The sequence below is a fragment of the Trifolium pratense genome, linkage group LG3, assembly GCF_020283565.1.
Source record: "Trifolium pratense cultivar HEN17-A07 linkage group LG3, ARS_RC_1.1, whole genome shotgun sequence".
Classification (NCBI taxonomy): domain Eukaryota; kingdom Viridiplantae; phylum Streptophyta; class Magnoliopsida; order Fabales; family Fabaceae; genus Trifolium; species Trifolium pratense.
In genome coordinates this window covers 6,364,360-6,504,516 of record NC_060061.1, presented here as the reverse complement: position 1 = coordinate 6,504,516, position 140,157 = coordinate 6,364,360, and the positions used below count along the sequence as shown (strand labels likewise).

General features: G+C 32.7%; 20 protein-coding genes, 1 long non-coding RNA gene and 1 other non-coding gene across 29 annotated transcripts in view; 5 read left to right on the top strand and 17 right to left on the bottom strand.

The window, feature by feature from the left end:
* Window positions 1-1,587, bottom strand: part of LOC123915976 (probable DEAD-box ATP-dependent RNA helicase 48) — a 4,093-nt gene extending 2,506 nt beyond the window's left edge. The window contains exons 1-3 of the mRNA XM_045967282.1: window positions 684-1,587; window positions 325-431; window positions 8-63 (exon numbers count right to left, since the gene is read on the bottom strand). Coding sequence (XP_045823238.1) covers window positions 8-63; window positions 325-431; window positions 684-1,531 — 1,011 coding nt within the window. The 5' untranslated portion in view covers window positions 1,532-1,587. The remainder of the gene's footprint in view (window positions 1-7; window positions 64-324; window positions 432-683) is intronic.
* A 3,530-nt stretch (window positions 1,588-5,117) lies between these two features.
* LOC123915977 (tetraspanin-10) lies at window positions 5,118-8,719 on the bottom strand. 3 transcript variants are annotated; one of them, XM_045967283.1, is made up of 11 exons: window positions 8,472-8,710; window positions 7,447-7,559; window positions 7,285-7,339; window positions 6,994-7,049; window positions 6,432-6,479; window positions 6,315-6,363; window positions 6,144-6,227; window positions 5,983-6,050; window positions 5,709-5,834; window positions 5,488-5,563; window positions 5,118-5,390 (listed from the first exon to the last, which is right to left on the bottom strand). In XM_045967283.1, exons 1-11 carry the CDS (start codon window positions 8,523-8,525, stop codon window positions 5,325-5,327), a joined length of 795 nt encoding a protein of 264 aa, XP_045823239.1. In that variant the 5' UTR covers window positions 8,526-8,710; the 3' UTR covers window positions 5,118-5,324. The 3 variants fall into 3 exon arrangements, with proteins under 3 accessions (XP_045823239.1, XP_045823240.1, XP_045823241.1); XM_045967284.1 differs by lacking the exons at window positions 6,994-7,049; window positions 7,285-7,339 and having other exon boundaries at window positions 8,472-8,712; XM_045967285.1 differs by lacking the exons at window positions 5,118-5,390; window positions 5,488-5,563 and having other exon boundaries at window positions 5,804-5,893; window positions 8,472-8,719.
* Window positions 8,720-12,480: 3,761 nt separating this feature from the next.
* On the bottom strand, window positions 12,481-23,571 carry LOC123915975. Of its 2 annotated transcripts, none has more exons than XM_045967280.1 (14): window positions 22,657-23,571; window positions 21,069-22,430; window positions 20,851-20,987; window positions 20,647-20,767; window positions 20,444-20,542; window positions 19,999-20,277; window positions 19,774-19,881; window positions 19,614-19,685; window positions 19,318-19,407; window positions 18,737-18,808; window positions 18,535-18,624; window positions 13,572-13,679; window positions 13,181-13,249; window positions 12,481-12,947 (listed from the first exon to the last, which is right to left on the bottom strand). In XM_045967280.1, the coding sequence occupies exons 1-14, from the start codon at window positions 22,924-22,926 to the stop codon at window positions 12,873-12,875; spliced, it is 2,952 nt and encodes a 983-aa protein (XP_045823236.1). In that variant the 5' UTR covers window positions 22,927-23,571; the 3' UTR covers window positions 12,481-12,872. The 2 variants fall into 2 exon arrangements, with proteins under 2 accessions (XP_045823236.1, XP_045823237.1); XM_045967281.1 differs by having other exon boundaries at window positions 21,093-22,430; window positions 22,657-23,056.
* Window positions 23,572-24,131: 560 nt separating this feature from the next.
* Window positions 24,132-25,922, bottom strand: LOC123915974 (LIM domain-containing protein WLIM2b-like). Its single transcript, XM_045967279.1, has 5 exons — window positions 25,788-25,922; window positions 25,231-25,333; window positions 25,098-25,123; window positions 24,911-25,000; window positions 24,132-24,811 (listed from the first exon to the last, which is right to left on the bottom strand). Exons 1-5 carry the CDS (start codon window positions 25,920-25,922, stop codon window positions 24,503-24,505), a joined length of 663 nt encoding a protein of 220 aa, XP_045823235.1. The 3' UTR covers window positions 24,132-24,502.
* Window positions 25,923-27,274: 1,352 nt separating this feature from the next.
* Window positions 27,275-30,868, bottom strand: LOC123915973 (protein RGF1 INDUCIBLE TRANSCRIPTION FACTOR 1-like). 2 transcript variants are annotated; one of them, XM_045967277.1, is made up of 5 exons: window positions 30,677-30,868; window positions 29,445-29,597; window positions 28,368-28,637; window positions 27,744-27,890; window positions 27,275-27,624 (listed from the first exon to the last, which is right to left on the bottom strand). In XM_045967277.1, the coding sequence occupies exons 2-5, from the start codon at window positions 29,475-29,477 to the stop codon at window positions 27,427-27,429; spliced, it is 648 nt and encodes a 215-aa protein (XP_045823233.1). In that variant the 5' UTR covers window positions 29,478-29,597; window positions 30,677-30,868; the 3' UTR covers window positions 27,275-27,426. The 2 variants fall into 2 exon arrangements, with proteins under 2 accessions (XP_045823233.1, XP_045823234.1); XM_045967278.1 differs by lacking the exon at window positions 30,677-30,868 and having other exon boundaries at window positions 29,445-30,654.
* Window positions 30,869-31,441: 573 nt separating this feature from the next.
* Window positions 31,442-33,489, bottom strand: LOC123915972 (remorin 1.4-like). The gene is made up of 5 exons (XM_045967275.1): window positions 33,174-33,489; window positions 32,598-32,642; window positions 32,433-32,520; window positions 31,932-32,013; window positions 31,442-31,835 (listed from the first exon to the last, which is right to left on the bottom strand). The coding sequence occupies exons 1-5, from the start codon at window positions 33,349-33,351 to the stop codon at window positions 31,617-31,619; spliced, it is 612 nt and encodes a 203-aa protein (XP_045823231.1). The 5' UTR covers window positions 33,352-33,489; the 3' UTR covers window positions 31,442-31,616.
* A 15,902-nt stretch (window positions 33,490-49,391) lies between these two features.
* On the top strand, window positions 49,392-54,569 carry LOC123915971 (myosin-2-like). Of its 2 annotated transcripts, none has more exons than XM_045967273.1 (9): window positions 49,392-49,821; window positions 49,922-50,122; window positions 50,229-50,351; window positions 50,435-50,472; window positions 50,593-50,701; window positions 50,892-53,075; window positions 53,157-53,285; window positions 53,588-53,715; window positions 53,933-54,569. In XM_045967273.1, exons 1-9 carry the CDS (start codon window positions 49,753-49,755, stop codon window positions 54,174-54,176), a joined length of 3,225 nt encoding a protein of 1,074 aa, XP_045823229.1. In that variant the 5' UTR covers window positions 49,392-49,752; the 3' UTR covers window positions 54,177-54,569. The 2 variants fall into 2 exon arrangements, with proteins under 2 accessions (XP_045823229.1, XP_045823230.1); XM_045967274.1 differs by having other exon boundaries at window positions 49,400-49,821; window positions 53,588-53,819; window positions 53,854-53,968.
* A 6,823-nt stretch (window positions 54,570-61,392) lies between these two features.
* Window positions 61,393-62,320, bottom strand: LOC123915970 (protein LURP-one-related 4-like). The gene is made up of 2 exons (XM_045967272.1): window positions 61,596-62,320; window positions 61,393-61,557 (listed from the first exon to the last, which is right to left on the bottom strand). Exon 1 carries the CDS (start codon window positions 62,244-62,246, stop codon window positions 61,626-61,628), a length of 621 nt encoding a protein of 206 aa, XP_045823228.1. The 5' UTR covers window positions 62,247-62,320; the 3' UTR covers window positions 61,393-61,557; window positions 61,596-61,625.
* Window positions 62,321-65,129: 2,809 nt separating this feature from the next.
* On the bottom strand, window positions 65,130-66,078 carry LOC123915969 (protein LURP-one-related 4-like). Its single transcript, XM_045967271.1, has 2 exons — window positions 65,232-66,078; window positions 65,130-65,167 (listed from the first exon to the last, which is right to left on the bottom strand). Exon 1 carries the CDS (start codon window positions 66,053-66,055, stop codon window positions 65,462-65,464), a length of 594 nt encoding a protein of 197 aa, XP_045823227.1. The 5' UTR covers window positions 66,056-66,078; the 3' UTR covers window positions 65,130-65,167; window positions 65,232-65,461.
* Window positions 66,079-71,687: 5,609 nt separating this feature from the next.
* On the bottom strand, window positions 71,688-72,538 carry LOC123915968 (protein LURP-one-related 4-like). Its single transcript, XM_045967270.1, has one exon. The coding sequence runs from the start codon at window positions 72,488-72,490 to the stop codon at window positions 71,900-71,902; it is 591 nt and encodes a 196-aa protein (XP_045823226.1). The 5' UTR covers window positions 72,491-72,538; the 3' UTR covers window positions 71,688-71,899.
* A 17,483-nt stretch (window positions 72,539-90,021) lies between these two features.
* LOC123915967 (probable LRR receptor-like serine/threonine-protein kinase At1g63430) lies at window positions 90,022-94,684 on the top strand. The gene is made up of 13 exons (XM_045967269.1): window positions 90,022-90,785; window positions 91,131-91,269; window positions 91,436-91,507; window positions 91,601-91,744; window positions 91,833-91,982; window positions 92,124-92,237; window positions 92,319-92,383; window positions 92,558-92,806; window positions 92,898-93,103; window positions 93,198-93,333; window positions 93,423-93,580; window positions 93,696-93,911; window positions 94,136-94,684. Exons 1-13 carry the CDS (start codon window positions 90,698-90,700, stop codon window positions 94,373-94,375), a joined length of 1,977 nt encoding a protein of 658 aa, XP_045823225.1. The 5' UTR covers window positions 90,022-90,697; the 3' UTR covers window positions 94,376-94,684.
* A 910-nt stretch (window positions 94,685-95,594) lies between these two features.
* LOC123915966 (RNA-binding NOB1-like protein) lies at window positions 95,595-99,377 on the bottom strand. Its single transcript, XM_045967267.1, has 6 exons — window positions 99,264-99,377; window positions 98,828-99,150; window positions 96,943-98,083; window positions 96,625-96,793; window positions 96,108-96,224; window positions 95,595-95,979 (listed from the first exon to the last, which is right to left on the bottom strand). Exons 2-6 carry the CDS (start codon window positions 99,141-99,143, stop codon window positions 95,830-95,832), a joined length of 1,893 nt encoding a protein of 630 aa, XP_045823223.1. The 5' UTR covers window positions 99,144-99,150; window positions 99,264-99,377; the 3' UTR covers window positions 95,595-95,829.
* An 8,300-nt stretch (window positions 99,378-107,677) lies between these two features.
* Window positions 107,678-108,782, bottom strand: LOC123915965 (actin-depolymerizing factor 7-like). The gene is made up of 3 exons (XM_045967266.1): window positions 108,594-108,782; window positions 108,075-108,334; window positions 107,678-107,828 (listed from the first exon to the last, which is right to left on the bottom strand). Exons 1-3 carry the CDS (start codon window positions 108,594-108,596, stop codon window positions 107,678-107,680), a joined length of 414 nt encoding a protein of 137 aa, XP_045823222.1. The 5' UTR covers window positions 108,597-108,782.
* A 523-nt stretch (window positions 108,783-109,305) lies between these two features.
* TRNAA-UGC lies at window positions 109,306-109,378 on the bottom strand. The gene has a single exon. It is a non-coding gene; the product is annotated as a tRNA-Ala (tRNA).
* A 2,377-nt stretch (window positions 109,379-111,755) lies between these two features.
* Window positions 111,756-114,429, bottom strand: LOC123915963 (serine racemase). Of its 2 annotated transcripts, XM_045967265.1 has the most exons (7): window positions 114,351-114,429; window positions 113,741-113,916; window positions 113,505-113,591; window positions 113,169-113,399; window positions 112,512-112,585; window positions 112,223-112,409; window positions 111,756-112,131 (listed from the first exon to the last, which is right to left on the bottom strand). In XM_045967265.1, the coding sequence occupies exons 2-7, from the start codon at window positions 113,914-113,916 to the stop codon at window positions 111,885-111,887; spliced, it is 1,002 nt and encodes a 333-aa protein (XP_045823221.1). In that variant the 5' UTR covers window positions 114,351-114,429; the 3' UTR covers window positions 111,756-111,884. The 2 variants fall into 2 exon arrangements, with proteins under 2 accessions (XP_045823221.1, XP_045823220.1); XM_045967264.1 differs by having other exon boundaries at window positions 112,223-112,585.
* A 997-nt stretch (window positions 114,430-115,426) lies between these two features.
* LOC123915962 (probable CCR4-associated factor 1 homolog 11) lies at window positions 115,427-116,452 on the bottom strand. The gene has a single exon (XM_045967263.1). The coding sequence runs from the start codon at window positions 116,313-116,315 to the stop codon at window positions 115,494-115,496; it is 822 nt and encodes a 273-aa protein (XP_045823219.1). The 5' UTR covers window positions 116,316-116,452; the 3' UTR covers window positions 115,427-115,493.
* Window positions 116,453-117,371: 919 nt separating this feature from the next.
* Window positions 117,372-118,633, top strand: LOC123915961. Its single transcript, XR_006812030.1, has 4 exons — window positions 117,372-117,542; window positions 117,621-117,723; window positions 117,872-117,928; window positions 118,200-118,633. It is a non-coding gene; the product is annotated as an uncharacterized LOC123915961 (long non-coding RNA).
* Window positions 118,634-118,748: 115 nt separating this feature from the next.
* LOC123915960 (glutathione S-transferase T1-like) lies at window positions 118,749-120,819 on the bottom strand. Its single transcript, XM_045967262.1, has 7 exons — window positions 120,620-120,819; window positions 120,453-120,526; window positions 120,305-120,365; window positions 120,103-120,156; window positions 119,803-119,882; window positions 119,270-119,475; window positions 118,749-119,158 (listed from the first exon to the last, which is right to left on the bottom strand). The coding sequence occupies exons 1-7, from the start codon at window positions 120,688-120,690 to the stop codon at window positions 118,946-118,948; spliced, it is 759 nt and encodes a 252-aa protein (XP_045823218.1). The 5' UTR covers window positions 120,691-120,819; the 3' UTR covers window positions 118,749-118,945.
* A 496-nt stretch (window positions 120,820-121,315) lies between these two features.
* On the bottom strand, window positions 121,316-124,318 carry LOC123915959 (glutathione S-transferase T1-like). The gene is made up of 7 exons (XM_045967261.1): window positions 124,007-124,318; window positions 123,816-123,889; window positions 123,676-123,736; window positions 123,410-123,463; window positions 122,991-123,070; window positions 122,284-122,489; window positions 121,316-121,955 (listed from the first exon to the last, which is right to left on the bottom strand). Exons 1-7 carry the CDS (start codon window positions 124,105-124,107, stop codon window positions 121,743-121,745), a joined length of 789 nt encoding a protein of 262 aa, XP_045823217.1. The 5' UTR covers window positions 124,108-124,318; the 3' UTR covers window positions 121,316-121,742.
* A 2,288-nt stretch (window positions 124,319-126,606) lies between these two features.
* Window positions 126,607-129,421, top strand: LOC123915957 (probable phospholipid hydroperoxide glutathione peroxidase). Of its 2 annotated transcripts, XM_045967259.1 has the most exons (7): window positions 126,607-126,764; window positions 127,009-127,064; window positions 127,149-127,225; window positions 127,329-127,390; window positions 128,270-128,388; window positions 128,903-129,070; window positions 129,169-129,421. In XM_045967259.1, the coding sequence occupies exons 2-7, from the start codon at window positions 127,017-127,019 to the stop codon at window positions 129,196-129,198; spliced, it is 504 nt and encodes a 167-aa protein (XP_045823215.1). In that variant the 5' UTR covers window positions 126,607-126,764; window positions 127,009-127,016; the 3' UTR covers window positions 129,199-129,421. The 2 variants fall into 2 exon arrangements, with proteins under 2 accessions (XP_045823215.1, XP_045823214.1); XM_045967258.1 differs by having other exon boundaries at window positions 126,703-127,064.
* A 133-nt stretch (window positions 129,422-129,554) lies between these two features.
* Window positions 129,555-132,029, top strand: LOC123915958 (probable glutathione peroxidase 8). The gene is made up of 6 exons (XM_045967260.1): window positions 129,555-130,445; window positions 130,628-130,704; window positions 130,789-130,850; window positions 130,959-131,077; window positions 131,548-131,715; window positions 131,806-132,029. The coding sequence occupies exons 1-6, from the start codon at window positions 130,392-130,394 to the stop codon at window positions 131,836-131,838; spliced, it is 513 nt and encodes a 170-aa protein (XP_045823216.1). The 5' UTR covers window positions 129,555-130,391; the 3' UTR covers window positions 131,839-132,029.
* An 836-nt stretch (window positions 132,030-132,865) lies between these two features.
* On the bottom strand, window positions 132,866-136,674 carry LOC123915956 (AT-hook motif nuclear-localized protein 5-like). Its single transcript, XM_045967256.1, has 5 exons — window positions 135,287-136,674; window positions 134,509-134,576; window positions 134,000-134,131; window positions 133,615-133,773; window positions 132,866-133,433 (listed from the first exon to the last, which is right to left on the bottom strand). The coding sequence occupies exons 1-5, from the start codon at window positions 135,756-135,758 to the stop codon at window positions 133,197-133,199; spliced, it is 1,068 nt and encodes a 355-aa protein (XP_045823212.1). The 5' UTR covers window positions 135,759-136,674; the 3' UTR covers window positions 132,866-133,196.
* Window positions 136,675-140,157: the final 3,483 nt, after the last annotated feature.

The following is a 140,157-nucleotide window of genomic DNA, read 5'->3' as shown; positions in this document are numbered from 1 at the left end:
GGTGTACCAAAAAAGCTGCTGTTTTTCCAGTGCCAGTTTTAGCCTTGACCATAACATCCACATCTGCAATGTAACCGGAGTACAAGGATCGTCAAAATGAAAGCTAATAGCCATATCAAAAAAATATGAGAAATGTAATGACAAGCAAAGTAGCGAAATAAAAGAGTCAAAGTGGATGGATAAAACAACCAGATTGAGAAAATGAATCGTAATGCCACAACTTTTACAGCAAAGCGTATTTGGTAAGATTGTCGAGTGTTAATAATAACAATGTGATGATAAATATAAATTGGAATGCAAGATTGAAAGATATAGGAAACATACCCTCAAGACAAACAGGGAGGCTAGTCTCTTGAACCCGGGTCATATGAATGTAACCAGATGAAGAAAGTGCTTTGATTGTCAACGGTGATATAGCACACTCGTCAAATCTAGCAAAAACAAAACATCCAAATCACGGTTAACCAAACATCAATACTTATGATCTGCTTGGATCGACTTAATTGAATTGATCTACTATGAAACTGTCTGAGAGAACTTATGGAAACAACTTATGCTTTATACTACACTGTTTTCAGCTTATTTCCATAACCTCTCCAAGATAGTTTTTCTGCTTAACAAGATAACTTATGAAAACAACTTGCGAATACAAAATCATTTCTATCGAAGCAAATGAATAATACCTTGTCTTACTAAGAATGTTTTCCTGTTCCTCAACCTGATTTTCCCTATTCTGACTCAACTTTTTCTTACGAATCTCATACTTAATCAACTGAACCTGCTCCGAAAAATCAGTTCCATCATCAAATTTCTTAGGCATCACTCTCCTCTCCCTCTTCACATCATATTTACCCAAAGAAGCAATACTACCCACATTAGAATTATAACCCTGATTCTGAGATTCAACTTCATCCTCACTCTCATCGTCACTAGAAGAATCATTCTTTCTCCAAATTCTTTTCTTTTCCGTTCCAACACGCTTCCTATCACTCAAATCACGCTTCCTATCACTCAAATCACTAACATCAGGAACAGAACGGAAACCCCTAATTTGTGAAAAATTATTCAAATTCCGATTTGAAGGTTGGTGTGCGAGTTTGCGCAAATCAATTTGTGACGAAGGTCGGGCTTCAATTTGGGCCTGGGGTTGGTCCTGGGCTTCGATTGGGGTTAATGGGCCGTCGGAGTCGTTCCAGAGATCTTGAGCGCCGTCTTTCATGAAACGATCGGCGAGGGCTTTGAGATGTTGATGAGGGGAAATAGGGTTATGAGTAGAAGATGAAGATGAAGAAGAAGGTGAGAGAGTTGAACGTATTAGAGATCGAATGCGTCCTTGATAGACTTGTTTCTCTTGTTCGAGAAGTTTTTTCTGTTTATCTTTGGCGCGTTTTTCGTGCATTCGTTTCCATTTCCATTTGCTAACGCCGTCGGGGAAAGTACGAGGACCGCCACCCATGTTACGGATGAGGTTTAGGTTCCATGGTGATGATGATGATGCTTTGCGACCTTCTCTTATCAGCAATCCCCACATTTTTCTGCTTCTGTTCTGTTCTGTTGGATGCAACAAGAAGAAGGGTTTTAGGGTTTAGTATGTTTTAAGAGGGTTTTAAGCTTTGTATTTTTAACACATGGACTCTTTTTTAGTTTATTTTTTTATTAAATGTAATTTTGCATCCCAAGTTTGTCAATTGTTAATTTTTTTTTTTTTAATCAAACAAACTTAAGGAATTTCATTAATAAGTAAACATTCAATACATAAGCGAATAATCTCAAATCTACGAAAATTAGCCCAGGAAATGGTCGCGCCGAGCAAGAGTATGCACAACCATATTCGCCTGTCTCCTAACAAATTTCACTTCAAAGTGTATGCACGATAACATAATTTTGGCAAAGAACCGGTTAAACTTTAATCTCTTAGATGTTATGTTTTGGAACTCTTGTTCTTTTTGTATCTGTTTTTGGTTTCGGCAGTTGCTACCTACTCAAAAACCTCTGACCCTAAAATTGACCCTTTTGATAACCTATCTAGTCAGTTTTACTGTAATCTCCTGAGGTTATCTGAGCTTAGGAACAAGTTCTTTATCCTTTCTTCTGATGTTGATGCAAGAAACTCTTTTTAATAACAATTTATACAAACTAATAATGCATGAAATGCAACTAGACCATGATCCGGATATCGCCTCATTTGACACTTGGAGTTTAACGCCCCAAGTAGCGTATTCGCCCCATCAAATTCTCAAGACATATCCCAGCAGAGCAGCAAGATATATTTCTCAGCAGTTTGAAGTCAGAAAAACACATAAACTAAACTCACTCCAGCAAGGTAGTTCAAAGTGGAACTTCTACTAATTCAGTAAGAAAATAGAAGAATGAGGAATCAGTTCTGTTTTTCAGCTTTCCAGTTTTTAACTGTCTTTGTATTTTTAGTGATATGTGTACTCCTTGTGCATAATATCAATCTTTAATAAAATTTTGCTGATTAAAATAAAAATTTAAAAGGGGCAAAACACCTAAAAGTAGATATGTTATATTAATTTTTTCTCCTTTGTCAAGACTTGAATCCTAAACTTCTTACTCCTTAACTCTTGGCTAAACCAGTTGAGCTACTCATCTCATCCCTCCAATAAAATTTAGTATATAAACATCCCTTCACCTTAAAAATTTCCAATAAAAAAAAATTAACATATAAGAGAAAATTATGTTAACAGATTTAATATATTATCGGATTCTTTTGACATAACTTTCTTTTTCTGTTTTGAATCAAAAAGAAATATTACTCGACAATAATGTAAAAAATTAACCATATTTTCTTAAAATATATTTATCCATTTTTAAGATATTTATACACTTATACAAATATTTTGCTGTTTCTTAAATATTGTAGGATTGTAAAATGGCAAATCCATTTTGTCCCACTTTATCATGAACTTGTCTATAATGGAATACCACAAATCAACTAGACGTGTATAGTTGAAAATTGCACCTACGTTATTTTATGATAGGTCGGTGGGTTTATCCATCAATTTCTGTTAAGAAATATTAATTCAAAACAAAAAAAAATATAAAAATAATAATTAAACACAAGGCCAAGAAAATATGCAACCAGATGAATATTACTGTTTTCATTTATGTTTTATCATTTAATATTTTACAAGTATGTTAACTACATTACAGTGACCTTAAATACAGTTATACACAAAAATTAACAATTAGACTCAAAAAATTTGAAGACACAACGGACTTCGATTTCTATTTCCCAAATTTTTCTTGAAGGGTCGGAAAAGAATTTATCCAGCTTTATAGAGCTGCTATTGGTCTCGGCGAGGCCGGTTTATGTTGTACATATGATATGACTCATGTAATAATGAAGCAATGCTTCACTATTCTTCATCTCCATCGGTATTTTTAGTAGATACTCGTCTTTTTAACACTCGATCGTTCATAAGGTTGTTAAAATTTTATTTTAAATTTTAAACTATGTGGATTCTACGTTTTTAGGTATAAATTTCGTATTAAATTGGAGTTAAAATCATTTTGAGTAAAAACGGATCTCAAACCGAGTTTACACAATTTAATTTCCTATAAAAGCACTAAAATAACTTAAACTCTCATGTTTTCACCTAACAATTCGAAAACTTAATTTTTTTTCTATAATCAATTTAAAAATTCAATTTTATGATATTAGTAATAAATATAACATCAAATCTAGAAAGATACTTATTTTTTTTCATAAATGTATATATTAATAATTACAGGAGTAACAATTATTTACTCTTTATTATTTTTTTATAAGCAAAACTTCATGGTTGAATAATTGATTATCTAGTTTTTGTTGGTAGATAGATGAAATGACGTCCGTCCTAACAATTTCGACATTTCTATCAGTTGAGCCAAAATTTGTGAAGATTTAAATATAATAAGTTTTTTTTTTAACCAAACAAACTTAATTCATATCATTAACTAATAAATGTTCAATACATAAGGGAATAATCTCAAATCTATGAAAACTAGCCCAAACATTGGCCGCCCTAGCAAGAGTATGAGCAACCCTAGCCCAAATATAATAAGTTATTATACATAAATATTGTAAAAAAAAAAAACATAATATAAAAGGGATTTCGTAAAATAAAACAAAACGATAGGGGTTTAAATATACAATCACTTTGTATTTTTCTTTTTTGATAAGACGATTATTTTGTATTTCAATCATATATAATATTCAATCTCACATGACATGAATGATTCAAAAAAATCATATTTAATACGTGGAAAAAAAAAGAGAAATATTATTTCTTTACAAGATATATTGATGGACATATAGTTGTTGTTTTATTTGTCATTGAAATGCATGACTATAATCATATTTAAATAATGACAATGAGATAAAATCGATTAAGTGTGAATTATTTAATATTTAAAATATATTTTTAATTAATATTCATAACAATTAAATTTTTTAATTAAAAATAAAATTATTAATTTTAGATTACGTTCAAAACTAAGTAAGTTAAAATATTGCTTAAAAAAAAAGTAAGTTAAAATATATATTATATATGTTTGTTTTAATATGATGTAAACTCTACAAGTTTACGAATTGAATCTAGTTTCGATTTCGCTTAGCCAAAACGAGTTGACATAAAAACTAGATTCTGAAAACTTTGCTCGGTTTATCAAGTTAGCAAGTTGGCGTATTTTCCATTTTTGTTTTATGATTTTGGTCAAACCGCAACAAACCACCATGACACTAGTTTATGTTTCTGTACCGTTGTACGCCCACTAATGTCACTTGTTGCCACTCATAGAGTTTCTGCACACTGATTTAATGAGGCGCTTGTGATGTTAGGTTAGGGTGGTAGGATGACGCTGACGTGGGTTATAGGGACCTGGTGACATTCACAGGTGTTGATGGTGTACAATGCAGTGCGTGGTGGCCAATTGCGTCCCTCAGTGAGAATGAAAGGAGAGCGCCATGGCCCATGGCCCATGGCAGGACATCTGGTTTGTGTTCTTTATTGGCAAGCATATCTGGCCCGTGGTTTTGAATGGATGCGGTGGAGGAGAAGGTTTACAGCGGATTGAGTGCTGAGTTGTGGTGTTGTGTTTTGTTTAGAGTCTGGTGCTTCTAAATTTTCTTTAATCATGAAATCAATAGTAACATTTAAGATATCTAACCATTCAAATAAGATCTGGTCCTCGTGAAGATTGACGAATATACAAGTCATCACACCGAGGGATCCTAAAACTAACATGAATTCCGCAAGTTCATCTCTAGCTGCAGACACTGCCACACTGGTCTCATCTCATGGATGCATACAGGTTCCTCTTCAACCCTTAGATTGGTTCCTGGCAGCATTTCGTCTCGCACAGCACCCCACAAAGTATATAATAGACTGGAGTTGCAAAGATAAATGTCAGCGGAATTCATACAAAGTTGACGAAAGTATTGAAGAAATGACTAAGATCATAAAACTATTTATCATGTCTTACCAAAACAGCAAACAAAACAACGTTGAATATTGCAACAACTCTCCACTCGGTTTTCATGTATTGTGCCACACCAGCCCTAGAACCAACATTGAGAAAAATACAACGGTAGTGAGACAATGCACTCGTCTAAAAAACATCAATTCTAAAAATATGTATAATTATACACTCAAAAACATAGTAACAGAGAGGATCCAAAACCGACAACTAGGCATGATGCTTACTTGCAAGAATCACAATCATAGCATTTGACGGCTCGAGAATTTTTGTACCGCTTGCAGTCATTGTTAGGGCTAACTGGATGAAAGGTCAAGTCATAGTAGGAAGCATTTACAGCAGGGTATCCACATCTATGTTAAATAAAATCCCAAGATATAAGAATTTCAGAGACATGTACCGAATTTCTTATCTGAAAAATACATTATATATTCTAAATCAAAATAAACTCGAGTGGTTATTATAGATAAGGAAATTCTTCGTAAAGAAAGGAGAACGTACTCAGAAGGCGGTCGGCAGCAGCCAGCCTCAATTGGAGTCAATTTAGCTAATTTATAATGTTTTAGAGTCTGCATAACATGAAAATTGAAAAAGGGGTAAATACCAGTTTTTAGAATCTGCCTCAATATTCTCAATTCTTTGGAATAGTATAGGCCACGCACCTTATATTTCTTGGACAGGTTATTGCAGTCTTCAGTTTTGACTAGACAAACCCTCAATCGCTTCCAGTTTCGAGAATTGTTTAACTAAAACAAGAAGAAAAAAAAGTTAAGGAAATGAATGTTGAAGTATCGTTGCGCACCATCGTTTCTCTATGCTGACAAGAGTCTTACCTCTTTGAGAAACCAAGAGCTATAATCTTGAAGTTGATACTCCTTGTACCTAAGCAGACATTGTTTACATGAATGACTATAATAATATTAACATGAATGAAATAATTGACTCCTTACCTCAAGCCAGTCACACTATGACCTGATCCATTATTAGTTACAATGAATCTGAAACAATGGCAGAAGATTACATAAGAATCGAAACAAGTATCGAAAATCAAAGTAAAATGAAAAAAATGATCAAACCAGTAGCAATTAATTTGATAAACATGTATTCACGACTTTTTCTTACTTTGTTAATGTATGTATATTAAAATAAATCGAATAAACTCTCAACTCAGTCCTTTAAAGATTAAGGTATCACCATATTAGTGTTTTGAAATCTTTTATCACTAAATTAGTCCCTTTAAAGATCAAAGCATCCACAGATTAGTTCTCCAAAGAATTTTTCACCAAATTAGTCTCCCAAAAAGATACATAAACAAATTTATCAATACTAATTAGTTCTCTCCGTACATTTTTCTGTTGGAATTTAGTTAAATAACTTACTAAGCTGGTCTGGCATTTCGAATGTGACTGTTATTAAGACTCGAATCATGAATTCATGGCAGAGGCAATAAGCAATTACAAGAAAAGATAACTTAGAAAGCGGCAACAACTGTCAACAAATTTCAACACTTACACCAATACTGTGAAGACCAGGATCCCCACCAAGATAAAGAACAGCATAATCAGATACTATAAGTGCAACGTCAAGGAGGATTCCCTTAATCCAAAATCAGTTCTGTTATTTGAACATCAAAATAGAGACATCGTATATGACACTTTGTGTTTACCTCTATCTCTTTCTTACAAAAATCTTCTACAACGTTACATACATTTCAAAACTACACAAAAAATCAAAGGACACCAAATTTGACATCAAAACTTTGATGTAAAAATATTATTTCTCTATAAAATTTGACAAGGATACAACCCATAGCAATATGGAGCTTCTTTTCATGGCACCCAAAAAACCAACTATGGATCTGTATGTGCAAAACAAAAATGTGATATAAGATAATATAGTAAAAGAACATATTCAAAAGAAAAAGAAGGCACCAAAATCATAAAGAATGTAAAAAAAAAAACTGACATTAAGAAAATAACAGCTCCAATGCTTAGCATAGGTATAGTGAGAGATTTCCTGCAGGCATCATGACGAGTGCTCATCCACACCCCAAATATTATCACAACCATTGCCAAAACCTGCACAATGACAATATCATTATTAACATGTAGCAACGACAACCCACTTGGGTTGTTCTAGTGGTATTGGCTTGGGACCTGGGAGTGTGCTCCTCCTCAAGGTCTCAGGTTAGATTCTGTCTGGTACCAATTTGGGTGGGCTAATTTAGCTTTTAAAAAAAAAAAAAAAACATGTAGCACCGACACTTCAAATTGAAGAAGACATGCATGGTGTCCAACACTAGCACATATCCGACTATTGTTTTTCTAAATTATTACCGGTGTTTCTGTGTCGGTGTTAGTGCTAAGCACAACATCAACCCCCCCCCCCCCCCCCCCCCCCCCCCCCCCCCCCCAAAAAAAAATAAAAATAAAAATAAAGTAAAGTTAGTTAGCTACTAAAAATCATATCTTTGAACACATCCAAGTCTAAACTGAAGTGGGTATGGCGTTCATAAGGCCTAGCTCAGCTGCTGGCAAATGCCGATATTGTTAGGCTAGACAGCTTCACCCTGATTCGAACACGAGGCCTCTGAAGTTATGTGTGAATTTCTAGTAGTAATTGTCACTTCATCAACGAAACAAAAAAAAAAAAAAGCAAGAAGAAACATAATTGTTAGGTTAGACTCCTTCACCCGGATTCGAGCCCGAGACCTCGTAGTTGTGTGTGAGTTTCTAGTGGTAATTGTCACATCATCTAACAAACAACAAAAATAAATGCAAGAACATAAAGTACCAACACAAAGTGAAAGTACCAAGTTACCAACAGAAAATGGAAGAAACCCAAATAATCTTTTGTACTAAAGTTTCGTAATTTTGAGGAATTTCAAGTGGTACTTAGAGAAGATTGACAATGAAAGAGCTAGCATAGCATTGCATGTTAAAGAGAAATGCAACAGAAAATAGAGTGTAGAAAAGGAAGAAGAAGATTACCATGGTGAGAAAGTTGATACATCTAGTAACAAAGGTGCTGGTACCCATCCCCATTTTTCCAAAGAGGGAAAGGGAAAATTGTGAGCTAGAATGTGTTTATTTATTCTAAAACAAGAAATGAAAATAAAAGAGAGAGAGAGAGAGAGAGAGAGAGAGAGAGAGAGAGAGAGAGAGAGAAGAAGAAGAAGAAAGGAGTTTGTCTGTGATGTACAAACTGTGTAAGCAATGAAACAAAATCCAACATCCTAAGACACGACATCCTATGCTATGTTATGCACGCCAACAGTAACCGAACAAAATGCTGTCTTTTATTTATTTATTTATGGATAATAATAATAATAATAATAATAATAATAATAATAAAAGGAAAATACTAAATAGTGACGGGTCAATAATTAAAAGAAATAAATTAATATAATTTTTTTTGACGAAAAATAATAATATAATTTTGAAAGTAACATACAAGTATTCAGTGTATTGAAATTTTGAATTTCTTTTTTTTTACTTTTTATATTTAAAACTTTTAATTTTGTTTCCAATTTTATTTGCTTAACAATTGACTTGGAACACTTTTTAGGATGACCAATAATAATAAAATAGTAACAGTACTGGTAATTCAAACTTGTGACTTGTGAGTCTAACCTTGGGTCACACACTCCACTTACAACGTTCACTTGTCTTTTGCCTGTTCAAAATATATTATCTATGAGAAATAAACAAAAGCAAGAAAGCAAGAAAACAAACTATAGCATAACATTAGCTAGAATAGAGGAAGAAGATAAGGAAGATGGGCATTGGTCCAAAATGTGAATGAATATCATGATCTATATACTAAGATTCGCATGTTCGAATACCGCATTCATAAGCTCTAGCCTTAAATGGGATCCCCAGAAGTGGACGATGAAATTATTCCTTGTTAAAGATATAGTTAGTTAGTAATTAAGAGGATTAGTTAGTAGTTTGTTGATGCCTATATATAGGCTTTGATGTAATCTTTTACTTTACTTTTCTCATTTGTAATATTTTTCCTTCATCAATATTATACATTTTTGAGCTATTTTCTCTCCTTCTCCCATGGATGCCATGTTTCTTAACATGGTATCAGAGCAAATTTGGTATCCACCTTAAAGAAATTTTCCGCTGCATTTTCTCGAGAAAATTCAATTTTCTCATATCTCTTTATTTTCTTTCTCCCAATTTCTTTCACAGATTCAATTTCCCCTATCCGTTTATTTCACCGATTCATCATCTTCTTCAATTTCGTTTTCGATTGCATTCTTGATATTGCTTCGCTCATATCTGTGTGATGTTTGCAGATTGATTCATTCTTGTTCATTATTTTGTGCTAGCTTTCCCCAATTTCTAGGGTTCGGATTGGAATTCTTTGGCTATGCCTGTTTCAATTTCTTGTTCGAGGCAGTTACAAATTATAGGTTTTACAATTCGATTTCAATTCCTTGATTTGACTTCGAATCACCGTTTCTGTTTCATTCTTTGACTCTGTTTTTCCTTCACTTGATCGGAATAATCTTCTTCAAGTTCCGATCTCGATTTTGTTTCGAACTCACATTCATCTACTGTTGATTCTTGATAGTGACAAAGTCACAAATTTTTGTTGCTATATATGTTACTTCTGAAATTTGAACGGGTTTGGAGGATCGTCGTTTTGGCTCTGTGAGTTGGTGCAGAGACTTGTTGATTCATTGCTCTATCGTATCTGCTGTGTTATCTCTGAAGATGGATTTCCATGGTTATGTTTTTGGTTCTTCCTTTTCTTTGGATTTGAAGCTTAATTGCAACGAATTTGAGTTGATTTCTGCAATTGAAGAAACTTTTGAAGATTCCATATATGTACAATTCTTGAGGTTTGTCTTTCAAGCTCATCAGATTTTGTCGAAGGTTAGACTGTTTGATTTGAAAGATTTATGGTGCATTTTCGGATCTTGAGTTTTTGAAGAAACTCTATTTTACCCCTAAGCCATGATTTGTTGGATGGTTTCATAGTGTGATTCTCTAACTCTGTTGCTTCTTATTGATATTGGAAAATGGAACATTAATTTGGAGCTGATTTCGTTAGTCAGTATATGCTCTGGAAGACTCTGTAGCTTTGTTAAATAGGGAAGTGATTACATTCATGGAGGCGAGTGAAAACTTTTGTTTGTAATTGATAGTAGTTGGTTTTTGCTTTTCTTCCTTCGGATTGTATTTCCATGATGGTGCTGTTTGTGGCTTCTAGTGCTATTGTCCTTGCTAGAATTAATTGGTAATTCACATTATTGGTAATTGATGGGCTGCAAGTTGCACAATGTTTGTGTGTATTCCTGCACCATATTAGTGGTTCGATACTTCTCTATGCAAGACTGGTTTATAGGTTCAAGGCTTATGTAAAAGTTTATGAGTGCACTTTGTGTTGAGAGTGTCTCCATTGTGAATATATTGCTTCTTGGTCTCAGTTTGCATCACTTCAGACTAGATGGTCTTTGATTTTTTTGTGAAACATTTAAAGCTCTCAAATAATTTGTTGTTGCCACACTACAGAGGAGTTGTTACCAATTGGAAGTAATATGAAGCTCCATGTTTCTCTTTTTTCTGGGAACAGTGCCAATTGGACTGTTGATTATGGATGTTTAATGCTAGTTTTTTTTTCTCTTATCGTGAAGATTGAAGACTGGTTTGAGTTCTTTGATCTACTCTTTGTTTCCTTGGTAGTGATTCGCCTTATTGGCTTTGCTGGATTTCTGCTGTACCTTGAGCAAGTTATCTTTGCTTGCTTTGTCGAGTGGTTAGTTGGTTTTTGATGTGCTATCTCATCTTGAGCACAACATTGGTATTGATGTTTTACTCTCTAGCCATCAACCATGCTACTTGATCTTTCTCCTTGATTTGTTGGTCCTTAGATGAGCTAATTACCTTTAGCACAACTTGAGTATTGATGCTTCACTTTATAGACATCGGACCTCTTTTGACGTTCTCTTTTTTGCTTCTGTCATAAGTGTTTGGTACTTTTGATGGTTAAGCTTTATGCCTTAATTGGCTTTGTTGATTTGCTTCTGCCTATTATGGTGGTTAAGCGTTGATTTGTTGCTTCCTCCGAGTCGTTTAGCCTTGAGTTGTGGCTTCTACTTGATGGTTAAGCATTTGCCCTTAGTTGGCATTGATGGGTTGTGTTTCTTCCTTGTGATGGTTAAGCACAACTAGTTGTATTTGAGATTTTGAGTTGCCCTTTTAGCCGATGTATTCCGGCGAATTTCATTGTATTTTCCTTTATTTTGATGTACTTTTTGTATTAGTTATCTCAAGCTAGAAGTGTTGTGAACACGTTCTAGCTTGCGGGAGGGTGTTAAAGATATAGTTAGTTAGTAATTAGGAGGATTAGTTAGTAGTTTGTTGATGCCTATATATAGGCTTTGATGTAATCTTTTACTTCACTTTTCTCATTTGTAATATTTTTCCTTCATCAATATTATACATTTTTGAGCTATTTTCTCTCCTTCTCCCATGGATGCCATGTTTCTTAACATTCCTCTTAGTTTAGTTGATCCTTAAACCAGATGCCAAGATTTTTTTTTAAAAAAATGAAGTTATTAATAATCCTTATGAAAAAACTTCAAACGACAAATAATTTGAAATAGAGTATTAATTATTATTTTTTAGATTGAATGTGTTGGGATGAATGAACACAACATTGAAAAGAGTTGTAAAATCGTAATAACTTCCTATACTTATCATTAAATCTTTATTTGAAAGAGTTGCGAGGATTTAAAAAAATAAAAAATTTGTAAAAAGAATTGTCAAAAGGTTATTTATACATTCTTATTAGTTTCAAAGCAACTAATGTTGTGAATTTAAATTAACATACAGTTGCTAAATAAAATTTTACATTTTTATTTGTTTATTTTGAAATAAACTAATAAGTAAATACAAATTTCAAACTTTCTAGAATCAATCAATTTAGTCTCTAAACTATCTCTCTCACCAACTTTGTTTTTAATGGGAGGTGAACACAGCGTTCAAGCAACTCATTTTCATCTTGAGTTTCAACTTAGCCAAGCCTAGGCTCTGCACAATTCCAGTCTTAATTTGATATATATGCAAATTACCAAAGAGATATACTACATGCAGTAGTTGTCCAAGAATTACATCTATGTGTGTAATATACATATACCCGACCACGAAGATTAAATAATTTCTCAAATGGTCGCCGTGCACAAAAATGAACAGTAATATACGCTATCATTTTACTCCGGGAGCACGGATTGAAGCTTTAATTTTCTTTGGGAAAGAAAACTTTGATCCTCACCACGAACCTTGAAATGCTCCTATGTATGCAGCCAGCACTCGCCAAAAGAATGTATAATCACCAAAAATAGGCAATGGCATCATTAGAAACACAGGTCACAACTATTCTACTCTATTTGCACATGTCATAATAGCTGTTTTCATCCTTTCTTTATCTAAAGAAGTTTGAACCATAACCTGCTCAACATAATAGGTGATTTCCATCAATATAAGTCAAATTGTGCTTGAAGCGCGATTTTGGTTATAAACACTTGGAGTGTAGAAATGAGGGGGAAAATTATTTTCCTATTGACTCTCGAGACATATTTTGCAAACAACGATCCAAAAGTGCATTGTTTTAAACAAACATAAGTAACTATAAACAACAATGGAGTAAGACTATAATAGACTCTATAAGACTATAACATTACCTCTTGTACTTTGTTTCCTGATCGGGCAAGCAACTTGTACTGATTCTCAAAGATGGATGCCATATAAACCTGGACAAAATTTGGTTTGCATACAGATAAATCAAGAACCTGAGTTTGCTAACAAATATTAAACTGTTTCTGGAAACATCTAATAAGCAAAAACAAAGCCAGCAAGATCAATATTAGAAGAAAAAAACAAACATTGAATAGCTATCATAGTCGCATACGTTATTTATGAACATTTGAGGTTTAGAAGAACTTAGAGCTGATCTATGTAATAGCCAAAAACATATTTTGAAAATTAAAGTGATCTATATGGGTAATGCCAGCTCGATGTCGGATCTGGATGGAATAAAAAATTTCAAGTACATAATAAAATGCAAAGCCATACCTGAAATGTGGGAGCTAAACCAGGGCTCCTGAAAAAAGGGCCTTTTGAAACAGACTGGATGCCCTCGATTTTTTGCAATTCTTTTATAAGAGATTCGACTTCAGACCACTATCCAAAAATGAGCATAAAATTACGATTTATTGTTCCAAACCAAGAATCAACCAGATAATAAAATAAATGCTGCATGCTTATCAAAGATTAATTGTAGGGCAAGAAGAAATATTTCTCTACTATATTGTGAACAGCAACTTAAAGAAATGAAAATATTATGTATGAATTGTAGGCATAACTAAAAGGCCAAAAGTGGGAACTTGAACAGTGGAACAGAATGCAGTAAACAGCCAATATTACTGTTGTAAATAAATAGTAAATATTCTATTATTAGGAGTAATCTTCTATTAGTAATTTGTATTTGGCCCATGAGCCCATTAGGTTAGAATAGCCTATATAAACACATTAGTGATTGTAAATTATTCATAACTTGAAATATAATAATATATTCAGTTTTCACATGGCATCAGAGCTCTCGTTCTTTGAGGGCCTTGCTTCCGCATAAACCCTAGCCGCCTTCATTGCGGTCATAAACCCTAACTGCCTTCATTGCAGGATTGGGATTTGTTACTACTGCCTTTATTGCAGTTTCAGCAAACAGTTGCGAAATCACTGTTCACGTGATACTGTTCATCCACGACACTGTTCACACGCGTACTGTTCATCCACGACACTGTTCACGCGCGTACTGTTCATAGCAGTACTGTGCGTCACTGTTCATTCAAAAAAAAAACTTGGGTTTTTTTTCTATTTTGTTCTCCTTATTAAGACAATCACATGACATCGGTCAATATGTCAAAAAAAGGATTTGTTCCACTCAACCAAGATGAAATAAAGAGGTTGAAATCTTTTCCTAGTGAATTGGAGACACCAACAACGGTTACAACTTCTCTGACATATTCAGGTATGTTTCCGTTTCCACTTTCTCTTGGTAAGTCTCAATTTTCTGTTGGATTTAATGCTTCGGATAAACCCTATAACCAATATTGGATACTGGATTCTGGAGCCACTGACCACATGACACCCTTACCCACACAATTTTCCACTTATTCACCTTGTCTCAATAACAAGAAAATATCCACAGCAGATGGTACCCTTTTAACTGTAGCAGGTCAAGGAGATATCCAAATAAGTCCATCTATAATCCTACGAAATGTCCTTCACATTCCCAAATTGTCTACTAGCCTAATTTCCATACAAAAACTCACCAAAAACCTATCATGTAATGCTATTTTTTATGACAATGCTTGTGTTTTTCAAGATAAGCATTCGGGGAGGACAATTGGAAATGCGAGAGAATGGAATGGTCTTTATTACTTGGATAACCAAAATCTCCCCCCAAATCCACTCAACAACAACAACTCACTTTTTTCGGAATCAATTAAGACCAACAGGGATAAGGTCTTTCTATACCACCGTCGTCTTGGTCATCCTTCATTTAGAGTCATGAAACAAATATTTCCTTCCTTTTTTAAAAATTTAGATGTTGAGAGTCTTTGTTGTGAGGTGTGTGAACTTGCTAAACACAAACGTGCCTCTTTCCCGATCAGTAACAAAGTGAGTACTTCTCCATTTTATTTAATTCATACTGATGTGTGGGGTCCTTCTAATGTTCCAAATATATCGGGTGCTCGATGGTTTGTAACCTTCATCGATGATTGCACTCGGGTTACATGGGTCTACTTACTAAGACAAAAGTCCGAGGTTACCTCTGTGTTTCTACATTTCTTCTCATTGGTAAAAAACCAGTTTGGAGTGAGTATTAAGAGGGTCAGGTCTGATAATGCCAAAGATTACTTCAATCAAGGACTTAATTCCTTTTGTCAAAAAGAGGGTATTATTCATGAGTCCTCTTGTGTCAAAACACCCCAACAAAATGGGATTGCTGAGAGAAAAAACAGGCATTTGTTAGATCAAACACGTGCTATATTATTCCAAAATAAGGTTCCCAAGAAGTATTGGGGAGAGGCGGTTTTAACCGCATCGTATCTCATAAATCGTTTACCTTCTAGTGTCCTTGCCTCTAAAACTCCTATGGAGGTTCTATCCTCATTTTATCCTGATGTGTCCACCTCTTGTAATCTCATTCCTAGAATATTTGGGTGTAAGTCGTTCGTCCATATCCATAGTGATGGTAGAGGGAAACTTGATCCTAGAGCCTTAAAGTGTGTCTTTATAGGGTATTCTTCCACCCAAAAGGGTTACAAATGTTATCATCCACCGTCTAATAAATTCTTTGTCTCTCGAGATGTCACCTTTCATGAACAAGAAAGTTACTTCGCTCAAACTCATCTTCACGGGGAGAACACAAGTAAGGAAGATGAGTCTCTTATACTTCCTGACCTTAATCTCGGACCACAAGTTGAGGCTGAAACTAGAAGTGACAATGTTGAGACTGAAATTGATCCTAAAAATGTTGAAACTAGAGGTGACAATGTTGAGACTGAAATTGATTCCGAAAAAGATGGAAATGTTGGTGTTGATGTAAGATATGGGAAGAATTTAGTATACACAAGAAAAAAGAATATCATTCCTGAATCTACTCATATCCATGAATCCAATCCAACATTACATGAAGAAACTTTCCTTGACCCTTCAAAATCTAGTGATTCAATTTCCGAATTTTCTCCTGTTCAGGTACCAGAATCTAGTTCAACCTTACAAGAACCCAACCCGATAAAACATAAAAAACCAAAATCAAGAGAAGTAACACCAATACACTCTAAAGACTCGCATCTCCCAATTGCCCATAGGAAAGAAACTAGAACCTGCACCAACAAGCCACTTTACCCTCTATCCAATTACTTATGCTTTGAACAATTATCAACTACCCATAAAGCCTTCCTCACAAGTCTAAACACTACCACAATACCTACTTCCTTGTCTGAGGCATTGTCTGACAGGAAATGGAAACAAGCCATGGATTTGGAAATGGAGGCACTTGATAAGAACAATACTTGGGAATTGGTCTCTCTACCAAATGGAAAGAAACCTGTAGGGTGCAAATGGGTATACACTATAAAATACAAGGCTGATGGATCTATTGAGAGGTACAAGGCAAGATTGGTAGCCAAAGGGTTCACTCAGACTTATGGAATAGATTACTCTGAGACATTTGCTCCAGTTGCAAAAATGAATACTGTTAGGGTGATATTATCTTTAGCAGCTAATTACAATTGGAACTTGCAGCAATTTGATGTAAAAAATGCTTTCCTTCATGGAGAACTTGAAGAAGAGATCTACATGGATGTACCCCCTGGATATCGTGAAGATATTGCTGCCAACACCGTGTGTAAGTTAAAAAAGGCTTTATATGGACTAAAGCAATCACCACGAGCTTGGTTTGGAAGATTCACTAAAGTTATGGTTGGTTTGGGCTTCAAACAAAGTCAAGGAGACCATACTTTATTTGTTAAACACTCTAAGTCAGGGGGAGTCACAGTGTTATTGGTGTATGTGGACGACATTATCGTAACAGGCGATGATGAAGAGGAGCAGCAAATGTTAAGTCAACACTTAGCCAAGGAATTTGAGATTAAGACCTTGGGAAAATTGAAGTATTTTTTGGGAATAGAAGTGGCTCACTCTAAGAAAGGAATTTTCATATCCCAACAAAAATACATTACCGACCTTTTGCAAGAGACTGGCAAGACAGCATGCAAGCCTGCATGTACACCAATTGATCCAAATATAAAGTTGGGGAATGCAGAAGAAGATGTTGCGGTTAATAAGGAAATGTATCAAAGATTGGTCGGCAAACTAATATATTTATCACATACTAGACCCGATGTTGCTTTTGCTGTAAGCTTGGTCAGCCAATTTATGCACCAACCAAAGGAGATTCATCTACAAGCTGCACTCCGAATTGTTCAATATTTGAAAGGAACTCCAGGTAGAGGAATTTTGTTCGAACGAAATGGAAGTGTGGGACTTGAAGCATATACTGATGCTGACTATGCAGGGTCAATTGTGGATAGGAGATCAACTACAGGATATTGCACTTTTCTAGGTGGAAATCTTGTGACTTGGAAGAGTAAAAAACAAAGCGTGGTATCCAGATCTAGTGCTGAAGCAGAGTTCAGGGCAATGGCACAAGGTATATGTGAATTACTATGGCTGAAAAGCATCTTGGAAGACTTGAGGATAAAGAGTGATGAACCAATGAAACTCTATTGTGATAATAAATCTGCTATTAGCATAGCTCATAATCCAGTGCAACATGATAGGACCAAACATATTGAAGTTGACCGACACTTCATCAAAGAAAAATTAGATAGTGGTCTAATTTGCACTCCATATGTCTCTTCCCAAGGCAACCTTGCAGATCTTCTAACTAAGGGGCTGAACGGCAATAACTTTGAAAGAATTGTTTCCAAGTTGGGAATGATAAATATTCATTCACCAGCTTGAGGGGGAGTGTTGTAAATAAATAGTAAATATTCTATTATTAGGAGTAATCTTCTATTAGTAATTTGTATTTGGCCCATGAGCCCATTAGGTTAGAATAGCCTATATAAACACATTAGTGATTGTAAATTATTCATAACTTGAAATATAATAATATATTCAGTTTTCACAATTACATATTCCTCTATCTAACGGTTTGGGTATCATTCACCAATCTTCTTTAATTTGCAGGGGCCGGCTCCATCCTTCCAAATACGATAAGCATATATTGACCCGGACACAAACAAATGGCATAACTTAAATACCAATAAGGACATTTATGTGCTACATTTCAATTTACAATATCAATCCTAAAAATTAAATTCTCGTAAGCTTTTTGTTGCTCGCTAGACTACTGACAAAATAAAATCCAACAACGCGATATTTTAGTTAATACAATAGGTTTACTTTCATTTATTTTTTTAGAAAGTATTTAATGTCCCTTCTATTTTAATGTTAAGATTACCTCTTCATCAGTTTGAGCTGCTTCCAATCTTCCATCAAAGGTTTCACGACCCCCAACTACAGACTCTAATGATTCCATCAATGGATCAGGCTGTAATAGGAAGGCAATGGTTTGTTGAATCAGGAGTCAAACGTTGCGTAGTTTACATAGATTTTTCAGAATAAGGAAGCACTTTAAAGAAAATAACTACATAGATAATTACCTTCACCTCCTTTAAAGATAAAAATATGCGCCCACGAGCAGGGTTTATTTGGTGAACTTTTGCCTCTACAATCTGTACCAAAAAGTAGACATCAAGATAAATACAAAAGAAGTAATATATAGAGGCTTCAGATTTCATGGGTTCTCAATTGATTCCATCTAGTCATCTACATTGAAAACGCCAAGCAAATGATAGATTACAAAATAATTATTCTGTCCTTTAATAAGGTCCAGTTTGTTTGTTCTTTTTTCTACAAGAAAATAGTTTTTGAAATGTGTTCAAAAAAGTTATAACTAGGTAAATTGCTGGAAGATATGAAAATATCTTATAATATTTCAATATTATCTTAAAGTATCTTAGTGTGTATCACATGTCGGTTCAATTCAAAATTGAACCCAATCGATACAAATTTCTAGAGTGTATTTATTTTGGACATGAATCCCATTGAATCCCAATTCATTATGTTAAATCCTGACAAAAATAAATATAAAAGATCTTAAAATGATTGTATAATAGAATTCACATTTATGGAAGTTTAAACAAGCAGACTTTAATCTGTCACCTGTCAAGAAGTAAAATACCTGATCAATCTTAAAATAATTAGATGGGTCGAACTTGGCATCCCATGATATTTGTGACAGATGGATCAGTGCAGAAACTCCTTCTTCAACCTACATTAATAACAGGTCAATGTTTAGAATTTTCTGCCACCTCTCTGAACTCGACTCCATGAAAGAATATCAAAGCACTTAGCTAAATACTGAGGCTGTGGCACAAACATAGGCTCAACAAGGCACTTCTACTGGCTTAAATGATATAAAGCTAAACGTGTTTGTAATAGTGAACTGCACAATACTGAAATCAAATGTTTATATACCTCAACAAAAATTCCAAAATAAGTTATCGTCTGGATGCGGCATTTTACTATATCACCAACTTGAAGTCTAGCCTGCCATAAGAGTAACAAAATAAATCTAAAGAGCAGTTTGTTGCATTCAATCTAAAACAAATGTTCCAGATGTTACTAAAGCATTTACCATGAGATTTCTCTTCTTCTCTGTTACTTCTTGCTTCTCTTTTTGTCTTAGTGAAAATACGAGCTTTTTTAATTTTCTGTCGCCCAATGACACATATGCTTTGATTTGCTGCAAAACAAAGTATTGGCATCTTAATATTAAGAACGATAATATTGAAGTTTCACTTTTTGCAGTAAAACTAGATAAATATATTTGGGTAGTGTACTTATGTTCTGAATACCAAACCTGTCCAATAAATGATGATAAGAACTTGTTTTTCTCTTGGTCATAAATCCTTAACAGATCTTCGAATTTCATATCTGGTGAAATTTTATCTTCCAAGTTACCATCATTCTCCTTAAGTGAAGGAGAATCGGCATCATAATTTGTCGTAGTGACCAAACTCTGCTTGTACATTGATGGATCCAGGCCCTTCTGCCTTAGCCATGACTCAAAAGCTATGAACTTCCACCTGGGAAGTAGATTACGGTATGGCAGAAATCCTACCAAGGTGCCAAAAGAAACCTATAAAATGGTTTAATACAGTTCAGAAGATAAATGAGACAGACTAGTTTTTATTTTATTATTGCTTCACGAAACTTCACTTAATATACAAATGAGACAGACTAAGAAAATGTATTTTATTTATAAATGAAAGCCCCCCCTTATTGAATTATAATTAAGTACTTACAACAAAACCCTTTGTGCTGCAGCTTACTAGTTCCACATCACCTCTCTCTCCAGTTGTAAACAAATCTTCTACCTTGGTCCAATCAGCATCTTCGGCTTCCTACAAAATCAAAAAGCGCAAAGAAAAACATGGAATTTAGGGAATCAGATGCATAACTAATGTCTCATATAGATAAATAACTAGGTTTATCCATAAAATCTGACCTGGATATCTGATACATCAACAAGATTGCCCGATTCATCACTGTTTCCGCGACTTCCAGGATCAACGGAAGCGGTCTCTTCTCCAACAGATTTTGAGGTTTGTTTCACATATTGATCTAATCTATAACAAAACTACATCTAAGTAATGAAACATATTTGTAACCATAAACTGAAATATACAACTGTGAAACTATTTCCATATACCTTTTTGGCTTTCCTTGTATTGCAGCTTGCACAGCCAACTCCGTCTTAGAACCAACCAAATTTAACTTAGACGGTTGATTTAAATCAATTGGCTCCTGATGGACCTCTGGTTGTCTCTGCTCACGTTGCTCCGAGCCCTAATTAATCAGGCATGAAATCATTTAAAAACTATCCTTACACTATTGAATTCCATAATCACAACAAAGATTAGCACCTACATCATTTAGGACTACGATGCTCACATCTCCAAATTGCTCTTCTTCTTTTTTGCCGCTTGGTCTGTGTGGCTGTTCCAACAAGGTCACTTTAGGGACTTCATCACTTGGCTTTTCAAACTGCTCTTCTTCTTTTTTGCCACTTGGTCTGTGTGGCTGTTCCAACAAGGTCACTTTAGCGACTTCATCAGTTGGCTCTTCAAACGGCTCTTCTTTTTTGCCAACTTCATCACTTGGCTCTGCAAACTTCTCAAGTTCTTTATTGGAACTTGGTCTTTGTGGCTGTTCCAACAAGGTCACTTTAGCGACTTCATCACTTGCCTCTTCAAACTGCTCTTCTTTTTTGCCGACTTCATCACTTGGCTCGGCGAACTTCTCTAGTTCTTTATTGGAACTTGGTCTGTGTGGCTGTTCCAACAAGGTCACTTTAGCGACTTCATCACTTGCCTCTTCAAACTGCTCTTCTTTTTTGCCAACTTCATCACTTGGCTCTGCAAACTTCTCAAGTTCTTTATTGGAACTTGGTCTGTGTGGCTGTTCCAACAAGGTCACTTTAGTGACTTCATCACTTGCCTCTGCAAACTGCTCTTCTTTTTTGCCAACTTCATCACTTGGCTCTGCAAACTTCTCAAGTTCTTTATTGGAACTTGGTCTCTGTGGCTGTTCCAACAAGGTCACTTTAGCAACTTCATCACTTGGCTCTGCAAACTTCTCTAGTTCTTTATTGGAACTTGGTCTGTGTGGCTGTTCCAACAAGGTCAATTTACTAACTTCATCACTTGGCTTTGCAAACTTAGCACTTGGCTTTGCAAACTTCTCTAGTTCTCTATTGGAACTTGGTCTATGTGGTTGTTCCAACAAGGTCAAGTTAACGACTTCATAACTCGGCTCTTCTTTCCGCGTCTTCAACTCGCTACCAACATTCTTGTCAATTGACGATCCCGGCTTCCTCAACAACGTCATGTCACTAAACTTGTCCTTCACTTGTCCACTCTGCGTTTTAAGAGATAAATTCGGTTTTATTCTCAACCTCGAAGACATGTCCTCGACTTCATCCTCGTCCTCGTTATACAACGACGGCTTTCTCAAAATAACATTAGGAACATTACTTTTTCTAACATTTCCTCCTTTACTTTGAATTTGGTTAGGTTTCTTAATCTCCATTGCAACATTGTTATCATCATCATCATAATTAGGTTTGAATGGCCATCCTTGTCCTTGGGTAGGTGAATTCTTCTTTGCCCGGGGTCTTTCAACTTCAAATGGAAGTTCCTCAATTTCCACAACTTTACCCTTTTTTTTATTATAAAATGATTTCTCAATATCAAGATAAGATGCATGAGGGTTAGCTTTTCTTCCCATTATCTGAAACAATAAGTACAATGATATGATAAATAGCATCAATTATAAAGTGACAAACACCACTGAAACTCACACACAACTGTCAGGTCTCGGGTTGGAACCCCGTTAAAGGTATCCAACCTAACAATATCGACATTGTCAGTTGAGCTACGACTTACGGATGAAACATAGTTAATAGAAAGAAAAAAAATGCAAAATTGAAATATAATAATATGAATGAATAGTATACCTTGGCAAGGGTGAGTTTAGGGTCTTCACCAAGATAACGGCCTAACTTGAGCTCCTCATGGTCTTCATCGTCGAATTGAGGGGTATTTTTGTCTTGTTCGTTATGTGAGGTTGATGATGAGGCAAAAACTACCTTGTTGTTTTTCCTCTTATTCAGATAAACCGTTCTTGTTGCTGTTGTTCTTCTGTTTGATGATGAAAACCATGGAAGGTGGTGAGGTGTGGTGGTGGTGAAGAATAAGGTTTTGGTTGTGATTGGAAGGGAACCCATTTTGGTATTGAAAAGATGATTGGTAACATGAATTAAAGAAACTTCATCAACAAATGGTTTCACTTCAATCTTCTTCTACTCGCAAGCTAGAAGCCTAGAACACAGACAGGGTTATCCCACAGTATGTAGTGACGTGGTTTATTGGCCTTTTATTTTTTATTTAAACAAAATAGTTCTGTTATATCAAAAAAGTTGTAGTCAAATAGTTAGTGGTTCGCAACAAGACACGGACACCGAACACGACACGGATACTGACACGTTGACACCGATAAAAATTTAAAAAAATGACATAATTTAGTGTAATCATAAGTATCGGTGTTGGTGTCGGACACAGACACCGACACGTGTCCGTGACACGCTTAAATCTGAGAAGTGTTGATTAGCCTTGTTTACCTTCCTTGAAAGCCCAAGACTCAAGGATTACAAATCTACACTTGCATGTGAACTTTGAGTTGATGTTGGTTTGGATTTGCTAGATGATGATGATACTGATGTGAGAGATGAGAGCATAAAGATGAAATGGGGAGGTCAGAGAGAAAGAGAGATTGAGAATAGAGAGATGAAAGTGTTATGATGATGAGACAACAGAGTAAATTTGAGAAAGTACCAGAGAAAGAAAGAAACTTAGAACTCTCCAATTGGTGCAGGTCCAATAAAATTGATGCAGACTCAATAATTATAACCATATAATATCACACGTGACATGCTAAGATTTTATTTTTAATAATTAATCCATAATAGATCATCATATTTCATGAGACAGCTATTTTTACATATACACAAACTTAAATAAAAAAATATTTAGGCATACATAATCCTAGAAAAATAAAAGAATATAAAGTGTATTTTTTCAATCAATAAATTAAATGTATTTTTTATGTGTGTGCACTTAAAGGTTTTTCATTTAGGTTAGGTATTGTCCCACGGTTCTACTAATAGACTCTACCATGAAGCATTAGTTAAAGAAATAAAAATGATAAGTTTTATATTAAATTATTTTTTATTTTAAAATTATTACCTACACAAATTTTAGGATAACTTTACTGCATTTAATCTACTATTATTTTATTTGATCAAATTTTAATTAGTTTGTAATGAAAATGACAGCAAATAATAAATACAATATATATCCTTGAAGCAAATAAGGTTTGGGAACACATGAAAAAGAAAGTACATATGAAAATGAATTGGGCATACATCATAGTTGTGCATGTTGAAATTGACGCTGAATTTGACATAATCACAGTGAGCTACTACATTTTAGAGTTTTAACAAAATTGTAATGTCACTGTGATTTTGTCAAATACACCGTCAATCCAAACATATAATCGACCTTCTAAAAGACATCTACTACATAACATTTCCCCGATGAACATAACATTGTTTATCATCATCTAATGTCTGTTCACAAACAAATGAATGAATGAAACACATGATAGCACTTTTGCAGGAATCCTCTCAAATGACAAAAGGCCACCAAAACCACCCAATCAAAATTTGGGGTATGTTTGAGGCCAATCAACACCAGATCAAAAGATATCATACAAAGATGCAACCTTGTTGAATTATGAGCTTATTACGCCTCTTGCGTCTCAGCAGCAGGATCTTGTTCTTCTTTTGTCTCTGTGTCTGCTGCCTCTGGTGCTGGTTCTGCTGCTGATTCAAGAGCAGCTCTCTCCTCCGCAGCCTTTTTTTCTTCATTTTTCTTCATTGAAGCTTGTTTGGAGAGATAGCTATAGCTACCTTTAGCCTTAAACAACTGAGAAAAGTGAGGCTTGCAGTATATATATCCATCAAGTGCAGCATAGGATGAAGGACTCAGAAAACATCCTCCATGTGTGCACCTAAAGCATGATTTGTGGTAAAATTCACCTTCCACTGTCAACTGTCATAAACAAAATTCCGCAAAGTATATATATGATCATCAGCAAAAATGTCCCAAGTTATATCATAGTATGTGAAATTAATTAACCAAGTTATATACCTTTTCCAATGGATACACGGTTTTCTTGCATGCGGAACATTTTTCTTGAGTCCCCGAGAAGAAAGCAGAAAGCTTGCTTGGGGCCCTAGGCTGTAAACAGATGAAAATAAATGATAGTGTAAAATGAGAAGAACAATATTCAAACAAAGGAAATGAGTGTTGAATCAGTAGTGAATTGAATACAAACCAGCTCGCTGGGCTTTCCCGATCCCGCTATTTGAAAATCATGAAACAATTAAGATTAAGTGATTAGTTTGTCTCAAAAATAGTACGTGACGGCCTATCACTAAAAAATGGTAAAAAAAAGGGGATCTTATTACCTGACAGGGATCTCTTCATGGCGAAATTGCCAGATTCCTTGGCAAGCTGCTCAGCATGAGTCTTACAGTACAAAACTCCTTCCTGTGATGAATAGGTGCTCATCTGCAAATGTTAATTACTATTAGATTTTGGATTAGTCTGACTCATCTTTACAAAACTGGTCGTTAAGGTGAGACATGTCATTCTTCGTAAACTAGACCTGAAAAAGGCTCCAAGATTGTTATGTTTACCGTCATACAATCATACCATTACAAATAAGTTTTTTTTCTTCTCATAGGTTCTCTCCATTGAAGATAATACTATTCAAAGACGTGTTTGACACTAAATATGAATATTTCTCTCATGCGGAATACCAATCTTGGTTCGCCATGTTGTGAGAATCTAGTCTCTTCTGTTAGACCGAACCTATGTTGGTACAGATAAGTACTCCCTCCGTCTCTTTTTATAAGCACCACTTTACACTCACTAAAGGAGTGCTTATAAAGACGGACAGAGCGAGTATTATATCCGCTTGTTCTTTTTTTTACGAGTTTTATATGAACAATATAGTATATACCGCAAGAAGGCCATTGCATTGGCTACATCTGAAGCAGTTCTTGTGATAAACACTACCATCAGCAGAAATTGAATCAACGAAGTGAACAGTTTTATCACAAGTCTTGCATTTCTGTTGGGTTCCGCTGAAAGACATGATTAATTAGTTTGGTTAATTTAATTTCCCCTCTCGTACTAGCTAATTATTGTTTTTTGTTTGAATAATTGAAAGCTAGCACACAAATCTGTGAGGGGTTCAGCTAAAACACCAAAGAGATTATATAAGTTATATATGGTTTGTTCTATCTTAGAACTTTACAATGAAAATAACCAAGACATTGTGACCCTTTGTAGTTGTTGTTGTGTGCGAAATTAGAGGTTTAGAAAATTAAAATGGATGTGAAATGAGTGGAGAAGGTGCATGTTACTATAATTTTGTAAGGTTAATTTTCTTTTGGATTTTGCATGGACACAGATATCTCATTGTCTAATTATAGGCTTCCTATTATGAAGGAAATGTATGACAGGTGTGACACAACACTGATTCTTTGACCAAGTGATTATCTACAATCACATTCATGGTTAATTTAGTTTCATTAATTGAATGATGCTATTCACAGTTCTAATCTATTTGTGAGTATGCTCTGCATATCTATTTTTGGGAAATTAAATTAGTCTATTTGTTTCAACATATCCATATACCACAACAAAACATGGGAGAAACATATATGGTTATCACAGGAATGAATTCTCTCTATTGAAATTTTTCTCAATTGTTACATCTTGACTATCATGTATATGAGAGATAAATTTATAAAGAAAAGATGAGATTGGATTTGAAGGTTGAGATGTTACAATTGAGAAAAATGGAGAGAATTCTAATGGAGATAATCCATTTTCGATCTCCACGAGATCACTTGATTTCCTCATCATAATAACTTGATTTCTCCACAATTGTGAAATTTGAAGAGACATGTCCACTAAATCACTTGCATAAACAACTTATTTGAAACTTATAGTATAAACGCTTATCATGATAAGATGTTTCTATGGCAAAAGATAAAATAAAGTTAAATCGTTTTTGTATATGTTATAAGCTGTTTTTATAAGCTATTTTAGAGAACTTATGAAATTAAGTTGAAAAAAATTTATGAAAAATGTCATAAGCTGTTTTCATAATTTCTCTCAAACAGTCTCACGAAACTTATATCAATAGATAAACTTAACCAAGTTAATCCATGCAGACACTGGATACAAGGGCAGACTAACCATGAGCCATCATATGTCTCATTCTCAATATACTGTTTATTTTTTGTTTCAATGATGAACCCTGCCAAAAAAAAATAGTACTATCAATAAATATAAGTCAATAAAGCGTTGGATAAACCAATGTACCAAAAAAAAAAAGCGTTGGATAAACCAAAATATTCCCAAGCATAAGTCAACAAAGTTGATTGTGATATAAAATACCATGATATAGTGCCACATGACATGATAATAAGAAGTATCTGTCACAAAAGACCAAAAATCCAAAATGGTTCTAACTTTATTACAAATGAGTAGTAAATTCACAGTTTTAATTATTTGAACTTTATAAAGTACTTTATTTCAATTCTCCAACTGAATCAAACTATAAGAGTATAGGTGTTCCACATGAGCCTTCAGAATAATGGAGCTCTCTGCGGAATTCCCTTCCTTTTCCTTTTTCGGAAAGAGAATTCAGAGACGCCCTCTAGTGTTCCCTGAGGACGACGAGGAGGGGGAGGAGGAGGACTCTGGATGGAAGGTACCGAGGAAGATTCAACTGGTGTTGTGCTAACTGGATTCTCAAGCTTGGACTTTTTTGAAACAGATTCGACCTGATGACAGTTCAGATGAAAAATATTAAACATACTAATTATTTATACATATGTCAGGGGTGGGATAAAATTATAGGACAATAAATGGTTGTGATTTTCAAATCATATATAGTCATCACCTTGCAAGTAATCGAGCAGTAGCGATATAAATCTGGTACATTCAGCCTTCTGTTGCAAACTTGGCATGATTCTGCTGCATCTAACCCTAACTCATTGAGTTTGACAGGATTCAGAGAAATAACTGCTTGCCCGTGCCTTTTATAGATCTACAATAAAAGTGGAATCAATTCCAGATACATAGTAAACAAATTGGTTCATAAAAAGGTGAAGTGAAGTTTAAATGTGTTGTGTAAAAATGTTAATTACAAATTTAAAGGCAATCCATAAATCTATAAGTCTATAAGTTTAAATGAAATTGAAAAATATGTGTTGATTATCCGGCACTGCACTATAAGTCTATATCTAACTATTTCATAAATTTTAATGAACCAATTTAATGATTCAAGTTGTTTGCAATGATTTATGCTAGTAAAGTCATGCTATGAAAAAGAATCTAACAAATTTGTTATAACATACTTTGATTGAGTGGAGAAGTAACATACTTTGTTTGCAATGTGAATTTGAACAACTACCATTACCCAAAAAACACCAAAATCTCACAAATTTGTTGTAAATTGCATAAATATTAACTGTGTTGTGTAAAAATGTTAATCACAAATTTAAAGTCAAGCCATAAATCATACCTGAATCAGCGAACAGTCAAAGTGTTTCTTAATAGCACGCAGGGGGACAACTTCCTTGCAAAGATGTCTATGTACCTTCAGAATCTCGTGGTATCGATGAAGACCAAAAGATACACAATGTTGACAGATTAGCATATTGCAGTTTATACAATACTTCTTTAACTCGTTCTTGCGCAACGGGTGAGTAGAACATGATTCAAAGAAATTTTCCTTCAGAAAAGCATCAAACCACATTGGCTTTTTAACATTACTTTGGGTCACCAGCTGATCCTACAAATTAGACCATGCAGTCAGTAAAGTTTATATTGAAAATTGCAGAAAATTGAAAATAAGTGTTCATCTTTCTCAAGTCTCAGTTAATTAATATCTTTTTAATATTTTTTTTTTAATTTTCTCAAGTCTATATGCAATAAATGTTAGCATACTACTGTTTAATTAATTAGGGTGCCTCCATAACTCCTTTTGCCTTTAACCATACAGCAAAAACCAGTTCTTAATTATGAGCCAACACAAATATAATTTATACACAAACAAACTAAAGTTGATACTTTCATTCCCTGTTTCTACTTTTTTCTTCAATTAATATCAACTCATATGATCTTGAATTATATTAAATGCCAAAATCCCAAGTGATTTTCTGCTATTTTGAAAATAAATTATGTCATTTCGTAGCTTTGTTTGATCATACTTTAAAATGAATTTATTGGAATGAGACATTATTGCTATCAGAACTAATGTGATCAAAAGCTTTTAGATTTTCCACAATAAATATGCTCGAAACAAAGCAAATATTCCAAGTAATAAAAACATGTAAATATAAGTGAGATCAACAATGCGAAGAAACATGGAAGATAAAGATGCGTAATTGCAAAATTCTTTCGATTTATGCCTGAGAGAGTATTCCATATTCAAATGACACACAATATATATTGTAACCAAAATTAAAGAGCTTATCAATATCAATTATCAAAAAGAACGGCGTACCTTATCGCCAAAACTTACAATATTTTATAATGAAAAAAGAATAACTAAGAGACCAAGGCGAGTTAGTTGAATATTGTATTAGAAGAAGCATACCATGTACATTGTTGTAGAAGCATCAATCGTCATTATCCTCGTGCAGAGTTCAGATTCGATCGGCCAAACAGTGGAGGAAAAGGTGAGAAAGAGTAACCCTAGGCGGCCGTTTTGATATGGGACTCACTTTCTGGTCACGAATGTGTTCATATACTTGGTGCAGAAAAGGAAAATTAGTTTAGTAAGAGTAGTGTTGTTGAATAGAACAGTGTTATACCAATATAACGTAGCAGAATTTGGACAAATCGATATTGTTCCACGATACGCTATTTAGTACAAAATGTTGTCAAATAGGCTACAGTGGCTCTATAGCACTATTGCATAGCGGAATTTTAACAGTATGTTATTTTCCGCTATTCGCAAGTTGACAACATTTGGTAAATAAGTTCATATACTTGGTACAAAATGGAAAATAAATTTAGTAGAGACCAAATGGATGAAATTGAAGAGTCTCTTCTTAACTTCCATTTCATATTCACAAGTTGTTGGTCTCAATGTCAAAAAAGCAAATGCCATTAGGCATAGTTTTGCTTCGTCCTTAAGATCATACATTCTCCGACTACTATTATAGACCAGATACATCAGTTATTCAATAAACCTAAGATGTGAATGTTTACTTATAGTAGGGACCGGAGGGAGTAGTTACTATTCTTCCATAGAAAGAGCCCTTGCACAAGTGTAAATATTTATTAAGACCAATAGTTCAAAGAAAAAGTTGAGACATCTAAATGTAATCTTACAAGTTTATGTTGATTTTCTCAACAAATGGCCACATACACACACTTTGAAGTTTAAACTTCAATTTTTAGCATTAAAGGTTGGAATAGGTTTCTCTATCTCTAACCAGCCATGATAATACCAAAATTTTACAGACAAAGTTCTCATTTTCCGAAAGACCCTAATTTTCAATAAACTCAAGCATATAACACTGAATTCTTCCTTAAACTTGCAATAGTATCCATGGAAGTTTGCATTGATCAATATTAATTCAAATCTCTATAGGACCAACTTCTGATTGTGTTGTGTAATTCTTTCAAATTATTATTGGTGTTGACGTGTCGGTGTTTGTGTTGTGTGCATGTTGTGTGTTTGTGGCTTCATAGATTCAAATAGCAATATTAATAATGCTCATGTATTAGTTATTATTGTCAATTTTACTAACCAAATTACCAAATTGCATTAGGCTAAAATGAATTGAAAGAAATATAGAAACTTTATGAGTGAAATTTTACCTTGAAAACACTCATCTGTTTTCTCATCCATGAGAAAAAGGAGAGTGAGAATTGTTGAGAAACGTGATTGTACGGAAGAATGAGGGATGCGAAGTGTAATTGGGAGGAAGAATATAGAAAGAGAGGGAAGAAGATAAATTTGAACAAACAAGAAAAGACATACTGTAGTATATGAACGAGGGTTTGTTTTGGGAATGAGTCAGAGTTTGGTGGGATATCCATGAAGTAGAACCTTTTGCCTTTATTTATTTATTTTTGTCGAGTAGTCTCGCTAAAAATTTTACTCTTAAAGTGAATAAGTGGAAGTGAAATGTCCCGATTAATTCGAACTTTGATCTCTGCATATATAATGTGATGTCTCAATCAACTAAGCTAAAGTTCACGGCGACGTCCTTCTATCGTTATTATTTCGTGGGTTTAGTTCTCTATTTTGAAATTTGATAAGGGTGGCAAAACAGATCTAACTCGTATGTCAGGTCGGCTTGTTTAACCCGTCGTTTTTTGCAAGTTGGACCGAAGTTTTAGGTTGGTGCCTTAAGTTGACTCGTACCACCTAACACGCTTAAAAATGGGGCAGATAGATTGGCATGTGGCCCGTGGACATTTTAGATAAATTTGTTATCAAACACATCTCATTTTTATCAAACAAACTTATAAGCTAATGGTCCAATAAGTTATAAACTAGTTTATCGGACCTACCAAACATATTTATTTTGAAATATTTTTTCGCCAACTTCAACTTAATCTTCTTCTAATAGTAATACATAGACATAATTTGATTTATTTTGAAATGCAAATCTCATTGTTCAGCTTTTATTACCAACAACTAAATTAGAAAACAAACAATACAAGAAGCAAAATTTAAAATTAAATGTCTAACAAAAAATACTAACAATTGATTAAGTAAGCTAGTGAGAGTATTTTTGTTGTGCATGTGTTTTTAACGGAAAGCCCTTACACCGAAACCAAAACATCCAAGAAGTCTTCTTGGCTCATAACCACGAGTACGAAATTTTGCAGCTGTCTCTTCTACCTTCACAATTTCTTCCCCTTTTTGAGCTTCAATCATTGCTTTTTTCTCTTCTGCTGATAGATGAATTTCAGCTTTTTTGTTTTGCATTACTTCAATATATTCACTCTTCTTTTTGTCCAATTTTACCTGTTACATTTTTTTTTCTTCATATTTAACATTTTGTTCATGTTAATTAAAAAAACCAATCAAATTTATGCTAAAATAGAATGCATGTGATGTGACCTCAATTCCTTTGAATTTTGCCTCAATTGATGATTTCTTGTTATCCTCCCACAAATCAACGGCAGATTGCATCTTATATGCTCTGTTTAACATTTCATATGAATCAATATATCATTTAGTTAGTCAAAATAATCAAATATAACAAAGTTTCTCTTTAGTAACACAAATAAGTTAGTTTAAAATTTATTATAGTAGCTTATAAATTTGTTTGATAAAATAAAATGTGTTTGATATAATTTTTTTTCCTCACAAATTTATAATTTTTTTGAGAAGTTATTTCAAATAGTGTTTGAACTTATAGTTTATAGTTTTTTACAATTTTTTTTTTCATTTTTATCCTTTGATTCAATTTTTTTGGTACATAGAATAGACGAACTAACAAAGCCGTTATAAGCTCATGCACATAAGTGAGGGGCTTAACAATTTCGCTATTTTTTTATCAGTTGAGCTGGAACTTGTGAAAAATAAAATAAAAAAACTCAGTTTTAATTTTAATCTTACCTGTTCTCTACTTTTGTCTTCTCATTTTCTTCCCATGCTTTAATTAAAGCCAATCTTTTCTGTGATTCAACCCTTGCTAGCACAGCATCTGATTTAAAATTTGACTTAATCATCATATCTCTCAAAACATTCAATAGTGATTAAATACAAAAAAAAAAAAATAACCTCTGTCAACTGAGTCCTTTGTATCCGTTCCAGCAGCAGGAGGAACTGCAAACTCAATAAGGAACATGCATAACTAAAGAAACTTGGATAATAAGGAAAAGAATTAAACACATGAAATGATGGATATAAAAAATAATTAGACAAATTCCAAGTATATCAAGTAAAATATCAAAAGCAAAAACAAATGCTTTAAACAATAATTACACCAAAATTAAGTCACATCTTACAAAATCACTATCACTCTGATTTATATATCTTTATCAACTTCAAAATATTTTTTTTTCTTTCCTATATGAGAAAGTTGAATTCGATACCCAACTTTATCGAATTACTTAAGGCTTCATTCTCATAAAAATGTAAATATTTAGTTGAAATTAAGATCTTTTTAGTTTACTTTAACTATGGTTTTAGGGTCAGACAAAAAAAGGTGATAGATGGTCAGTTTTAAGAAGAAAATTATGCAAAAGTATGAATAACGACATGAACATGACGAATAGATAATTGTAAAATTCAGTCATTGTCGCTTCAATTTGTCATTGATGAAAGTAATTATGATGGGATAAATGCGATACATACTTTGATTGAGTGGAGAAGTAGCATGATCACGCACAATGCGCTCTTGTTTAACAATACTGCTTGAAGTACCTTCATTCTCCGGTTTCTTTTCTTCGACGAAATAGGAAAGCTCTAGAGGTTGATCAGGTGGTGCATTTGGGGTGTCAATAGATTGTTCATTCTTCAATGTCTCTTCCATAATGTATATGTCTATAGTTAAGGTTATGGAAGCTGAATCTCTATTAAACTTGGAATAATATTTCTGTGTCACACTTAAATAGAGATTAAATTATTGTTGTTGTAGTTGCTTGCAAACAAGCCAAGGTGTTTTGGTGAACTCACCGCCGATGGGCTCAAAGGTTTATGTAAGAGACATTGTGAAGATTCAAGTGGGGTCCATGAATATATAGTTATGAGCATATTCAATTCCTTGTCTTTTAATTATTTTGAATATTTTTACCATATTTTCTATACTTTTTTTTATTTTTATTTGGGGTTCATTCACAATTTACACATCTTGTGTGCCAACAAAGGTATTTCCAAATAAGATATCCGCAATATTTTTATAGAAGATTTTTTTGGACAAGTCATCATGGAAGAATTTTGAAATCAAAACAAGGCTTATGAAGTTTACAAGGCTTATGAAGTTTAGAGGTAGTAGAACTAGTAAAAGATATATGTGTGTAATTTTCTTTTTATTTTATTATAGTAGAACTAGTGGATAAACCAAATTAGAGGTATATATAAATCAAAACAAGGCTTATGAAGTTTACAGAATGGAACACAATTGGACCCTTGTTAGTAAAAGATATATATGTGTAATTTTCTTTTTATTTTATTTTTTTTGTACATAAAGGAGACAATTTTCTTTTTAAAATATGATATTTTAGTACAAAGAAATGGAGAATTAGAGTTCGAATCTCAGGGACGGATTTAGTGTGGAGGCAGTGGGGTCAGCCGATCCCACTTGCCTATTATATTTTTAGTTAATACTAGTATTATTTATGCAATGTGACCCCATATATTTGGTATTATCATTTTTATATAGTCAATTTATTGCACTATAACAAATATAAAATTAATAAGACTAATTTATAATACTAATGAGTATCTTAAGAGTATCGACTAATAAACCAAAATAAGTAATTTTGTATAAGAAAATGTTAAAATTACATAAATAACAATTATATTTTGGGCTTAAATGCAGTTTTGCCCCCCCTGTTTTGATTAAATCGGAATTTTACCCCCTCTGTTTTAAAACGCGGACTTTTACCCCCCCTGTTTTATAATTTGATGGATTTTGCCCCCCCTAAAATTCTGCTTTCGAGCCACAACTTTAAAGCTTCGCACACAACTCAATTTTGATCAATAATTTACCAAAAGGATACCGAAATGACCGTAATCGAGTTATCTTTCCACATAATCAAACCCCACTGAATTCGGAGTTACAAAGAGAGATTAATTACCGTTTTAGTGAAGGTATGTCCCCCAAAATTCTGCAAAAAATTTGCTTTCGAGTCACAACTTCAAAGCTTCGCATACAACTCAATTTGGATCCATAATTCACCAAACGACTACCGAAATGACCGTAATCGAGTTATCTTTCCACATAATCAAACCCCACTAAATTTGGAGTTACAAAGAGAGATTAATTACCGTTTTAGTGAAGGTATGTCCCCCAAAATTCTGCAAAAAATCTGCTTTCGAGTCACAACTTCAAAGCTTCGCATACAACTCAATTTGGATCCATAATTCACCAAACGACTACCGAAATGACCGTAATCGAGTTATCTTTCCACATAATCAAACCCCACTAAATTTGGAGTTACAAAGAGAGATTAATTACCGTTTTAGTGAAGGTATGTCCCCCAAAATTCTGCAAAAAATCTGCTTTCGAGTCACAACTTCAAAGCTTCGCATACAACTCAATTTGGATCCATAATTCACCAAACGACTACCGAAATGACCGTAATCGAGTTAGATTTCCACAGAATCAAACCCCACTAAATTTGGAGTTACAGAGAGAGATTAATTAGCGTTTTAGTGAAGGTCTGTCCAATTACTAATTCTGCAGAAATCTACTTGTGATCTTCAAATTCAACATCGTCTACCGAACACATCGTAACTTCACATTCGACGAAATTGAAATGCCAACAAGGGTAATTTCGTTAGATTTCCATACATGTAAATAGTATTAAAAAATGAGCTACAGGGTGAGAGGAATGACGAAAATACCAGTAGTAGTTTCATACGATAATTAATTTGAACATACCTTCACTAGAACAGTAATTAATCTCTCTCTGTAACTCCAAATTTAGTGGAGTTTGATTCTGTGGAAAACTAACTCGATTGCGGTCGTTTCGGTACCAATTTGGTGAATTATTGATCCAAATTGAGTTCTGTGCGAAGCTTTGAACTTGAGGCTCAGAAGCAGATTTTGTGCAAAATTTTGGTGGGGGGGTAAAATCCAACAAATTATAAAATAGGGGGGGTAAAATTCCGCATTTTAAAATAGGGGGGGTAAAATTCCGCATTTTTCAAAATAGGGGGGGTAAAACTGCATTTAAGCCTATATTTTTTTACGTTATAATTTTAACCCCACTTACTAAAATTCCTGGATCCGTCCGTGTCGAATCTCAACCTTCTTTGATAGTAATATCTGTAATAATTTGCTCGCCTCATTTATTATCCTGTACAACAACAACAAAAAAAAAATCATTTTATTATAATATTATGCCTAAAATAAGAGTCGTTTTATTATAGTTATTATATTATAATAATCTATAATCTATTTTCTATTATTGGAATTGGAATAATGGGGGAGTGATAAGGCGTTAACTCTGGCTCTCCAAGAAGAGCCGTTGGATTATGAATGAATACGATTAATAATGCATTAACCGATTGAATTGGATCATAAAATACTCTTTTAGCTTTTCATCAAAGGAATGGATGTATTTTATTTGTATGAATATATATATATATAATTTATCAATAAAACAAAATTCGTTTAATTTCTGTCATTTTCTGGAGACAATCCAATTATAGTTTATGAAATAGTAGGGATTATAATTTGATGGTTGTAATTTACCCTCTAGATAGTTGAGTTAAGTTGGTGAGCTTTAATTGAGTCGAGTTCAATTTTAATTTAAATTTTTATACTTTTTGAATTATGTGATTTGAGCTAATGAGTCGAGCCGAATTGTTCGTAAGCTATAATCGCTGAAAAAAAACTTATATTAAACTTGACTTGAATTTCAAGGTGAACTAATTATTATCAAGTTGAGCCGAGCTTAAACTCATTTCCAGCCCCAATTACGTTAGTAATTAAATTTATCTTGACAACCATACTGCATACATATGATAACCATATTAATCTTTCATCCTATTAAAAGAGCCAATATACGTTTTTATTCTCAATGACTTCTTTTTATGTCACATGATCAATTTTCATCAATGAGTAACGTTTTTATTCGTTTAGTTCTCTAGGTATGGATTAGAATAAGAAGTTATGGTTCTACAAAAAAAAAAAAAAAGAATAAGAAGTTATGAACATTTCGATTAAACAAAAAATAAGAACATTTCAATATACGAAGATCAGATAAACATCCAACACAACACACCTGTACGAGAAAACAACACATAACAAGTTAGTTCTTTTTATACAAATTGACAAATTAAGTTCTTGTGTGCATTTCCCGTGATCTTTGAGATAAATTTAAGTTGTTCTGTCTTCGGATATAATTCATCATATTCGGAAAAGATCCATTGAATCATGGAGAACGAACGCTTATGAGGCGATAAATCTTTACTTACAGTGACTTTATGTCACGCCTCAGCTCTCAGATTTGATGTCACGATCTATGATGTTCAGTTTGTGTTGTTTCCTTCGCGATCAAAAGGATGTAGTCTTTGCAAGAGAATTTGGAGACTCTTGGAGCTTGATGGATGTTAACACTAGACATGTGTTTCGTGAAATAAGTGTTCTTACACATAAAGGTTGTGATATGGGTTCCAATGTGATTTTTTACAGTCTTATCCAACTCAGATTAATCATTTGGTTTTAGACGGATACACCTGATGTTTCAAGTGCAGTTAGTTTGTAATCTTCTTTTTGGGCTTATGCCCTCGATTCAATAAAAAATCGTCAATTTTGTTTCGGTAAACAATCATCACCGCAAAACTTACGGCTGAAAATTATCAAATTTTAATGAGGATTGCTATATGGCGCGAGTGACAACCGTTTGACAATAACAACCGACAAGTGATAGTGATTTGGAAAAAGCACCACCACAAGAAAAATGTGAATGAGATTATCATAAACAAACATGTATGTAAGATAAAATTGGTCATCATAAATGAAATCAAAATTGAAAGATAACTCAAATTACAACAACAACTAATTCGTGCGATTGTGACGAAATTTTTTATCAGCTTTTTCCAATTTTAATTCTTCACTTATATTTAAATTTTTTCATTATATACTTACAAATTTTAACAAGAAACCCTTCCCTTTTATGCTCTTAAATGTAGGCCTAAATAAATTGTTCTAAAGACAAAAATGACCAACAAAAGTTATACTTAAGGATTAATATTTAATATATAATAACAACAGCTCACATATTTAGGAACTAAAAACGCATTTTAGCAACTAAAATAGTTGTTTGTAAACTCAAACTCCACTAAGGCAAATTGATTTTGTTGATGCACCGAACATTAGGGCCGAAACGGTATTCTAGACTGAACCAATTTCATTCATTCCACATGTGACATGGCTCGATAACACACATCACCGTTGCGTTGCCAGTTTGTTTGTGAAACTTATAAACATGGGACTTAAGCCCATGGTATCTCTTGTCTCCCCTGTTAATTAATTATTATTAATAATAATAAATAAAATAACTAACAATAATTGATTAGGATGTTGGTCCTTTAAGCATGTGATCAGGTTTTGATTTCTGACTTGTATGGAGAAAATTTGGTTGGAATAGGAGAATCCACGTGCCCCACAAGTTCCCTGATGAAGATTAGTTATCAATAACGGTGATAGAAACTTCGTACTAATATCATGATAAAAAAATACCGTGTGTTGTATTATATGCGTGTTTATCTTTCACTTATTTTATTCTCGTCTTTTATAACTTACACGTTTGAAAAATATACATAGACACACAAATGTGACATCAAAATTTTGATCTTGAACAATCATTTCCCTATAAATAGACCTATTTATCCAACACGTCCATCTCAACCTTATTTATTTTTTTGTTTCACTCAACTCAACTACAACTTGTTCATTTTCACACATTATCACAATAATGGATGTCTTCATTCCGGAAGAGTATGTTACTAGGCGAAGGATTGAGAAGAAGAGGGCAACATCAACATCTATGAGAAGCTCCAAATCACATTCACAAAGGAATGATAGCTATAATAGGATTGAAGCCAAAGATAACAAAGCAACTTCTTCATCATCTCATCAATCCTTGGCCAACAGAAAAGGCTTTGGCATCCTCGGAGACGTTGATATTTTCGCTTACTTCTCGACTTAATTGATTAATAAACTAATAGGAGCGCCTTCATTGCATGTATATTGTTAGATTGAGTATGCATTTCGATTTAGTTTAACTCAGTTGTGAAATATACTTGAAGAATTTGTACTAACAAAAACGTTTATAGTTGCTATGTTTATGGTATTGTGTATCATATTATTATCATATACAAGAATGCAATGCGCCAATGCGTAATTATATAATAAGAATATTTCAAAACAATTGTTATTGATCCAATGGTGATTGACGATGGACTTGGTAGGGAGACCACGACTCGATCCCTGTAACTGTGATAGAGGGGCTGGAACCACTTGATGTCATAACTGACTACCGAATCAGATTAGACGGTTCATTGATCGGATATTGGTGGTCGAAACAAAAACAAATTAAATAAAAAATAGGAATATTTCACAAACCAAGTTTATTTTCCAAAAAATTTAAAACCTTTTGATCATCGATTAGAGCATTGAACTTTCAAATATATTTGCAATTTCTTGTGTGTTCTATATGATTTATGTGCAATGATTTGCTTCATGAGATAATAATAAGCGAAAAGTTACTTCAGCAATATTTTATTAAAAAAAAGTAGGCCAAATTTTATTTTTTTTTTGACGAAAAAAGTAGGCCAAATATAGCAAGGCCTTTTAACGTTTCTTGCGCATAAAAATAAGTAACTTGCTATCTACACCCATCCAAATCTCATTTCCTTGCACTCCCCTTTCTCCCTTGATTAGTGTTAGAAAGATAGGATTTTATTGCTTGAATGATGTTGAGGTTACTTTAAGGTGAAAATTTTGAATGAAGTTACTAGCACTAGTACCTTTTGGAATTTTATTTTGAAAAGCATTATCATCATTTTCAAAATTAAATATTCTTTAATGTAAAAATCATTTAAAAATAAAATAAAAGAGTGTTAAAAAAATTAGTTTATACAGTAAAACTTAATTACATTAAAGAAACTAATATTGAGAGCACAATATAGTAATATTTTGAAAATTACTTCTTCAAAACACCTGAAACCTTACAAAGAAACTATTCCAAATAGAGAAGTGTTAGAAACACTTTCTTTTTTTGTACCAAAAAAAAAAAAGAAACGCTTTCTTTTTAACAATCTTTCTAACACTCTTTTTTAATTGAATGAAGTTCATGAAACTTTGTATGTGATCTATTTCCAAAGTTGGGATTCCTTATTAACTTTAATCAATTAAAGAATGAGTACTAGAGAAGATGATAAAAAGAGAGAGAGCATTCCTACTAGCAATCCTCATTCCGAATACAATATGCATTAATAAGAAGACATACAATGTGGGGGTGGGAGTTAAATTGAGGGTGTAGGTAGTCAATATCTGTAGTTCAACATTATTGAGCGCATTAACTGTATTGGGCTTGCAAAGATTGGTCCTTACTCCTTATGCAGTCTGATAAATTCAGCCATTAATTTTTATTTTTTTTTTACATTTCAACCGCATGTCTTGTATCGCTACAATGGGAAAATGGATTCCCTGCAGCCAAATAGTGATTGTAGGGTGATCTCAAGTCTCAACTATCTGATTTATAATATAGTTTTTATTTATTTTCTGAGTTATTAATCTTCACCATCTTATCTCAATTGTAAGTCCATGTCACTCTGAATGCATGAGTGCATAATTTTCTGACCACAAGGTATTCAAATCCCTACAATGATTATTTGATATAATCCCGAATGCATGAAATAACATCTCATGAAAATCTATTTGTATATCCACGTGAATGTTACACTTAGGTTTAGTATAATCTAGAAGGACACATCCAAACATGTACTCCCTCCAGTGTTAATAATAAGAAAAAAAAATAACTTTTTAAATACAATAAAAGTTTGATGTATCTAAAAAGTGAAATTGGAGGGAGTATTTACTTAAAAGGTAAAATGTAGAATTGCTACATGTTTATCGATCGGTCCATTTTCCATCTAATAATTGTCACTCCCACATATTTATCAAAATAATATTAATAGTCCCCTTCCTAAAGTCCACTCACACATGTTTCCATTCAGCATTTGGGACTATTTGGATTTCAAGTGATTTCTTTTCCCTACCATAGCCATCTCACTAACTAGCTAGTGACTACTAGTGCCTGTTCAATCCAGACACAAATTATATCGTTTCTAAAAGTATAATTCTAAGGTATGTTCATGAAATTATGTTTATAAGAACATGTATATTCATATTAATTTGTGTGATCCTTCTAATTAATTCGAATAATAGTCAACATGTTACTCACAAAATTTAGATACATTTTCTTAGGGATTTTTCACCTAAAATATTTATAAGTACTATTTATGAATTTCTCAAATCTATAATTTTCTAAAAATTTATTATAACCAAAAAAATTAATTTTAAGTTAAAAATAGCTCAAAAGTATCTAAAAAATAACACATATAATTTTTGTTATTTAGCTATTGCTGCATAATTCCGGACCAACCACCTTTCATCTTCATCAAAATTTTATATAGTTTTTTAACAAAATCTTCATCAATTGTTACTTGATAAATAATTAAAGAAAAAGATAAAGATCAAAGTGAACAAAGGTGTAGGGTTTCTTTGATCACGTGAGACATCTAAACCCTTTATCTTTTCCCTTTTATTTTCAGGCCAACATCTAGTCTTTTAGAAAAACACATCAATTGGCATCAATTTTTTCTTCTTACTTTCTTTCTTTCTTTCTTTCTTTAATTTTTCAGCGCCAGAATAAGGTGCATGATTGTGCTTACAATTCCAACAAAAGGAAACAAATGGGCCAACACAAATCATGTGGAATAGAAGAGTGTTATAGAGCTCTTAGGGACCCATTTAAACAATGTGCTTTTATTGCAATTTGGGGCTTCTTGTGAGTGTCACTGTGTTATAGCCTACATGTTAGATAATGGATGATATGGGGTCAATATCGACCACATTCACGTGATGATCCACCTTCTTCACTATCTAATGCTATTGCCTTTCAATTTCATGTCTCTCATCATCTTATGTATGTGTACATGTGTGCGCATGCACACAAATGAACACAACCTCATCATGCATGTCACATACTCGATATTTTGATCATATATCTAAGTTAAATTTGATTGTAACTAAAATGTAGGCTTAATTAATGAGTAAAGGATCATTTTCATATCACCTATTGTGGTCACGTTCTCACTTCCTATAATGGAGTGAAATTAAAAACATAATTCACGTGAGGAAAAATAATAGTAATATATAATATATTAAGTAAATAGAAAGAATATCAAAACTAGCCAGCTATATACTTCTTGGACCACATGATTTATAGATAATGACTACGGATTTGTTTTGTTTCTTATATATATAGTGCCACTGCCAGGTATATATTACTAATATTTTCCTTTTTCCTCTTCACTGATTGGTGTTTCTTTTACCAAACAAGTAGTATTCTAATAATTGAGTATATATTGAGTATATTATAAGCAAGAGGAGTTGACATAAACATTCACTACTAAGCTGCTAGGTTTAGTTTAGTAGCGAGATATTAGCACACATTTATAAGCTATTAACGGGATAAGGCGAGACAGATAGATATTGAATTAGCGAGTAGTATGCGGTATTAAGTTCAAATTTTATTAACTTTAAAATAAATATTCACTACTATACATACCGACAACATTCATGGGCGGATTTTCAGCCCGACTAGTCTGGGCTCTAGTAAAAAAAGTGATATTTTATGAATTAGTTTAGGCAAAGTTGAAATTTTTAGAGTTTAATTTATGATAAAATTGAGATTTTTTTTTTGTTTTAAACTGAGATTTTTTAGTGTAAAACTAATTTTTTTTTTAAATTGAGACTTTTTCCGGGGTTTATAAATTTTCTGGCTCCGCCGTTGCTAACAATGACATGTTTGTTCGTCTGATTTTATTGTTCTCTTATCTTCTCGGTCTTCTTTTACTCTTTAAGTGAGTAAAGACATGCAAAATAACGTTTAAATGAAGAGTACTAAAATTAAAAGAAAAATAAGTTGCACAAAAATTTGATATCCTATTTAATATTTATATAATATATAGAAGATATATAGAATATTAGACATGTTTTGCTTAGTACTTTATTAACTTGGGCATAAATAGAGACACAAATACTCAATAATTATTATAGTCGTATACCTCCTATCAAAGAAACCAATAATGTAAGCTCATAATTTTTTGTTTATATAATTAATTAATATTATAGCACGACGTCCAGATTAAGTAGTTGAATATAAGTTAAACAAATTAATGTTCCCCTCAATTTGATAGAGTCGATTAATTATATGTATGGAAGTTTGTTTTGGAAGCAAAGGATCTAAAACATAGTCAATGATTCCCGTATGACCGGATCTTGGCATATGATAAAAGTTGAAGTTTGATCACATGTAAGAATTTTTGTGCACATTCTTCATCCCACCAAATAATTTGCTTTACTACTCACACTGCTAGCAATGGTCTCTGTTTGATCATTCCATCTGTAAAATTAGTGCACGCAGTAGAGTATATACCTTCCCTAGCTAGCTAGCATATGCATTAGCATGTGACCATGAGTTGTAAAGGATAAGAAAGTACTTATAAGTCTTCAAAGATGAACATTAATTATAATCCATATGGGCTGTTGTAGGAATTGATTTTGTTGGAAGTTTTTCACTAGCTAGATTCTTCAAGTTTTTCACGACCGTTTTTTTGTTGACGGTCATTTTATTCGCCTGAAATTTTTAGGATTTTTAGTTTATCTTCTAGGATTAACTAGAAGTGAATATATGGTTTATTGTTCTTCTGTGGACTCACTGAGTTAGGTCTATGTTCTCTAATTTTTGTAAGTTTTTTTTAATATAATAAGAAGATATAGACAAATGAGGCTAATGTATAGATGCTCTTTGCCTTAATAAAAACATTTTATGAGGTATATGGTTAATTTGTTTGGAGAGTTTTGGTCGAAAAGAATGATATACAACCCAACAAAAAGAACATTAGAATGAGAGAAATACTGTATTACTTTTGGATTTGGTAGCTAGAATGAAATTGATGATTATAAATTTATAATGCGGGTAGAATGCACTTTAATTTATATAGTGATTATAGTATCTTAATTATTTATTTATTTATTTTTGAATGGCAAAATATAATATAAATAAACAAATGAAGAAAACGACAATCAAGTCCGGTACAACAAAAGAACAAAAGAAAAATAAGAAGAGTATAAGAAACTAATTATTAATATTAAACTAATACTAATAAATCTCATATTATTGATGAGAGAAAAAATTGTTAGCAATAGAAATCAAACTTTGAACCTCATTATTAATACTTCTTTGATGTCTCAACTCATCTCATTAGGTTACACTTGCACATTTGGGGATAGAGGAAATTGAACAAAGTAGAGTATAAGTGGCAAATTAGTTTTGACTCTTATCAAAATTGGTTAGCATGTTAGTTAGATCCTACGTAGTAATGGAGTTAGGTGGAAACTAGGAAAACTTATTTTAATTAGGCCCTTCCATTTCATTGTTGATTGAGTATTAAGATGATATCATCATTGACTAATAATAAACCTAAAAAGCTTCCTTTTGTAATTTGATAGAGCTACATAGCTTTGATCCCTTATTTTAAAATTAACCAATTTTCACAAAAATCGAACTTAAATTCTTTCGAACGATTCGTTCTAGAAAAAATTTATTAACCACTTGAACATAATATATTAATTAATTAACTGTTATTTTATACACCAAAAAATTATTTGCGGCCTATTAATTTTTTTTTTCACCACAAATATCTGATCTGCTGTACTGCTTAATCTGGTTTGGGGTCGGTTCTGGTATCAAGTGTTTTCAATCCCATCTCGATCATATAGTTGCGAGGGATCGAATCGTAGTCATTCCTACTAAGTCCAACACCAATCACCACTGAAGCAACTAATATTATGTTTTTATCTTATAGGTAGTAGTTCAGAAATTTTATTATCCTATATAGTTTTGTTTTTTTTTTAATAGGATTTGACATCTAATCTATATAACTGGTTTAGAGAAGGATTTGTTTGTCTTTAATCGGATAGATGACAATAGATACACAAGCACCATCATAACCGGTGCTGCCATAATTGGCAAATGTTCTATCAAACATTCAGCATGAACGTGTTTGTGTGGATACAAAAGTTATGCTAACATACGCACTTTGTTTAATTTGCCATAAGAGGCAAACACTAGAGATCCGAAAATATTGTGATTTGATGGTTCCTATCTACAGTATGTGATTAATAAAAAAATATACATGAATCATGATCCAGGTAAATTTGTATAGCATTGTGATAGCAATAGGTTATGGACCCTGATTTAATTAATATGTATGGACTATGGTTAGGTTTGGTAGTTGTGGTATGTATATATTGATCTGAAACTAAAAAGGTACTATGATTTTGTCCCTCAATTACACAACACACACCATGTCTTACCAATTAAAATACATAAGTAATTAAAATACAGTTACTAGTTCTACCTAATATTCATAAAAAAAATTATTTTATTTTATTCTTGTAACATAGTAATTAATTATCATCTAAAAGTGACATGAAACTGTCAAATTTATTAAGAATGTTTGCATGATGATATCTTGTGTTTGCATACAAGTTGGAGACGAATGGACTAATTAAGTGACTGATCACTAGTAATGACTTGGTTGAACTCACCTCACTCTCTGCATAGTACCAACTTTAAAGCCAAGTATATTCAAATTAAAACCCAAGAAAACTATTCTTATGTAACCAGCTACCACTCTCATTCATTCACATATCTACATCTTATAACCAAAGAAAACTATTTTTTATAAATATTTTTTTTGGTTTACAATGTTGCTAATGACAATCGAACCTAAGACCTTATGTATACTACCCAAATCCCTCACCACTAGATCAAACATAGTGGCTTTCTTTTTTATACACTTTATAATATTTTAAAAAATTAATGAAAAAAATGGAAATAATATAAGCCATAAGGAGAGCATCTTAACTCTTCTGAATTACTACTAATTTGCCTATGCAGTTATGCCTATTCCATTTTTTCAACATAAAGGATATTTACCGGAAAGCTCAATTGTTTGTTGTTATTATTGGTGGGGACAATAAGTCCTTTTTTTTGGTACAAGTCAGAAGTTTAATTTTGCACGAAATTAAATAAATAAGAAAGGCGGAAAATACACAAAACTACATAGGGTCCTCTTAGTTTAAGAATTCATTATTTATGATCATACCCAAAAAAGGAATCCTATAACGTACGAGAAGACAAAATATTATTATTTGAAAGACTAAGTCAAAATATCATTATAAATTGACATAATTATAAGGCAAATTCTATCGTACATTGGTTAATTTCTAATGTATGTGTATGTAGGATTTTTTGGTGAATTATTATGACTAGTACAGTACTATAGTACTAAACCAGGTCGCCACTAAACCAACGTAGTGTTGGAAGAGTCGTCTCGTGGAGGTAGGAGAGGAGCAACCAACATATTAAGATCAATAATAACCTAACATATTGATTTTATTTATTTTTTGTGTTAATCAGCTGGTTTTTAGAGGAAGGGGCCCAATAATCTGGACTTCGATCGCAAAGTAAGTAAAATCTGACTAAAAAATTATTACACTCAAAAGTTGAATTGAACTCTGATTCTCCCAAAACGATCTGTCATTTGGTGAAGTTAATTAACCACTTAAAAACAACGTTTTAGTCATATTAATTCTATTTTTATATATTTGTTTAAATGTGGTATAAAATTTGTCATATTTATGCTTAATATAAGGGTAGGGTATGTAGGCCTAAACATATATAACACAGCACAAACTCTATTTTAAGTCTAAAAAACACATTTTCTAAATCTTTTTAGGCAAGAAAAAACAAAACAAAATTAATTAGTCTCGTGAGCTTAACTCAGTTGACATGATATTACATTATATATGCAGGGGGCCGATGTTCGAATCCCGATCATCCCACTTATTCATCTTAAGGGTGAAATTTCTAGTCACTAGACTACTTAACAAAACAAATAAATTAATTATAACCTTAGGTCAACAAGCCTTTTTGTTTGTAACCCTAACCCATAAACCGTTGCGATCCGATTAATCATCAAACACCCAGATACCAGTAAATTGGATAACCAATCTCATTAGTCTTATCAACTGATAAACCTGAAACGGACGACAGCTCGACGTTATTAGCACTCGTTTGAATTTGGTTTGGACATATGTATAGTTTTAATGATGATAGGGCTCTTTTAGCAATTGGTACTTTATTTTATTTTTTTTATTATTTAAAAAGTCTTATATAAATATAATTTGAGACATATAAGATAATAAGAAAGAAGAGAACAAATAGTACACAGTGTCGGTGACCAAATAAAATACAATGACTCTAAGAGGAGTTTTAGCAACACACTCTTTAACAAACACACTCTAACACACTCTTTTCTATTGGTTAAAATTTATATGGGTCCCATAAAAGTTATATGGTTCCACATTTTTTTATGGGACTCATGTGAATTTCAACCAATAAAAGAGAGTGTGTTGGAGTGTGTTTGTTAAAGAGTGTGTTGCTAGCATTATTCATGACTCCAAATACCCTGTGGCATAAATTATAAATATTCTTTTTAATGATATTATAAATAGGTGAACTCCTAGATACACATCTTATTTATTTTTTCGCTAATATACACATCTTATTTTTATATATACCGATATATCATTGAAGTAGATAATTCTAATAAATTTATAAATAATATTTATTAATTTTTAAACTTATTAAAATTATCCAGCTCAATATTTGTACTACTAGTACCCGTGAAGCCCGATACTTTAAAAATGGCGAAAAATCGTGTCTGACACATATTTGATATCAACACGCGTCTGATACGTTTCGATACGCGTATTAGAGAAGTATCGGAAAATTAATATTTTTTATTTTAAAAATGCCCGATACATGTCAAATACGGCTAAATTATATTCTGATACAACTAAATTCTAATCCAATACTCCGATACGATATCATATCATATTAATATCGTGTCACGTATCTGGTAAATAGTAATCCCAAGATGGCTATGCATACTGCACGCATGAAGTTTGTTCACACGTCTCTGTTTGGATTGAGCAAAAGTGGCAGCCTAGTTTATACAAACTCACTCAGATTTGAATTCTCTAATTCAAGACTCTGTTCCAACGACTCCCTTCATTTATTTTTTGTCTGTATCCAAAATTCCTTTTCAGGTTTTCAATTCATCATTCTATCTTACTACTATAAAAACTTAATTTTATTTTTTTGGTCAATCATAAATACTTTCATTTCAATTATAATAAAATAAATAAAATATTAATATATGACCCAAATAATAGAGGTATGAGTCTTTAATTATTTGGCTCCTTCCTCCTACATATGCGTATAAAAAGACATATATTAGGTGATATCAAACCTAGTAAAATTTTAAACTGATATCTTAATTATTTTTAAAAGATTAGTGCTAGCTTTTTTTTTCTCGACAATTTGTTGATTAGTGCTTGCTAGAAATTTGTTGTTTTGCCACCGCATGTTAAATCTATTTTATAAATTTGTTCGGTTGGTGTTTGTTTTTTAATTAAGAAATAAAGAATACAGACATGAGACAAGTGACTATGACTATATAATAAGGACATATTGTATCTCCGCAATGAAATACTACTATGTATATAATTCAACACATTTTTTTCTTTATAATTTAATTCATACACTTGATATTTATAAAGGAATTGAATCGATGTATACTGTTCTGTTCATATAATTTTTTTTCTTCTTCATATTAGTTACACTAGCAAAACTTTAATCAGTACTCTCTCATGTCTCAATTGTAAACAAAAATTCCACTTATCATATATATTAGATTCGAACCTCGGCTCTTGCATATTATATGTGGTATCCTTATTAATTGATGTAAGCTTACTTGAACAACTGATATATCTTATTTATAATCTATAATATTATAATTTTTTTGATCAAATTTTATTTATCTTAAAGTCAAATCCTAAATTATCAGGTATTCTTCTATTGAAAATTAGTGGATTAATATTTCAAAATATATATATAATATATCAATTATTCAATAAATTTTAATTTTTTTTTTACTTAAGACTGAAGAAAATATATGTGAAAAATTTCCATGATTGCTTGCAAAACGAAAGGGAGGAAGTATCTACAAGACTACAACTATAAATAGTGTAGAAAAATTTACACTATTAATCAACATTGAATGCACAACAATAACTCTCATAAAAACAATATAAATAATTTCCAATATATTGTCAGTATATTAATAGCATTAAATAATGAAGACAAATTAAATATACTTTAACATATGGGTCATGCTAACTAGTGCCCCCGGGGCACTAGTTAAGGATACAAAAAAAGCAATTTTTGCATTGGAAATTACACTTTTTATACTTTACAAACATTGACTACACAAGTTTCAATGTAATTTTACTATAATTAGTATCCTTAACTAGTGCCCCGGGGGCACTAGTTAGCATTTTCCTTAACATATTTATACTTCAAAAAAAGAGTACGAAATAATAGTGTGATAATCTAAGAATTAAATCATCTCTTACCATAAAAAAAAAAGAATTAATCCATTATTATAGAGAGAAGGTTCTAATCTAATTAAATATTTGAATATAATAATAATTGTAGCAGGTAGTAGTAGCAGTAGTAAGTAATTTTAAAAAAACTGTAGCAAAGAAGCAAAAGACAGACAACAGAACACAAAAGCCGTGCTATGAAGAACAAGAAGAAGATTGAGATCTGTTCCTTCCTTACACTCTCTCTCTCTCTTTTTCATTTCCTTAAATAAATAAATAAATTTTTTATTTATTTTTCATTTCACTTCATTCTTCCACACTCTACGGAATACCATTCATTCAACACTCGATCGCCGGAACTGTTATTTTTCCGGTCACCGGAATCCACCGTTAAATCCTATGTTTCAGGATCAGTAACTAACTCTGTCGGTGCTGTGTCACTAATCCAAAATGTTCAGATGGAGGAGTGACAAAAATAAAGTCAAAGCTATTTTCAAACTCCACTTTCATCTCACTCAGGTATACTATACTATAGTACTTTCACATTCCTTCATTAATTCAATTTCAATTTCTAATTTGATTTTCTTGACGGTGTTTAATGTAATTAATTTAATTTCAGGTGGTACAATCTGGTGTGGATTCTTTGGTGTTGTCTATAATTCCTGGTGATAATGGAAAACCAACTACAAGATTAGAGAAAGCTATAGTAACTGATGGAATTTGTAAATGGGAGAATCCTGTTTATGAAACTGTTAAATTTGCTTATGACACTAAAAATGCCAAATTTACTGAAAAAATTTATTATTTTGTTGTTTCAACGGTATGATTGTTACTTAATGTTATGTTTTTTTAAGAATGTTGTTGACTTTTTGGTTTTGTTATGTGAATGTGGTGTTGGATTTTGATATGGGTTTTGTTGTGTGTAGGGGTTATCAAAAGCAAGTATTTTTGGGGAAGTTTCTATAGATTTTGCTGATTATGCAGAAGCTACAAAGATTTCTTCTGTTTCTCTTCCCATCAAGAATTCAAATTCTGATGCTGTCTTGCATGTCAGTGTTTGATCTCATCCATTTTCTGATTTTTTTTGTGCGACATTGATTTCGATAGTTCTGATTTGTTTCTTAATGGACAGGTATCAATCCAGAGATTACAAGAAAATAATGATAAAAGGTATAAGGGGATTTGATTTTTCTGATTATTTTTCTTCTTTCATTTTCTGGATATAGATTTTGGCATTTTCATATTCAGTTGTTTTTTATGACAGATTTTCTTGTTAAATAACATTTGCAGAGAGGAAGAGGAATATGAAGATACTAAACTAAAACCCAATGATAGGAGCTTAAGGACCTATTTAAGCAATGGAGATCTTAATGGATGCACTAAAAGTGATTCTTCAGAAGTAAGGTTTCACTCACTGGGCCAAAGAATTATTCATAATTGTAAATTTACCTTTACTCAACATGTATAATAAATAGTCATGTATATCCTGCCTCAAAGCAAAAGTTGTCTGTTTTCGTATACGTCTTCCATTCTTGGTTCTTAGAGTTAAAATTATGTTTCAAATTACTAAATTTCATCTTTCTTTCTAGATTTCACAGGATGCGTCTGCCAATGCAAACACAGATAGATCTGGATTGACTGTTGATTGTAGGACATCTAGTGGATCTGACATTACATTGTCAAGTTCCGACGGAAGCTTTGGACTTGATACTCCCCGAGAACTTGGACTAAGAAATACTACCATCCAGGTAACCACAAATGGTGTCCCTTCAGAGCCTCAAAAACCTGCTGTGAATGCCTTGCCATCAATGTATGATGTACATCAGAGATCATCACATTTCCGGGACCGCTCAGCTAGTTCAGAACATGGTCTGAGTACGGACGGTTCATCACATGGCTCTCATGATGCACTTCCGAGGGAAAGATCCCATCAGGCATCAGATTTAGAGAATGAAAAGTTGAAGGCTGAAGTTGCTGCTTTGGCTAGGCAGGTGGATGTGTCAGACATGGAACTTCAGACTCTTCGGAAGCAAATCGTAAAGGAAAGCAAAAGTAGGCAGGAGCTCGCAAAGGAAGTTATCAGCTTGAAAGAGGAAAGAGATACACTCAAAATAGAATGCGAAAATCTCAAGTCTTTACGCAAACGAGTGGATGAAGCCAAAATGAGTAGCAGGTCACAATTGGGAAGCGGAGATCTTCATACTCTTGTTGAAGAAATCAGACAAGAATTGAATTATGAGAAGGACCTGAATGCAAATCTCAGACTACAGTTAAAGAAGACACAGGAATCAAATGCTGAACTAGTTCTCGCTGTTCAGGATCTCGATGCAATGTTGGAGCAGAAAAATAGGGAAATACACAGTCGTTCCAATACTTACGAACATACTAAAAACTCCCATGATTTAGGGAGAAACCCCTCTAATTGTGAAACAGACGATGATGAACAAAAAGAATTGGATGAGCTTGTTAAGGATCAAAGCGGTGCCAAGGAGACACACTTACTTGAGCAAAAAATCATGGATCTCCATAGTGAAATAGAGATGTACAGGAGAGACAAAGACGAGTTAGAGATGCAGATGGAGCAGCTTGCACTGGACTATGAAATTTTGAAACAGGAAAACCATGACATTGCATATAAGCTGGAACAAAGTGAACTGCAAGAACAGTTGAAACTGCAGTATGAATGCTCTCCTCCTCCTGGCATAGAAGACTTTGAAACACATATCCAGAATCTGGAAAGTCGACTCAAGAAACAGTCAGAAGAATTCTCAAATTCTCTGGAAACCATCAAGTCTCTTGAGAACCAAATCAGCAGATTAGAGGAGGAACTGGAGAAACAATCCCAAGGATTTGAAGCTGACTTAGATGCAGTGACACGTGACAAAGTTGAGCAAGAGCAAAGAGCCATTCGAGCAGAGGAAGCTTTGCGAAACACCAGACATAAAAATGCTAGTACTGCAGAGAGGATTCAAGAAGAATTTAGAAGGCTTTCAATGCAAATGGCCACGACATTTGAGGCAAATGAAACGGCTACCATGAGAGCACTGACAGAAGCAAATGAACTTCGTGTTCATAAAAGACTACTGGAGGAAAAGCTGTGTAAAGTCAAAGAAGAGCTTCAGTCAGTCAAAGCTGATTATGAGGTAAAACTGAATGAACTTTCCAACAAAATAGATACCATGACAGTTCAGATGCAACAGATGTTGTTAGAAATTGACGACAAGTCCATGCAACTCGAAAACCAGAAAACGCACGAGGAACAAGCTGGCAATGATTTCTCCGAAGAGATCCAGTTGCTAAAATCTGAGAATGAAAAGCTTACAGTGGAGATCTCATGCTTATCTGAACAAGTAAAACAAAAAGAAATTTTAAGTTCTGACATGGAACTCATGAAGAAATCACTTGAGGAATATGAGATCCTGTTAAATACTCAAAAGGAAGAAAGAAACGAGCTTGTGAGTACAATTGCTTTGTTGAAGAAGGAAGCAGAACAGTCACTGGATGAGCTAAATATGATGATGCATCTCAAGGATGAAGAAGAGAAAGTCAGTAGACTCTTGCATTCAGAGTTAGAAGCACTTAAAGTTCAATATAGTGACCTGAAACGTTCTCTTATTGATGATGAGACTGAGAAAGAAAACCTAAAACAAGAAATTTTCCATCTTAGAAGTGAACTGACGAAGAAGGATGATGCATTAACCACACAAATTGCTTCAATTCCTCAGCATTCCAAAGAAATGACAAATCTGAGTGAGAAAATAAAAATGCTCGAGGTAAGTTTACAAATCCCGGCGATTGAGCAGATAGGTCCTTTGACAAAAATGCTTGATAACATAATGATTTGTTTATGACAGGACCTGATAAAGTCAAAGGAGATTGCCTTGGAAACATCAGCTTCTTCACTTTTGGAGAAGGAAAGGGAACTTCAATCCAAAGTTGAGGAACTGGAGGACAAAGTGGAGGAACTCAATCGGAGAACCAAGGTACACTAATTAGTACATCACGACACTTATGTCTTAAACAATATGCCGCTGTGACAAATTTTTTTGGCATATCCATCAAGGTGCATTGATGAATGATGAAAATAATAGGATTCAACTATTTTTTCCCATCATTTGTGATTTATCTTAGGCAACGTTTCATAGTATTTTTGGTTCGACGAAGTTTAAACTATTGTGCATGTGTTGCTTGGTATCTTGATTATGATTTTATCATTGAATTGTTGGTTTATGAATTATGACATAACTGAATCGTATATCTCCAATAAATTCTGCGCTTCAAACAGGTTGTTGCGGATACAAGTTTTACTTCTACAAATGACAGATCTGAAGAAGTAAGAAGTACAATTGAGCATCTCAATGATACTTCATGTATCTCTGAAGAAAACGGGGTTGTAGCATCATCATCCAAGAGGTTTGATTGCTTTCTACTTTCATCGAATTCCCTTCTCTCTTCTGTATGGCATTAAGAACAGATAGTTTACTTTTAGACTTTTAGTACCAATTGTGACACTTTAAGTCTGTCCTCGTTACTGTTGTCAAAAAAAAAAAAGTCTGTCCTCGTTACTCATAAATTTGCGAGTTTAAGTTATTTAATTGTTTCATTATTGATCATTTTCTTGCCATGGCAGTCATGCACATTTGTCAGTGAAAGAAGCAGAAAAACACACAATGGATACTAATGCCGATGGCAGCCTCAGCGACGTTTTAACCGAACTGTCATCGTTGAAAGAAAGAGACACATCAATGGAAACCGAATTGAAAGAGTTGCAAGAAAGATACTCAGAAATGAGTCTCAAATTTGCGGAAGTAGAAGGCGAAAGACAGAAGCTTGTCATGACAGTAAGAAGCCTCAAGAATTCTAGGAAGGGTTAAAAATTTCTTCCTGCTATCTTGAAGCCTGCATTGTATAGTTGCAGCACTTAAACCCTTTCAAATGAATAATTAATGTGTGCCAAGATATATACATCTTATTCCTTTTTTCTTTTCCTTTTCCCCCTCCTAAGCCCATCATAAGGGTACCATTTTCTAGAGTTATCATAGCAGTTTGACAGAGTTTGTTATGGTTTAAGTATCGTTTAGTTACCTATAGTGCTCTCTTTCACTACAATGTTAATCTGGTGATAATTTTTTTTTTTTTTTTTTTTTTTTTTTTTTTGCGGCTTTATAAGAGTATTCTTTTATTGTATCATTTAATTGTTATAATACAAATGAGAACATTACTTTATCAAATTCAATATGTATACATATTTTATATATTCATGTTCACATTTGAATGTTGTTGTGTTCTAGCAAAAAGAAAACAAACAATAAAATGAAAGAGTTAATATAATAATATAAGGACACATAATTTTGATCATATAATTTTATGGCCGATATTGACCAAAAAGAAATATTTTTAAACATAAAAATGGAATATAGGGTCCTCCATCCATATACAACATTGAAGAAAAGATGAATAGGACGCCAATAATATTGGAAATGAAGCTTTTGTGGTCTGAAAAGGATATTATACTCTTTGTCTGGTGGTTAGGGTGTTAAATCCAAATACTTGTGTTTTTATCTGACCGATTCTTCAGAATACTTTTGTTGTACACTTGCAATGAGAAGCCATTGCATATAGATCAAAATTAGGGTGGCAATCAAGCCAGCTGTAATATGATATTTCTCTTGTCCTTCATCTCCAATAGGTGATATCAGAGTGATAATGGTCCTACCTGGTCATATAGAGTCTTGGAATTTTGAATTTGACCTAATTTATCTTTGCGAAACGGGCTTATAAGGTAAATATTGTCCTCACTTATACGTAAGACTCATACATAAGTATAAAACATAGTTGTGCAGAGGACAAACAAGAATTACAAAGCCTGCACTGAGTCACTGACAGTGAAGGCCCCTAAAGCTAGGCTCAACAACATCACAGCAAAACATCCCAAACACCCTCAAAAAGACCTATTAACTAAGATGCCAATTACACAAATTAGAACCACAAACAGTTGAGATTAATTAAAGAGTTGAACTCTCCCAAGTCCCAACAAAGATTTTTCCATAGGCACCGGTTAGATATCAAACTCAATGTCAAATTGTATAAAGATTCAAATATTTATTACTTGTGTAACACTATATTCCATGTTGATAAACAAATTTTGTTTGATGTTATAACAAGGATATCTTACTAGTTATGAACAAATTGTCTCCTCCTCAATTGATTAATTGATCTCCTTTTACCTAGTTATAAAATCAAAAATTCATTACAGTACTCTTTGACCATTTTGCAACAAAAATATAATACTGCAGGGACTAGACCTATTAGACAAAATTGAAAAGTAAACGCATTTTTCTCAAGTATTTTAATCATATGCTGTCAAAAAACAAACAAGAAAATTCAAAACACAGAATATATGATCACAAAATGTCATAGATGGTTTAGAGTAATTACAATTGGCTTAATTAATTGACCAACTGCTTTGAAAAAGTACACAGTAATTGAACAAAAAAACTCAACTAGGCTAATTAGCTGCTAGTGGTTATATATTAGCTAAAGGTAATTATACAGAAAATAAATTGAAGAAACAGTGTAAAACGCATCAGCACTAGCAAAAGCTTTGTTAGTAAACTAACTACTTATGCAGGAACACTATGTGAACCAAAACTAATTTTTCAGACACAATCAATACACAATGTAGAATAATTGGTTGTGTCTGTTGTCACTGTACAACAACATTATGTTAGTACAACTGAAACTAGACTCAGAATCACTGTATTCACCGAGGAATTTGATGGTCGTGTGCTTGTGATCTATTGAAGAGATTCTTCCAGCATAAAACCATCATCACCAATAAATTCAAAATCAAGTCCCTCATGTCCATCAAATTCCTTGAGCCCCACCAATGTCTCAATTGAAAACTCTTGGTCTAATTCAAAATACTCCGAAGGAATGTCTATATCTGAACCAAAATTGTCGAAGCTTTTTTGTTCAAACCCCTTTATCCTGGATGTTTTTAATCCAGAGTAAAAAACAAGTCTTTTCCTAGGTGAGCAACAAAATGAACTTTCATCAGAATCCCAACTGAATTCAACTTCAGATGGCCAAAAAAGTGGTTCATCACCACTTAACTCTTTTATGTCTGCAGTTTCTAATAGATGTTCTGCTGAAAAAACATCTTCTGACTCTTCACAGTGTGCTCCAGTGAATGAAGAAATGGTAGAGACTGAAGGAAGAATCTCAGTACCCCAATTTATCTTATAAGATGAGATTGGAGAACCATCCTGAACACACTCTATTCCTTGTTTTGAGCTTGAATTCCGTTCATTGTCCTGCTCGTCAAGTTTGAGTAAAGAGTCCCAGTAACTTGGCGTACCTATGTCCGCGGTTTCAGAATCAGCATTGTAGCTTAGAGGACTAGAAGGGTCCTCAGATATCATTGAATCTGAGAGCCATGCAGAATCCAACTCTTCAAGACTTAGTAAAGACTGCAAGTAACTTGCTTTGTCCAAATTCCTTTCACTGTCTTCCTCTTCAAGTTTGAGCAAGGAATCCCAATAACTAGGTGTGCCTGCGTCTGAAATCTCGGTGAAAGAATCAGAATTGTAGCTTAGAGGACTAGAAGGGTTCTCAGATATCATTGAATCTGAGAGCCATGCAGAATCTTCATCTTCAAGACTTATTAAAGAATGACAGTAACTTGTTCTGTCGAAATCCGAAAAAGCATCATAATAAGTAGATGAGCAAGTTCTGTGGGGAGACCCTAAGCTTTCAGAGTAGCAAAGTGCATCATTGGCATTGTCTGTTCTTTCATTTGGAATGCTTCTGTTGGATAAAGAAACCTTCTCTTCAGGTTTTACACTGCAACTGCCAAAAGAATTGACCTTTTTGTTCAATAGAAAGTAGGAGCTTACCACAAAATACAACCAAAAAGCCAACAAGTTGTTGGCACCAGAATGAAATAAAGCAGAATAGTCATTTTCTTCGACAAACAAATAAGACATTCTCCGGTTACCACGGCATTGATGAAAATCATTGTTTTGCTCTTCTGCCATGCAGCCAGTGGCACTTCCTGTTAAACTCATTCCAGTAGCTATCATCTTCAATAAGTATCAGTGACACACTGTTGCATTGTTTTAACCAAAAAACATAAAGATAATTGACAATTTGCTAGAACGGAGGGAAAAAATACACATTAAAAATAGTTAAACTCTCTGTCAACACAGGACATACACTAGTTAGTAGTTACCATCTTATTAGAGCAGAAAAATAATTAATAAAAAATTATAAACATATTATAACGCATATCACAGGAAATAAACTTAAAAAGTTAACAAAATATAACTAGTAGACATAAAATGTAAATAACGGTTATAGATTATAAGTACCAAGTAATGACATTTTTCTTTATTAAGTCAGCTATGGCAATGATATGAGATAGTCAATTATAGTAGAACAATATGATATCTTCATAATTGAATAATAATAATAATAATAATAATAATAATAATAATAATTAGGCTTAATTACAATTTGCGGCGTATTTCGGTTTTTTTATGAAATTGGTTCGCCATTTTTGGTCTCTCCATCATGATTTAACATATTTTAAATGGAACGATGTACAATGATGATATTAAATGATTATAAGTCATAAAATTACACCAAAAAATAATTAAAAATCCACATTTTGTCCTTGTGAGCATAACTCAGTTAGTAGGGACCTTGCATACAATATGCAGTGACCAAGTTCGATCCTTGTTACTCCCATCAGACAACTTGACAAGAAAAAATTATAAAAAACTTCAATTTCAATTTCAAAAATTTAATTAACAAAATGTAAATAATTATTTCACATGATTCTACGTAATTGCGAACAGGGCAAATAGAAGCAACAACAAAGGACAGACAAAGTACCTAAAAATCTGACACCACACAAGCACAAAAGTCAAGCTCCAACAAAATATTAAAATTGCATCATTGACCAACCAATAGTGAACGAAAAATAGAATAGGGAGAAAATGTTACCTTAAAATGGTTTGTTGTATTGAACTGAAAACCACCACCACCAGCACGTGAGTGACAGGAGGTTTGGATAGAATGAGGGGAACCCTAGAAATGTAGACGCCGCAGCAAAAAGTAGAGTCGATGAAGGTGAATTGGAGTGTGGGAGGAAAATGTGGTTCTTATTATTAACCAAAAAAATTGAATAGTACGTGTATGTGTGTATCAATCAAATATGGTAGTTTTCGAAGTAATAGCGGTTGGCGCTTTTGAGTGCAACGCAAAATGTGCCATCATTCCTTTTTCAGTTATGGGAGTGAATGTCCCAAAGCAATATCTTATCATGTACTAATGTATCGTTTCCACTAGTAGCGGTTGAGTTGAGTCGAGGAAGGGAGGGAGAACCAACTTTGTGTACTCACGGATTCTCTGACGGAGATCAAAAGAGTGGATAATTGCGTCAATATAGTCATAGGAAATGTTAAACGATGTTTTCTGAGGTAATGATTAAGAAAATAAAAATGGTAACCGAAATCGGATTTCCTTTTCATGACATATGCGCCTTCCTTATTGTAACTTTCTTTTTTCGCTTTTAGATTTATGGTAAAATACTCGTTTTCGATAAAATCTTCGTTTCGCAAACTATTAATTTTAAAAGTATTGCTTTTAATGTTTTGAAAATTTAAAAGAAATATTTTCTACTCAAAATCTTTGTTTTTATTTTCATATTTGTTTTTTTAACCATTTTTCGGCATTGTTTAGTATGATTTTATAATCAAAACGTCTTAATTAACAAAAGAAAAGTTTTTTTTAAAAAATAATTTAAAGAAAGCTATAGTTTAACTAACGCAACTATTTTTCATTTCACTCATCAATTTTTTTTTTACACACTTCATTTTGTTATGTGTCATTTTCTTGAGGTGAGTCAATTCCTCAAAAGTAATGTACCAAATTCAGGGGAGTGGAATTAGCTCAAGGGACAAAATGGATTCTTAATTTCCTGACTCTCATGTGTGTGTGTGTGAGAGAGAGAGAGAGTGGACTTGAGAGTTATAAGTGGAAGTTGTAATCATCATATTCCATTAAAGCACGTTTTAGGCAATAGATAGATTAAGCATAGTAAAATACACTCAAGAGAGTTTATAAAATAAGTAGGGACAGAGCCAACGCCACTCAATTGTTTGGATGACTTAGTTTATGTGTTTAATTCTCTGACTTTTACTTGAAATTTTTAATTAATCAGACTCAGTAGTATTTAACAAGCACTAATGAAAACGACATTTCATTTTGTAACATTAGCTAAAAAAGAAAACTCCTTTGAAAAACAAAGTCATAGATAGATAGATAGGATTGAAAACTAAAAACAATTTTTGAGTTGAACGTAGTTATCATTTCCAATAACTCTAACGGTTAAGTTGATGTCATTGTAGTGCAGACAAGTGCTTGCCTTTGCTTAATTTTGTAGTTATCTGTTATAAATTATGGATTAATTCATGATTAGTAATGGCAGGTCGATGTCATGAACATAAAATATGGTAGTGGTATATTCTTTTTTATTGTATACACAGTATAGATCATTATCCTTTTTGGGAATAAAGTCGGTGTTAATTAAAGATAAATCAGCATTATTTCAATAAAATATGTCATAATCAATTTTTTTTTTTTGGTACATGTCATAATCAATTTTTATATCAATGTTTTATTTTAAAGAATTGGAAATTTTAATTTTTGTTCGTAGTATTCCAACCTCAAGTCCACATCCATGCACACGTTTTTGAGAAAATATTTGCTTTGAATTTCATTTTTTTTTTAAGACATTTGCTTTGAATTATTTGCTTAGAAGGGTAAGTATTGTATATAAATTATTGTTGATCTCTATTCTAAGACAATGTAAGCATTTGGTATGTAGGGATGACAATGGGTGCGAGTTTGATATTACCCAAACTCACACCCATATATTCGGGTGCCACCCAAAGTCAAATGTTGTTCAGGTGGGAAAATGAAATTCACACCTACACCCGCTGGGTTCGGGTTTTTTCACCCAAATCCGAAAGCCGTAAAAAAAACACGCATAAATTGATTATCTACTCAAACTCGACCCGAACTATATTTGATAAAATGCAAAATGTAGCATAATTTGGTAATATAGTTTGTAAATTTCAAAATAGTTTTTTTTTTACTAAACAATTCATCAAATGTTATCATCACTACAGCATGCACCGGTACAACATTCAAAAACTTAAAAGGGAGCAAAATATATAGGGGTAAATAGTTAATTTAATATATAAACGGGTGGGTGAATGAGTTTCGGGTGTGGGTTTGATACTATCCAAACACACACCAATATATTCGGGTGCCACCCGAACCCAAACCCAGTCAACTCGGGTTTCGCACGTTGACTTGGGTTTGAGTTCGAGTGTGTCTATCGGGTTTGAGTTTTCCTGTCATCCCTATTGGTATGCCGAAACACTTAGGATTTATGGGATTTGGATTAGCTGATGTAGAGAAAACACGCGGTTTCACATTGTTTCGAATTTCGACCGTTAATTTATGATCGGATGTCCCAGATTAAATCCAGAAAAGTAACCCTAAAAAATCCCATTCGTCAGATCGTAATCGGACGGTTCAAATGCATTACTGCGTCACACAGTAACTGCATCTGAATATGATTCACAAGTTTCGGTGACCACAAAGATCCCGACCACAAATATATATCAGAAATACTACTAGCATCGAGGCTGCTCGCCAGTCCTAGATCTAGCCAGGCACAATTGGAAAGAAAAATAAATTGGAATTTCGATGTTGTCTGCGCCATGGCGCAGCTCCTCTGCGCATAGTCTGATATCGAATTTACGACACTTGCACCCTCGGGAACAACTATTTACACTAGACTCGTGGTTGGTGAATAAATTTTGATAGTATTCATCAAACATTTGCTTAATTTTCCATCTTAAATCTTAATGGTAAACTGAAGAGATACAAAGCTAGATAGCACTGAATGCACTAATACACACAGCTTAAAAATTGAACAAAACAAAATCTCTATCGTTAACACATACTATCAAAGATTACCTAAAAAAACTCAATACAAAGATCAAATATATATATACAATAAAAGCTATCATTTCTTCTCTGTAAACAATATATAATGTGTACATGTACATAACACATACCTCCCTAATTATGGATCCTGATAATGGTTCAATAAAAAAGAAGCTAACAAGCTTCTTATACAAACTGAACCAAACACTAATTACAAAACTTTTAGAAATTTACAATTTACCAACAGAAAAAAAGATCTTTTAGAAATTTAGAAGACAGTAGCAGAATGAATTGATTTACATTTTTCCGCATATCAATCCGTAAACGGTAATCAAAGCCATTATAAGGGAATGATCCGTTCCCGCGGCCAAATCCAAAGTTAGAACATCATTACTCAAAACAACTCCCGAAGATGATTGTTTTTGTTTCCCCTCTGCTATGATTTGTCCGTCTAATTTGTTTACTATACGAAAAGCAATTGATTTGCCAATACTGATTCTTTCTATGCACAAATTTTTGGAACCGGCTTTAATCTCGCAAGCTATTTTACCTGTGAGAGTGAGACATTTTTTAACTTCAAACCATGGTTGTTGCTCCTGGCTTCTAGTATTAGACTTGCTGCAATATTTGTGGCCTTCCCAGCAACCAAGAGCTAGCAATCTCTTTTTGATGGTGCAGAGAAGATTGCCTTGTTGATCCATCAGATTAACTTCTCTTTTACCTTTTCGGTCATAGTTATCAACTCTGTAAACTATGTGACCATTTGAATCATAGACAGTGCAACCATTGGAGTGGAGAACAAGTGATTTCATCCATAAAGTATATGTTTCTCTTTTGGAGCTAAGACAGTACTGATTGTGAGACTGAGACTGAGAGGATGTTGTGGATTCTTGATTAGGATAAACCTTTGGCGCCATTGTTTGTTAGTATTTGTGATTTGTGATTAATGTGATGATGATATTTGAGATGTGGAGTTTATAATTAATTGATTGAATGGTATCTGTTGAAAGAATAGATGGGATGAGTAGCTTATTTATATGCCTATTCTTTGAGGCCCCTACTATTTGGCTGTTTCTTGGAAGCACCCTTTTGAGATAATTCAATTCAATATCATAGCACTCGTGTGATTGATAGTGCTTAAAATTAATTAATTATTATTGTTATCAACTGAAATTAAAAAGAGTGCGAGAACACCAGATCCATCCTCACTCCTTACATTAATGGTTTTGGCTCTGCGCCAAGATTATATATATATATATATATATACCATGCTCATGCAGACGGCTCATATATACTATTTATTTTTTAAAATCTTCACTTCAGGTAAAAACTAACTTTAGGGTTAGAGTGACGTCAAGTACAACCCCTCCTTCATTCCGCCATATCGAAGAAGAGTACCACCAGTCACATCCATTATGATTGTTTAAAATAAGTATTCAATTAAATGGTTAAGATACTCAAACATCTAACCATTTGTATTAGGCTAATTTGACAACTTCATATTATGGTGACACTGTACTATAATAATCATTTAATTAAACGTTTAAACCTTAATGGATGTTACAGTCATGTTTTATGTCGATAGAGCACTAAATTACTTATAATCTATCTTCATATCATTAAATTTAATGTTAAAAAATTACTTATAATTTATCTTCATATATACCAATTCTTTCTAATGTGTCATTTTCTTGAGTGGATTTTAGTGTGTGAGTGAAAAAAGACTTAGGAGGCATAAGTGTGGAAGTATAATCATCATATATTCAATTATTAAAACACGTTATAGGCTATAGATTGGTCGTGACTCGTGAGGAAAACACTCAAAGCCAACGCGGCTTAATTTTTCGGATCAGTTAGTTTATGTGTTTCTGACTTTTATAATTGAAATTTTTAATTGGGTTATGTTAACTTGTGCCCTAAGGGCACATGTTAAGCTACCTAAAAATAGAAATAAAGCATTTAATGATAGAAAACATTTAATATTTAGAGAATTGAATACACCACAAGTTCAATAAATTTTTTCCACATTTGTCTTCTTAACATGTGCCCTTAAGGGCACAAGTTAACATTCTCCTTTTTAATTAATCGATCACTATTTAACAAGCACTTATGAAAACGACGGTGGCATTAGCTGAAAAGTAGTCATAGATAGATAGATAAGATTGAAAAGCAGAAACAATTTTTGAAATTTAACATAGTACACTTCATTTCCAATTACTGTTAATGGTCGTTGTTGATGTCATTGTTTGTAGTGCAGACAAGTGCTTGCCTTTGCTTAATTGTGTGATGTGTAGTTTTTTTATTATAATTAATTAATGATTAGTAGTGGCAGTAGATATCATGGACATAAAATTGTACTCCAAAAAAATTGGGATGAACGGAGAATCATCTAGTATGTCTTACAAATTTTCTAATATAGATTAGCAATATTTATTAATGTATTTTTCTAATATGTATTTTTGTAGCAACGAAAAACATATTTAACAAAAAAAAAATCACGGTAAAGAATCAAATATACAATGTGTTTAAATATTCAACCAAATAGTTAAGATATTTAAATATTTACCGTTTCTTTTGGATCAAGTAGTTTAATGGCTAAAATTTCACCTTTTAAGGTGAATAAATGAGAATATCGGAGTTCGAACCTCAATTCCTGACGTGCAATAACATGCAATATTTTTGTCAATTGAACTACGCTCACGAAGACAAATATCTATCATTTTTACCACACCAAATTTACAACTTCTCATGGTGCATATAGTCACTATATACACTAAAATCATTTAATTAAAAGTTTAAACCCTTCTGTAAAAAAAAAAGGATGTTTAAACCTTAAATGGATGTAACATTCCTAGTATTATGTATTATTATTTTTTATTTGAAGTAGCTGGTATAAATTATAATTAACGAACTATTTTTCATTTGATTCACTCATCAACCAATTCCTTTCTAATGTGTCATTTCATTGAGGTGAGTCAATGACCGAAAGAGAGTAACCTGCCGAATTCTGGGAAGTGGAATTAGCGCAAGGAACAAAATGGATTTTTGTGTGTGAGAGAGAGAAGACTTGATAGGAATAAGTGGAGAGTGTAATCATAATATATATTCAATTATTAATAAACACGTTTTATTGGTCGTGGGAAAACAGTACTCAAGACAAGACAAGAGTTCAGCCAACACGGCTTAATTAATTCAGAAAATTCTACTATCCGCACAAGTCTAAATAAATTTAGTTTATGCACACTCGCAATCAAGATTAAAAATTAAATATAAAATATAAAATAATTAAATTGATATTGATTGATGTGACAATTGATAAGGAGATTTTTTTAATTGATGTGTGTGACTAAGTTTGTGCCTATAAAAAAATTCCTCTAATTAATTCTTCTTCAGTTTGGTTTGTTAGTTTATGTTTCTGAAAATTTAAATTCATTATTTTGCAAGCACTTATGAAAACGAAGGTGGCATTAGCTAAACTGTAGGTAGATTAATTAATTAATGATTAGTAGTGGCAGTAGATATCATGAACATAAAATTGTAGTAGTAGTAGTAGTAATATTCTTGTTTATCAACATAGTTAATCAATAATCGTTATCCTTTTTGGGAATAAAGTGGAAGTTAATTAACGATTAAAGATAATATCCATTACTATGTGAATAAATTATGTCACGCTCAATTTTAATTGTGATAGTGTTATTAACTGAAATTGTACCCACAAACAAGGTTATTAACTGAAATATTTAGTATCAATTTTTATTTATTAGAAAGAGTTTATAAATCTTGTTTGGATTCATAACACATTTATGAAAATTGCTAAGTATATATTACACAATTAAAGCTCAATTTTCCATTTTAATGTCCAAATGTTAAATGTAGAAGAATGACTATATATGCATATTAACCAACATTGAGAACAAGTACAAGCTGGATAGTAATTGATGTACACAGCTTAATTTCTGATGAAACTAAAAAAAACCATTCCAAAAGAACAAAAAAAGTGCTATGTTCTCTTACTAGCTACTTAATTTACTCACTCCTATTGTTCTAGTAAGATATGGTGTGATATCTTTTTATACAAACTATACAAAAATTTCAAATCCTACTAGTATGAAATTAATTAACGAGTATCTATCTACATTAAGCCGCATATTAATCCGTAGACCGTAATCAAAGCCATTATTAACGAATGATCCGTTCCAGCTGCCAAATCCAAAGTTAGAACATCATTACTCAAAACAACTCCTGAAGATGATTGTTTTTGCTTTGCCTCTGCTATGATTTCTCCGTTTAATTTGTTTACTATCCGAAAAGCAAGTGATTTTCCAATACTCATTCTCTCTATGCACAGATTTTGGGACCCTGCTTTAATCTCGCAAGCTATTTTCCCCGCGAGAGTGAGACATTTCTTAACTTCAAACCATGGTTGTTTAGAATTGTTGCAATATTTGTGACCTTCCCAACATCCAAGAGCTAGTAATCTTTTTTTGATGGTGCAAAGAAGATTTCCTTGTAGATTCATCAGATTAACTTCTCTTCTACCTTTTCTGTCATAGTTATCAACTCTGTAAACTATGTTACCATTTGAATTATAGACAGTGCAACCATTAGAATGAAGAACAAGTGATTTCATCCATAAAGTATATGTTTCTTTTTTGGAGCTAAGATAGTACTGATTGTGAAACTGAGAGGATGTTGTGGTTTCTTGATTAGGATAAACCTTTGCCATTGATAATTTGTTTGTAGTAAGTATTTGTGATTAATGTTTTGATTGAAAGCAGAGGTGTGAGCAACTTATTTATATGAGTATGCCAAAGTATAGGCCCTACTAACTTGGCAGTTTCTATGAAGCATCCTTTTTTTGAGATAATTTAGTTTAATTAGTTCAAAATATGATAGTACTCGTGGGAAAAGTGCTTTAATTTGTAACTTAAATATAAAGAGTGACGTGGTTCAAATTCAAACCCCCTAAACTTTCAATAAGCTGCTTCTTTATTCATTTTAGACAAAATGCTAATATATATCTTCAAATACTTTTTTTTTTAAACAATATATCTTCAAATACTTGGGATCTGGATTTCCTGCAGTGTAATTTGCACGCAGTTTTACGTTGTTTTGGATTTCGACCGTTAGATTAAAATCAAACGGCTCATATTATATATTAAAAAAATTAGCTGTTTGTAATGTAAACCATTCATTTATGATCAGATGACTGAAATTCGAAACTGCGTAAAACTGCGTGAAACATTTACTACACCAAATCCTGTTACAAATACTTGTTGGTGTATTAAGAGAGAAATAATATTTTATATTGAAATATGTTTGAAATGCACAGGTGTTTTTCTAATATGTAAGTATGACTACTTGTACCACACCAAATTGACAACTTCTTATGGTATATAGTTACTAAATGCTATAATAAAAAAAAAAAGTTACTATATGCTATTTATAATAATAATTTAATTGAAAGTTTAAACCTTAATGGATGTAACAATCATGCTTTATGTGGATCGACCACTAATCCGTTTTCAATCAATATCAACAAATAGTAGGAGGTCGTTTTCACACAAAACACATAAAAACATGAAACTACAATCCTAATTATCTTTGTTTCTGAAAAAGATGCTGTTGGAACATGTTTGAATCTTAGAGGGAACTTGGTTGTAATTTGGTAAAAAATAAACATAAGTTAAAAATAGTGTGTGAAGAGTGAATTTAAAAATGTTCCATAAGTTTTATATCGGAGGGACAACACACTTAATAATGTTTATAGTGGAGGATTAGTCAAAAAAAAAAAAATTATAGTGGAGGTGTTGGGTTATGAGTAGACAATCAGGAGATCATTCATAGGACTCAGAGCAACCACGTAAATGAGTTGGACATCATTTCTTTACCCAAAGCATTTATGTATTAGGTTTATAGGTCATCTCATCTCAATTATAAAGTGTTCAACCTCCATTTTTTCAAACAATGTCAAACATACAACTCTTGACTATCAGGCGCGCACTGCCTTATATTCAAACGGCTTGCTCGGGCTTAGGCTTAAATGATTTAACATACTTAAAAAATGACCTAATTCGCGACTCAACTCTATAATTTTCCAACATATGCAATTTTTTAAGTGATTCATTTGTAGTGTCATTTTCCTGATGGGAGTCAAAGGCTCAAAAATTAATCTACCAAACTCGGGGGAGTCAAGGGACAAAAATGGATCTTCAATTTCTATTTATTGTTTGTGTGTGAGAGAGAGAAGACATGGGAGTCATAAGTAGAAAGTGGAATCATATCCCATTCCATTAAACCACGTTTAGGCAATAAAATAAGCACGGAGTAGAGAGGCAGAAGCAACGAGGCTTAAGTGTTTGGATGACTTAGTTTATGTGTTATTGACTTTGCTTGAAAATTTTATAGTTAGTACTGTTATTTAATTTAATTAAGCACTTGAGAAAACGACATTCCTTAGTGGCGTTAGCTGAAAAGTAATTTTAAGAGCAAATTCTGAATTGGATTACCTGCCGTCAAATTGTTGGATTAAATTTGAATGATGTAGATTTTAATATTGATTTTAACTTTTTTATAGAAAAATTGCCAAATTTTTGCCATATTCATTAAATAAAAATTAAAAATAGAAAAATATCATACTCATGATCATGAATTCCACTTTAAGGGTGAAAATTTTAACTACGAGGCTACTTGCCAAACAAATTTAAAATTAAAATTAGACAGCTTCAATTTTAACCATAATTTTTTTTAAAAAAATTATAAAAATCAAAGTTAAATTTTGAACTCTTTGATCTCAATCTAACCGTGATAATTGTTGTGAATGTGTCAAACTTGCAAAAATTTGACCGCAGATGATCATGGTCAACAAAGTCAAAGATAGATAGGATTAAAAACTAAAAACAACTTTAGAAATTTAATTAACATAGTTCATTTCCAATCGCTATAATGGTGTTTGTTGATGTCATTGTAGTGCAGACAAGTGCTTGCCTTTGCTTAATGTATGTAGTTATCTGTTTAATTAATTAATTAATTAATTAATGATTAGTAATGGTAGTAGCATATTCTTGTTTATTTGTATATACACACATATTAGTTAGTACATAATTAATCATTATCTTTTGGGGAACAAAGTGGATGTTAGGTAAAGATAATATGCATTACATGCTCATTTTTTATTTTATTTTTGACAGTGTTAGGTGCAGACAAGTGCTTACCCTTGCTTAATGTCTGTAGATTATATGCATTACATGCATGCATGCTCAATTTATATTAGTAAGGTTATTAATTGAAAAAAATTTTATATAAGATCAAAGTTGTACATTTTACAAGAATGAGAAAGAAAGACGATGCATGAACCAACATTGTGAAGAGAATAGTAATGGATGCACACAGCTTAATTCCAAAGAACAAAAATAAGTGCTTCAATATGTTCTGCTCCCTCTTACTAGTTAGTAGTTAGTACACTGCTTTCTTTTCTTTTCTGCTATATAAGTAATATTCTTTTATTAGATTTAACATAAATAAGAACTTTACTTTTCTTAAATACAATATGTATATATACTTCTTTTTTTCATTTATTTACATATTTTTTTGTGTGTATTCAAATTCAAAAGAGGATATAGTAAAAAAAAAAATATCATTTTCATTTGGCATGTGAAAATTATTTTTCTCATACAAAACTCATATCTCTTAAGAGAGAAATTTTTGTATTTAAGTGTGAGTGATTAGTTTCATATCAACTATAAATATGGCTGACCCTAAATAAGAGCAATTAGACTCTCAACTCAGGGAAAATTTTTCATCCCACCCAGTCACTTTCTCACCTAGTCCTGTTTTTCCATTTTTGCCTTTGGTCAAAAAATTCAGAACGTGTTTTCCGAATTTTTTTTGCCTTTAAAAACAATTTCGGAATGTGTTTTCAGAATTTTTTCCAAATTTGAACTAAAAAAATTCGGAAAACGCGTTCCGAATTTTTTGACCAAGGGCAAAAATGGAAAACAGGGGGTTGGTGAGAAAGTGAGTGGGTGGGATGAGAAATTTTCCAACTCAGGGCCTCCATAGTTAACGGCCCAGTCCAAACAATAAATAAAAGGGGGAAACATAGGCCCATTATGAAATACTGATAATAGGCACAGTATGATTATACACACGTATCTGCCTTAGTTTATATATAGGTTAGTAGAAAAACAAAAGAAGTATAAGAAGAAGAAAAATTATGCTATCCATTAAGAGAAGTCTCACATGAATGATTGCTTGAATATGTGTTTATAAATGAGGACAACTCTCACTATACAAGTCGATTTTATAGGGTTGAGATATGTCCAGCTCTCAATTCTAAGACCTCACTCCATCACGTATTCCTTCCATGTATTACTAAAAAAACATTGATATGATATTATAAATTGCTAATTATATATATTTGGCTCTCACACTCGGTTTCTTATGGAAAAATTCTCTATTTTTATTATCGAATGAGTCTATTCTCTTTTCTTTATTTCTAAATTTTTTGAACATTACCAATACATTGTTAGAATCAGAGATACACAAATAGAAAAGAGAAAGACGGCTAGGGTTTCAATAGAATATTAATAGCTTGACATTACAAAAAGGTTACTAGAGAATATATATAATAAAACCTAATAAACTCTAAACTAACAGACCCAATAACATAGACTATTATTTAATAAGTTGATCCTCCGATAATGGATTCTACCAATCTTTTATTTGTGTCTATCTAGTTCATAAATAAATTGACAACAAATGAAAAATAGTAAATGAAGCAAAATCAAACTCGTTAGAGACATGTTTCCGACCCAAAATAGAAGAAACACTATATTGATAAATACATGTTTATGCTTTTTATATGTGCATTAACTATATTACATACTATAAAGGTCACATTATTGAAAACAGCTATAATGTTCACATGCCAATGTTGTTGTGTTATAGCAAAAAGAAAACAAATAAAAGAATAGCTAGATGAAACAATCTTAAAGGACACATAAATTTGATCATATAAATCTAAGTATAGTGTGATCATAATTTTGGGCCCAATATTGACCGAAAGAATTGAAGTCTTTTGAAACATAAAAATTGAATACAGGCCTACAGGGGATTCATCTGAACATTGAAGCATATATATGGGACCCCCCACGCGCATGTCTTGTTCCTCTTCCTGCATATACATACAATACAACATTGAAGAAAAATTCATAGAACACCAAATATCAGGTGGTTAATCTGAAAAGGATTATTGATATTCATTGTAAAGCTTGTCTAGTTGTTAGGGTGTTAAATCCAAACATCAGATGTTTTTATCCGACCACATGCTTTTGCTTTTCTCTTACATTTTTGCAATGTAAAATCTTTGTATGTGGCCAAAACTAGGTTCACAATCAAGCCAGCTGTAACTTAATATTAGCCTATTCTCGTTCACTTTTCGTTAATAAGCGATATTAGAGATGATCGTGAAAATCCAAATTCGAGTCAGATTCTGAAACAATTTTTATATAAGAAAAAGATAATGCGCGTGAATGCGTTTACTAGAAAACTCATAATTCGTTTTTCATTTGAATTTTTTTATCTTATGAAACCATTCAACCAAGAAATTCATTTTTTTAGCTATGTTAATTAAGGATGAAATTTATTCAAATTTGGTCTTGAAAATAGATGCTACTTTTAATGTTGTGATATATTTAAGGGATAAACAATCAATTTAGTTCTTAAAATATATAAAGTTAGTCAATTTAGTCTTCGCAATTAAGAGTTAGGGATTTTTTTTTACGCAAGAGTTAGGGATTTAATTCACAAATTTTCATATACTTTCGAGACTAAATTGATGGATTTCATATGATTTAGAGGCTACTTATTTTATTTAGGCTTAAATGTAGTTTTACCCCCTCTATTTTTAAAAATGCGGAATTTTACCCTCCTATTTTAAAATGCGGAATTTTACCCCCATATTTTATAATTTGTTGGATTTTGCCCCCACTAAAATTTTGCATAAAATCTGCTTCTGAGCCTTAAGTTCAAAGCTTCGCACATAGCTCAATTTGAATCAATAATTCACAAAACTGATACCGAAACTACCGTAATCGAGTTAGCTTTCCACATAATCAAACCCCACTTACAGAATCAACCCCCCCTATTTTATTTAGTTTTGGTGAAGAAATTGATGTTTGATTCTATATTTAACTATAAAATAATTATATCAATTAAGTCCACACATTATGTTGTTTTATCAAGGTGGGAGCCATGATTATAATGAAGATCAAACAGAAGAAAACATAAATGAATTATGCAATTGCAGAGAACTTAGCCATTGTAAACAATATGTGTACATAAACATATATCTCTAATTATACATAATCCTGATGAAGCTCAGTTAAAAAACAAAGATCCTGTTGTTGCTCATATCATCTTTACATAAACAAACTGAGCCAAACAGTACTAACTACAAAACTTTACAAAATTTACAAGACAGTAACGATTGAAACCGTGTACAAAGCGAAAATTTTGTGTAATCAAATTAGTTCTCCAAATGAATTAAACTGTGCATAGTATAAAATATCTACATTAAACCACATATCAATCCATAGACTGTAATCAAAGCCATTATAAGTGAATGATCTGTTCCAGCTGCCAAATTCAAAGTTAGAACATCATTACTCAAAACAACTCCTGTAGATGATTGTTTTTGCTTTGCCTCTGCAATGATTTCTCCGTTTAATTTGTTTACTATCCGAAAAGCAAGTGATTTTCCAATACTCATTCTTTCTATGCACAATTTTTGGGACCCCATTTTAATATGGCAAGCTATTTTCCCTGTGATAATCTTATTACATCTTTTAACTTCAAACCATGGTTGTTGCTCTTGGCTTCTACTATTAGAATTTCTGCAATATTTGTGTCCTTTCCAACTTCCAAAAGCTAATAATCTCTTTTTGATGGTACAAAGAAGATTACCTTGTAGATCCATTAGATTAACTTCTCTGCTACCTTTTCTGTCATAGTTATCAACTCGATAAACGATTTTACCGTTCGAATTATAGACAGTACAACCATTAGAGTGTAGAACAAGTGATTTCATCCATACAGTATATGTTTCTCTTTTATTAAGACACTGTCTTGTGGATTCTTGATGAGGATATACCTTTGGCATTTTTTTGTTATAATGTGATGATATTGGAGATGGAGCTTCTAATGAATTGGTGTGTGTTTGTTTATTGAAAGAAGAGGTGTTAGCAGCTTATTTATAACCAAATTATTGGCCCTACTAAGTTTTCTTGGAAGCACTTTTTTGATATAATTGAGTTGAATATAATAGCACTCGTGGAAAAAGTGCTTCTTCAAATTATTTAATTTAATTAGTAACTGAAATTAAAAGACTGACGTGGTTTTAACTTTAAATACATGGAGTTTTCAACTAACTGCTTATTGAATGTGATTTTGGTAAACCAATGTGTATGTATCACTTATACACAACTTTGTTAAGTAACTGAGATCTATTTAACGGATTAATTTTTATATTAATGTGTGCATTTTTTTTTCTTTCATTTGCACCGATGAAAAATGAAATTTATATCTCTGACTAAATAATTAACAGACTCAAATATCAATCACATATTCAACAATGTGGTTATTGGTTACTTCTTCTTATAATTAATTACTATAATACTAATAATTTAAAATTTAAACCTCAATGGATGTTACAGTCATGGTTTATGTGGATCATGCACTAATCCGTCTACATATCATTAAATTTAATCTTAAAAGTACACTAAACCACAAAATAGTAGGAGGCTGGTTTCATAAAGAATACATATGAGAAAAATGAAATTACGCCGTCTTATATTAATATTTTTTTAAAAAAAAATAAAAATCATTAATACAATTTATGTAAAACAATACCAATTTTGTGTTCATCAAAATAATATGATGTCTTAAAAAAATGATAAATTTATAAACAATCTCGCAACATTTAAATTAACAATAAAATGAAATGAGGAAGAAGAAAGAGATGAATAGAGGAAAAATTGAGAGATGGCTAATTCATGGGTCTTATTCTATTGAGACTAGAATAATTATTCACGATGAAATAAGGTTCTCATTGCGTCGTTTTTAAGAAGATCATGAACATCTTCCTGGGGAGAAGTATGACTCAAGAAATCAGTATTTGAGGAGGCTCCAAGTTTAGCGAAGAAATCGGCACATTGATTCATTTCTCTAAGTGTGTGATGAAGAGAAACATTTTTTTTATAAGCAAAAAATGAATTATAAGGAGTACAAGGGGTACTCAACCCTTACAATTCATAATAGATCACTTTAGATGCGTTGAAAACAATCTAAAAGATTATCACGATGAAGAGAAACATTGATTTGAGAGAGTAATTAACTCATTTATATCAGATGTCGGTATAATTAATGCAACTATATATTTTTCACTTACCGTAAATAAAAACTATATATATTTTTCATTTATCTCATCACATTTACCACCTTTCATAATTATTTGTAGCATTTTTTATTGTACTTTTACTACTTATTTTCAACAAAAAAAAATATTTATTTAATCGAACAAAGCAGTCGGTTTGGCCTTGGTTTATTCGTAGAGAAGGAAGAAAAAGAAGATTTCTTTAGCTGGACAAATTCACTTGCTTGCTTTGAATGTATATGATTTTTTTTCTTTAATCTAATCAATGTATATTATTTGATACAATTCTATTTAGATTTGAGTACTCCTTGTAATCATCTTAATTAATTTCTTTGCTTAAAAATAAAACAATTTTTTAATATTATAAAGAATAAAATATTATTAAACTTCTTGTTCAAAAAAAATATATTATTAAATTTTTAAAAAATCTATACTTTCTTTTATTAAATAACCTAATAGGGATATGGATTGGGTGCAGTTACTGAAATCAAGACTGTTTGATCAAAGATCGGACTGTTTAGATTTAAGATAAGAATTTTAATATCTTAAAAAAAACAAAATTGCATTAAAATCTGAACCCTGTGATTTTAATCGGACAATTATACATCTTAACAACATTAAGGCGATTGCTCTGAATGTTGGGTCACGAGGGGGCAGCCATGGAGATCATCGATATTCGGCTCAGAACAACTATACAAGTAAGTTGGACACCACATTTTTACCCAAAACTTTAAGGTGTTAGGGTTATGGGTGTCGGGAAGACTTTCGATACAGGGAGCTGGTTGAATCATTCGTCAAACCATCAGCTCGGATACCACCACTTTTACTCAAAGGTGTTAGGTTTATGGATCCTCTCACTTATAAAATGTGTAACCTCCACTTTTCTAAACAATGTAAGACTTAATTCACCTCACACTTGACACAACATCTGAATCAATTTCCAATCTAATTCACCTCACACTTGATACAACATTTGAATCGATTTCCAACCTAACGGGGAGATTCCTTTTCTTCCTTTTCAACAAATAAATTATCAAATATCTTCACGAGTCACGACCCTTACCATTTCATGGCATTTTCATTCATCAATAATTGTCCTAGCTAGCAAGAAACTCATAAGAAAGTCAAAAAGAGAAGTTTTATTTTGAAAATGCATGCAAGTTTAATATTTGTCAAAGCAAAATTGTAACGACGATACTTAGCATTTTTTTTTAAGAAAATATAATACTCCTGAATAAAAATAGAGTCCTTGGTGTGTCATTTTCTTGAGATAGTCAAATACTACCACCAAATTCGGGGAATTGGAATCAGTTGAAGGGACAAGCTATATTATGGAACAAAAATTATTCTTTGATCTGTGTGTGAGTGTCTGAGAGAGAGTAGACTTTTGGCTTGGGAGGCAAAACTTGAAAGTGTATAATCATCATTTTCCATTAAAAGCACGTTTTAGGCAATAGATTGGACGTGGGAAAAAACCCAAAACTTTATAAAATACTCTATAACCTGGGACCAGCCAACTCATCAATTATTTGGATGAAGTTGAGAACTTCTTCATTTCTTTTCTCCATTTTATCTATTATTATAATTTTGAAAAAATTTCGATTATATGTTAAATAGTTAGATCCACCAAATGTAACATTAATATTGTATTTATATATTCTCAAAACATTAAGGGTCCGTTTGATTCGCTAAAAATAAGGGACTGGACAGGACAACTGTAGTTGTACTGTGTTTGATTGTAAAACTGTTTCAGGAACTGGACAAACTGGGAAGCAATGGACAGGACAAAAACAGAATTTTTTGTACCTCACTAAACCACAGCACAACTTTTTGTCCGCAGTACAAGTTGTCTAAAATGCCAAAATACCATTTTATTAACAAAATATCGTATAAGACAAAAAAATGTTCAATATCCCAAAAGTTTGTTCTGTGCTATTCTGTCATGTGTTGTACTGTTCTGTCCAGTACTTACCCTTTAACAAATCAAACACACCCTAATAGTGACAAAAATGGAGAGATACCGACTCATTTGGATGAGTTATTTTTCTTCTTTTGGTGTGAAAAAAAATATTTTTTAACTAAAATAATTATTTTATTAGTTATTATTTGTTTCTTTTATACATATTTTATAGTATAAAATAAGAATATGAAGAAAAATCTAAAATTCATTTTAAACAAGAATATGAGTAAAAAAAATTAGCAAATCATTTTTATTTACATAATTTTTTTAATTTAATTTTTATGATGATAAACAAACATAAAATACTAGCTTATAATAAAAGATAGGGTCAGCCCACACCTATATGTCGGGAGTGTGGCGGTATTAGACCTCAAATTTTGAGGTATTATAATAATAATTAAATATTTTTTATGTTTATAACCTATCAAATTTGTATCAATAAATTAGAGGTAGTCTCTATTGTTTGGGTGCAGATTCCTTAATTCAAATCCATATAATGTCTTTCTTGCATGATTTTAGTTCTAGTTATTTTAATTATTGATTATTATTTACATTTTTTATATTTTTTATTATGAGTTATTTTTAATATTCAAACAAAGTCTCTATAAATAACCAGAGACGGCCGTGCATGAAGACGACTATCCTTTTTGTGGAATTAGCTGAAAAAAGTAGTTTGAATATTGAAGCACAAAGTTATTAGATAGGATTGAAAACTAAAAATTAAAAAAAAACTTCTGAATTGAACGTAGTTCATTTCCAATTACTATTACTATAATAGTACTGTGGTTGTTGATGTCACTGTAGTGTAGACAAATGCTTGACTTTGCTTAATGTGTGTCGTTATCTGTTAAAATAATGAATTAATTCATCATCATCTGTTTTTTTCTATATTAAGCAAAATAATTATTGATAGAGTGCTAACTGCTAAGCACAAATATGTGCAAAGTTTCCAACACTATCATACAAAAGGAGTAATTCATCATCAGTGGTGGTAGTGCATGTCATGAACATAATTCTAGTAGTATATTCTTGTTATATATGGCATAATTAATCATTATCCTTTGAGAACAAAGTGGGTGTTATTAGGTAAAGATAATATGCTTTTAAAGAATAAATTATCTCTCATACTAATTTTTATTCTGATAAGGTTATCTAAAAAAAAACTTATATGTCAATATTTTTATTTTAAAGAATTTATAAATTTTTATTGGATTTTCTAAAGAACAAAAAATAAAAGGTGTTTTATAAAACAATTTTAATGATTCTGTCAAAAAAGATTGAAAGAGAATGAAAAAATAAGTTTTATGAAAAATGAAGTTTTACATTTTTTTATCCCTCTATATTTGTTTAGAGAAAGAGTATTACAATATGAATTATAAATTCAATTTTCAATGTCTCATTTTATATTGTCTGACTAAGTTACTGGACTCAAGTGGTTAATGAGCTTCACCAAAAAAGACGGATTTCGGGTGAACCCGGGTTCGATTCCTGTGTGAACAATTTCTTGGCCAGATTTTACTTACTTCACGACCGAACTCTGAACTACTGGGACGTCTTTCCTCTAGGAACCAGGGTTATAAACAAAAAAAAAATTGCCATTTTTTATGGCTTAGTTTATTCATATCCTAATTTATACATATCATGTTCAATACATATATTTGCCATGCCCATATCTCAAAGACATGTATAATTGAGTACATATTATACTTAAAGTCTTAAACAGACATATTCGACCGAGTCAATCAAAATGTGTCTAAATGTAATAATCAATTATTTGAAATAAACCCATACTCCATGTGGATTTGATCAATCTCCAGCTTAATTATTTAGTCGCAATGACATGCATTCAGACAATCACATTCATATATAAATGCAACATGTAAGATTTATATATATTTTTTGGTGAAAAGTGTGACGGATATAACATATTAAAAGATTTATTGATCCTTTTTCTATATTTAGGATTAGAGAGTAATAAACATAATTTAATTGGTGGGACTTTGTATAATTGGACAAGGTCCCCGAGCTTTAGCAATATTCATATACATACCTATAGCTATCAGGTATACCCTAATAAAAGACAATGATGACATATACATACCAAATCATTGGATAAGGATTAAGTTGGAAACAAATCAAGAACAAACTTTAATTTAGACTGCAGAAACGTGTTTTGTGCATATGCAATTATGTTCATAATATTGTAATCTCATTCACACGTGTTTGGCTCCTTAAATTCACCTTTTCATTTTAGGAAAATGCTAAACAGTGCCCCCGGGGCACTGGTTAAGCATGTTAAAATAGAAATTCTGTCTCGAAATGCGTGCATTCAATGCCTCAAAAGTACAAAAAGTTGTCTTTTCAATATAAATTTTATTTTTTATTTTCTTTTTAGGTATGCTTAACAAGTACCGGGGGCACTGTTTAGCATGACCCTTCATTTTATTATGATCTACGTAGATCTAGACTATAGAATGAATGAATGTACCAACATATATAGTACTAAAAAAGTCCCATTTGCAATGCTAATTAGTTTGGTGAATGCTGCGGCTGTCTAGGTCTAGCTATAGTTAATAAGTGGTGTATGATTCTGTCTGTTTGTGAAGGAAGGAGTTCTATTTCATTTTTGATTTGTATCTGTAACAGGTTCACCCCCCTTAGCAAGTGCATTGGTTCATAGGTTAAGGATTGAGATATAAAAATTAAATAAATAAAAATTAGGAGAGAAAATTGGAGATGATTGATTCTCACAAGTGCATTGATACGTTACATAAAAGAGTTGAATGATTAAGAGTTGATTCTCTTCTTCAATTTCCTCTCTGATTTACTGTTGTTTGATGAATTAGGACTTTTTATGTTAAGAACAAATGAAACAAAGAGAAAAGATTGGAGGAATAATTAAAACACATGCACAATTAGTACTTTCATTTCGCTTTGTTTTCTCTATTAATTAACTTTTTTTTATAAATCAAACAAATTAAAGAGTTGTAGTTTCTTTTTTTCACCGCGATTTAGTTAGCAAAGTATCGCATTATATTTATAGGAGTCAGAGCTCAAACTCATAATCCTTCACTTATTCACTTCAATATGTGAGTTTCTAGCCATGCCTACTTGACCAAAAAATAAAAAGGAGTAACATGTTTATATATAAAAAGTGAATTAAACATTATTTCGAAAGGAATAGAGAGTTAAACTTAAAAATCAACAAGCATTATGAAATTATTTGGATGTTTTCTCAACCGACTCCCCGTGATTCTTTTATACCCTCCAACATTCCAATTTTGCCCTTGCAGAAAAATCCGGTTTGCAGAAACCGAATTTTTTCTAGTGCAAATTCAGAGTAAATTTCGGTCTTTAGAAACCGAAATTTTTTTTCGAGGCAAAAAAAAATTCGGTTTCTAAAAATCGAATTTTTTTGCAAGGACAAAATTAAAAAATTAGAGATATAAAAGAAACGCGGGGTCGGAAGAGAAAACATCAATAATTTGCCTTATGCCAACTCTTCCGTTGGACTGCAAGATACATGTGATCCTTAAACCTTGACATTACTAATGGACCGGTTAATTCATAAGTGTGCTTGACTAGTTGTTGCGCCAATGTTTACGTTTGAGAATATAGATAAGATCGATACACCAAAATTTAGCGAATATTTCATATTTCGTCAAATCACAAAGATATTTTAAAATTAGTTATGTGATATGATCGATCGATAGTTTTTTCATTCATGACACCTGCTAACTGTTTTAAACTTTTACACGAAGAATTGACTTGCACCTTTGATACTCATTTACACGTTGGCACATGCATCCATGTCCTTTTTACCATAGTTCTTAATTTCACACTTCAATAACTTTCACATTTGTTCATGCCATTGCAGTTAGCAAGATACTATGCGTATGCAATAAGGCAAATCTATCATATTTGCACATTTTAATCGTTGCTTTGCATTAGGCTAACTCTGTAACATGACTACTAATGGGCTTTATGCTCACAGTTTTAATTTTGATTCATGCACCCAATATGGCAATATGGTACTACTTTTTGCACCCCCCCCATTTTTTGCAAATGCTTACCCAAAAAAAATGGACGAAAATACAAATGATACCATACCCACAAACCAAGATTAAGTATAAGGGGGTATTTGACCCAAAAAGATAAGGAGAATAAAAAGGAACCTCAATCCTCCAAAACGTGAGGTGTGAATAGGAAGTGGAGAAAAGGTAGGGGCGCAAGATTTGCAGGCCCACATGTTACTTGATCTACCAGAGGAGTTTGATTTGCTTGGCTTATTGGTATTTGCGGCAAATTGTCCGCCGAACCATCATCGACCACCACTTTGACCATCTTCGACCACCACCAACCGCTATAATAACGACAACTCCGATTACCACTGAACACCACTCTAGCCACCTACAATTGCCTTAAACAATTTTTGAAGTAGTAATTCAAAGTTCGGAGTCTAATCAAGAATTGTTCTCATCATGAATCGAATTCGGATTCTCCCAAATAACTCGTAATAGAAAAAACTTATTAACTACTTGAGTTCAATGTCAATTCATATACAATTACATTTCTATGTATTTGAAGAAATACCTTATTTGTAGATTATTTCTTCTATTATAGTGCCAAACACATTCTTAAATTTGAAGCTACATTTGATCATTATGAACTACATGATTCTTTCTGGCTGATTGTGTGACTTTGGCAATTTAAAGATAAGTTGTATTGTTGTGATTTTTGAAAGTAATAAGAAATATATTTTGACTTAAAAACCGGTAAATCATTGTGATTTAAGGAATTTTCTCACCAAACCAAATGATGGTGCTCTAGCATTCTTTTCTAAATCTAATTAACCAATCCTTTGAATTCCTTGCACCTGAATCAATTTTGATTACGCAAAGATAATAAATCAACCATATACCTAGGGAGATAAATTTTTAGTATCTTAACTATTTAGTCGGGAATTTGCAGCCATGTATGAAAAAACATATACCTAGAGAGATAAATTTTTAAAAGGATTTCAATTATTTAGAGAGATTAGTATTCACAGTTGCGTACGACAATATTATTAACAAACACTTATTGTATGAAATATTGTTTGAACATAAGTTTACAATCCAATTTTGTAGAATTGAAGCTCGACTCAAATTTTATATCATGTGTCTAATTTAACTTATAAGATGAACATCACCTCCATTTATATAAACTTATTATTATGTTCCATTCATATATCATCCAATGAAATACTTTAACATATCTTGGTTTATTAAAAAAAAAAAGTCTTGATATTAAATTCCGTAAGGGCAGTTGTGAAGAATTCAAAATGCATAAATTTTGTGTTGAAAACAAATTCTTAGTACGTCACATCCAAGATAATAACAAAAATTATACTAAGAATGTGATTTGAGCACTAGTTAGTATATAGGCTTTAAAAAAAAAAAATCAATTTTGAAAGCTATAATAAGAATGACTACTTTTATACCACTAGTGTCTTTAATTTGTAGCCACGCAATATTTTGGCTTGCTTGGAAAACTATGTGCTCCATTTATGTATCTAAATGCCACCATTTTTCTATTATCTCTAGCCACATATATGTTCTATTTTTATTGAGGAAGCTTGAAAAATTCATGGCTTGCATAAAAGCAATAAAAAGCTGATAAAATAGGTAAGTGGATTGAAGGGGGTAAACCAATTGGATGAAGTAACCTAACAATTAATAACAAATATGGTACACACAAGAATTTATCTTTCTAGTGGTCGAAGACGACAAATGTGACACTAGTTGCAAATTTACATAGTTGGTGGTCGAATCATTTGTTATGTTTGGGAATCGACTAATGCTTTTTTTATCTTTGCTCATGTTGTCTGACATTTTGTATAATTTTTTGTAATCTCTTTCGACACTACATCTTTGTGCTGGGAAGACTATTTGGTCTCTGTTTTATATATATGATCCATCTTCATTTGTTCAAAAAAAAATTATCTTTCTTATGAAAAGAATATATATCGGTAAATTAAAGATATACTTCGCGCGCAACTGCGAAGAATAATCTTCTCAAAGCAACTAAAATTCATTTAAGGAGATATTTTTCTATTCTTACCGGTCGGAGATCAAATATATATATTTGAATAAAGAAAAGGCATGTGTGGCCCTTTTATTAGGAAAGCAAAGCACATGGGAGGATTCTTGATAGCAAACCAAAGGAAGCTACCTCTAATAGAAATGGATGTGGATGGAACACTTTGACATAAAGCTACAACAAATATCATATCATCTCTATCATTTTTTAAAAAGTTCTACCAATTGCTGACCCAACCTGTCTTTGATCTTCATCAACACATATACTTGATAGCTAATCAATAGCTGACTTTAAAAACAAAAACACATAAAAAAATATATGGACTTTAATTTATATATTAAATTCATTTTTCATCAAATTATGCTTTGAGAGTTGGGTTTTTTTTTTATATTGAAGGAGTCTTATTGTGCAATTTAATTCAAGATCATAAGGTTCCTTCCTTTAAATATACACTATCTTTAAGAGGGTCATGCTTGTCTTTTGTTATATATATCATATGCATGTGTATAAAGAATAGTCTACACATTTATAGTTTAATTGGTCCTTTCACCAACCCACAGATTAATTCTTGAATTGGACACAGTAGTTAGGTAAAAAATTATTTAAGATATACGTAGAGATTATTGAATTTGAGTAGTACTTGAGGTGACATTATTATTATTTTTTCTGGTACAAGAGGTGACATTATTATATATAGGTAAAATTCACATTTAGAGACTGGAGTCACATTTGGAGACTGGAGTCACGTATTTTATTTTTACTAGTATAACTTACCCGTGCTATCGCCCGGGTTAATGTTCTATGAAAAATATAGATCATTTTTTTTCACACATGAAAAATATGGATTATTAAAATTTTAATATTGTGATTTTTTTAATTATTTGTAAAATTAATTTTATATTTAATGTAATAATTTATTTAAATATGATAAATGATCCAAATTTTGGAGATTTTAAGGAGAAATGGTAGAACGGAGAGTGATACTCCACTCCTCGTTCCCAACCCACATGTTCGTATATTTGTTCTTTTATTTTCATAAAAAAGGTCATTAAGCAAAAACTAATCTAACGGTTAATATATATATATTAGTTCTTAATCGTCATCTCTCTCCTTTAGACATTTGTTTTCTTCTGGAGTATTTTAGCCCATGCCCCCGTGTGAAAAAATTTCACATTTGTGTAATGAACAGTAGAATTATTTGTCATTTGCTTGACACAAAAAAAATTTATATCATTTTTTATGCATATCTCATTTGTTAATGGTGCAAATTTTAAAAAATTTATCTATTTGTTTATCTTACGGTGATGTTTGGAAAATAAAAACAAAGTAATACATGATATTATTACTTTTAATTCTTTCTTTTTTTATATATAAAATCATTGTTACTTTCCTTACTTTCAATTGATATTTATCGTAATTTTTATATAATAAAATCTACAAATGTATGTCCCTCCCCGTGTAAGTTATTTTTTGCTTAATACCTCCAAGTAGATTATTTTTTTATCAATACCCCCTATTGTAATATTATGTTTGGTATAAATCACTATGTAACTTTTTTTTATTAATAAAATTAATAAAATAATAAAATAAAATAGAAAAATAATCTATGAAGTCAATTACTTCATTCCTTTTATATTTCAAACAATCACACCATTTTCTCTGTTCGATAAGTATGAAGTTTAAGAATAACTTTTTTTGTGAACAATTAAATTACTATTTTTATTTTTTTTTATATTCCTTTTAAGGTAAGTATTTTTGTTCAGTGAAGGTGAGAAGAGAAAATAGAGAAGGGGCGCTGAGACACTAAATGACCCTCACTCTTACATGTTGACCCGTATATATAGAAACTATAGTAGATTTTTGGTCCTTAATTTTTGAAATTTCCATACATTTCAGCATTGATTTAATTTAATCAATATATATTCCAAAAATGAGTTGGTCAATAATCAAAAGTTTCCATACGTAAAATTTCAATTGTATCAAAATATTAATATATAGACATTTGTTCATAAAACCTGATTGAACAATTTCTATATTTATAATTGAGCACTAATGACTAAAGGAAAAAACATAGAAGAATGACATATCAGCAAAATGAATTGAGAGATTGTCACGTGAGATTTTGACCGGTAAAAGAAATGAGAGGACGCCACCTAAGAGAATGATGAATGAGAGGATGCCACATTGGATTAATAAAAATTAAAGTTCATAAGAAAGTGACACGTAGATTTGTTTCCTTGAGAAAAAACTCTTAAACATATAAATAATAGATAATAGATTCGCAAAAATAAAGATCTCCTTTTTTTTAAAAAAAGAAGTATAAAATAAAAATTGCAATAGAAAAATATACAATAATGATGAACTTAATACTATTGGAAAAATACATCATTTGATTAATTTGTTGATAGATTCATCAAGTAAATACATCATTGATATTCCAACTTGTATCCAAGACATCATTGATATTGATAAAGTGCTATAAGCAAGATTTTCTATAAAAACAAAACTACAGTTGTTAAAACAGACTCCGAGTTCTCAATTCAATCCATTTTGTGAGAATGTGATGCATTTTGTCTTGCCTCTCAATTATTTCCCTGTCACGAAAAATAAATAGGATTAATAAATAAAAAGATGACCAAAAGAAAATAATCTAAAAGGTAAAACAAACAATATATTAAAAATATAAGAAACATCCAACAAAGAAGAAAAAATAAAGAAATTTAAAAAGGTGGCGATATACAGAAAAAATAGTGATTATCGAGAGAGATGAATAAAAGATAATGAAGATTGAAAAATTGTGAGTTTTAGAGTTCAGACAAATGTTATATATATAGTAAAAAAAATGGACAAATGAGTAATTTTGTCTTTAATATGAAATTTAATTCATTAAAAGTCAAATATATTGATTCCATTTTTAATTTTAAAAATATATTAGTAAATTAGTAATTAGTAAATTAGTAAATAAGACATATTCCATTATATTATAAATAAATTAAATAAATTAATGCACATGAATATAACACACATATTCCAATTTTTTTAAATAATAATAAAATATTAATTTTATTATGTGACTCTATATAATTATAAAATTATGAAAATATATAATAAATTTTGTTTTTACCGTAATACAATATATATATGTGTGTGTGTGACCTTAGTATTTTGATACACGACCATTTAGAAAAAAATTTGTGAGAGAATAATTTGGAGACCATAAAGATTTAATATTTTTTTAATTGAATTTGAAGACCATAAAAATTATTATATCCAGCTGACAATTATACCTAATTATTATATGCAGTTGGCAATCTTCCTTTCATAAAAAAAAATTTAAAAACAATTGCTTTGGTACAAAAATAATTTTTTTTTTGACAAAATTGGTACAAAAATAGTCAATTATTTCCTTTTAAAATTATTTTTAATAGGTGCATTAAATTCGATTTATAAACAATAATTGAAAAATGATTGAATTTCCAAATTAGCCAAAGATTCTAAGTAAAATGATATCATCATGTATTAGAGAAATTGCAAAGGCCTTCATAGTTAGCCACATAGGAATTGGAGAAATATTAGAATGCCACGTAAGACATGGATCAAGGAAATGGTGCCACATAGGAATAAGACCATGAGAGAGAAACTCCTAAATATATAAATAATAGATTACTACATTTGAAGTCACGTATTTGGACATATATACGAAACATATGGTAATATACTAATAACCTAAATTCACTACGCAGCTGCATGAAAATAAAATACGTATTAAGTAATAGTGGCTACTTAAAACAATTAGTAGAAAAAACATAAAAACACAATTTTTTTTTGTCAGACTATTCATAATACCTTTCGGGTCAAAAAAAAAAATTATTTATTTGAGAAAAGTAGGGTAGGAGTGGGGATGTTAATATGTTATACCTTCAGACCAGAAGCATAATTGACGCATGACAATAGATGAACTGAATGTTATTGCTAAAGAATATTTTGTCGAGTTGTTCCAAAAGCAGACAAGCTCACGTGATGCAGTCCTAAATGTTATTTCTAGATCGGTAACAAGTGACGATAATGATGCTCTAACAGCTCCATTTATGCTTGAAGAATTCAGAGAGGCGATGTTTTCTATGCAGGTGGATAAATGTCCTGGTCCAGATGGTTTTAATTCGGGTTTTTATCAACACTTTTGGGATATGTGTGGGACTGAAATATACAATGCAGGCTGCCACTGGCTAGAGTCAGGCATGTTTCCAGAAAATTTAAACTCCACAAATATTACTCTTATTCCTAAAGGTGATGTTCAAACTTCTATGAAGGATTGGAGACCTATTGCTTTATGTAATGTGTTATACAAAGTGGTTGCTAAGGTGCTCGCCAATAGATTGAAATTTGTTCTGGATAAATGCATATCTGAGAATCAATCCGCTTTTGTTCCAGGGCGTTCTATTCTTGACAATGCAATGGCTGCCATCGAGCTAGTCCACTACATGAAATCTAAAACGCGTGGCCGAGTTGGTGAAGTGGCTCTCAAGCTAGATATTAGCAAAGCATATGACAGAATAGATTGGGACTACCTCAGGGACGTCCTCTCAGCAATGGGTTTTTCTCATAAATGGATATCTTGGATTATGCTATGTGTGGAAACTGTTGATTATTCGGTGATTATTAACGGCAACGTAGTAGGGCCAATCGTTCCAGGCCGAGGTTTGCGCCAGGGAGACCCTCTCTCACCTTACTTATTTATCATTTGTGCTGAAGGTTTATCAGCATTGATCAGAAAAGCAGAAACTAGAGGGGACATACATGGAGTTAAAATTTGTAGAAATGCTCCTATTATCTCTCATCTCCTCTTCGCAGATGACTGTTTTATGTTTTTCAAAGCATCTGACCATGAGGCGTTGGCTATGAAGAACATCCTTGCTACATATGAAGAGGCCTCCGGTCAATCCATCAATTTGCAAAAATCTGAATTCTATTGTAGCCGTAATGTTGTTGCTTCTGTTAAAGACTCTGTTGCATCCATCTTAGGAGTGCAACAAGTATTAGGAACTGGTAAATATCTTGGGCTCCCGTCGATGGTGGGTAGGAGTAGAAAATCCACTTTCAAGTTTATCAAAGACAGGATTTGGAAAAAAATAACTTCTTGGAGCAGTAAATGTTTATCTCAAGCAGGCAGAGAGATTTTAATCAAATCGGTCCTACAATCAATCCCGTCCTATGTTATGAGCATATTTCTAATTCCATCCTCCCTTTGTGATGAGATTGAGAAGATGATGAACTCGTTTTGGTGGGGACATAACAAGGAGCAGTCTAAAGGTATTCATTGGCTATCTTGGGATCGTTTGTCAATGCCCAAGAATGTGGGTGGCTTGGGGTTTAAAAGTATTAGTGCTTTTAATTATGCAATGCTCGGAAAACAAGCCTGTAAATTCATGACTAATTCAGGTAGTTTAATCACTCGTCTTTTCAAAGCTAGATACTTTCCTAGAAGTGATTTTCTTAAGTCTAGCATTGGTCACAACCCAAGTTATGTTTGGCGAAGTATTTGGAGTGCAAAGTTCATTGTTCGTGATGGTTACAAGTGGAGCATTGGGTCAGGTCACAATATTTCTATATGGGACCAACAATGGCTTGTTAATGGTGCTGTGATTTCTAAGCCACCGAACTTGGCAGAGGAACTTCACCAGCTGAATGTTTCAGACCTGTTTGGTGATGATGGTAAGCATTGGGATGTTAATTTAGTGAATTCTTTGTTTGATGCCTCAGTTGCAGATATGGTGTTGAGAACCCCTCTTTTCAATTCAGTTAATCATGATAAGATAATTTGGAGACATGAAAAGGATGGAACATATTCCGTCAAGAGCGCTTATCGACAATGCGTTGAGAATATCCTTGATACAACTCATCTTCAAGTTTCTGGCAACTGGAGTTTTCTTTGGAAAGCTAGAATCCCTCCTAAAGTTAAAAATTTCATTTGGCGTCTGTGTAGAAATTGTGTTCCAACTAGAGCTCGCCTTAACCAAAAGGGTGTTCATTGCTCTGATATGTGTGTGCTATGTAACGAATTAGTTGAGGATAGTACACATCTTTTTTTCTATTGCAGGAATAGCATTCAAATTTGGCAGAGGTGTGGGTTGTGGCATCAAGTTCAACATTCCTTAAACACTACTACAAGTGTATCTGGATGTGTGCTTGAACTAGCACAACATATGGCAGCAGACCACTTTTCACTCTTCTCAGTTTTGCTTTGGAGTATTTGGCAACATAGGAACAATAAATTGTGGAGAAATGAAGTAGAATCGGTCATTGTTGTGTGTGATCGTGGCATTAATCTCTTAACAGGTTGGAACCAAACACAAGAAATGAAACAAAAGCAAAGTAGAATTCAACCAACTATAGCGGGTACTAGGTGGTCCAAACCATCTATTGGAAGGTACAAATGCAATATAGATGCATCCTTCTCCACTATTCTCAACAAAGTGGGTATAGGAGTATGCGTTAGAGATGATCAAGGAAGTTTTGTACTTGCTAAGACGGAATGGTTCTCTCCAATTATGAATGTGGACATTGGTGAGGCGTTGGGATTGTTGCATGCCATGAAATGGATTCAAGATTTACAACTGGAGCATGTGGATTTCGAGCTTGACTCACAAATTGTTGTAACTAAATTTCATAGTAAGAATAGAGATGAGTCTGAGCTTGGTGATATTATTAAGGACTGTAGGACCATGTTTAACACACATTTTAGAAACTCTCGGGTTGAGTATATTAGGAGACAAACCAATGAGGTCGCTCATGTATTAGCAAGAGAGGCCACATCCTTAGCTAGTTTCCACATTTTCATTGATGTTCCCCTTTGTATTCGTGATATTATTATGAATGAAATGGAGTAGATACTTTACGTTCAAAAAAAAAAAAATAGTTTTAGGGATCGTTTGGCCTTATTTTTTTTTCTCTTATTTAGAGTTTATGCAAACAATTTATGCAATTTTTATATATTATTATAAGTTTGTCAAGGTAGTTTATGATAAAATAGCTTATAAAATTACAATTTTCACTAGTGTGAACTTATAAAATAACATAAAACTTAATTTATATTGCATAAGCTATTTGCATAAGCTTCAAAAAAATCTATGCCAAATAAACACTTAATAATTATTTTAGAATTTAATTAGATGGAGAACAACCGTGAAATGTGGAATTCAAAAGGAATTCATTTGTTTGTCAAAAAAGCACTTTAGCATGGTGCATAATTCTATTTTTTTTAATGTATCATGCTAACTAGTGTGGTTGTGATACTAGTTAAAGAATGTAAAAGAGATAAATTTTATATTAAAAATAACAATTTTTATATTTTAAAAAGACGGAATATATGAGTTTCATAATGTTTTGTTCTACCAAAAATTTGAACTCGAATTCTATTAAAGATTCAAATTTAAACTCAACAAAGTAACATACTATCTAATAATTTGAAATAAGTCTTATGTTTAGAGTTTTTTTTGCTTCTTTTCTTCTTCTTTTTTGTAAAAATGAACATATAAGAGAGTTTTTTTAGTGAAGGTCCATTATGATCCTTCACAAATTTTTAGTTTCTAACAAAAATAAAACTTGTCCTCCTATTCATACAGAGAGATTAATTCATTTTCGGTATGAAAATGTTGGAAATTAATTTGACTTTTATTTTGAATTGTCCCATAAAAATTTATGAATGACCAAATCTTCACCTTTTTTTTTTTTAGAAAGTGGATATATGTATTAAAACTCCTTAAAAAGTTTATAACTCTCAGGTCAAAAAAAGAAAATCATCAACCAAGTAATTTTTTTTCTTTCCCAAATTAATGGACTAAGACTCTAACTTTTGAATTTTTAGCAAATAATTTATACATAGTGTATAAGTTTATTTATATGATCAAAATAAATTTGTCTGGTAACAAATATTTCTAAGCAGCTTATACCATTGTTGTACTAGGCTACTAGCTTATTGTTTTTCATATTTATTTATCGATTAATTTAACTCCTAATCTTATCAAACATTACAAATTTGATCGAATACTTTATCCATTATCGGCTAGCTCATCAATTCAATTACTATCACTAATTTAGGAGATATCATCCACTATTATTTTACCAAAGGAAAGAAAATAATGTCTTGTAAATGCTCATTACTGTTTAACATAAAAATAAAAATCAGTTTTTATACAAGTCAATGTAATTAATCTCGATCAGAATAATCTTTGACAATTTATTTATTAATGCAAAAACAAAGAATACTAATTTATCATCTCAAGAAAAAAAATTTAAAAAAAACACACATAACAGAATACTCATTTGTTTCTGAAAATGCAATCATTACTACAAAAATCCTATATTTCATACGCTACTCAACTGCAATAATACTGTTCAAACATTTTAATTTAATTGAAATATATAGTACGTACAAACCAAGAGAAAAAGATTGAATTTTTGTTCCAAAAATATACATAAACCGCCATTTTTTTACACAAGTAGAAATAAAAAATTCTCTCCTTTTCAGCATAGTGCCATCAAAATCCAATCTTGGATAAACTCTCTTTGAATCCAAGTTTAATCTTCTTCTGGGTTGTCTTCAAACTTTAGTCAAGTACTGTGTCAATGTCTATGTCTCTCTCTTTCACAATTTGTTTCTCTCTCTTCTTTCTCTCACTGACATATACTTTTCAAATCTAGGATTTAAAAACTCTTGATCCTGTTCCTGTTTCACTACTTTTATCTTCATTTATAAAACATTATAGTACTGTGTTTTTCTAGAACCTTTGAACTTGTTTTAGTTTGTAGTATGTGTTTTTAAGGTTAAAAAATTCCACCAAATTCTGTGATATTCAGTTTTTGTTGTCTGCTGAATTAACAAGGAAGAAAGAAAAATGAAGTTGTTGTGTACTTCATTGTTGTTTTTGGGTTTGGTTTCTATGCTCTCTTTTGTAGCTTCTGGTTTGGTGGCATCAAATGAAGGTACTTGTTCTCAGATCTTGACTCTTGACTTTGTTAATCTCTGTTTGGCTGCTGTTAAAAGATAAGGAAAACACCAAACTTGGTTAATCTGATATTTTTGTTACTCTTTTTGTTTGAACACGGAAGTCAATGTGTAGAGTCATAATCATGTAGCAAAATGTTAGTTTTGTTTGTTATGTGGACTTGGAAGTTTTGAGATTAATTAGTTACTTTCATTCTTATTATACTTTTGTATTGGCTTTTCCAGAATGGAACTTGAGAATTATGATATTCAGCATCTACATTAATGAAAATTTGCATTGCTTTTTTTTTATTTTAACTATAGATTTTTCGCTTTTTGCACAGTTTCGGCGCTTACAACCTTCAAAGAAGCTGTGTATGAGGATCCACTTATGGTTTTGTCCGATTGGAATACTTTGGATTCAGATCCTTGTGACTGGAATGGAGTTTCATGCACCGAGTCTGGAGATCATGTCATCAAGCTGTAAGATATAATTGGTCCATTTTGCACATTTCTTTGGGGCTGTAAATTGTAATTAGGCCATCTTAAGATAAACAGTTTAATGAAGTGCTTATATATAAGTGTTTATGTATAAGCTATTTCTAGCTAGCAGGCGTCTAATACTACAGATTGGGATCCTTGTTTGCAGAAACATGTCAGGGGCATTACTAAGAGGGTTTCTTGCTCCAGAAATTGGGAAAATAACCTACTTGCAAGAACTGTATGATTCTCATTCAGAAAAATTTATTGACTTGTGTAATAGTACTGGATTAGTATCATGGTTGTGACAGATTTGTGGTTTTTATTGTTGTAGAATCCTGGATGGTAACAAACTCATTGGAATAATACCGAAAGAATGGAGCGCCTTAAAATCGCTTAAGGTGTTGGATTTGGGAAAAAATCAGTTATCAGGACCAATTCCTCCAGAGATTGGAAATTTGACCGAAATCGTAAAAATGTAATAGGAAATCAATATGCTTATGCTATGTTCTTCCTAATTAGAGAAAATTATTTCTGACTTTTGAATTCTATTTTGATTCTTGTAGAAATATGCGTTCCAATGGTTTGACTGGTAGGTTACCTCCAGAGCTTGCAAATTTGAAATACCTTCAAGAACTTCGGTTAGATAGGAATAAGCTTGAAGGGTCTATTCCTGCTTCTAGAACTTCAAATTCTCCTTCAAATAAGCATCAAATGTGAGTAAAAAGATTTAAATTTTAATTAGTATAGCTTGATTGTGAAGTCATTATCTTCATTCATGTATACTATAACAAGTAATACCATCAAAATCTGGATCTTGTTAAGCTGATTTCCTATTGATCCCATTATTTATTCAGGTATGCCTCAAATGCAAATTCGACTGGCTTCTGTCGTTTGTCACTTAAATTTGCAGATTTTTCATATAACTTTTTGGTTGGTAGCATACCGAAATGCTTGGAGTATCTTCCAAGGTATTTTTTCTTATAATCTTCTTGTCATGGTTGCATTCTAGTCGACCTCATTACTTAAATAACATAAATTCTGTCTTACAGAACTAGCTTTCAAGGGAATTGCCTCCATGTCAAAGACATAAAACAGCGGACTAAAGTTCAATGTGGTACGTAAGACAATATATTTACGTTTAAAATCTAAAAATCAATTAAGTTGCATCTTTGTGGACATGTCATAAATCTTAATCATACTGAACCCTAATATATATACTAGAATATACTTTTAAATTTTAACTGTTACTAGCTTGTTTTACATCTAACAATGAATTATTATTTTATAGCTGGAGCTTCACCTGCTCAGGGCCATCCAGTAGTGAAGCCCCATTCTAAAGCTGTACATTTATCAAAGCATAAAGGAAGCTCAAAACCTGCTTGGCTTTTGGCTCTAGAAATAGCGACCGGAACCATGGTTGGTGCTCTCTTTCTGATTGGTATTCTCACTGCCATACAAAGATGTAACAACAAATCATCCATCATTATTCCTTGGAAGAAATCTGCAAGCGAAAAAGAGCAAATTGCAGTATCTATAGGTTCGATTTCTTACTCTCTTTTGATTCCTACTACCAATATTTCTATTGCTGTTTTGATCATTTTAGACATAGTAACACTATCAATGTGCAGATTCTGAGATGTTGAAAGATGTGACGAGGTATAGCAGACAAGAGCTTGAGGTGGCTTGCGAAGACTTCAGCAACATAATCGGATCCTCGCCGGATAGTGTGGTCTACAAAGGTACAATGAAAGGTGGACCTGAGATTGCTGCAATTTCCCTCTGCATCAAGGAAGAGAATTGGACTGGACACCTTGAACTTTATTTTCAGAGAGAGGTAAATAGATCATTCCAATACTGCAGTGTGCAAGGTACGCGATAAAAATAATTAAATCAAACTGTTAAACTTTTCTCCTATTGGTGCCATTCAGGTGGCAGACTTGGCAAGGATAAATCATGAGAATACAGGAAAGCTACTAGGCTATTGTAGTGAGAGCAGTCCATTTACAAGGATGCTGGTTTTTGATTATGCATCAAATGGCACACTTTATGAACTCTTACATTGTTGTAAGTTGAGATTCTTAGCTAGTAGTAGTATGTTATATGAATTTTGTGTTTGTGTTACAATTCCTTAAAGCGTGAAGTTATGATTGTAGATGAAGAAGGGTTCCAGTTATCATGGACGCGGCGCATGAAAATTATCATAGGCATTGCGCGGGGACTAAAGTATTTGCACACTGAAATTGAACCTCCGTTCACTATCTCAGAGTTGAATTCCAATGCTATATACCTTACAGAAGATTTTTCCCCCAAGGTGTGCATACAACCTTGTTCAAATTTTCTAACATATATAAGAGTCATTTGATGTGCATCGATGTTTATGTGCTGGATGTTGTCGTTGTCATTGTCATGATAAGTTTCTATTGCAGCTGGTTGATTTTGAAAGTTGGAAGACGATTCTCGAAAGATCAGAAAAAAATTCTGGTTCCGTTAGCAGCCAAGGCACTGTTTGTACTCTTCCAAACTCACTTCAAGCACGTTATCTTGATACCAAAGGAAATATTTATGCTTTTGCAGTACTTGTACTTGAGATTATCAGTGGGAGATCTCCATACTGCAAGGACGAAGGGTACTTAATGGATTGGGTAAGAAATTCTTCGCGTTTTACTATTATCATTTTGGAAAAACATAGGCTCGCGGTTTTGCCATTCACCATTCTACTCTGCTCGTTTTAAAACATCCTAACAGATCCTTAGATACACATTTCATTAGTGAACTCTGATCGAAAAACAGTAAAAACAGCACACAAGGAATTGCACTGTGAAGTTTTTATCAAGTTTCTGATGTTAATATCATATGTGTGATGCAGGCTAGGGATTATCTTGAATTGCCAGAAGTAATGTCAAATTTGGTGGATCCTGAGTTGAAACATTTTGGATCTGATGATCTCAAAGTATTATGTGAGGTGATAACACTTTGTATTAGTCCTGAACCTGATGTATGTCCATCAATGAGAGAATTATGCAGCATGCTAGAGAGCAGAATTGACACATCAATAAGTGTGGAGCTCAAATCTTTAGCTTGGGCTGAACTAGCACTTTCACCATAAATTGAGTACTCAATACTCATAACTAACACCATACACTGAAGCAGACCTATAACAGATTATGCTTTTCTGACAACTTAAGTTTTGTTGCTTTTGATTTTTTATTTTCCCTTCTATTTAGCTATATATATAGTTACCTGTAAATGATTGCTTTAAAAGGAAATGTGTAAGGATTAATCCATGACAAGTATCTTGTATTGATGCTAACAAGTAAAAGTCCATAAATTGATAAATGAATAGAAGGAGAATGATTGTGCTATAGAAAAGGACCACAAAAGTTATAACAACATGGTCCTTTTTTCAGTTTCAAAATGGTCCCTTATTTTATAAAATTTATATCAATGTAGTGTTTTACTCAAACATTTTAAATGACTTGGCTGGACCACATTAAAACCAAAAATAAAGACAAGGACTCAATTGGAACTTTTTAAAGTTGAAGTAACAAAGATCTGTCATCTGTGGCACTTGTCTTTGTATATCTAGAAACTCAAGTGATTGATGTGTGCAAGTGTATTAAGGATGGGTATAAAAATCTTGCCACTCATGCTACAAATATCGACTTTAAAATAAAATAAAATGTTTATTGGTAATAACTAATTATATTGTCATAATGTAATATATTATTATGATGTTTTTTTTTTTAAAATTATGGAGTTATACATTTTTTTTTTGGACAGAATTATGGAGTTATACATGATCACAATTATTATGTACAGAAATAATATATTTTACAAAATACATGACATATTGACATCCTTACTCATAAAATTACCACTTATTAACAGCATTAAAAGTTAAAACTTATGAGTCATGAGGGCCTTTGTGGCTTGTTCGTGGAAAAAGAAAAAACAGTACATCCATTTTTTTCATTGTCTTCCTTATTCAAATGATGAGACTAAATTGGAGATGGGATTGAATAAAGCTAGAAAACTAATAACAAAAACCATTGTTAGAAAGTATTTAGTGAGGGTGGAAGAGCATATTTTTCTCTTGAAATTCTAAACCAGATTCTCTTAAAGAACGAAGAGGAGAAATTCAGTACACAATACCATGATTCGTGGACATTATACAATTAACCCCAATTAAAAGAAAAATTGATGTTGAAATCGCATAGAAGAAAAGGCGTCGGTTCAAATTAAATATTGGAAAAACAGCTCTTACTACACATCCTAATAAGTAACTCCCCTTCTATCAGTATCACTTCTTCGTAGCTACTTGTCACTAGAGTGCAAAACTGATTATGCTTTCACACCATACCAGTGGGCAAATAAAATCCAAATCATGATGTTAATCATGTTCCATACATCACCCAAACTAAATCTTATATATAAATGAAGCATGCTTTAAATCATGTTATTTTATAACTTAAACAACCTTCCAGGTAACATTCAACATAAAGCAATAAGAAACAAAATTGAGGGGCAGAAAAGCCAGGCAACAGAAATTTTGAACATCCACTACTTACGCTTAGAGCGTGAGTAGTGATTGTCGTTTGGATTTCTCTTCCCACTGAAAACTGCTAATGCTTTCCTTACAGGAGGCGTGAAAGGAGTTCCCTTATAATTGTGGTGGCTGAAGACACTGTCCGGCAGAAAGCAATCATCGTCCTACAAAGTACATTAAGTAGCTCAGTTAGTTAGAAGCTATTTAAAATTAGGGAGACAAAAAGGAAGAGCACCACACTCTCGTGGGGAAAGATTCATTAGCTATATAAGTATTTAAACACATGAACAACCTTGTTGGCTTTCTTCCTTGTTTTAGGATGAAGTATCCTTTGAGGTAGTTGATCTTCACGGAGAATAACGTTTTTTGTCATTGCATCCCTTCCACCTTGGGGTAATGGCAATGAAAACTGCACATAAAATAATTGAAAATGCATCAACAGCTAAGTGACAGAAAGATACAAATAATATATATCATCCCATCTTGTAAAAGGTTTAACAATTGTTAAGATACATTATTATTCATACATATGAAAACCAACATCTATCAAACAGAACTTGTGGGACAAAAATGTTCATCAAGTCTCATAACTCTCAATGAAGAGTGTGCAATACATTATAATCTAATCTAAGTTCCAAATCCATATTTTTTTTAATTATATTAACCCGTCCCGTGAATCAAGTATTCAACAGTTACAAAGATGACCAAGCAACTGAAAGAACACATTTTTTGATATACAGTGACTAGCATACCAACAGGCATAAGAAAAAATGAATTGATATCTATCAGTATCTAATAATATTACTCACCTTGGTGCCACGTAAAGTAACTCGGGGTCGACGGGCTGCCAACATTACTCCATTTTCATTAACAGTGACAGCTACCTTCCTTAAGGTGCCACCATTTCCACATTTTGGACAGAAAATCCTTCCGATTTCAGCAGTAACAGCAAAACAGGCATGACACTTAAGTATCCATCTGCAATACCAAATAATAGTTTGCACAATGTTTTATAAAACATACAAGTTTCAAGTCCTTCATGTATCCAAAAATTTACTTCAAATAGCAAAGACAGATAATCTATAATGACATTCAATATTGAAGAAACTAATAGAAGTAACAATTACCTGTGCAGTTGGTGTACCTGTGATCCTCCAGGTGCCAGCAAGCGCAAACCCATTTGGAGGAGAACATTTTGCATTGCAAAGTCACCGGTTATACAGGCCACAGTTGATTCGGACAAAGATCTAAGCATCCAACTTTGCTCACTGGTGCCATCATCTGCATATGAAACATCAGCAGCTTCACTGGTCTGGCTTGCAATCTCCGAGTGACTTGCTTTGTCATCGACTGAATCTGTCTCACATGATTTAGCATCCATAAGTGCACTACCATCTGATGCACTTTCCAGTAGTCTATCATTGCCTGACTGCAATTCTTCAGGAGACAAACTTAGTTTCTGTTCTTCATTAAGAACTTCAAGAGAACCTTCTTCCAGAGTCATTTGCTTCAGAGTTGCAGAGAGAGCTTCACCATCAGTGTTCTCGGCAAATATCACATCCTTCTTGGAAACAACATTTTCCATATGCTTCTCATCATCACTTTGATGAACATCACAGTTTGAAGCCGTGTCATCTTCATAAACACTACCATCGATGTTTTCTTCCACATCTTGTTGATCTTGAGTACTGGATAATGCATCATAGTACTCGCGTCTAGCTTTCCTTCTTAGAAATCTCCTGTGAGTACTACGACTGACAGCAGGCATCCAATCACCTTCATTTTCATCAACTTGTCCTTGAGATGCATCAATTCCATCAGCCACCGTCTTCCCTTCAATGTTTATCACTTTCTTCTCAGGCATATAATTCTTACGGCTCATTGAACCACCACTTTCATCACCCTCCAGAATTCCCAAAGGACTTTCACTCGTATGCTCTACTGAACCATCTACAGATTGATCATCTTGAGCAACAACATTCAAACTCAAGTCCTGCAAAGGAAGGATTCTCGAATTGGAATTTGCATTATCCTCAGTTTCGCGTTCCAATGCTTCCCACTCTTCCAAATTAGGAACATTTGACCCCCATCCAGGCATGTCCTTCTCAGGTAACCTCTTCACATTTAGCATTTGCACCGGAGGTGGGCTGTCCCTGAGATGTTTTGTTCCGTGAATCTGAGCCTCCAAAGTATAAGTTAGAGCCATGAGTTTGATATCCACATCTGATAGAGTCTGTAGATCACCAGTAATCCTAGCAAATTTGATAACTGGTAAAAAGAGTTCCAAGTTAGAATAAAAAAAACCATCTTCCATTCTTCATATTACAAACATAAGACATTAATGCCAAGGTCCTGTTTGGATAAACAACTTAATTAAGCGCTTATATGATACACATTTACTATATAAGTGCTTATATATAAGATATTTCTATGACAAATGATAAAATAATTTTTTTCATATGAACTATATGTTGTTTTCAATAAGCTATCTATCCTAGAATATTTGTAGAAATAAATTAAAAACAGCTTATGTAATAAGTTACTTTCATAAGTTCTTCCAAACTGTCTGTCTCACGAGTTTATGCCAGCACAAATAAGTCGATCAAAACACACCCTAACAACTAAGGGTCTGTTTGGATAAACAGCTTATTCGCAGCTTATAGCACAAGCGGCTTATAAGCTTATATAAGCTATTTTTATAGCAAAAGAGAAATAAAGATAAATTACTTTTCCATCTGCTACGAGCTATTTTCATAAGCCATATTGAAGAACTTATGAAAATGAGTTGAAAAAAACTTATAAAAATTGTCATAAGCTCTTTTTTTCGTAAGTTCTCACAAACAAACTCACAAAACTTATATCAGTAGATAAGCTTAAATAAGTCAATCCAAAGTCCAAACAGACCCTAATTATACGAAATCATCATAATCATCGGTACGTAACATTAATAACAATGTGAAAAAACTAATCATTTTAGTACCATTAAAATCTAAAAATGAGAAAAATCTATACCTTTGTTGATAGATTCAGGGGTTGGTTCCATAGTTTGGATAGTAAAGGGAAGAAACGAAAGTTTATGGCGAGAAACGGGGTCACGAATTTCCTCCATAACTTCCGGTACAGAGACAAACTTATCAGCAATACCGTGAAGCTTTTCACCGGCAGCAATAACGGCATTTGCATCAACAATGGCAACGGAGATCCCATGATGGTTACGAGCATCTTCTAAAACTTGTTCGGTTTGTAAAAGTGGTTGTGGTTTTTGAGGTGGCGGTGGCTCTTTCTTCACTATATTGCTCCAGCATGATGCTTTTGGCGGTTCCTCCATGATTTAACTGCGATGTAACAGAGAGAAGATCTGTGTTAATTGTTTGAATAGAATGAAAATACATAAAAGAATATGAAGGAAGTGAAAATTGGTTGTAATGAATCGATGAAGGAAAGTTACCTGTGATTTGATCGGCGGTGTGAAAAAAAGGTTTGGCGCCGTTAGGGTTCTAGGTGGGTTTGGGAAGACACTGGTGTTTTGTTCGATTGTATTTTTATTTTTATAAAAATAAATAAATTTGTTTCATATATCCGATCACAACAATCCATGTAGTATAATTTCTGAAAATAATTAAATTCATTTTTATTTTTTTACGTTTAAGTTCATTTTTATTTTATTTTATTTTACAATTGGTTAGTAAAATATTTTTTAAAATTAGTAAATTTTTTTTTAAAAAAAATAGTCGGTAAAAAAGATGGTTTTTTTTGTTATTATTGGTAAGAAATTTTCACCGTCATCTCTAATCACATGGTTAAGAGATCACTCTCCACTTGAACAATTTCATTATTGATTTAAAAAAATGACTATTTTAAATGTATTTATTGGTTAGGTTCTTTTTTTTATCAAATAGATTAGTAATTGGAAATTTCACTTTTAAAATGAATAAATGGGGTGTTCGAGTTCAAACCTCGACCCCTGCATATATATGGTCTGTTTGGTAAAAATAAACTATAAGATAGATGATAGCTGATAAGCTGATTGATAGTTGAAAAGTCTCATATCGGTTGTGAGATGGCCTGAATATGTGTTTATAAGTGGGGACAATTCTCACCTTACAAGCAGGTTTTGTAGGGTCGAGTTAGATCAAACTCTCAATTCTAAGATGGTATCAGAGTCTCTTCCACCATCTACTTGGCTGCCTACTATAATTTCTGATCGGGTTATCCACCATTTATATTTATGCCTCAAACCCAATAGTGTTGGCGTAAATGGGTGTGTTAAGAAGACTTACGTCGATTGCGATATGACTTGAAATATATATTTATAAGTGAGGACAATTCTCATTTTACAAGCTAATGCAATGTCCTTGCTAAGTTCACAAGGATCGCAAGGACTTTACTAGTAGGTTTTATGTCCATAGTTTTTTTTTTTTTTAGTTTTCTTTTTATGTATAATATATATATTATTATGATAATGTGGAATAGATGGATGTGAGAATGCTAACATAGTATAGTTGTTTCTTATGTTTAAAGATTATTTGATGTCAACCAAGGGCTCAAGTGGTTAATGAACTTCACCAAAAAGGATGGATTTCGGGAGAACTCGGGTTCGATTTCTGGGTGGAACAATTTCTTGGTCAGACTTTACTTACCTCGCGACCGAACTCTGGACTAATAGGACACCTTTCCATAGGAACCAGAGGGTTATAAACAAAAAAATATATTATTTGATGTCGGATATTCTTTTATATAAAATTATGATTAATAGCATGTTTTAACATTACAATAAATTAGTCTTTTTAATCAATTTTTTTTTTATAAATTGTTCACGTGACTTTTTATTTTTTAAATGACATGCAAATTATTAGTTGTTAGTATATTATATTGATATGTTAGTTTTCTTCTTGTCAGAACTTGAACTTTGGACCTTTAGAGCATCCACAATGAAGCTACTCATTTTTGAGTACTTAAGTGGGCCCCACATGTACACATCATTCATTTATAATTTTTTTAATAATAGTATATAATAAGTACCTAATCCCTCCAACCCAAAACCTTTTCAAAAGTTCTAAATTGGTCCCACTAGTAGCACATCTATCCAATAATTCAACATCATTTTAAATGGGTCCCACAAAAATTATTTAGGTACTATGTCTTATTGTAGAACTAGTACCTATTAGGTACAATTTTACTTTTGCTCCAATGGGAATACCTATTAGGTACTAGTACTTAAAAATATAAGTACCACCATTGGAGATGGTCTTAGGGCCCGTTTGGTGCACAGGATAAGAGACAGGATAGGATAACTGTATCATATCTTGCCGCAATCCAGTGTTTGGTGATACAACAGGATATGATAAGTTAATCCTGAAGCTTATCATATCCTGTCTCTCTAGTTATAATTCTTATCCTGATTTTGAGCTGGGTTACCAGCAGGATAGGATAAGAAGAAAAAACAATTACTGATTTATTTTATAAAATATATTTTAAAATACATAAAATAAATTTAATAAAATATAAATAATAAAATAATTAATTTTTTAAATATATATGTGATTTTTTCAAAGGGGTAATTTTGTAATTTATATATTCTAAAAAATCAAAATTTCACTACAATTACAATATTTTAAAGTAAAATGATTATTAAAAAATTGACAAATAGGGATATTAATTTAAATTTTATAAAAAATTAAATATAATTCTTTTGCAATAGTAGTTTTATTATTTACGTATGAGATATATCATATATTTATTTGGCTTATCTAACATGTATATATTATTGAGTTATTTATTTGATCATGATTCATATAAAAAATTAAACTTGATTATTTTCTCATGATTTTTATTTTAAATTATATAAAGTTATTTGATTACTTATTTATATTTTTTATTTATAAAATTCAAAGTATTACAAAATAATTTTAAAAAAATAACAATTATTTTACAAGAGTAATTTTTTTTTTGAATCAAGGAAACTTTTTATTAATTCAAAAAACAAATCTTTACAAGGTGATCACCTGATCCAACCATCTAAACAGGACAACCAAAACCAAGAGAGAAAAAAAACTAGATAAGCAACTGAGCAATATGCTCCCTAAGCTTAGGACTTCTCCAGCCTCTATACACTATAGTATTGATAATCTCTTCCTCTATTTTTGTATTATGTACTCTATTGCCAAAGCAAACATCGTTCCTATAATTCCATAAGTAGTAAATTGTTTCGGCAGCTGCACTTTTTAGAAGTTGAGCCCTCCACCCTTTCCCTTTACTAAGTCTTGTGATCCACCTCAATTCATCATTCCATTCCAGAGGGATATGATCAATCTGCAGCCATCTAAGGACCCTTTGCCAAATAACCTTCAGCTCGTCGCAACCAAAGAACAAGTGATTAATAGTTTCCTCCCGGTGACAGAAGCAACAATGCACATCAATTGTCAAACCGAATTTATGAAGCCTATCTTTAGTTGTCAATCTGCAATGACATGCCAGCCAGAAAATAAACAAAGCTCTAGGACGAGCCATGTTCTGAAACAGAGTTTGTCTCCAATATACAACAGGATATTCCTCCTTCAATAGAAGATAAACTTTCTTTTGGATAGTCTTACTCGTCATGTTGATCCAACCTGGTATCTGTAGGAGAGACTCCCTTTGTTTAAGGATTGCCTTAAGAATCCAAGAACATGTCTGCTTCACGGGCATATTCATCAATTCGTCCTGTTTAATATAATAGCTATGGATCCAACGAATCCACAAGCTGTCAGCCTTATTATTTATATTCCACAGTAACCTGGTCAAATTAGCTCGGTTCCATTCATTAAGAGAGATCAGATTTAGGCCACCTTGGGTTTTTGGAGCACAAACATGCTCCCAGGCCACAGGAGATTTCCTAGTGATAGCAGCCCCACCGGACCACAGAAAAGAGCGACAAATAGCATTAATTTTCTGAATTACCTGTTTAGGAAGCGGCAAGCATTGCATCCAATAGTTGGCCACGGCAAAAGTCACACTAGCAATCAGCTGCAACCTACCAGCGTGGCTCAAAAGCCTGGCACTCCACACTCGAATGCGCTCCACAATACGATCCACTAAGGGCATGTAGTGATGAATAGAGAGTTTCTTGCTAGTGAGAGGAATTCCAAGGTACCTAAAAGGTAGAGCCCCTTCTGCAAACGATGTAACCTGTCTAATACTTTCCTTGATGCTGTCCTCCACCCCGCCATAGAAGATTTTACATTTAGAAGGGTTCACATGAAGACCAGTTGATTGAGAAAAATCCTTTATTTTAGCCATAACAAGTTCAACAGATTTCGTATCACCTCGCGTGAAAATCAGTAAGTCATCAGCGAAGCTGAGATTGATGATGTTAAGGTTCTCACATTTAGAGTGGAAATTGAAGTCAGGCACTTGTATAAGTTTCTGCAGCGTTCTATGCAAGTATTCCATAACCACCACAAAGAGAAGAGGTGAGATGGGATCACCCTGCCGAAGGCCTCGCCTAGCCTTCATAAAGCCCGTATATCTTCCATGAATGTTGAATTTATAGGACACTGAAGTTACACCCAACATAATCCATTTGATAAATTGATTAGGCAAACCAATCTCCCTCAATATGTGTTTGAGAGCATGCCAATCCACGGTGTCATAAGCCTTCTGAAGATCCAACTGTAACATACATTTGGGAGTTCCACTTTTTCTGCTGTATCCTCGGATGAGTTCATAGGCAAGTAAGATATGATCATGGATATGTTGTCCAGGCACAAACGCAGCCTGACTATGGTTGACTACATTTCCTATAACCCTGCTCAGTCTCACAGTCAAAATTTTCGAGATAATTTTAAAAATAGTAGTGCAGCAGGAAATAGGCCTATACTCCTTAATAGTTTTAGCTGCAGAGTGCTTAGGGATAAGAGTTACCAGAGTGCTATTTATAGCGCTGTAGATCTTTTCATCATAAAAAAACTCCATAATAGCTGCTATAACATCTGCTTTAACAATATTCCAAGCTGCCTTAAAGAACTTTGCACCAAACCCATCTAGGCCAGGCGCTTTCAGGTCCCCAATACTCTTAAGGGCCCTGAGGATTTCGTCCTCCTTCACAGGTGCAACAAGAAACTCTCTCTGATCATTAGTGATTTGAGGACCATCTCTCATAGCAACAATATCAATGCCAGCGAGGTTGGTTTCAGCCTTGCCCATAAGGGTACCATACAGGTTCATAACCTCCTGTTCAACATCCTCATGGGTTGTTACCATAGTGCCATCATCTCTGTAAAGAGTTCTCAACTCACACTGCTTCTGTTTAGCTTTGAGGGAGGCATGAAAGTATTTATTATTTCCATCTCCAAGTCTGAGCCATTCAATTTTTGATTTTTGTCTCAACATTTGCTCCTCCATATCATTCCACTTAACGACATCCTCAGTACACTGTTGAACCTCCATGATGTGATGAGGGTTCATTCTATCTTGCAACAGCCTACTATGAGCCTGTCTCAGGTTTTCTCTAGCTTTATCAAGAGTGATGTTAATACCTGTAATAGGTCTGCCCAGCTTTCTCATCACAGGTTGCAGCCTAAGAAGCTTCCTCCACAAAATAAACATGGGCCTGCCAGCTAAAGGTGCGTTCCAAGACTCGGATACACAATCAGAAAACTCAGCCATATCAGTCACACCATTAAGAAATTTGAAGTTGAATTTATGAGTTGGTGTGTTAGCTTTATCACGTCCTTTAAGACATAATAAAGCATGATCTGAGATACCAGGATCCAGGTTAGTCAGGGTGGCATCAAGGTTCAGTTGGAACCAATCAACATTCCCAAGGACTCTGTCAATTCTAGAGTAAATAGTCTCATTCACATGCTTGTTTGACCAGGTGTAATAGTCACCAAGGCTGTCCATTTCAGAGAGGCCAGCCTTGTCCATCATTGAGATCATGTCACTATATTCTGATTCATGCACCATTTTACCACCAATTCTATCAGCAGCTCTCAAGACATTGTTGAAATCACCCATAATGCACCAGGGTCCTTGTTGATGTTGGTGAAGGTCTTCCAGCTCTTTCCACAATCTCCTGCGGTGTTCAAGTTGATTCAAAGCGTATATGGCAGTAAACCAATGCAGGAAATTACCATTGATATCATATAAGCCACAGTGGATCATCTGGGTAGTGCTACTCACAAGCCTAATATCAACTGCTCTGTCATCCCAGTATAGCCAAATTCTTCCATTCTCATGGTTGTGGTAATTGTCCAGGTATTTACCTTTGAGCCTCAATTTATTCCTTATGCTATCGGCCTTAGCACTTTTAACTCGAGTTTCAATAAGAACCACAATTTCAGGCCTAAGGCTTAGGAGACGGGAGCCTATCTCCCTAGCCTTACCTGCTTTATTAAGCCCCCTGGTGTTCCATGCGAGAATCATTGACCGGTGTCCTGAAACACTAGCGGACCATTCAAAGTCCCTAGTGTTTCAAACCCATTGCTGCACATGACCTGTGTGTGGGAGTTGTCTCCTTGAGTCCCTTTCCCTTTCACCTTCCCATTGCGATGTATCTCAGTCCAAGTATCTGCCTCCTTTCCTGTCATATGTTCATCTGTCAACAACGGTGTCTGCTCAACTGGTTGCGCTTCTGGGGGCTTAGGCTTCCATTGCTTTTCCATTCTTGGAGGAGGATCTTTGGCACAGCGGTGTCCCATTTTTTGGCATTTATCACAGAACAGAGGCTTCCACTCATATTCCACCACTTGTTTCATTTTATTCCCTGCACTATCCTTTATCGTTATATCTGTTGGCAGCTCTTGTGTAACATCCATTTCAACCAAAATTCGAGCATATGACACCCGAAATTTGTTCGCAGTGCATTCATCAGTGACAATAGGATTGCCAATAGCACTACCTATTTTACTCAAGCTTCTGACCCCCCAAAGATGCAGAGGTAATTGAGGCAATTTGACCCAGATGGGTAAGGTGCGCAACATATCACGTTTAAGGCTGAAGTCGGGTTTCCAATCGCGCAAAATCATTGGCATATTTCGGATTGTGTATGGTCCCTTCATCAAAACATCATCTTTATCCTGGAAAGAGTGGAATCTCAGAATGAAATATCCCTCCTCATTGTAGAACATATCAGGCAGTTTGGCGAAATTCCAGAACTTAGTCATAAATTGTTTAACAGCAGTCATACTTAAATCACCCCCTAGAACATACATGATTAAGGAGGTTTCCCAGAACTTTACCTCAGATGCGATGTCGGCAGCATCAATTTCGACTTCCACTTCACCGTTAACCCTCGTAGGCGCAACATACTCCATAGCCAACCCATTTGCTGGGTTTCGATTTCCACTCAGAACATCTACCCAGAGCTTCTTAGTACCATCCTGTTGCTTACAATCAGCTGGATCATTCAAATCCTTCAGCGCAATCGATGAGGCTTTTGAACAGAACCCCTCGTCTTCTACCTTTTCAATTGGGACAGAGCTGCTTCCATCGTTGGTGTTACTCGCAGCAGTTGCGTCTTGCTGCGTCGGAATCAATGGCGTAGGTGAACGAGCCGGTGACGGGGGCACCGATTTGCGTGGCCGCCCTCGCCCTCTCCCCATTCAGCGTCTAATTTTAAGTTTATCGTTCAGCAATCGATCTTATTAGAACAAAAAACATTGTTTTCTTTGTTATCTCTACGGTGTGAAAAGATGAAGCTCACACTAGAGTCTGCAGTCTTTACAAGAGTAATTTTGTCAATTAAATATGTTATATCTTATCATATTATTATGAGCAAGTATGTATTAAAAACAAAATATAATAGTTATCATGTGTGCACCAAACATAGGATATGATAACTGAGTATAACTGTTATCCTGTTGTTATCCTATCCTATCCTTATCCTGTTTTATATCATATCCTGTCACTATGCTATCCTGCGCACCAAACAACTCTTTAACCCTTAGTTTAACTAGCTTAACCACTTGAACTACTCATCCCACCTCATTCACATAACTAATAAAGAGTTGCATAGTTGTTGACATACATGAATTAATTTTGCTTTAACTAAGAGGTTACCAACAAAAAATTATTTTATGGAAAATGTTATACAGTGACTCTGAAAATGATTGAGAAAACAAAAAAAGTAAATATAGTATAAAAAAATAGTAATTTAATATTAAAAAGAAAAAAAATGCATTTAATGTCTTGAAATTTTAAAAAACAATATTTTCTACTTTAATTTTTTTTTTCCTTAACCATCCTCTAGACACTGTTTGGCATAAGCCTTATTTTATTTACGGCCGTGTTACAAAAAGAAACAATGTGATGATGGATTTATTTATTTATTTTCTTTCTTCTTTTTTTTTTTTTGTATCCAACATGAATAGGTTTTAGTTACAATATAGGATGAAATACCAAACGAGGAAATTTGTATCCAACATGATCCATATGTCAACCTTGTCATAAGCTCATAGATTATAGTATTGGTTTTTCATACATGTCAATTAAGGCTCTTCTGTTGCTGATAAAAGTAATTTCAATTTCAATAATAGAGTAAAAAGATATAGAAAAATGAACATACATTACCAAGAAATAAAAGAGAGAGGACATTACACATATATAAATCTTTTGGTAGCAACTATTGCACAAAATCTAACCTCAAGTGAAAAATCAAGTGGTCAAATTGGCAACATGTAAGAGAACCACCCTATAATATATAGTATGTTACTAATCTTGATTCCACCGCACATAACAGCTCTTCAAGTTCAAACAAGCCAAGAGTCTAAAACATCACTAGAAAACCAAACAAGGTATCTAAGTACAAGGAAGAATGATGCATATGACAGTACATGATGGCTCCCAAAGTAGCCAAACAAACAGCTAGGAATTAATCCATATTTAGAGGGCTCTTGCTTTCACAATGTCCAAGCTCATCTCACTTGCATCAGTTGCTTGCAGTTCAACTTGAATACCATCCAATTCTCTCTTGAATCTATCCTTTGAACTTGCATACACCATCTTCATCCTCACCCTTGAGCTATCTGGTGACCTACGATCCATGCATAATCAACGCAACGATTAGCCTTTTACTAAAATTTTAGTGGTGGTCCTAAGCAAGGCTATGGTGGACAGCCACACATAGCCCCAACTTTTTAGGACCACCAAATAGTATTCAACATTTTATCGTAGATCAAATAATTGGTTCGCTTAATACAAGATTTAGGAGGATACCATCATACCACATATGCAGAGATATTTGATCAAATAAGTGCAAATTTCTATATAATTAAGTTACCATGCAACAAAGAAGATCTTGCTTTTCTGACAGTTCTCATCAGTTGTGAAATCAAAATCATAGACAGCATAACGACACTCATCTGCCGGAAAGCTAGCCATAAAATCCTGATAACTGTCGTTAGGCTCTCCACATTTTTCGACCACAACTTGTTGTTCTTCTATTTTGAACACGATGTACCGGTAGCTCCTCTTTGATTTAAGCTCCTGAAACTTCAGTTTGCATTCATCATTCACAGCCATTCCCGACGCCGCGTTTGCCTGCCCAAAAAATTCATATGTTATTATCAACTTGAGACCTCAGTGATTAAACTAATAATAAAATTAATGTGCTATGAAATGCACTTCCAATTATATAGTTATTGTTATTCCCTCTTCATCATGGATAAGGCAAAAAATGTCTGATCTGGCCTGAATCTGACGTAGGTTCATGTCGGTTGATCTGGCTTATTCTCACCCTTATTCGTTCATAAAACGAACAAGGGAAGTAAAGGGCAAGAAAGGACAAGAGAAATCATACCATTTTGTCAGCAATGAGAAAGAAACACCCTGTGATGAAATGTTAATGATCAAAGGGGAAATGGAGAATGAAAAATTAGAGCAATAGAATAGACTCAAAGATAACTATGGAGAGAAAATAATGAATGAACATCCTTGTTTTATGGACCACGAGAGGTGGAACTTTGACAAGACAAAAATAGTAATTGAAGAATAGAACTTTAGGGAGAAATTGATGGATGTATTTTGTTACAATCTATTTTGCTTCCTTCACAATGTATCCACAAATTTGTTTCATATTTCCACGTTTAATTTTTTACAAACATGGTTCCATGTTAATATCTTTCTTTTTGTTATCTATCAAAAATTCAATAGTTATATTTATCTATATGCAAGGAGTCACTGCCATATGTAACTTTTCTACCTCCAAATTCAAGATCACCTCATATATTGTGTCCTCGGGCTCAAGTGTTAATGAGATTCCCTTAAAACGAATCATTCGAGAGAACCTGAGTTCGTTCAATTCATGGTGGAACAATTGTTGACCAGACTTTAATTACTTCGCGACCATACTTCGCGGTCGAACTGTGAATTGTCAGAGACTCTTTTCCCTTGAAAACTAGACGGGTAATACTAAAAAAAAATGATTTTATTGTGAATGAAAAATTTTGTACCAAATAAATAAAATGTAAGCATATGGAGAACCTACCCAAAAATATAAAAAATGTAATATTTGGAGATGCGGGGGATCGAACCCCGTGCCTCTCGCATGCAAAGCGAGCGCTCTACCATTTGAGCTACATCCCCATTTGATATAAATTTAAATTATATCAAATATATTTCTTTACAATTCAAAAAACCTATAGATTAAATATTCTTGTTTTTTAAAAATATGAGTTAACTCAAATATCTTTTACTTCATATCAGTAAAATACCAAATAAGAATATAATTACTCTACATATTTCAATTCTTTTTAATTTATATATTGTTGAAATATACTGTAATATATAATATAGTAATAGTAACTAACAAACATTGGACATAAATATTTCATCAACTTTTCAAGTCACATTCACTTGTTGACTAGTTCCATTATCAAACATAACAGGGACCCTCTTGTTTCATAAATTCGTTTGTTTAGACTGATGGATCACTGGGTACTGTATCAGCAGGATTGCAAGGTCACACTACATTTATAAATGAATAATGCTAGCAACACCCTCTTTAACAAACACACTACAACACACTCTCTTTTATTGGTTAAAATTCACATGGGTCCTATAAAAAAATGTGGATCCATATAACTTTTATGGGACCCATATAAATTTTAACCAATAGAAGAGAGTGTGTTAGAATGTGTTTGTTAAAGAGTGTGTTGCTAGCACTCCTCTAAACACGACGTGACTTGTTAGTTCAAACAACTGAACAAGACAATTAGGAAGTCCTCAAGAATTTACAGGCGACTGCACACATGAAACCAAAACCAGCCAGCAAAAATACACAAGGTAGAATGCGCGCAAAACAAATCTCGTAGAAAGAAAATAAAAGATGCACACATCAATCTTACACAACAAAAATCACAGTTGATGTGATAAATCAGTACAATGCAGTGCATAAACAGAAACACGCAGAAGTCGAAACAAATGGAATGCTTTAAAGCGTCTTTCCGTCAAAAAAAAGAAACAAATGGAAAAATTAAATAATGCAGTCAACACATAGCAGAAACACAAGAAATTAATAATGCAGTGAATTGTGATTATGCATAAATTGAACTGCAGAAACAGAAACACAGAAACATTAGATGAGAACAGTTATACACCCTCCATAGGGTTGATTACGGAGTTCGGCCAAAAAAGATGGCCTACATCTTTGAGAGAGAGCAGCTCCTTCATCATCAATAAAAAAAAATCGGATGTTACAATCATTAATTAATTAAACTCGCACTGCATGTGTAAAATAATTTTACATCGACGGTGCACAATAATTAAACTCACATTATTGGATGATGCATGTGTAAAATAATTTTACACCGACGGTGTAAAATAATTAATTAAACTCACATTATTGGATGATGCATGTGTAATAACTTTACACCGACGGTGTAAAATAATTAATGCATGTGTAAAATAACTTTACACCGACAGTGTAAAATATTAAACTCACATTATTGGATGATGCATGTGTAAAATAACTTTACACCGACGGTGTAAAGTAATAACTTTACACCGACGGTGTAAAGTAATAACTTTACACTGACGGTGTAAACTAATTAATGCATGTGTAAAATAACTTTACACCGACGGTGTAAAATAATTAATTAAACTCACATTATTGGATGATGATGCATGTGTAAAATAACTTTACACCGACGGTGTAAAATAATTAATGCATGTGTAAATAACTTTACACCGACGGTGTAAAATAATGGATGCACGTGTAAAATAACTTTACACCGACGGTGTAAAATAATTAATGCATGTGTAAATAACTTTACACCGACGGTGTAAAGTAATAACTTTACACTGTCGGTGTAAAGTAATTAATGCATGTGTAAAATAACTTTACACCGACGGTGTAAAATAATTAATTAAACTCACATTATTGGATGATGATGCATGTGTAAAATAACTTTACACCGACGGTGTAAAATAATTAATGCATGTGTAAATAACTTTACACCGACGGTGTAAAATAATGGATGCACGTGTAAAATAACTTTACACCGACAGTGTAAAATATTAAACTCACATTATTGGATGATGCATGTGTAAAATAACTTTACACCGACGGTGTAAAGTAATAACTTTACACTGACGGTGTAAAGTAATTAATGCATGTGTAAAATAACTTTACACCGACGGTGTAAAATAATTAATGCATGTGTAAATAACTTTACACCGACGGATTATGAAGTTATGGAGGAACTAAGACAAGCAAATAAGATTTCTCTAATTCCTTATGTAAACATAAGATTATTATAGACCTTATGTTACACTGAATAAACATAAGAGGGAGAAAATAATTTTGGAATTTAGAGTCCAGAAGCAACAAAGTTATCATAAGATGGAATCAAAAGACACTTGTAAATTGTAAGACTTATACTTCATACTTTGAATAAATTATTACCAGCTTTCCTTTTTACTTAATAAAAAGGTTGATTGAATAACTATTGACCAATCAGAGTTTTAATCAGAAAGTTCACTAGTAGCATTGATATAAACTTATTCAAACAAAATCATTAGATCAGTAATAGAATAAATAACATTCATCAAGACCAATGAAAAATTATATAAGCATAATGAAAAGTCATTTTCATTTTTTCAAAGAATCCCAAAGCACAGCCATATCAACATTGCCTCCCGAAACTACTATCCCTATATGTTTGCAATCCTTCCAAGCAGGATTTTTCTGAAAAGTTTCGGATAGAACAGCAGCAAGACCAATTGCTCCACTTGGTTCTACCACAATCTTAAGAATTTCAAAACACAGTTTCATGGCTTTAATAATTTCACTGTCCTCCACAGTTATTATGTCCTCAACAAGATCTCGTACGACAGGCCTGCTCCATAGAAAACTCGACAAATTAATAGAAAGAGACCACAAAACTTTATTTTCAGTTCATAATATGATTACTAAAGATTTGTTTTTACCATGTGAAATCTCCAAGGAATGCTCGAAGCCCGTCGGCAATAGTATTGGTCTCAGGCAATGTTATTATCCTCCCAGCCGCTTTAGATTGCGCTGCATCATCAGCTCCTTTAGGTTCGGCAGCCAAAATACGAATAGCCGGATTGATGGACTTGGCAGCCAATGCTACTCCTGATATCAAACCGCCACCTGCAGTTTTCATTTGTTGGAAAATCAACAAAGGGATACCAAAAGCAAAGCAAATTTTGAAACATTTTTGGCTGATGGATTGACATAAGAAAGTGAACAAACCACTTATCGGCACCACAAGTGTATCTATTTGAGGGGCTTGTTCCAGAAACTCCAAGGATATGGTACCCTGGCCACTGCAAGATCCATCAAACATGTCAAAGAGCAGTTGTTTGCAAATTGAAAGTCACCAATACCTATAGCATATGCCTATGTAATATGTCAAGTTTTTTGAAGTTGAATAAACAAAAGTGACATGATGTTATAGATCTTAATCTTATAGCTCAGCAATCAGTTTAGCACTGAAAAAGAAAGACTGTAAGGGTTTATCTACTGACCTAAGCACTTGTGGAATTGTTTCAGAGAGCTTATGAAAACAGTTTATGACATGTTCATAAGTTGTTTTCATCGTATTTCTATAAGCTCTTTAGAATAGCTCGTGAAAACAGGTCCATAAGTTGACTTTATTTTATCTTTTATGATAGAAATATAGTGTATACATAAGTACTCATATGATAAGTGTTTATGCTATAAAAGCTAAATTAAACTGTTTATCCAAACAGGTCCTAAAGAGTTTCAAGCACGACTTATACACTGCATGATCTGATAGGTGAACTGCTGAGAAAAAAAAATCATTTAACCCCGTGATTATGCCTAGAAAGAGTTTCTTGCCACACTTGGTCAAACAAATTAAACAATAATCAACATTCAACATTGTACCTTAGTATGCGTCCATCATTATACGGATGTATAAAGATAGCACCAGTTTCTTGCCATACTTTATTCGCAACTTCTTCCCTTGATCGCATATTGGCCTCAGACCAGATAACCTGACCACCATACCGCTTTACATTCTCAACTTTGCATGTTGGTGCATTTTTTGGAATAACAATGTATGCAGGGATCCCCCGTAGTTTTGCTGCCAAAGCCAATGCAGCAGCATGGTTTCCACTGATTTCAAAGAACGACATCAAAAGAGCAATACATTTACAGTATCAAATTTTTTAAAAAATAAATAATAATCGACTTCTAGAATTACTGCATATAATTACAAACCTGCTGTGTGTTATAACCCCTTTAGAAGCCTCTTCATCATTAAGAGAAAAAACAGCATTGCTGGCACCTCTAAATTTAAAAGCTCCACTGGTGGCCATAGATAGAATACAAAAGGAAATGTATTATATAGTCTTTTCTTTATTTTTTCAGGAGTGTGACAGTAAAAATAAACCAAATAAATATTTGTGTAATTCATAAAAATAAAAAATAAAACATTTCTCAGTTCTGATTCTCACCCCTTTTGGAAATTTTCACACTTGAAGTGCAGTTGCCTTCCTGACATGGCATCGAGAGAGGCGGAAGAGAGAACTGGAGTTTTAAGAATCAATGATTTTATTCTGTCATGTGCTTCCTTTATAGATGAAATATCAGCAGCATATTTTCCCTTTATTATTTGGCTCTCCTCTTCCATCTAAGCAATTGATTTTCATAGTAAATAAAGATACATAAAATGATTTTTGTAAAGTGTCCAATGATTAACAAGCAATATCCTTCCAACATATTTGAAAGAATTAATACATTTACATTATTTGTTACTACATATAATAGCTTATACATAATCGCTTATGCTATAAACGCTTAATTAAGGTGTTTATTGAAACAGTAGCCAGGGAAGCAATTGGGAAGTGATTAGTGTTATAGAGTAAACCATGACTGTCTGAATTTCAATTCATAGTTTGGTAGAGATTCTACAGAACATTAGCAATTGGTAAAGAAAAACAAATTGGGAAGTGATTATTTGGATTATACATACAACACTACTTAAATTGAATTCAAAATCAAAATCAACCTTAATAACTGCTAACAAAATAGTAAGTAAGTAACCTACGAAGAACCAAAACTTACTGCTTTGGCAGGCTGGAAATGCGGTCTCAAGTGTTGGAGCACAGACGCAACTTTGGATATGTAAATGTAATTACCAAAATGTAAATGAATTTTAATATATGTATTTAAAATTATAATGTAGAATTTTTTTAACATGAATAATGGGTTCGCATATTTGGGACTTTTATTTTTTATCTTAAGTTTTTTTATTTATGCAAAGTGTCGGGTTCGAACTCACACTTCTCTACATTTAAATGTATGAAAGTCTAGTCAATTATTTATCGGATTTTATTAAATTCGCAGTGGAACTCTGTATTACCGGGTTTCATTTCCTTGAAAACCATATGATTAATAATAAAAAATATTGTCAAAAAAGTCTGACTAAAAAAAATTGGAAGACAATGGTATGCAAAGTGCGCCAGCCTTTTCCTCTTTTGATTTTGTCAAACAATATATAATAGTATAAAAGATGAATATAACCATGAGAATTGATTTTAACGAACCACAAAAGTTAAGAATTGTTTTGGTAAAAGTCAAACATCTCAATTTATGGTCAACGTTTGACCTTTTTAGAATTGTTTTTGAGAGGACAAACTCAAATTTAAGTATGGGTGTGAATGAAGAGAATCTTTTCCCCTAATTTAAAGTATCGAAGTGTTTCTTATTTTTCTCCTCTAGTTTGTTTAGGCATTTAGACCAATCCATATTAGTCATAAGAAAGAGAATTTAAAATTTGACCCTTTTAAAATTAAAACCTACAATTAACAAGATTAATCTCAAATGAAAACTTGTGAATTAGTATAAAAAACTAGTGGTGCAATGATTTTCTCACTTTCTCTACCTTTATGTTTTAATATGTACTTTAATGGTTTCCAAAATGATTTTTAACACAAAAGATTGACCAATGTTTAGAAACAATTAGTGAACATAATTCTTTTTGACTAATTAGTGAACATATTTCAAATTTTCTTTCTTAAAGTTTTCTACTTTCTAGCACCTTGAATATATATATATATATATAGCATGTTAGTAATGAAATATCAACACTCCCACAAAAATAGAAACATAAAGTAAATAATCAAAATAGAGACATAAAGTAAGTAAATAATCAAAGAATGTACTATATTTTTAATATATATGAATCGTGTCTACAATTTTGTTTTTCTAAGCTGCAATTTCTAACCCAAATAGTTTCCCAGCGTGCTTTTGAACCTCGTTGTTGATGAAATAAGTATCCACCATCTTTTTAAATGCAAGCCAGGTAAGTAAACTGTCGGATCCGGCTTGATGGGACTTTCCGGCAACTCGGCACACATTGAGTGTGGTAGCAACTCTGTCCAGACCACCATACAAACTGTTGCAAAACTTCATCATGTGTTTCATATCGTACACATTGTTACCGAACAATATAGTCAAGGTACCTAAAAACTCTTGTAAGGTGTCTGGTAGGTCTCTTCGAATCAATGTCTTGACCAAATACCCGAAATCATAAGCACTATGAAACGTGACCCAAACAACTGATGTGTTAAGAACAAGTCCAGACTTGAGCATCAAGTCAGCGAAACGCAACGAATCGACACCGTGAAGAAAATTGCGGGGCAAATCAATTCCTTGACGCTGAAGCATCTGAATGGAATCTTGGTTATGAGGATCATGTTCAACATCAAATTCACGGAAATTGAATTGCCATATGCAGTAGTTGGAATCAACACGGGGGAGGTTACCATTAGCATCAGTGAGTGTGAGACCGAGTTGGATGAGTTTAAGAGCATCAACGTTAGCCTTCAAGTAACGATAGTGATCAGAGGGTTGAAGAGAACGGTAATCAACTTTGGGTGTATAGATCACTCCTGGAAACTCAGTGTCCATCGAGACGAAACGATAGTGAGGGACAAGTTGACGGATCAGACTGAATTCAGAATCTAAATTGAAAGCCCAAACTTCACGGATCATGATTGCTGGCTCTTCTTCATTCTGCTTGTTCATCTTGAACAATTTCTTCTTCAATTTCTTGATCTTGAAGAAAAGAGAGAGAGAGAAAGAAAAACGGCGCGAGGAATTGTGAATTGTTATTTTTAGGGTTTGTGTTTTTGTGAATTGTGATGAGAAAGAGGTTATTAGGGGCAGTTATATATTAGGAGAGTGAAACACGGCAAAGATGTTGCTTGGAAAGCGTGTTAATTAAGATTAGGATAATAAAGATATGATATCAAAAAAAAAAGATATGATATGAAAAAAAAAAAGATTAGGACAAGTTGCGAACGTTGATAACGTGTTCATAGACGGAGTGTATGTTTGTTTTTGGTGGCTTTGTGGATTCAACTAATCATAGTATTGAGTGTAAAGTGGGATGAATGGGAAAAGTCAAGTGCGGTGTCCAAGTACATTCAACGGCCCACAAACTTTGAATCTTCAACTCATAGTCTCATACTGGTAGTAAGTCATAACAATATATAGATAGTATTAAAGTAATGTTTAGTACCAATAATACAAAAGATTAGAAAAAAAATTGGTTCCAAGATTAGGTTTTTTTTTTAATGAATCCAAAGATTAGATTTTTAAAATATTTCAAATCTTTTATAAAAAAAATTCAAATCTTCTGCAGTTCTGCCCTTAAATATAATCTTATATGATTTTTTGTTGACAAAAATTACACATAAAAATAGCAATTAAATCATACAACATATGTTTCAAAAAAAAAAAATCATACAACATAAACTAAGTTATTCTATAAAAAAAAAAAAAAGTGAAAAATCAATCAACACATAAAAAAAAAAGTTATTTTGCTGCATTAATTAATTTCTAAAGTTCTTTTGTGGCTATTTTTCATCCAAAATATTAAATTTCTAATAAAAATCATTTGATTTTTTTTTTCCAATTTTAGAAACAAACAACATTTTTTTTCTCACTCAATTCTCTACTCTATAATTTTTTTTTTTTGCTAGAGAATTTTATTTATTTATTGTCAAAGCAATGTAGTTACTAGAAATTACAACCTTAAAGTGAATAAGTAAGATCATCGGAGTTTAAATCTCAACTCCAAAAGTCATCACTGTGCATCCACAAGCCCGTGATCTCACTGCTTCTCACTTCGCATTTGCAAGTTTCTTTGATTTTGTTTTCTTCTTAATTAATTAATTCATAGGCATAAGAAGAATTTCTTGTTTGAAATGTTACATTAGCTGGATTCCGCAATTCTCCAGATAATACAAAGTGATTTTTAGTTAATCTTTTTTTGCTTTTAATTCTCAACATAATACTACTACTACTAATTTATTTACAACTTTCCAGGTGTTTCTTCTCTTCAAATATGGACGACAACATCAAACACTTTCAAAAGAAATTAACAGAATTGGAACTCCAAGCTGAACATCTTCTTCTGGTTCGACATCAGGTAATTCCAAATTTCATATTCAACATCATTCATACTACCACAAACACTTACCAGCGACACAGACACGGATATTGAACACAACATGGACACCGACACGTCGACACCTATGATAATTTGACAAAATGACACAATTTGATGTAAATTCCAGGAACTGATCTGTTTGTGGGAATTCCATTTCATGCTGCTCATACTATATTGGAAACAGGTTTTTTATTCTTTTATATTAGTTTGTTTTTCACAATGAAACACATAATTTGTACTTAGTAGTCACAATCAAATGATTGAGCATGGATGATCAGTATTATGTATCAACTTATAGGTGTAGTTCAGAAGTTCTGATGAGACTGAACTGAATATCCTTGTTCATGTTCTTTTATTGATCATTATTATTATCGTGAAAGTTCGAGTTTGAATATAGTTGTGTCAATTCCTATTGAAAATTGGTTGGTATACTCTTACGGATTGTGTAATTCCAGATCAAACAGAACTTGACTTTGAGGCCAAGAAACTACAGAGCACTGTGAAGGAAAAATCGTATCTTATATCAGAAACAGGTGCTCTCGCAGACTTGATAAGTCCAGGAGTGCTTAAGTCACTTGTAACCTTAAATGATAAACCAAAGTAAGATGTCTTGTGCTTACTATGGTGTGTTACGGTGTCTTCTGGAATATACTTGAGGCAAGTGAGTATCATGCATTATCTCTACCTATCAGAGTTTACTTATTCTTTCTACATGCACCAACAAGTAACCTATGCAGAAGTTTCTGAGTCGTGAAGTTTTAGAAGCTGCTCATAAGACTTAATCATACTGAGTGAAGGGTACAAAATTATGAGTCATACAAACTTCAATTTGTTTGTAATGGAGGCTTATTATTATAATGACATCTTATTTAAATTTGAATTGATTCTCTATTGAGTTTAATTCTTTCAAATTGGTAATTATTAGTATTTCTTAAATATTTATACCAGCACTACTTTGATTTGAAGATGAAGTGTTTTCTTCAACCCCAACTTCCCATCTCATCACAATTGACACATTTTAATTATTTAGATATGATCATGTTGGACACAAAGTTAAATACTTTTAAAAAATTAAATTCAAATGCATATAAAACACCACCAACATACCATCCACAGTTTACAAGTACAACAACATTTATTTTCGGACTTCTCTTACTTATTCACTGACAAAATATGAATAAGTTATTCGAAGTCGTGGCTTTCACATCTTGGAATGCCTCCCCATTTTGTTGCTAGTCTCAGTCCCAGATTCAGCTATCCTTGAACGCTGCTGTTGGAATTTCTTTTTAGCTCTATAAAGGATATTATGCATCTCTTCAAAGTGGGGATTTGTTGCAGTTCTTGTATCCTCAATCCACCCAAGAACTTTCTTGTATGGGGATAATATTCGACTGCGGTCCGTCTCATCCAAAACCTGAGTTTATTTACTACTAAATTAGAATACCAATCATCATTCTGATACAACTGGAGATGAGATGGATGCTGCACTGATAACATCAACAATTAGTGAGTCATGTTTAGTTACCTCGAGTTGTGTGAGTTCACAAACCAGGCTGAGATCTGCTATAGACGGTTGAAAGCTACCGAGAAGGAATCGTCCATCTCCATTGAGCCAAATATTCTCTAGTTTTGATAAAGAAGATAATAAAACTGTTTCTGCTTCAGCAGCTGCTTTTGGATTCCGCGGACGGCCAAGTGCGGGTCCTAATACAGTATTTGATACATAATTCACTGCAAAAGGTGATTACCACTATCAAAAATATGTTCTCTGGCTTGAAATGTGTAATATCTGGCTTGCGGCAATGGTAACATGTATTCTTTTAATATGAATATAGGATTGTAGCATAATTTGCAGATATTAATCTGATTTAACATAATGACATGAAGCTCTCCACAAGTAATCAATTATTAAATCCCAGTCTGATCCATATATTATTGAAGATATTGCCAACTTGCATTCAGCCTAAAAGTAGACTAAGCTCAACAGTAACTATTCAAAGAAAAATTCACATTACTTAAAGGAGACAGAAGATTTTTGGATTCAGATTTGTAAAGTACCTTCTCCATATCGTAAATTAGAGTGATGCCAATCCAAAACTGAATTGACTTTTGCTCTCTTGAAAACATCAGTTGGATACCTGAAACATCGAGAAGGAAAGAAATTACAACTAACTAATAACTATTACCCTTTTTAATCCATAATGCATGGAAACTAGTTCTAAATCTAATTCAGATTGCGAAAAATGTATGTCCTGGCAGAACAAAACTGGATTTTACAAAATCAATTGTTGTCGCCGCATAACTGAACACATGCATACTAGAGTAGTATTATTTACATGAAGAAGTGGCAGGACTAACCAATGGTCAGCAATTCCAGGAAAAGCAGAAGAAAGATAGACAAGGATTGCATGGCTGTCAAAACAAAACATGATTAATTAATAACATCATACATTAAAACAAAAAAACTAAACATATTTTTCACAGGAAAGTTCAAGATTGACTTGAGAATTTATTTATAGAAATAAAATAAAAAGTATAGTAAATAAAAGTAGTTAGTTACCTCTCGAAGAGATTGAGATTTCCATGAAGAATAGCTGGAACTTTCTGCAGAGGGTTTACTTCTGAAATAAAAATATATGCAACAAACAAACAAGGTGAATAGCATGATTAATTAATTCATTAAAGTTGTTATAAGTAACGTTCAGCACCTGTGAATTCAAGGGATAGATGGTGACGTTTGGAAATGTCAACTTTAATCTCCTCAAAATCGATTCCGTTCAACCTTTTCAAAATCAAGATGATATCCATGACATGATGATAAGACAAGTGAATACTATATATTATATAATGATGAGTTTGTTGAGTTAATTATTACCTGCAAAATATAAGAACTGCTCTACATGGTTGGGACATACGATCTGCATATACCTTCAGCTTCCCTATCATCCTTTCAACTATGAACCGCTTTGACTTTGTTTCTCTCTCTTTATGTCTCTTATCTCATCACATAACCATTAATTTTCATATTCTTTTACGAGCTAGCAAGGTTTAATTTTTACTTATATTGTCATCAGTTGTCTACTTGTCTTCGATATATATATATATATATAAAGTCTGTACATTAAAAAAGGAATCCAAAAATAATAGTCTAAGGTTAACTACCAATTTATTGGACAACAAATAATAAATAACAAATTTGAGTCTGAATCGATTTTCCATGCCGTGAAGCTACCATTACTACTAGCTTCGATAAAAAATGCATTTGAGGGCAGAATCGATTTGAAAAGTAAAAGAGCCAAACACCTGTTTTACGGTAAAATCGCATTTAAGATGTGCAGACTCACATTTGAAGCCGTTTGACGCACAACCAAACGAGCACTTAGACAAATTTGCTCTTAATAGTTCAATTTTTTTTCTTTCAACTTTGAATTGAAATCTACAATCAGACACTTTGTTGTATAAATTTGTTCTTAACAGCACAATTATTTTAAAAATTTAAATAGAAATAACATAAAAAAATTATCGCTAGACCCAAACCTGTTGGTAAAGTAACTACCAATGACTGGAAATATTTCTCAACGAATCTATATGAATTAAAATTCGATTGTGTTGGTGCAATTATCATCCAATGATGTGTTGAATGACAAGCCCGTGCATACTAATTTATATTGTCATTTCTTAAAGGCTAAATACTACAGCAAAATACCATCTCCTCTGAATTATTTTACAAGACAAGTTTCAAGGACAGACATACTAACATATGTAATGCCAAATCAGCACTTAGGACTTGAACTTGATTCATGGATCTTTGAATCGCAGTGAAACTTATTATCTGCCAAGCTTAGCAATCTAAGTAATTGTTCACAATATAGACATACATAAACTTCTTCTTCGAAGATTCAAACCTGACAATTGCAACCAACAATGTATATAATCTAAGACAATGCAAATTGGTCGCATGAAGCTGTCACATGTATGTTACTGGCATGGTTGGTTGGTCACATCTTTGAAATTATGGGGCCTTTAATCCCAGATTTCCTTTCCCCATCTGCCTGACTAGATTGCTTCAATGAAAGCCTCAGTTTGAGCTTATAGAGGACGTTATGAACTTCATCAAAATGTGGTTTCGTTGCATTTCTTGTGCTCGCAATCCACGTCTGAACTTTCTTGTGCGGGTCAAGAATACGATCATGCTCCTTCTCATCTAAAAGCTGCATAAAAAAAAAGTCGTTATCACAACATTATCAGCATTCTGTCCTACATGTCACATTTCTAGCTAAACAGAATTTAATCAGGCCAACATTAACAGTAAGACATATTTCCTATCTTTAGCCAAACCAGACTCAAATAGACAACGTGCCAGACCACACCTCTATGTTTATTGATTTTTCAACCATACAAAGCAAATTGAACAAGCTTTCTACATTACAATTTATTTTCTTCAAATTCAACCATAAATCTCGACAACAAAATATCCTCCATGAGGTATGGAATGATGAAAAATTTTATGTTATAGGAACACCCCAGTATCATCTTTACCTGTAATTGCATAATTTCGCAGACCAGACTTAGATCTGCTATGGAAGGGCGGAAACCACCAAGCAAGTATTGTCCGTCACCCTTAAGCCAAATGTTCTCTATTGTGGACAGAGATGATGTCAAAACTTTCTCGGCTTCAGCAGCTGCTTCTTTGTTTAGTGGTAGACCCAATAATGGAGCTAGTACAGTATTTAGAACAAACCCGGCTAGAGCAAAAGCAAGTAGACTAGGTCAGGAAAAAAGAGGAAGCAGAAAAATTTTGCACAGAAAATGTATTCGCCCGTTCTCAAAGAAAAATACTAATTAGAAATTAATGCAAAGAATGCAATTCAATTGTACATGCAAAGAAGAATGCAAATTAACCTTAAATCCATGGCATTGCTAGATTTATACAAATCAATGCAAATAACATTGTCATCAACGAGCTCAAAGAAAGACTTAGCCAACTATATGCTGTCATCTACAATGTGAACATATTCTATGAAGCTTAAACGTGATTTTTTAGTTAACATGATTGCACTTTACTACTCTCAAAATGAAATATAAAACTAGGACCATATAAGCCTCAGAATATAAAGCTATCCAGTCAAGCAAGCAAAAAAAATTATCCCTGATCTCTTACACTGAAATTAGTGAAAGGAGACCACGGTGAAATATGATTACTGAAAGCAAACAAACAAAGGGGTTGTTTTTGTGCTATAACGCACCTGCTCCACGGCGCAAATTGAGGTGATGCCAATCTAAGACTGCGTGAATTTTAGCTTTCCTGGAAACATCAGCTGGGTACCTAATGGAATGAGTGGAACAAAAAGTTTTAAAATAGGGCAACAAAAGAGTATGTCTGCACTGAATAAGGGACCGAAATAGCAAAAACAGAAAGAAACTAAGAAGCTTCAGTATCTAATGGCTAACATGCATAAAGGCGAAACTTACAGGAGGATGCATGTGGGTCCTTTTCATTACTATTGAGTGAAATTGAGGTTGGTTTGTTTGGGTTAGAATACAGAGTTATAGAACATTTAGGTAATGAAATTGAAGAATGAATTGCAATACATGCATAATCATCCAACACCCTCCCTCCCTATTGACATATCTTGAATTGATAGAAAAGGATGAAAATACTAACCAATGGTCTGCAACTCCAGGAAATGCAGAAGCAATATAGATAAGAATTGCATGACTGCAAACAAGAAAACAAGAAATAGTGAGTATTTGGAATTGCTTATATAAAGTTAATTTGTCTTTATTTATCTCATAAGAAAAACACTTATATTAGTAGTGAGGTAGGTATCCCTAAATTGTTTTTTACTTATTTGAATAAGTTCCTTATAATAATAATAGATTATAATCACTTAATTAAAAACCTAAGTAATAGCAGGTGTATGTATGTACCTCTCGAATAGGTTGAACCTTCCATCGACAATAGCAGGGACTTTCTTGAAAGGGTTAATGGCTGAATGAAAGAAGAAAGGAATGATTTGAAGAAAAGTGCGGGAGATAATTGCATTGCATGTGAATTTGATTATTATTACCTTGAAATTCAGGAGATAATTGCTGACGTTTGGAGAGTTCGATATGGATCTCTTCAAAATCTATTCCATTCACTCTATCATCATCATCATCATCGATTTCAAAATATATATATTAATTTGAATTAGTGCTGATGCATAGTAAGTAAAAATGAAAATTGCGAAATAAAAGGAAAGTAGAAGGAAGTACTTACTTGCAAAAGATAAGAATGGCACGAGATGGCTGGGACATACGGTCTGCATACACTTTCAGCTTCATCTTTCTTTCTTCCTTCTCTTCTCTTCTATCTATCATGTCTTTTTCTCATCACCAAAAATATAACGCCGTTTTTTTACATCCGTTAAATTATTTTTACATTCATGTCAAATAAAAACTCGATTACTGTTAGAATTGGTCCATCTTACAATTTTCCTACCATTCAATACCATAATATTTGTTTACTAACTTGTTTTAATCAATTTGATTTGATATCAATTAAATTGTTTATTCAATTATAAAAATAATGAAGATAATAAATCTGTAGATCTAAAATGATGAGATCAATGAAGATCATGAAGAGAAATCCGCATTTTAATAAATTAGAGTAAACCATTATTTTGGTCGTGTATTTTGTTGTCACATTTATTCATTGAATGTATCAAAATTACAATTAGGTAAACAAGTGTCTTTTTTTTATCAGTGACTAGTCCCACACCCGTGCGATGCACGGGTATTATGCGGTATTTTATATTGTAATGTTAAAAAATCATTCGTATAAATTGAAACAATAAGTATTATGAAAATTATAATAATAACATCAACAACAACAAAATAATAATAATAAAAAAGTGATGTAAATATAAGATAGATATTAAAGATGTGTTTATACATTTTGAAAAGATTACAATGGATCCTATTGCGTCTACCAAAAATAAGTTGGAAATCCATAAATTGTTATGTCGCTATGAAAACGGTTTGTGGTCATACTCGTACACTGTGCATTTGATTCTTAATTGGACACTATAATTCAATATATAGTATAAAAGATTAATTAGTGCGTATAATTTAGTAAAACCTGTTATTATTAGTTGAGTGGGTGTATAATGAAAAGTAATAGGTATATAAATGTAGGCATATAAAAAAGTGTATAGAGATGACAATGATGTAAGTAGAAGTGATGTGACATTATTGAGTGGTTTAATTGGATATAAGTGACTGACGTGGATTAGAGTTAGATTAGTGGTTATATATATATATATATATATATATATATATATATATATATATATATATATATATATATATATATATATATATATATATATATATATATATATAGATGTTTATACATTTAAAAAACTTATTTATACATCACATTTGAAGTTACTTTGGTATCTTCTTCATTAACATTGATTAGCAATATCTTTAACTCATTCTTCAAAATAACTATGGAAATGATAGCATATAATTGACCATGGAAAACAATCGATGTTGAAACATAAGTTTTTATTTATATTATAAATCTCATTGGAGGATTCTGAGTTGGATAAACTACTTCATTATCTCTTACCAAAAAACTACTGTATTATCGAATTTGACATTTATATTAATTTGAAACTTATTGGAGCAAAGATAAACCAACTTAACTCATACTCAAATATCGAATATGATAAAAATCATATAGGGCATAACAACAATTAGTAAAATTTATTTTATCTATTTTTTTTACTAACATTAGAAAGTAGTCCTGACAATCGACCAACTCCTTATATTTATAAAGATTGGACAAAAGATTATTAACAAAAACATTAAATTTTTTGAAAAAAAGACAATAAAATACACAAAATAATAAAATGAACAAAAACATTTAAAATGAATAATAACCCAAAATAATAATAATAATAATAATAATAATTACAATTATTACCCCACATTAAATGAATGTAAGTGGATGATGTGGCTAAATGAAAGGTTTTCATTGGTTTGTGGATTAGGGTTTAGATATGCAATTCCACAACTATCTAGGATTTATATATATAGATTTTGGTCGTAAAATGTGTCTTTCGTTAGTCAATTTAGTCCATAGAATTATTAATAGGATCAAACTTAGGTACAGTTTCATTTACACAGTTTTTACTGTGCTAGATACATGGGGGAAAATTATTTTTATTTAAAAACAATTTTCTTTTTCTTTTTTTAATTAAAAAATATAAATAACTACATTTTTATGAGAGGAACAGGAAAAACTGCATTTAAAGAAAGGGTCATGCTAACCAGTGCCCCCGGGCACTAGTTAAGGATACTAAAAGGAGTAATTTTTTAATTGAAAAGAGCATTTTTTATACTTATAAAAAGTAGATTACACAATTTCCAATACATTCATACCTTATTTAGCTCCTTAACCAGTGCCCCAGGGGCACTAGTTAGCATTTTCCTTAAAGAAATGCATATAAGTTTTGCCCTTATTAATAAAAGAGACATTATGGATGTATTTACAATTTTGATACATTTAATTATCAATATAATTGCGAGTTACACTTTCAATGACTAAAATAATACTTTGTCCAGACTTTGTCCAGAATTACTAATATATTAGGAATAATAGTATTAATTTGTTTAAAAATAGTTGACTTTTGCTTATATTTATGTCCAAAATTTGAAGTTTTTTTTTTTCTTATATTTATCTTCGGATGGAGAGTAGGTTTTAATTTGACACGTTTTCACAAAAATAATTATTAATGGTTAAATAATAATAATTTGTTCAAAAAAAATGTTAAGCATAATAATGACGTAAGTAGTGATGGAAAGATGGGAAGAGGGGTTCGTCGACTGGCACCTGGAGGACACTCGGAAGAAGAAGGAAGCATCCACGCGTTAGTATATTCTGGTCATATTCATATTCATAACATAACTGTCGGTGGCAAGATCAGATCACAAGTCACAACACAAGGGAACAAAACAAAATAGTTGGTGTAAGAAAAACGCTACTCATTTTATTTATTTATCTTTCCAAATCTCAAATGCTTTCTACTTTAACTCGCTGCTGCATACTCAGATTACCTTTACCTGCTGCTGCTCTTCCTCTTTCTTCTTGTTTTTCTTACAATTACAATAATCCAATCTTGTCATTCTCTTCTCTTCCAAACAACAAACCTATTATTATTCATAAACCAATTTTGACAACTCTAACCCCTTTGTCTTTCACTTTAAGAACAGATCACACCATGGCCTCTCAATCCAACCCCCAATCAATTCACGATTTCACCGTTAAGGTATATATATTCCCTCTTCCTCTTCTCTATCTCTATCTAACAATTACAAAGATTCAGTCATTTTTATTATTATTTATTTTGCAGGATGCTAAGGGTAATGATGTTAATCTCGGTGACTACAAAGGAAAGGTCCTTCTTATTGTCAATGTTGCCTCCCAATGGTAAATAAATACTACTATGCTTTATCAAGTTTTTTTTTTTTTTTGTTTTTCCCTTAATTTACTTTTCCAGTTTAATAATTCCTTGTACTGTGCTTTGATGCAGTGGCCTCACCAACTCAAATTACACTGAGCTCACTCAGTTGTATGACAAATACAAATCAAAAGGTTTCTTTCTTCTTCTCCTCTTCGTTGTGTGTGTGTGTCTTACTATTTTATTAATTAATCATCAATTGTATATATGTGCTCAAATAATCATTCATTTCTATATCAATAACACTAGATAAATACTTTTTATAAACCCCTCCTCAGGGGCATAACCTCAAAGGAATAACTCTAAACCAAAACACTAGTCTATTAGGAGCATAAACAACAACTTATTTGCAAATAACCTCTTGTGTACAGTATAACCTTACATAACCTACTTTTATAGCAAAACATAAAATAAAGATAAATTGCTTTTATATATGCTACCTATACTACTTGCTATCTATCTTCATAAGCAATATTGGAAAATATATTTGTGAAAATAAGTTGAAAATAAACTTTTCAAAATTGACATAAGCTGTTTTTTATAAGTTCTTCCAAACAATCTTAAAAAACTTATATCAATTGATAAGCTCAAATAAGCCAATCCAAACATACCATAAGTCTAAACAACTTAGTTGGGGCTTATATATAGAAGAGCTTGCATATAATCTATAACAAAAGACAAATTGTTTTAATATAAGCTACAACTTAGTTGGACATGTCATAACTTGTTGTTTTCATAAGTTCTTCCAAACAATCTCATAAGTGTCCATGTCGGTATCTATTTTTCAAATAAGTAGCCCTAGTTGGGTGACCCCCTTTATTTATAACCCTCGTTATTTAGGTGAAACTCCCAAGTTTTAACAGAATTGAGAGTCCTTAATATTGGTTATTTGTTTTTTATATTTTTATAAATAATTGTTAATGTGACAACCTGTCTATGTATACCGAACTTTAATAAGCTCACTCCCTTGCAACTAACTTATTGTGGTGTAATAATCTGTCATCTTTATTCAGGTTTGGAAATTCTGGCATTCCCTTGCAATCAGTTTGGAGGACAAGAACCTGGATCTCTTGAAGAGATACAAAACACTGTGTGTACTCGCTTCAAAGCCGAGTTTCCCATCTTTGACAAGGTAAAAACTTTGTTCATTACTTCATCATTTTATTCTGTGTATAATCATTAATTATATGCTGATGGAAGAAATGCTCTGATCATTCCACTGGCCCCTTCAATACCAACGTTTTTAGTATCATGTTTGTGAGACTTAAATGTGCTTCTGTTAATCTCCAATTAAGCTCCTGTAAGGACATTATGATTTGTTTAAGCATGTTAGTGATAGAACAGGTGATTCCTTCCATGATTTCCGACATTTTAGCCCGCTGTTCTAGTTAGAGTATTGCAGAATAATAGTAACTTGTTCACAGCGCCCCTAATAGCACTCTGAATTTTTCAGCAATATGTTAGGTCGCTTGAATATTTTATTGTGTCTGTTTTTCTCCAAATACTAAACAAATAAGATTAATCTTGGATGGCTGTGGTTTTGAACACAGTCCAGCTAGAACGATATTCCACTTCCCTGTGTGTGTTTTTGCTGTATTGTTAAATGCATACTGAGAATGTAATGATGTTTATTTGGTTTTAATTAGGTTGATGTGAATGGTGACACTGCTGCTCCAATCTACAAGTATCTAAAGTCAAGCAAAGGTGGACTCTTTGGGGATGGTATCAAATGGAACTTTGCAAAGTTCCTTGTTGATAAAAATGGGAATGTTGTTGACCGTTATGCACCCACAACTTCTCCTCTGAGCATTGAGGTAAGACGATTTGTATGTGGCACATATAAATTAATCTTTACCTATAGATAGACATAATGGATTTTTGTACTAAGTATGTTTGTTTTGCTGATGTGCAGAAGGACTTGGTGAAGTTGCTTGGTGCATGAAGTTATTTATGATTGAAACCTGGAATAAATGAATATGAATGATAAGAATATTACTATTTCCTATGTGAATAAAGGAATGTATTGCAGACAGATGTTGGTGCAATTTTCCCCCCTCCCTTTTGTATACTTACCCAAACAGTTGTTTTATATCTCTGATCTTAGTTCAATCTTCATGAGATTGTGTACTTGTGAATGTAAATGATTACTAAGTTCCGTTTAGCCACCATAGAGTCCTTGTTTGTCTATTTCATTTGTCATTTCCTGGTTAAACTTGAGCAAACTGCCTATGACCGATAACTGAACATAGATAGAATGGGACGTGGATCTTTATAGAGACCATACTTTGCAGTATGCTGCAGAACTCTTGAATTAAGAGACAAAATATAAACTATGCTTGATCATGTACTCGTATAAGATATTTTTTCTTTTTCGACAGTATGTATCAATAGGGGGTTAGGATAAAGTGATTTATTTGCAAAAAAAATTACTAGTTGTCCCTTTTTATAAGGTTTTTTGCAAAATTCAAAATGCATTAATACAAGAATCTTTCAAATTAAATAAAGAAAATTAGATCACCTCCAATGGTAGTACCTATTAGGTACTTATAGGTACTATTAGGTACTTATTTGATACTACCATTTGAGCAAAACTCATTGAGTATCTAATAGGTACTGCTTCTCAAATAGGTACTCTCTCTTCTCATTGTAATATATTTTTGTGGACCTATTTATAAAGATGTAGTATTATTGATGAGATAAGAGTTATTAGTGGGACTGATTTAGAATTTTTTTATGAGATAGAGGGATTGAGTACTTATTAAGTATTATTATTAAAAAAATAATAAATGAGTGATGTGTACACGTGGATCCAGTTAAGTACTCAAATTTAGGGAGCTCTGTTGTGGATGCTCTTCTAGAAAATTAATCCTTTTTCTTTCTATTAATAATTGAAAGATAAGTTTAGAAAGACAATGTAAATTTAATAATGTATGTTGGGCGTTTTGCTTATGTCGCAATGATAGGGAAAGTTTTTATCATGCGATAAATATTGTAATCTTATTGTCTTTGTATATGGCATGTCTCATGCCCATTCCTTTTGTGTTAGTACTAGTCTAGTATTCTTCAAAACTCCGTTGCTGTTTCCGACTCTCTTCTAAGTTTTGTTGACCTCTCCATCCTTCCAGCACAAAAAACATGAGCACCGAATCCAGCAAGGAACCAAAATCCGTCTACGATTTCACTCTCAAGGTTCTCTCTCCTTTCCTTTCATTTCATTCACTTCCTTCTTCTTTTCCTGTTTCACTTAACTACAACTGTGTTTGTTTATTTATTTATTTATTATGCTCATAAAGATGAACCTGTTAATTACTAGCTAATATATATATGCACTAATAATAATTTTGAAACTTTTTTGTTTTGTTGAGTTGCAGGATGGTAAGGGAAATGATGTGGATCTTGGCACTTACAAGGGTAAAGTCCTCCTCATTGTTAATGTTGCTTCCAAATGGTATATTCATCCTCTTTTCTTCATTCAAATCATATTTCACCTCACTCACTCAAATCCTCATATATAATTTATTTGATTGAGCAGTGGCATGACCAACTCAAATTATGTGGAGTTGAATCAACTTTATCACAAGTACAAACACAAAGGTAGCTTAATTAGTGTCTCTTTTCTTTCTGTTATCATTTTCCAAATATTATGTATTTACTTACTTTATACACATTACAAGAAGAATACTCAATTGGTAGCTTAATTAGGCCTTGAGATTCTGGCTTTTCCAAGTAATCAATTTGGCGACGAAGAACCTGGAACTAATGATCAAATATTGGATTTTGTATGCACCCGCTTCAAATCAGAATTCCCTATCTTTGATAAGGTACTTCTTCAATTCAACATATAATCATCTTGGAAAGCCTAGATTTATAGACATGTTCTCTTCCATCTGTATGCTGCTTTAAAACAAGTTAACAAGAAACAGTAGCAGTAAATATTTGATTTTTCATCTGCTTTATTAATTACTAATGTTTGTCAGTCCGTTTTTCTATTGTGCTTAATTGTTTATTAATTTAACGTATTTTATAGATGTAGTTTAAGGTTAAATGATAAATTTAATTTTAGTAAAGGACAAATGTGAAGGAAAAACAATATTATGCCAAAATTTGGTATCCCTTTATATATTGGTATACACAATTCTGCAGTTATTATTAACTGTGATGAACTTAAAATGTTGCTTGACTAGTTGTAGTTAACTGAATTAAGATTATAAGATTACTGCCATTCTGCATTGACATCTGCTAAATACTTTGAGTTGAAGAATTGATAAGTTCATCTCCATGTTTGTGCTAGATTGAAGTGAATGGAGACAACTCTGCTCCCTTGTATAAATTCTTGAAGTCGGGTAAATGGGGAATTTTCGGAGATGATATCCAGTGGAACTTTGCAAAGTTTCTAGTTGACAAAGATGGTCAAGTGGTGGATCGCTATTATCCCACCACCTCTCCTCTTAGCATTGAGGTACATACAACATGGATTCAATATCAATTCATATTTCATATGGTTTATGCTGCCTATGTAATTCTTCTGGTGTCTTTTATTGTATTGCAGAGAGACATATGTAAACTACTTGGTGTTGAATGAATACTTACAACATGGATTCAGCTTGGAAGAGATGATGATGATGATTGTCTATTGAATGTTAAAGCATCACTTCTTCACTTTATAATCTTTCCTTTTTTAACTCTAATGTTTATGCTTAATGGATTGGTTTCTGACAAACTGAAGTGAACATGTTGCTTAGTTTTATTGAATTTTAAGTACATTTTACATAACTTCGTTTATATTCTTCCTTCCCTTTATAGTAATTTTGATTAAAAATGGCTGGTAAAAAAATATTTAGGAGTGACATGGCTGGTAAAAAATGTCAACTTTTTATGAGAATTTTAACCAATCACATACAATCTAATTATCTAAAATGGTTAAAAGAGTAAGAACATCTTAATTTGTTCTGTAAAATAAAAATTCTACTAAACAGTACTCTGTAAAGCAAAATATAATAGGATACACTTCTTATTTTCTTTCAAATGTTCACAAATGTTAATCACAATCAACATTGTGCTATATTTCCTCTACTAAAATAAATTATTCTTCTCTAAACAACTCTTGTGTTGATTATTTTTAAACAATGAAGGTTTTAAAAAGAAAAACTGAATAATTTGCATATATTTTTTTATGAAAATATTTTGAATATATTTTGCTTTAAGTTGAAATATAATTCAATATATTGCTCATTGCGTTTATGGTTTATCTTTTTATGATTTCATCATGCATCCTTGGTCCAAAAATTAAGAATAATTATGGACAACTCTGATTCTAATGAACTAAAGAATCATCATTGTTGCATTGAATCATACTTGCCTTGTTGATCATTTTGACAAATTTAAACATGGTTAACAAATTAACTTACCATAAAAACACCAACTGGAAAAGAATATGTGTGTGTGTGTGTGTGTGTGTGTGTGTCATAATCTATTGGAATCGATCAACACAAGCTGGTTTGGAAATTGGACTCTAGACTACTGTTGCACCTACCTTTTTTCTCTCAAATTTCTAAGAATGAACATATCCTTAATAATCTATTGTAAAAAAAACCCTTAATAACAAGTACTGTAGAGAAACATTAAGTTATAATGCATGATAAACAGATATAAAACAAATGCTGTAGCCTTACACTTTCTGCAGACATCAAAGTGAGATTCTCAGAACTCGAGAATATAAACATTCCACCGGAGTGTATGTTTCACCTTCATTTCACTAGACCAGACATTTTGGATGAAACAAGAATAGTAGTCACTTGAATCATAAATAATTCTTTTGTTTCAGCATGTTAGTGAAAACTTGTCGCCAAGTAATGAGGATAACAAGCTAAGTCACAATGCTCACAAACTCAAACTAATTTACAACAACAGGTATATACAAAACTAACATCTCTTCAATTTTCATCCTCTTGTCAAGTCGAAGCCAGTATGTGTGTGCGCGCTTTTCACGTCTGATGCCTGTGGTCTGGGCCACATGCCTGGTGGAGAAGAGATGTAGTTTTGACTAGGTGGAGCACTGGCTGGAGAAGCTAGCTTATCATCGTGAGCCTCTGAACTTTCACCATTGGTGGTAGTGGCCCCTTGCTTAATAGTCTTTACCTTTGAGCTACCACTGTATACAAAACTGCACACCACCACCTGCAACGAGCAATAAAGTGCCTTAATATTAGCATCTCTATCTTTGTTTCTTATAACCCGATCCTAAAGACCTTGTAGTTGTAACATATTGTTTTGGCATTAACAACATGAATAAGCATGCAAAAATAAGAATAACAATATCAAAGTTCTAGTGTAGATTTTAGGGCAATCAGGAATAGACCTGTATTGGGCTTCCGGCAATAAGAACAGCAACGCCGCCACCAATAACATGACCATCACGGCTAGAAAGAGAAACACTTATGCCACCCGTTCTAGTGGATGGTCCAGCATCTTCAGCAACCAAATAAGAACCAGACAAGCTTAATATTTGGAATTTTCCCTGCAAAAAAAAGTGTTTTAAAATCAGTGTCGTTTTTCTTTTTCAATGTGGCATTCATTTTTTTTTCCCTCCAATTCTACCCGAAAATTAATATTGTCTACACTATTTTCAAGTCATTAAATTCCACTATACAGATAATTTTGTAAGATTGCAACATTCTTTAATTTATTTAAAGCTTTTCTTAATTTTTGCAAAAAAAAACTAAGATGACAGTAAGTGCTTTAACCTCAAAAGATACACCGGCATTGGTAGAGGCAGGTCGTCGGAGAGTAACTGCAGAAACTATCCCAGTGCCCGACAAGATGCACAGAGCCCTTGGTCTCTGCTGTGATAACGACAATAGCTTTGCTGCGATGTCCTGAGAATAATGAAAATATATTATCAATGAACAAATTGATGCACATCGATAGGTATAAATCTTGATTTTCCATGATGAGAAAAAGAAATTAGACTTATTATTTGAAACATAAAATCAAATTAGATGCTCATATTAAGTAGTATCATCAGTATTGCTTGCAAGTTGCAATCAACAACTATCTTTATGTGTGAGATTAAGAACAAGAAGTGGTGTACAACTATCTTTCCCTCAAAAGCAAACCAACATTTATGACAAATTTATTCCAATTAGTGGTGTGCAACTAAACATTTTAACACTCATGATTAAGAAAAAAATCAAATGCTACACAAATAAGAACAATAAATCTATATTGCTTATAACAAGAAGAAAACAACAACCTCCCCAGCTCCAATGGTGATAACATGAGGCGAGAAAGCCAACCCTGCTGAACTGGTCATCCAGTCACCTATGAAATGATGAACCAACATGTTAATAATCCATATACCTTAATGCAAAATGAAATAAAGTTATTACTAGTATTCCTTATTATTACTATTTACTACCACGAGTTACCATCAAAGCAGTAAAACGAGTTGCATGAGTGGAAAAAGGGAAAGGTGCAGAACATTAGTGTTCAATTTCTTGTGACTTTTGACTTCCATAAATGTGAACCTGGAGCGCATTTATTGAAGTCGGCATACGAGGCCAACATCATAAATCATGATGATGGCGACCCATTCAAATACATCTCCCCGAAATCCGTTTATTTCCATTATATTTACTTAGATTTCCAAAGTAGAATTTGTGAGCAACAAGTAACCGTGGAATACAAAACCAAATTAGAGTGTTGATATCTTGGTATGGGCTAAACATGAACATAGGACAAAATAGAAGTAGCAAATAACAAGAAAAAGAGGCAAAGATAAAATCAAAAGAGAAACATATTTCACCAGTAATGTGTGTAGTAATGGAAAAAGTAACAACAAAACTAATAAATGCATTATACATAATAAGATTTTAGCAATATGAAAACACAGCCATCATCCACCTCCTATTCTTTTTAGTAAATAATCATAATAATTACAACAACAACAACAACAATTACCAACTACAGATTATGAACCAAGTTTCAAATACAATTAACAACAAATTATCAATCTCACAAACAAAATATACCTAATGTTGCTAGCTGTTGTTTCCTTCCAGATCCACGAGGGCGGCCTCTACCCCGTTTATCAGAAGGTGTGGATGAACCCTGAGTAGAAATAGTAGCAGGGGCAGACATTGGAGACAGTTTCAAAGAAACCGATCCATCAGGACCGTATTTCCGCGGTCTCCCTCTTTTCTTTTTCACAGGCTCACTAGAAGGTCCCCCAGAAGATGCACCAATATTAATGCCATGATTAAAATTGCCATGAGAGTGATGAGACTGAGTCTCCATTGGAAATGTTGAACTAGAGTCAACATTACTACCTTGACCCCTAACATTTGGCTGAGCTATAATGCCAGTGTTTGGCATAGCTCTGAATCCAGGAGGTACTTGGAACCCTCCAGAGCCACCAGACCCTACAACATCAACCCCTCCTCTATGCATGTAATATGAACCAGGGACACCAGAGAATGACATAGCCTCTCTACTATCCATCATGCATTTACTATGAGATTAGTACCAATGCAACTATGTTAAAATTTAAAACCCTCTTAAATCTTCCAAAATCAAACTTCTTAAGTAGATATAGATATAAAAGGGGTTAACCTAGATTTACTCCTAAATTGAATCTTTAACCAAAAATTGAATCTTTATTAACTAAAAATAAGGGGATCTAAATTCTAAAACCCAGTACAACTCCAAAAAGATCTTAAACAAGCTCAAATACAAGGTTTTTGCAAGGATTTTCGTTCACCTATACAAATCTAAGAACCCCACCAAAGAAAGGAAAAATCTTTCTTTTTATAGAAGTGAAACTCTGCATCCACAAAAAATATACAGGAAAAAAATGTAGGAAAATCAGAATCTTGGATTTTATTGAGAAAACTGAGACTTGTAAGATGGCAGAAAACAAAACCCCAGATTTGAAATCTAGGGTTTAGATAGAAGAATGCAAGAGTAGAGGAAGTTAAAGGGGGAAAAAGGGTAGTAAAAGAGAAGAGAAGAAAAAGACAAAAGAGTTTGAGTTGGGAAATGGGAAGAGGAAGGAAAAAAATGAATAAAAAAATGGGCTTTTGAAAAGGGGGTAAGTGAAGTGAAGGGTGTGTGTGAAACAGATGGGTGTAGATAGAGTGAAAGAGTCTTTCTTTGATGTGTGATCACAAGTCACAAGTCACTATGAATGAATCTCTATGATGATGATATGTGATGACAAGTGAAAATGGATGGAGTGGTGATGGTGGAAGGAAGTATCTTCTGACCAAGAAGGCAGAAAGAGAGAAAAAAGTAAACATAGAAACAAAAGAAGAGTAGCAGGGAGGGACGGCAGAATAGTGTGTGTATTGGAGGGAAATTGTGGCCTACCAAAAGTACCAAACCTCATGCCATGCCCCTTTTTTTTTTCTTTCTTGTTAAAAAGTTAGGTTAGTTGGGAATTCATGTCATTTTTTTATCACAAAAGATATTTATTTGTAGAATATAATAATATCACAAATTCAACTCAGTGTTTGTTAAAATTGGAAATGATAATATGTGAAAAAACAATGATTTGAGCTTCAACCTTACAAATATATAAACGAGGTATTTCGATATTCTAATAAACAATGTTGTGAGAAAAATGCAACAAGATAAAAAAATCAAACAATGTCGTACAAATATGATTAAATCTATAATAATATAATAAAATGCACGGGTCTTTACACTAGTTAATGAAAAAACTATAAAATGTGAAACAAAAATCAAATATATGTAAAAAAAGATAAAATGAAAATAAAAAACAATGCATGTGGTGATTTCTTGTCATGTAAAAAGAATTGTTACACTCACTCTCTTTAGTGGATGAAGAAGAAATGAGTGATAAAGGGAATGTTGAGAGGTCCATATTTTTCTAAAAATATTTTTTTGTATAAACTGAATATTCTCTGCATCCAAAATATCAATGATATTTTAATTATATTTATTTTAAGGAAAATGAATATATTTCTAAAATTGTCGCGGCACATCGTGATTTTTATCGTCAATCTACAAATGTACTGACGTGTTTTGAAATGAAGGGATATGATGATAGTTCGGTGGTTAAGGAGGAAGAAAGATAATTAGAGTGTAGAGTTATCCATGGATGCAAAAGTTTGATCTACACCTTGAGTAATAGATAAAATGAAAACTAAGTGAGTAAAATAGACTAATCAAAACAAAACTAAGGAAAATAGTTTTGGGTAGAAAAGAACATGAAGAAGAAGGATAAAGACCGCATACGGTCAAAAACAGTCATGCATTCAGATCAAATTTGACCGTATGATAAAGATCAAACCATTCTGATTTAAAATAAATTTCTTTTTTTTTTATTTAAACTACTTTAAATCGAACCGTCTGATTAATAGGAAACAACCCACACAAGAAAAAATACTATTCAAAATCCAACCACTCTCAAGCCATAAAATCTACACTAAAGTCCCAATCAAAACCTGTCGAACAGAATACTTACTTAAGTTATACTAATCAAATTAGTGAGTCATATCCATGGTTGCATTTGAAAGAATCTGCGCCACTGATATGAGCAATAAACATTTCCTCTTTCACGGGAAGGATGCCATAGTGTCCGAATTTGGATGTTAGCCACGGTTAAAAGTTAAACTGTGGGTAATATACCATAAAGCCTTTTTATATTAACTTGGTTTGTAAATTCTTAGTGTTGGTTAAAAAATTTGCATTTATATTGCCGAAAAACATTTTTAAATTATTCCGGTTTTTTAATCCTCTTAAAGCTAACCTTAAAATTTGCATTTTAGCCACGGATAAACGTCTGGAAATCTTTTTTCAAGTATTTTGGTGCGTAATTTTGTCTACCGGCAAACTTGAATCAAGTGTTCCGTAAAAATTTACATGTAGGATTTTTTTTTTTGGGGTGAAGTGAAATGAAAAAAAAGGTTAAAATTGAAAATATAATTTGTTTATAGGGGTGAAGGTATAAATGTAGAGGTATGAGAATTTTTTTTACGAGTTGCCATAAATACCTGGTCCATTGCCTAATATGCAAGCAAGTTGTCCGTTGCTCTTTAGGTCATTTGTATTTCTCCCAGACCCCCAAAAATACCCATGATTTTAGACTCATGATGGTTTGGAAGATACAATCCAAAATCAAAATATGTTTGAAAGATACAAACCAAAAATGCCTAATTTCGAAATGTATCTTTCGAAAATGCCTTATTTTGGAACGTATCTTCTGAAACTGTCTAAAATAGGTGAAAACGCGCTCATTACAGTTACGTTTAGTACGCATTTTAAACCTTGCTTGGGCGAAAACGCCTTATTTTGGAATTAATTAATTTTGGATCATACAATCCAAAACACCCTTATATGAATCTTTTAATTTCATTCCTTCAAAACATCAACATTTCTATAATATGCTATTTTAGAACGTATGTTCCAAAATTAAGGTTTTTGTACGCAAAGAAGTTCCATCACAATCATGTTTTGAGCGCGTTTGAAACCTTAATTGGGTGAAAATGCCTTATTTTGGAAGTTATGTTCCAAAATTAATTAATTTTGGATTCTACAATCCAAAACACCCTAAAAAATAATTTGGTCAGAACGGGAGCGCTGGGAGCAATATGAGAGCTAGAAGAGCAAAATTCTAAAATGATTGGATGCATTAAAAAAATTAGTTCAATTGGGCTTTCCCATGGGCCTAAAGTTTGTCACAAATTTTATCGTTAACATTTTACTATGACCATACCCCACATGTTTTCATAAATATTTTTTTTTTTATAAAAATTTTCATAAATCTTAATTTTTCACAATAAATATTTAGGAAAAAAAATACGTCATTTTTTAAAAATTCAAATTCTGAAATTTGTTTACGTTTTGAAAAAACCTAAATGAACACTCAACTTACAAGAATCAAACTAGTATTCATGGAACATGTGACTCTCTTAAAAGTTCCCCCAAAATTCTCTTCTCCCTACTTTATGCTTCCTTTTCCCCCCAATTGTTAAAACGGCTTTAATGTTTGCATGCATCATGATTTGATCAACACCTCTCTGAAAAATATTTTACATTTTCAATTCATACAAATCAATCTATTATACTATTGTATAATCAACTTATCTGATGCTCACATGATGTCACATATTATTAAAAAAATAATACTTTTGTTTTAACTTCATTATCTTTTTTGTAATTTGCGTGTATCATTGCTATTGCTTTTTTAGTTGAGTTAAATTTCATTTGTTTTTTTCCTAAATATAGCATGGGTCCACTATTTTATTTCATCTGAATTTCAGCTTGTTCAATTTAAATAATATACAAGAAAACATCTTCTCTATTTTGTACCAATTTTTTCACTTTTAATGTTATCATGCAATGAGAGTCATACTAGATTTTAAAACCTCAAATCAACTTTTTTTTTAAGTTAATAGGAGTATTTTCTTAAACTCAAACTTTAAAGTAATCTATAAACTTTGTTTCAAATGTAAGCACAATTTAATTTTTTTTAGAGGGTTAAACTTAGTACATATATTTTGTTCTATTTTGTTGTAATGTTAATTATCATTATTTTGAGTGTTTGATACTTCATTAAATTATTTTCTTGTTAGTTTACTATGAAATGACTGGACAACATGTGTGATGGGGTTTGAGTTGCGAAGGTTTTTTAGAAAATAGATAACTATGTCAGTCTCAGTGTAAACAACTTAGTATGGCATCAATCCCTCAACGTAGTAATTAACGAAAAAACACTCAATCCATTGTTAAATAACAATCATTTTACAATATTAAAATATTTCAAAATATAAGTGGTGTTTTGATTTTTGAAGTGACATTTTTTTTATTCAGTTCTATAGTATATTATTTGCACTATTTTTTTTTGTTAGGTAGTCTAATAGCTAGAAATTTTACTCTT

Bases quoted from the DNA above. Each gene is read 5' to 3' on its own strand.
- LOC123915972 (XM_045967275.1), bottom strand. From the start codon at position 33,351: ATGGAAGAGACATTGAAGAATGAACAATCTATTGACACCCCAAATGCA. The intron at 32,643-33,173 runs GTATGTATCGCA...TTGAGTTTGCAG, and splicing joins TACTTCTCCACTCAATCAAA to TTCCTCCTGCTGCTGGAACG. The intron at 31,836-31,931 runs GTCACATCACAT...AAAATGTAACAG, and splicing joins CAAAATTCAAAGGAATTGAG to GTAAAATTGGACAAAAAGAA.
- LOC123915956 (XM_045967256.1), bottom strand. From the start codon at position 135,758: ATGATGGATAGTAGAGAGGCTATGTCATTCTCTGGTGTCCCTGGTTCA. The intron at 134,132-134,508 runs GTTGTTGTTTTC...CATTATTCTCAG, and splicing joins TCACCATTGGAGCTGGGGAG to GACATCGCAGCAAAGCTATT. The intron at 133,434-133,614 runs GTCTATTCCTGA...TGCTCGTTGCAG, and splicing joins TTGCCGGAAGCCCAATACAG to GTGGTGGTGTGCAGTTTTGT.
- LOC123915969 (XM_045967271.1), bottom strand. From the start codon at position 66,055: ATGGCAAAGGTTTATCCTAATCAAGAAACCACAACATCCTCTCAGTTT.
- LOC123915959 (XM_045967261.1), bottom strand. From the start codon at position 124,107: ATGATAGATAGAAGAGAAGAGAAGGAAGAAAGAAAGATGAAGCTGAAA. The intron at 123,890-124,006 runs GTAAGTACTTCC...TGATGATGATAG, and splicing joins GCCATTCTTATCTTTTGCAA to AGTGAATGGAATAGATTTTG. The intron at 123,737-123,815 runs GTAATAATAATC...TCTTTCATTCAG, and splicing joins ATTATCTCCTGAATTTCAAG to CCATTAACCCTTTCAAGAAA.
- LOC123915958 (XM_045967260.1), top strand. From the start codon at position 130,392: ATGAGCACCGAATCCAGCAAGGAACCAAAATCCGTCTACGATTTCACT. The intron at 130,446-130,627 runs GTTCTCTCTCCT...GTTGAGTTGCAG, and splicing joins TCTACGATTTCACTCTCAAG to GATGGTAAGGGAAATGATGT. The intron at 131,078-131,547 runs GTACTTCTTCAA...TGTTTGTGCTAG, and splicing joins AATTCCCTATCTTTGATAAG to ATTGAAGTGAATGGAGACAA.
- LOC123915977 (XM_045967283.1), bottom strand. From the start codon at position 8,525: ATGGGGATGGGTACCAGCACCTTTGTTACTAGATGTATCAACTTTCTC. The intron at 7,560-8,471 runs GTAATCTTCTTC...GTCATTGTGCAG, and splicing joins GTATCAACTTTCTCACCATG to GTTTTGGCAATGGTTGTGAT. The intron at 7,340-7,446 runs GTCAGTTTTTTT...TTGCACATACAG, and splicing joins GGAGCTGTTATTTTCTTAAT to ATCCATAGTTGGTTTTTTGG.
- LOC123915971 (XM_045967273.1), top strand. From the start codon at position 49,753: ATGTTCAGATGGAGGAGTGACAAAAATAAAGTCAAAGCTATTTTCAAA. The intron at 50,702-50,891 runs GTAAGGTTTCAC...CTTTCTTTCTAG, and splicing joins CTAAAAGTGATTCTTCAGAA to ATTTCACAGGATGCGTCTGC. The intron at 53,076-53,156 runs GTAAGTTTACAA...TGTTTATGACAG, and splicing joins AGAAAATAAAAATGCTCGAG to GACCTGATAAAGTCAAAGGA.
- LOC123915975 (XM_045967280.1), bottom strand. From the start codon at position 22,926: ATGGGTTCCCTTCCAATCACAACCAAAACCTTATTCTTCACCACCACC. The intron at 19,882-19,998 runs GTTTGGTATTCA...TTTGTTTTGCAG, and splicing joins TATCATCATTTATTGGACAG to CAAATCAAAGCATATGTGTC. The intron at 12,948-13,180 runs GTAATGTTATAG...TATGTTGAGCAG, and splicing joins CAGGAAACAAAGTACAAGAG to GTTATGGTTCAAACTTCTTT.
- LOC123915965 (XM_045967266.1), bottom strand. The intron at 107,829-108,074 runs GTAACTTAATTA...CATGGATCGTAG, and splicing joins AAGATCTTCTTTGTTGCATG to GTCACCAGATAGCTCAAGGG.
- LOC123915973 (XM_045967277.1), bottom strand. From the start codon at position 29,477: ATGACGATTGATGCTTCTACAACAATGTACATG. The intron at 28,638-29,444 runs GTATGCTTCTTC...TCTAATTTGTAG, and splicing joins CTTCTACAACAATGTACATG to GATCAGCTGGTGACCCAAAG. The intron at 27,891-28,367 runs GTATGATTTATG...CTTTTATTGTAG, and splicing joins TTGACTGTTCGCTGATTCAG to ATCTATAAAAGGCACGGGCA.
- LOC123915957 (XM_045967258.1), top strand. From the start codon at position 126,813: ATGCTTTCTACTTTAACTCGCTGCTGCATACTCAGATTACCTTTACCT. The intron at 127,226-127,328 runs GTAAATAAATAC...GCTTTGATGCAG, and splicing joins GTCAATGTTGCCTCCCAATG to TGGCCTCACCAACTCAAATT. The intron at 129,071-129,168 runs GTAAGACGATTT...GCTGATGTGCAG, and splicing joins CTTCTCCTCTGAGCATTGAG to AAGGACTTGGTGAAGTTGCT.
- LOC123915974 (XM_045967279.1), bottom strand. From the start codon at position 25,922: ATGTCTTTCAGCGGAACCCAACAGAAATGCAAGACTTGTGATAAAACT. The intron at 25,334-25,787 runs GTATATACTATA...TAACATTTGCAG, and splicing joins AATGCAATGGCCTTCTTGCG to ATGAGCACCTATTCATCACA. The intron at 24,812-24,910 runs GTATATAACTTG...TGTTTATGACAG, and splicing joins CCGTGTATCCATTGGAAAAG to TTGACAGTGGAAGGTGAATT.
- LOC123915967 (XM_045967269.1), top strand. From the start codon at position 90,698: ATGAAGTTGTTGTGTACTTCATTGTTGTTTTTGGGTTTGGTTTCTATG. The intron at 92,238-92,318 runs GTATTTTTTCTT...TCTGTCTTACAG, and splicing joins TGCTTGGAGTATCTTCCAAG to AACTAGCTTTCAAGGGAATT. The intron at 93,334-93,422 runs GTAAGTTGAGAT...TTATGATTGTAG, and splicing joins TTATGAACTCTTACATTGTT to ATGAAGAAGGGTTCCAGTTA.
- LOC123915970 (XM_045967272.1), bottom strand. From the start codon at position 62,246: ATGGCGCCAAAGGTTTATCCTAATCAAGAATCCACAACATCCTCTCAG.
- LOC123915962 (XM_045967263.1), bottom strand. From the start codon at position 116,315: ATGAACAAGCAGAATGAAGAAGAGCCAGCAATCATGATCCGTGAAGTT.
- LOC123915966 (XM_045967267.1), bottom strand. From the start codon at position 99,143: ATGGAGGAACCGCCAAAAGCATCATGCTGGAGCAATATAGTGAAGAAA. The intron at 98,084-98,827 runs GTATAGATTTTT...TCTTTTTACCAG, and splicing joins CCCTGAATCTATCAACAAAG to TTATCAAATTTGCTAGGATT. The intron at 96,225-96,624 runs GTGAGTAATATT...TTTTATGTGCAG, and splicing joins TTACTTTACGTGGCACCAAG to TTTTCATTGCCATTACCCCA.
- LOC123915963 (XM_045967264.1), bottom strand. From the start codon at position 113,916: ATGGAAGAGGAGAGCCAAATAATAAAGGGAAAATATGCTGCTGATATT. The intron at 113,592-113,740 runs GTGAGAATCAGA...TATGGCCACCAG, and splicing joins TGTGAAAATTTCCAAAAGGG to TGGAGCTTTTAAATTTAGAG. The intron at 112,586-113,168 runs GTACAATGTTGA...TGGATCTTGCAG, and splicing joins AATGATGGACGCATACTAAG to TGGCCAGGGTACCATATCCT.
- LOC123915960 (XM_045967262.1), bottom strand. From the start codon at position 120,690: ATGATAGGGAAGCTGAAGGTATATGCAGATCGTATGTCCCAACCATGT. The intron at 120,527-120,619 runs GTAATAATTAAC...GATTTTGAAAAG, and splicing joins GCAGTTCTTATATTTTGCAG to GTTGAACGGAATCGATTTTG. The intron at 120,157-120,304 runs GTAACTAACTAC...TTGTTTTGACAG, and splicing joins AATCTCAATCTCTTCGAGAG to CCATGCAATCCTTGTCTATC.
- LOC123915968 (XM_045967270.1), bottom strand. From the start codon at position 72,490: ATGCCAAAGGTATATCCTCATCAAGAATCCACAAGACAGTGTCTTAAT.